Below are 107411 nucleotides of genomic sequence, written 5' to 3' on the forward strand. Positions count from 1 at the left end.
CCCTGGCCAGCCAGCCAAATCCTGTCCCAAGCGAAAATTACCCAAAAAAGTTACTTGTAAGCGTTTGGTGGACTAGTGCCGGTGTCGTTCATTACAGTTTTCTCAAATCTGGCCAGACGATTACTATTATTAGTCAGCAATTGCAAACTATGATGGAAAAGCTAGCTGCTAAACAACCGAGACTGGTTAATCGCTTCATGCCACTGCTGCTTCACGACAACGCTAGACCACACACTGCACAACAGACGGCTACCAAATTAGAGAAGCTTCAATTGGAATGTCTAAGACATCCACCGTACTCCCCGGACCTTGCTCCAACAGATTACCATTTTTTTTTTCGAAATTTGGATAACTTCTTCCAAGGGAAAAAATTCAACTCCTATAGGGCAGTCCAAACCGCCTTCAAAGATTTTATTGATTCCCGTCCGAATGGTTTTTTTCGTAAAGGGATCAATGAACTACCTATGAGATGGCAAAAGAGCATAGATAATAATGTTTCTTACTTTGATTAAATAAATATATTATATTAAAAAAATATTCGACTTTTTGTTCCCCCTATACCAAACACCAATTTCATATGTAAGGACCAAATATAATATGAATACATATTTTCGGTTAATTCAATTAACTAAAACTAGTTCCAATATAATATAATGACGACCCCTCGGTGGCGCAGTGGTAAAGTGCTTGCCTCTAAATCGAGAGGCCCCGGGTTCGATCCCTGGTCGGGTCATGATGGATGTATATCTATATATGTATTTGTTATAAGATATAGTATAGTTGAATTAGTATCCCATAACACAAGTCTCGAACTTACTTTGGGGCTAGCTCAATCTGTATGTAAGTACGTCATACAAATTGAGCTAGCTCCAAAGTACCCAATGTACCTATCTAATATTTCGATTATATATATATATATATATATATATATATATATATATATTATATATATATTTTTAAATAATAATTATCAAGACGATATATATATATATATATCGTCTTGATAATTATTATTTAAAAATATCAAGACTACTTAGATGTCATTCTGTTCAGAAGAATGCTAGAACAAAAATGGCAAATAACGTCGCAGGCTTGTTTTGCTTATGTAAAACCAACACTAACATAAAAAATAAATTTACCACGTGATCTGAATCCGCGGGCTACTACTCTGAATGCCTTAGACTGCTTCATATCTATATATTATTTATAATTAATATTGAAACGCGAAAGTTTAAAATACTTAAATCAAACAAAACTCTTGCAGCCATAAGCACTTACAAGCAAAATAAATTCATAGTTGGGTACGTAAAATCCACTAATTGCATGCGACAGCTAAACTGAGCGCTTTTCTGATTACCGGTACCGTCTCGCCATAGTGCTTCAGCGCTGAATTCGTCACCTGTTGAAAAATAATTAGGCAAAAAAAATCGGCGGTAAAAACAAAAATCTAGGTGCTGCAACGCTCAACAACCCCTCTGTGTTGCTCACTCAACGTGAAAACTCTAAAAATCCGGCCGCATTTTTCGATGGGTTTTTCAACGAAAACTATTACTACACTTACCTACTTACCCATAATGCTCGCTTCGCTTTGCTGTAGTCGATCTTTTAGATGTATTGAAAAAAATAGTCTAAGTTTTGGTATTTTAATTTCTCATACCTGGAAAGTACCAGGTAGGTAGTTTATGTTTGATCCGAATATCGGGTGGGAGGGATATACAAAATACCGAAGAAGTAGATCTGTGAAGTAGATCTGTGAGTATTTATACAATTAAAATTTATTTTTTACTTTCCGTAAACCTATTTGAGTTGAAAAGTAATAAACACTACTTCGCAAACTTTACTTAAGGACAAACGCCCATGGTGGAAATCAATTCCATCCAACTATAGGTACCTACGCACTTAGTTATTACTTATTTCTTTTCAATAATTTATATAGGTACTACGTCTTCAGTGATGTACAGTCATTAGCGCATCAACCTACCCAAATCCATTGATCATCCATCAAACTCGCCGCTATTACCACGCCATAGAGGGTAACTCGATGTGATTATAGATCAACAAAGCGTTGCATCACATCATACAATCATCAACTAAGACTAAGAGTGAAACACGACATTCTATGTCATTACCGAAATTTTCATCATATTTTCTAAACACTTCTTACTTTAGGATAAAATGTTAAAGTACATACGATTACTTAACTGTTGCCTACAGTTGGTCTATGCATAATAATATACAGCTTTTATGCATTTTATAAAACCGCAGGAGTATTTTGTTTCAACACCTCTAAAAAAACTTTCAGATAAGTCCGTTGGATTAGTCAGAATGTATTTGCAATTTTATTTCAGTGTGGCTGACTGAGAATTTTTACTTTAACACTTTTCAAATGTTAATGTCAATGTCATGTCAAACCAATTTGGCAAGCTCTACTAGCTTCTCCCTATCACATCACGCAGTTGTTAACCATTTTCACAGAATGTAAACATATCGATCTGTTGTATTTTTATCATAATTTATTGATTATCATTCAGTAACAAGATGGAAATGGACCAGGATACTGCGAAGACGCTTCTAGTTGAAGGAGGTACATTTGTATTCCTCGGTGTGCCGGAAGAGACGCAATTTGGTATTGATATGCAATGTTGGAATACTGATGAAGATTTCCGTGGAATCAAAATGATTCCTCCGGGACTACACTATATACATTACTCTGGTGTGAGCAAAGGAACCGGAGATGTATCACCCAGGTGACTTTCCTTCATATCAATTCAAAATATTTATTTCAGAGTCCTTAAGATATCAACAATATTTTATTGTTTCATAATCATGTTTCTCGATTAATTAAAAACTAAAACGTCAAAATCAATGCCTATATAATTTAATTAATTCTCATAATTAGGTAATACATATCAGTCTCATAACCTCATACTCTCTCATAGTTTTATTCTCATCCTTTTATTATATTACAGGAGTTTTAACTGAAGAGACATTTTGAGTTATACAAAATAAAAATTGTCTTAGTGTTCATTATATATTGGCATAATTTTTAGATCAGGCTTCATGCATTACTTCAATAAAAAGGAGTTTCTTGTGAAAATGTGGGACAAGAAGACTGAAGACATGAGTAAGGAGGAAATTAGTGAGGAAAGCATCCAGCGGCTCAAAGATAACTTGCTCAACCTAGATCGTCACCTGGGTCCATACCCTTATGAAATATGGCAAAAGTGGAAATTGCTGACTTCTCAAGTTACAGGTTGGTATTCATTTTTTTAAACTGTTATGATATCAATTTCCAAGACTACATTTTCACCGCAACATGTAGAATCATGATGATTGTAATTTTCCTTAAACATAATAAGATGCAGTTCTTTACATGACTTGGCAAAGGCAGAGAATGTGTAGAGTTATAATAGTAGCTATGCTTTGAACTCTTATATTTTCAGCTGTACTGGCACAAAAACTGTCACCAGAAAATGGTATCATCAGGGCATCAGTAGAACTTATGTCAACAACTGATGCTGACAGACCTCGAGGGGTTAAAGCAAACAAATCTGTTGACAGTCAAGAAAACACCGGAGATGATGCTGAAGCAAAAACACCAGAGGGTGAAGATAGTGCTGGCCAATCTGATGCAAAACGGGCAAAAAGAGTAACAAGAGAACAAAAAGAAGACTCAATGTTGCCAGACTTGAAACCAGCCCCAGGTAAATTTAACTTGTTGTGTAAGTATATCACAAAAACCTTATTCTAAACCTTTCTTTAACTTCACAAATTTATATGTTTCAGGTATGTCTATGAGATTCACAGAGATTCCTCAAGATAAATACCCACCTGGTTCTACTCCTGAAGAAATCACCAAACATTACTTAGATCAGTCTTATTCCCTGGAGCTGATGATAGCCCAGCATGAAGAGTAAGTATACATTAAATATACAATGATTAAGTCACCTAAAGGATAAGCCTTGAGCTATCAACCTTATAATTGTAACATTAGTATTGGTTAAGTATTGGACAGGCAACTGAAAAATTTGATTCTCTGTTTTGGATAGGAATTTTGTTCTATCTTTGTTGAGTATTTAACATTTCAGAACAAAATTACTATTCCAGGCCTTTTCAAAGAATATTTTTATTTATGTGGGTAAAGTGTTTTCTCCAGATTTTATTGTAACAGATTAAAAGCCAGCAGATAATAATACTGGGAGCACATGTTAATAACATGATATCTGATAATAATAAAGTTCCTACTAGAAAGAGACAATGTTATATGCAATTAACTTTACCTAACATACCTGAAGCATGTAGAAATCAATAAGATAGAACAGAATATAAAATATTTTGTTTGTTTCAGGCCTCTTCATATAATTGGAGAACTGCAATTTGCATATCTGTGCTTCCTAATTGGACATTCACTTGAAGCATTTGAGCATTGGAAAAACCTAGTCATACTGATCTGCTCTTGCGACGACGCCATACACAAATATAGAAGTGTATTCTTCCATTTCATAAGAACTATTGAAGTTCAAATCGAAGAAATGCCTGAAGATTTCTTGGCAGACATTGTTATGAACAAAAACCTGGTTTATAAGAAACTACGAGAGTTCTTTCGTACAGCATATATGAGTAAAGTTGATGGCAGACTCTTGACAATGATTGAACGATTCAAAGAGAATTTGACAGAAAAACTTCAGTGGGATTTTACAGGATTGGATGCTGACGATGAAGATGAAAGACCAGTCATCGTAAGATTAGATGGAGATGAAGATGTAGAATAAAATATATATTTTTTATTTTAGGTTTTGAATTCATTTCTTTTGGTTTGTGTAACCAATATCGAATTGTGTAGTTGTGTACTGTGTACATTCAATTTTTCTGATAATATATAAGTAGTGATCCTTAACTGTCGCCCCACTAACTGTGTTTTAAGTCCTACTATGATATAAAATATGTTTCTTACACATGTAAGTACCTAGCACTTGTTTTCATACTGGATTTTATAATTATTATACCACAACTTTAGGTGTCAAATTCTAGTTAATATATATATCTACTAAATTGAGTCAAATATAATAAATCAGGAAAAATTCCAAACAATTCATTTTATCTTTTCAATATATTTTCTATTCAATTGTCTATATAGTTATTTGAACTCCAAAGTATGAGAAAAGTTGGCACCTGCACACACTCTTTCAAATTTGATGTTATTACATTCTTAGTAAATAATTTTTAGCTTCAAGAATTAGTAGAAAGCAAATAGATTTTCTTCACATAAGCTTAAAATTAAAGCATCTTGGTGTTAACTGTGATGGTAAATTAAAACATTAAAATGTACCTGCATTTACATCATTGTTTTATTACCTTAACATTTACAAAAACTACCATATATTAAGATAGATAATATATACCTATTAAAACAATAATTACTTATTTCTTCTTTTTCAATTGTTTCTTTGCGAATTGTGGGTTCTTTTGCTGTTTTTCGAATTTGGATTTCTTCGGTGGATTAGCCATAACTAGAAAATAAAAATTTCTGCACTTAATATCTCAGAATAAAATAAACGTTTACAGGTATGTATAAAAAGGCAAAGTATCTATGAAAAACATATTGAAATATAAACAAAATAATTTGAAGCACAAGTAAAATATTTTTGAGAAGACTCCTTAAAAACATACATCTGGAGCTGTAATCTTTCATGGCGTCTTTTACCTTTTTCATGTTTCCATTTCATTCATGCACCTACCAGCAAACCCAGATCACTTACCCAGCACAGGCTTTCTTTTCATTTGAGGCTTCTTATTCCCTTGATTCTTCAGTTTATTTGGATTAATTACTAATGGTATTTTCGGCAATTCTTCACTGTGAACAAAAAACAATGGTTCATATTAGGCCTAGGCCAACCAGCTCTCAGCACCATCCCATTTTAATCAATTTATTTTAATTGAATGAAAACTTAAAGAATACCTTGCACAGGATATATTGCTACAGTAGATAATGGAATTTACTAGAAAGTATATTTTTTATATTCTACTCAGTCTTGTTTACTTTTTAGTAAATTGTGGCAAACAATTTACTAAAAGTAAACAATGACAAACTTCTGGGGTGCTTTTTAGTTTTTGCCATTAATTAAAAGAAATTGATAAAACAATGCAAAAAATATAATGACAACGCTAATGATCAGAAAACACCCTCTTATATATAAAGTCGCTTCGCCGCGCAGATGCTGGGCTACATCAGCTAACAATATCATAGCCAATCTGTCATTAATATTCCACATTTGTCACTGGACTTCTTATAGGTACAAAATTGTATACAAATAAAAACGTACATATAATTAAACTATTTAAAGTGCCATACATAATACTATACAAAACTGGATGTATTACCTCTCTTCATCACTGTTATCAGACCCATCCTCAGAACTGTCTTTGTCTTCTGACCCTAATGAATCATCTTCATTCTCCATCAGTTTTTCAAATTCATCTGAATCAAACTCAAGGGAACTATCAGATTCATCTCCTGATTCCTCCAGAACCTTTATAAAGTTTTCAGCAGGCTTTACACCCTTTTCTTTTAACTTCTGTTCTTTTTGCTTCTGTTGTTTACTGTTTATGTTTGATACCTGTTCAATCTTTTTACCTTTTGTTTTCTTATCATTTTTCATTTCAATCTTCCCTTGTTTTACTTTATTAGGTTGAACAATCTCTATAGTTTTAGGCTTTTTCGACTTTTCTTGCTTTTCTCGGTTTTTGGCAGTATCTGAAGACAATAACTCTTCAGGGACATCAACTGGAGTGAAGAAGTCATAGTCGATGCCCAATGCACGTAGTTTTTCCTTTGTTTTATTTATGCTGTTAAAATCAGTGCTCAATTAATATAAATACATAGTATGTTAGCAAGTTTAGAGGTGTGGCATTTAGCCGCCCTAGAATAGTCACACCATTATCCTTCCCATGTCATACAAGATACTAAGGGCAGACACATCCTAGACAACTGAAAGGCAACAATAGTATTCCCAAAGTTGGTTGACATTAAGCAAGTGATTGGTTGTAAAATCACAGCCGAAGTTTCAAATTATTAAGGTTATTTTTTATGTGGTCCCTTGCCTTCTATTCTACCGCAATGTATACAAAATTAATTGGATTCAGATTTGGGAAAAATATATCCTACAAGATGTCGTGAATTAAAGATTGTTAAAATAAAAGGACCTTACTTTGAGAGAGTTTTCCTGGCTATCTTCAAATCTTGTGAATCATTTTTATCAGCATTATATGCCTGAAATATGAGTGAATCACTTATTATTATACACAATAAAATTAACTCAGACTCAATATTATTGAACAAAGGTAGGTGTTTTGCTTATCTTTGTTCAATGTCTATTGAGTTATTTTTCTTTTCAAAATAGATATATCTTATGAGTTCTAAAATTAAGAGAAAAAAAAAAAGGTTTTTTATTTTATCATAAAAATATTTAGGCTTAGCTTTCTTTGTACACTATGCGCAAACTAGCTAAACCCAAGCTTTAACATTTAACAAATTATTTATAAAAAAATAATGGTGTTTACCTTTTTCTGTTTTATCATTGCATCTCTGCCTGGATTATGTGTAGGATTCCATTTCTTTCTCATTGCATAAGGCCTCTGTTTTTCAGGTGGTATATAGGCAGCTGTAATATTGACACATTAATTTAAAATTTAAATATTACAGTAAAGCAATATATTTATTTTAAAAAAACAGTGTTGTGATGTTAAAATGAAAATGGATCACTCTTCTCTCTTCCATCCATCTCATCTCTTATTTATTTTCAACCTGGATTTGTGCTCCCGTGGGTCGCAACTGGCTAAAAGCATCAGTATGAAGCAAGAAATCTGAAAGAAGTCAGCAGCAAATTGCTAGACAGAAAGTGAGACAGCAGAAATGATAACAGGAAGATTTAAAATTGTAAATTAAAGGTACGAATGAAGTATTTACCTTTTAATAGCCTTTTCCCCATCAAATAGTTGTTCATTGTCTCCGCAACGATTTGAGCAACTGTGGGCTCTTTGAATTCAACAAATGCATACCCTTTAGAGTTGCCAGTGCGCTTTGACCTGATCACTCTCACATTTGTGACCATTCCAAACTGTTTGAAATATTGAGTCATTTCATTCTGAAAATATGAAAATTGATCCAATTTATTTGATGAAAATAAACAGTTAGTTGATGTGCCTGATAAAGGCATAATTTTGCCTGCTGTATGAATCACATGCTATGAAAATCCTTCACATGTGTCACAGAATCACCATCCTTTGGGGTGTGATTCTGTGACACATGTGGTGACCGATGGAACAAAATGGGTGCCCCTAGTAACATGTCTGCATTTAGTATGCATGTTATGCTGAAAATATTGTAGTTCTATGAATTCATATCGGAAGTATAGTTTGTAACTTTATATTAATGTGAAAATAACAATAAATAATAACCTCGTAAAATCCATGTGGAACATGAGCTAGATAAACAAGACCTCTTTCTTTAATTTTCCTTTTCTTTGATTTGCCTTCCTTAATTTTCGACGCTGCAACATTATTAGACGTTGATATTTCAGGAATTTTCTGTAAAGTTTAGATAAATAATTAAAGAAAAAGTTATAACCTCCAAAAATTACGAAAACATATTATTGATAATACCTTATTTAACTTTTTTTTAATGCCTTTGATTGATTTTACAAATTGCTTTTGTTTGCTAGAGTCCAAAGCAACATTTTCTTCCATTTTGATAATTTAATTAATCACGTGTATTATATATTCAAATTCAAAGGCCAATCAAAGCAACAAACAACCAACCAACAAACAAAACTTAACCTATCTATGGCTATCCTGTCTGTCTCTCTCTGTATGGATATGTATAGCGCAGACGTTCGGTTTTTTGTATTCGGAATCCAAACCACAGAGTACATTTTTATATACTAAAAATCCAAACCGACCAGCAGTGCTGCCATTGCTAATTTGGAGATTATTAAGTTTCTAAACTTTTCGTATTATCTTTATAACTATATATTAATTAAACAATATTTAGGTTTACGAATTCGGTTTCTTGATTAGGTTTGGGAATCCTAATGTGTGCGGCCGCGCTAAATTATTGTAATGACACATGTCAAGTCAATGTCTTTCTAATCTAAAGCCTGTAAGATGCTTTGCTTTGCCTGCCCTCGCCCAGCCTTCAAAATCAATCAATCAAACAGCAATGAAGTGAATTTTGGGAATTTTGCTTTTGTTTGGTTTATTTATCGGCTTTTAAACAATGTTCTGATTTTACATTATTAGTTAAGGGTATTTATACAATACAGACACCCAAATATATCCAATATGTCAACTTGCACTTTAAATCAATACATTCAGATGGTGGAAAGAGTTTTCAGAACTTCTCAAGGGATTATGCTAGCTCGTCTACTTTCCTTGAGAGATGAACATGTGGGGAACAGACAACTACGTTCTAGTGATATAGCAACAATCGTTGAAGGCAACTGTTTGGCTCCATTGGATGAAATCATCATTGCTCATCTACTTTGTGTAAAAGTAAGCTTTAGTTCTGTATCTGCTGCCAAGAAACAGTAAAATCATGTACCATTTATTATTACTTTACCTAAAGGCCATATCTATAAGTTAAAACCTATATGAAATCTCTAGAAACTTAAAATCATACCTTGATGGACTGATTTTTATCCCCTTTATTGGGGCTATCCCCTGGGACACTGATGTTCATTTACTTCTGAGGTGGACTTCTGGTTGGTGGTGAAACCAAGCTTTGGCTTAATTTTTATTCAAATTTTAAAAATGAAACCATTAAGTATGCACTATTGTTGTATAATATTTATATGCAATATATTTTGATAAATATATTGCATATAAATATTGTTACTGTGCTGTTAAACAATTTTTGACTAATTAAATTAAATATTTCAGGCACTATATTTACAAGACTACATGGAAGCATACAGTCATCAAAGTGCATGTGTAGGCGCAGTTGTGAGGTTACTCCAAGCTCAGAAGGAGGAGAACTGGAGTCTTCCCCTTATGTACACAGTTTGTTTGGATCTTCGGCTGGTTGCACAGAAAGCAGAATACTGCAATGGTAAAATAATTAAGCTAAAAGAAATTTTATTTAAATAATTAAATAATAATTTCAAAACAAAAGAAATTCATAATATTTGATTAGTTTCAATTACTCAATTACTAATATTAATCTCATTAACTTCAACTTTGTCATTATTTATCAAAACTTGTCTAATAGTTTACCTGACCCTGTGATTTTACACCCCAAATTTTTATTCTTTTTCAGCACAGAGTAATGGGAAAATATTGGAAAAAGCTGCAGAAAGTTTACTTGCATGCTTTAGAGTTTGTGCGGCTGATAATAGATCTTCAGACTATGAAACAAAAAGACTGGGAATGTTGACCCTTGTCAACCAACTACTTAAAGTGTATTTTCGTATAAATAAGCTGCATTTATGCAAACCTTTGATAAGGGCCATAGATTCATCTCCATTTAAAGATCAGTTCCCATTAGCTCAACAAATCACCTATAGATATTTTGTTGGACGCAAAGCTATGTTTGATTCAGACTATCGGTCAGCTGATGAGTACCTGTCATTTGCGTTTGAGAACTGCCACAAGAAATGCAGCAAAAATAAACAGTTGATCTTGACTTACTTGGTACCAGTGAAAATGCTTTTGGGATTTATGCCAGCAAAGCATTTATTGGAGAAATATGATCTCTTACAATTTTGGGATTTAGTGTCTGCTGTCAAAAAAGGTGATTTGAGAGGCATTGACCATGTAATGGAAGAACATGAGAGCTTTTTCATTCGGGCTGGGATTTATTTGATGGTGGAAAAACTAAAAATAACTGCCTACAGGAATTTGTTTAGAAAAGTGTATTTGGCAGAGAATACACATCAGATTGATATAGCCAGTTTTCAAGCGGCATTGCAAATAATGGGACAAGATGATGTTGATGCAGATGAGACTCAGTGTATTGTTGCCAACCTAATTTATGATGGAAAAATAAAGGGATATATCTCATACCAACACAAGAAAGTTGTAGTCAGCAAACAGAATGCATTCCCACCTCTCTCTAGTTTGTATTAATCTTGATATTTATGGTACTTCATAATTTGTAAGTTAATTTTTTCTATGAATATAGAAATGAAACAATGATGACATTAAACATTTTTTATTAAATCCACAATATATTTCAAAGAATAATATAAATATAATAAATTTTGCCTGTCACTTACATAGCATTATTCCCAACAATGCTGATTATAAGTCTCATGGTTATATATTTGTGGCTCTAATTCATAGAAAGACATGATTCTAATCTATTTATACATTATGTCCTTATAAAATATAGAGATTAGATGAACTTTGATGCGAAGTTTTAAAAGTCGAAAGAGTCTAGAGTGACAAGCAATTTTGTGTTGCTCTTTTATCTACAGTATATTTTATTTCTAGCTATGTAAAGATATTCTCAATATTTTCAATTTACTATGACATACTTTTGTCTTATGTCTACATAAAATGATTTTACTTCCCAATAAACTAAGAAAATATGCTCGAATTTGTTCTCGAGATATGTTGCATTAAAGTTGATATGCTCTTCTGTGGAATTATATAAAAATATTAATTTATCGGATTACTCTGTGAGTACTTTTCTTAGGAAGACATTTTTTAATAATTACATTAACATTTTGGCGCAGATGTTTAGTTGTAGAATTAATAAAATAATATTGACAACAATATAATATATGCTCATTAATGATATATATTAGACATTGTTTCATATCAGACTTCCTTCACCTAAATATTTTAACAACACATAATCACGTGTCACCTTCAAGATTTGGTAGAAAAATATGAAGAAATATTTGGCTAACTATTATAGATATATAAATAAATTACGTCCATAGCTTACGCTAATGCTTAAAATATATTCCTCTACTTTTTATTAATTAAACTTTTTATTCCAGAGCTCTTTTTAGTTTACTTAAAAATGGTGCTGCATATATTTGTCGTAAAATTATTGATTATTGTATTCATATTGCACTATAGTTTTTCATACTGCTATAACGGGGCTTCTGGGGGGGAAACAACACTTCATTAATTTTTTTATGTGTACAAAATTCTATATAAAATAAATCAACACTGAAACAAGCGAATACCTACTACATACAGATCAAAAACAGAAATACGAATTTTTCAGCTGGATGTTTTTCATATGTACGAAGTATTTTAAGAATGCGTAAAAAATTTCTGACATAAATTATTATAATAAATATTATTAGGTATTCATGCCAATAATTACACGCCTTATAATTCCCTATAACATGAAAAGCTAATTAGTCTAAACATAGTATATCGTAATACACAATGTAATTCCCATATTCTTAGCAGCTGCAATTAGTCTTAGGGCTCCACACCATTTAGGTATTTGTTAAAAAACTATTTACAAAATTATAGTAAATCGCCAATTCGGGGTTAGGATCAGGTACAATTTATTGAAAACACTGTAAATTTTAAAATTATACATCAAATGCTCTCGAGCTAGTTTCTTCATATAAATTTGTTTAAACTTTTGCCCTCGTATTCGCCGGCGTTGGAGTTCTACAGGAACAGTGCGTTTTAAAACGTAGTCTATATCCTTCTTCATACTTCTAACTATATGCATAGGTGTATACGAATTTTCATAAAGATTGGTTAACATGTCATTACTTTTGCATTGACAATATTATTTAAGTTTCTAGATGGAAGTGTTTTACCATTTCATTTTTATCTATATATTTAATCATGTGTCGATGCGGTCGGTATGTTCTATGTTTATTTAATTCTTTTGTGCTTCTGAAACATTTTTTCGTAAATTTGTTTTATTAATCTTGCACTAGGCGTTTTGAAGTTCTATCGAGTTTTACGTATGTTGAAACTAGCTCAAATGGCAGACAGCTTAACAATAGTTGACTATTTTTTTAAACATGTAGTTACACTGATAAATAAAATAAGCCTATTATATAATAGCTATAGAATAAGTATTTAAACGAAAACACATTTTTTCAAAAAGATACATCTATTTTTTTCATATAATGGGCGTTCGATTAAAACGTAGTTTTAAAAAAAATGCTACATAGGGGAAAGTAGGGTAATGGGAGTCAGAGGGTAATGAGAATCACTCTCACATCCACAAAACAGAACGAGTGACGCGTAAACGATGTCCTCTCCTCCGCTTTGACCCCCCGGCGGCGTTGCCACGAACGGCTCGCGCCAGTAACCGCCTGCGTTTTTGAAATATAGTCATATTTTATATTTTCGGTTCGATGATATAATTTTTCGTCAATGTAAATTAGAAGGTAAGTGTCGAATATCTTGCAGTACACAATCAAGTCATTTACATGTACTTAATTAGATATTTAATATTGTGATGCGCAATTCATATTGTGTTAACATTTTACAGTTTTATTTTAATTTATTTTATTACTCATTAGAGTAGTAGTGGGTAATGGGAGTCGGGTGACTCCCATTTTCCACAATTGATCACTATTACCCGCAAGTAATTGTTATATAGAAAATAAGCGTCTAATTTTTTTAGAAAATCATTTACTTTCAATTAGCAAATGAGAACCAGGTTTAGATCGACTGAAATATTTCCTCAAAATTAGATAAAACGATGATGACGTAGAAGATGTGGGAAACAGGTGCCTAGTATGCAACGATTTGGGAAGAAACAACGAGATATGGTACAGATGTACCTCATGTTGGCTATGGGCTCACTCGGAGTGCATCGTTTGGGACTCAGCTCTAGGTTACGTCTGCGATATAGGCTAGATTTTCTTTGACTCTGATTACCCCCATGTTGACTACCATTACACGCATAACGGTATAATGGGAATCAAATCTGTATTTTTTTAAACTTTTATAATTTCCAAAGTTGATTGCCAAAGTTATTGAAACCGATCTCAATTGATAGTTTATTGAGTAAATTATGTTTAAAGGTTGCAACAAATATTTTGTTTTGAAATTACATTTTATTTGATTTCTCGCTTAAGTGACTCCCATTACCCCCTTTTACCCTAAAAAATCTGTGGTGTGGTGACTATACCAGTCTTTACACTCTGTATAGCGGATATATCTAACCTATCCATTCAAGATCTCGGGATTCTTGAATACTTTCCATCATACTTGAGGATAAATTATATTACTAAGTCAAATTCCGATCTCTCTCCACCAATAATACTGATTCATTTCTTTTGTTCTATCGCAAAATAGTAATAAGTAGGTACTTATTGTCGCCTTTACACTAGTAACTCATTACTTACCACTAGTGTATATTCAAAAGTTGCTCACGAAAATTTTAATTTTTACATAATAATTTACTAGTGTATGTAAAGACGGACGGTCTAATGGATTTAAACGCCTAGGTAGATAGGTACTTCATTTTCTTTCAATTTTAAAATTCGAATTGACTTATCACATTATCCAATGACAAAGCCGTGCAAATTTTCCCACTCGCTATACAGAGTGTTCCACATTTAAAAAATAAAAAACAAATTAGTTCCTCTCAGGGAATGCCATTTTGCGCAGTGGCGGCCCCTTCAGTAGCTCGTCTTTGTAAGCGGCCAGGATTGCGCGCGACATACTCGGCTCCGAAGCGCTCGCCTCCAGAAATTGATTCATTAGCCTGTGGAAAACAGCATATTCAAAAACTTTTATTCTGCTGGAGTTAAGAACTTGTGTAGGTTCCATGTTCCAGTAAAATGCGTGCAACTTCTATTCTTAAACCTGTGTGCTGAATGTATTACATAAAACAATCGGCTGTTATCTAATCTGGTAATTTTGTTTACCTGTTGGAAGGGTTGATGCCAAGTCCCTCACGGGCCTGCAATAGTTCAGGATGGTCGCCAATTGTGTCTGTTAGTGCAGCAATCATAACATCTGAAAGTGATATTCATTAAATTAAAACTATGCAATAAAGACATCTAACGGCCATTCGCCATATCGTCTGTCCATCTTTCCTATACCACAACTTTATTGTGAATCTACTTTGACTTAAATACTAAACCCTTCTGACATCTGATTCATTCAGCATTTATTCTCAGCAGGTCAAATCGAAACTACCGAAATGCCAGCGGTTTGTATCTTTTTGCGAAATATATTATTAAAAATTTTACGTGTAAAATTACATGTGAAAGTCTAATCAATACATATAATAAAACAGTAGAAAAAAAATTCCTGTACACTGAATAAATTTACATAAAAATAAAATTAGGCAGAGTAATAATTTGAAAAAAAAATCTGTCGGTTTGTATTTATGTATGTCTGTTTGTACACGCTAATCTTCAAAACTACTGGACGGATTTGGATGAAACTTTTTTGTTATATAGTTATTAAGCCTAGGCAGCATATAGGGTATAAATTATTTTTAAAACTGGAACACCTGATGATGAAGAACAATGATGGCACAACTATAAGGAACATAGAAATTACGACTTAACAAAAATTGTTCAATCTGATAAGCATTTTCCGTTGAGGTATAAAAATCTAAGATCTGGAACACCTAATGTAGACCTATGATGGTACAGCTAAACTATAGGAAACATAGAAATGACGCCCTAATAAAAGTTGTTCAGTCTGATGAGCATTTTCTGTTGAGGTATAAAAATCGAAGATCTGGAACACCTGAAGTAGAGTCATCATCGTTCAGCTAAACTATAGAAAATATACTTTTTCAGTCTGATTAGCATCTTCAGTATGAATAGGAATCGTTACATTTGTCTGTACAATTAAATTTTTCTAATAATTTTGACTCCTTACCAAAAATTGTTCGGCCACGCGAACGAAGTTCCATCAACTAGTTTCTGAATAAATGCTTTGACTTTAACTACACAGTTAAAACGTGGTAGAACTAAGGACCAGTTGTATAATATCAAACGTACCAAGGACTTTCTTCTCAATAGTGCGCGAGAGTTGCCCCCTCTCAGCTTCCAGCTCCAGGAAGGCCATGAATCGCTGCGTGGCGGCGCGCGCCGACTGCGGGTCTCGGGAGAGCGACTGCGAGAACATCATCTATAAAGATAAAGATATTTTGTTTGCAAAACACGTGTAAATTTATTATATCAAAAAGATTACATACATATCTAAGTATCAACATACCTTACCATAGAATGGTGTGCAAATAATAAATTTTATTAACTCAAATAATTATAAATCAGTATTACCTTAGCCAGTTGGTAAATAATTTCTTCCAACGTATATTCCGTGTATAGAGTATCAGCTGCCTTCAATTTATCCATCATCTCTTCATATTCTTCCTCAGTTATGATTTGACCATCTCGATCGTAGTCCGAGGTACCTGGAACAGAAAGAACAAAATATATAAACGTTGAGATGATAATGTTTAATCAGAGACAGTAGCTTTATAACAGAGTTAACAAATAATACATATTTTTTTTGCAACATCATTGTATAGTGTAGTAGTTTTCATAGATCACCACTTGCTTCCGATGAAGGAAAACATCGTGAGGAAACCCGCACATTGGTAAGTTTACTAGTGTGTACATGACTTTTATGACTACCTACCCACTAGTGGTAGATAAAACTTACTAATAATGTTGGTCTGCAGCATCGGGTCGTACGTCCTCTTAATGGGCTCCGGGCGCAAGTCCGAGGAGACTGGGAGCACAGGAATCGGAGAGAGATTGTTGCTCAGCTCCCAGTTCTTGCTGGCGATGGCTCGGATGATATCAGGGCTGTTCCCGAATGGGAACGATTGGAGGGGCATCGGGTTGCGGTATTGGTACTCCTGGAAATTCAACGCTTTCACTCAATATTAATATTATAAAAACAATTGAATGCATTTAAAAAGTCTACATACATATCCAGTTCAATCCATAGTGATTGGAAACCAATATTGTTTATAATTTCTAAACTAATCCAAGATGAAGAAATGTTATCAAAATTGATAATTAGTTCCTGGGCGACCGATGGGTTTTCCCAGACAAAGTAATTTTTCAGACATGAGACTTCGCTAGATCGGTCTTTTGCCTGTATGAACTATATTTCAAATTAAAAAAAAAATCACGATCGTTCAAGTAGTTTTCGAAAACGCGAGTAAAAATTAAATACCAGTATACAATTTTACTCATTTAAATAAAGTGTTTTTTAGAAACAAAATAATTTAAACCAAATGATTTAGATATACAAAACCGATCTAATTTTTTGTTTGAAAAGTTTATCTTCGCCATTGACATTATTTGTTCCATTCAAGTCTACTGAACTCTGTCGATCGTTAACAGACTATAAAACGGTCGTATTGAAACTTCATACTTAAATTGCGTAATCGATTCAACACCTCTGCGTTTAATTAGATAAAGCCAATAAAAGGATTAACAAGGTTAAATTGCCTCTCTTACGATGTATATGAAAAAAAAATGGTGTCCTTAGATGAATGTTATAAACAAGCGTAATAAATTTAAAAAGTTTTTCCACTGCGCAAATAAAAGGAATATACATGGTCGTATAACTCGTTATAAGTTGGCGTTCCTAACTCAAACGTTTTATACGAACTCGCCACCCACGTACGGGCCTGAGCCGGTTTGTAAATAAAATATGCTTAAAAAATCCGCCCATGGAAAAATACAAAGCCATAAATTGTAACAACAAAATGTAATATATTCTATGACTATCATAAATACTCACATCAATCATGACATTTGCGTTGGTAATGTAATGTAGAAGGTGCGGTAGTCACAAATTTTAATCAACCTATTGTAGTGTAAGCATAGTAATACCACAGGTAATTCAAATCAAAGGGCCTTACTGAACCAAGCAAAGCCTGTTTGGTAGTACAACCAAAAATATTATGCATGTTTTTTTATAATTTCAGCCATCAAGTATACTTAGTAGCTGCCACAAGTCTTAGTTGTCGTAGCAGTTGCTACACGTCGTAGTTGTCGTAGCAGTTGCTACACGTCGTAGTTGTCGTAGCAGTTGCTAAACGTCGTAGTTGTCGTAGCAGTTGCCACACGTATCTGTCATACCTATTGCTACACGATGTCTTTGCTATCGTAACGATTGTTACATTTTCCATTATTTAATAAGATTTTTGATTGAATATCTTTGCTCTTTTACTACACGTTTGTAACTTTAACAGCTCTATTTTTGAGTATTGTTACTTTAAATGTATTTATTGTTAAGTTTGCGCGAAATTGTTTACAATTATATACTTGGTTATTATACCCAGTAGATTTGATCTAGATCCTAAACAAATATTGATTTCAAACATGAAATAAGGTTGAAATAACAACGAGTGTTTAACTGTATTTTTATAACCTATATAAGTTAATTAGTAAGGCAAATAAAACAAGGCAGTTAACACTCAGAAACGAGCGCAGTCTATTTTTATCTTTATGCGTCTGGCCCATAAATGGGGATTGAGCTGCCAATATCACATGCGCGGCGATATGGGCTAATAACTATAAAATGTAACGATCCAAGGATTGATTAGTTAACATCTTCTGTACGGCCACAACATTAAGAGGACACTTTGACGGGGCGTTGGAGGCATATAACGCACACTATATTCGAGGCCTGAAAATTAAGTTTTTTATTTCGAGAACCGTACCAGTATAAAGACGCGTACAGATCTATAATGTCCACTGATTCTGAAATGTCCACGATTCAGTTTAACCTTATATGAAATGAAAGCTAAGCTGATGAAAGCTAAGACACAAAAAATAACATTACAGCGTTCAAAACCTTAAAAAAATTTTATTCATAAACTTATTGACTATTACTAAAATATATTTTGGCAAACTGCGAAACAGTTTCTTTTTTAATTGAGACTACTCTTTTTTTTTGTAAAGCTTTTTTGCATTCACCTAGCCTAAAATATTTATCTATATTTGCAATACTAGCCTAAAACTAAACAGTTTAACGGCAAATATATTAGGCAACATATAAGTCTCGCAATCCAGCTAGGAAACGCTGCGTGTGATCTGGGCACGTTGTTTCCCTGTGGCGCGTTGGAAGATCATGTTCTTGATTCGTTTACTGTGGTATTTTTAACTACATTTCTTAGGAGTTTTTCTTAAGCTCTTAAAAGCCAAGAAGTGTTTTCTATAAATGATGTAAACTTTCACGATCTTAGATACGGCACGGTCCGAGAGCCTTGACAAATGATGATAACTAACTTGGTGAGACATCATTATCAAGGGCTGTCGAAGTTAACTTGAAGCGTACTATAATTTGATTCAAAACTACGTATCTCAAGGAGTTACTGACTTGACTGATTTGATCGCTAAACCTAATTTTTTTCTTTTTTTTTCTAGTTTATAAATTACTATGAATGTAATATCACAGTTGAGTTCACCAGCCTAATAATTGTGCTTCAGACGGTGAAATACAAAAAATGCCGTGAATAACTTGTCACAATAATCCGTATTTATGTTTGTTCTGTATTTGTATTCAATAAACCTATTATTTTCTAACATAACTATGAAGAGATTTTATTTATAGAACATATTTTTATAACAAAATGTGACTTTAGTCTCGTAACATGTGCTCCAAGTGTCACTCAATAAATAACTCAGCGTCCTTGTTGAGCGAAAAATGCGTCGTCGGCAAAATCACTCACGCACACATAGCGTCGTGCAGCATTCCACCGCCCACTTGTACGCCGGGTTAGGAATAAATCATAACAATAATATCTAGTACTTATATAAACTATCAAGGGAAATCTATCGTTTCCAATTTACGGAACGCATAAATGCGTGAAAGGTTTTGATGTGTCCTTATTAATATCGGATTATACTGGGTCAGAAAGCTCAAGGTACCTGATTGACCTACTTCTAAATGTCAAACTAATGCAATGATATCTGCCCTTTACTAAATTTAATTCCATTTAATTGAGTTACTACGTCGTTCTTTAGCGAACGAATATTTTAATGGAACTAAAAGCTCTTTGAAGCTTTTGTAGTGTATAGCTTAAGTAGAATGCGACAAATTTTGAGTGAATCCGAGAGATAGTTGTGTTTTCATTTTTCGTGTTTCATGGGAGTTTATTCTATACTTATTTTTAAAAGCTATAATTTTGAGACTCGTGGAAACCCATAACAAATGGCAAACAAAATATGCTATAATTAACGTAACCTTGAGTTTAAATTTATGGATAGATGAATTCTTTGGTGCAATAAAGAAAATTATAAAAAAATTACAGAAGAATCGTAAATTATAACTAGGTAGGTTTTCAAACACAAATGAGCGCAAAGGCGGACTCTTGTCATCACATTTCTAACGTAGGTACCTACTACAAATTTAACAAACAAATATTGAACAAACGAATTTACTTATGATATTTACAACATCTAAGTAAATATCATAAGTATTATGTTTCTCTATTTGTCACCCTTTACTAAAGAATATTATAACGAAATTTTCAAAAAAGTCAGACTTCGAATTAATGTCGTCGTATTTGCCATGACATCCTAACTAATATATTATAAATGCTAGTTTATTTGCTTGTTTGTTACCTCTTTACGCTTTATCTACTCAACCTTCCTTAACATTTCATAAATCATAAAAAAGAAGTCATTCTCCTTTCATTGCTCCGTCTTAATGCGAAAGAAAGATAAACAAACACCTTTTCACATTTATATTAATATGGACCAACAATCTCACATACCTTGGCATTAGCTTGCTCCATCAGCATGTTCCTGAGTTTCTCCTGCTGAACAGATTCCTCGACAGCCTTCAGGCTCTGTGAGTAGTGTGCTCGGAGGTAGTCGATATTAAACTTGATCTCTTGCAGGAACGCGATGGCTTCTTCCTTCGTCATCTACCAACAAACAGACCTTTTAAAAGTAACTTTTTCTTCACCTGCGCTTTAGAAGCCAGAAGGAATTTTTGACGTCAGTAAGTGATTTATATCCTAATCCTCCTAAGTTAAATTAACAATTTTGAATTTGCTAATCGAATTACAATGTCGTGAATTGAGATCAATTTACCATAGTATTAAAATATTTAAGTATTATTTGTCCTAATATCCATGCCATGATTAATTTATTTATATATTTATTCATAAGTACACAAAACAGTAAGTTAGGTGGGTACATAAAATATATGAAAATTACATAGTTTTTACGAATTAACCAAACATGTTAAATTTTGCTCACATCAAAATACAAAGTGAAAAAAACACAATTAAACATATAAGAATAAATATAATACAAAAATATCAATTCAATCTATTATAACATTACGGCATGAATTAACTTTTGAATGACATTAGTGAAGTGCAAAAAATGTCGGTAGTTCTGTTGATGAACAAAGGCAGTTAAAAAATCGACACATTCTATGCAGAGGATTATTATGACCGATGTTATTCGCACAAGCGGGAATAAGAAACAGCTGAGGAACTCTCTGACATCGTGATGGTGCTCTCAAGTTAATTTCGGCTAATACTGAAGTAGATAACTCTGAGTTTAGTAATTAGTACAAGTATAACATATTCGTTTGGGAACGTCTGCAGCGGAGAGAAGAAAATTTAATTTAAATTGAACATGAATTAAAAGTGAAAGACAATAGTCGAATTGAAAGGCTTTAAAAATAAAAGGGACTCGTAACTTGTCCGTTGTACTGTCCAGAGTATCCATACTATTGTATAATGGAGTCCTGAATATAAAACGTAGTGATCAACTTCCAACAAGCTTTTCTTACCAGTCCCTCCTGGAGGAAGTCTTCAATGGCGGTGGTTACGCCGCGCTCGTCACCCGTCCAAAACACGTACTCTGCCATGTCCAGAGGAGAGTATTGCACTCCCGAATATGATGCGTAATGATCAACCTACAATTATATCGTGTTCTCAATAAGGACGTAAGGCTTGTTATGACGTAACGGAAATAAGTTGTTACCGAAATAAAAAGATAAGAAAAAAATTATCTCAGTTTCTCGAAAAAGTCGGATATTTTTTTAAATGACGATGTCAGTTTCTTTGCGTAGATATCGTGTATATAACTTATGTAGGTATATAGGTTAAAATTTTAAAATGTCTCACGTTATTTTTAGTTTCCTTGGTAATGTCAGCGTTGAAAGCTCTACGAGCGGCAGTGTGGCCGCTCGGAGGGTTGCTGGTGGCGGAGCCAGGCTGCACCAGTCGAGCTGCGCCGTGGAAAATCTAAGGATATGTTTTTATATAAAAAATATTTTATACCGTGAATATTACATTAGCTTACTAGCCCAATATAGAATCAGATTATTTTACATAGAGGTATTTCTAACAAAACATACTATGTGTATTTTAAACTCACACACACCTCTAAGTTTATTTAACTACACACTATCAGTATAAGATTTTGTCACAATTTGTTGTAACACTAATAGGTACTCGTAGAAGTTACGTTAAAGATGCACAAATGCATCTACTTATTTAAGTAGTGTAGGTACATTTACCAATTCTACATTTGGTTAAAATTTTACCTTAGCAGTGACCTCCTCACTGGGGGCAGCAGTGGCGTCCTGCACGCTGACTTGGGCGCCATCTTGCACAACCACCTTGTGGACCCCCTCGACCGGCAGGTCTAGCTGTGCTTGGGCGTGCACCTTCGGCTTCTCCCCCGGGGCTGAGTCGGCTGACGCGTGCTCTTCTAGACGGGACACCAGCTCTCCATTCGTTTTTACTGCGTCTGCAAACGACCGGACTTTATTTAGCACGGACAGAGTGGATTATTTTTTGGCCTGTAATTATTTAATTTTTGGGCATAACCAGATAAGCGGCGGAAGATGTAAAAGAGATGAATGGACGGATCAATTTTGCCTAACTGGTATGGTCACGATAACTTCTGTCCCATTAAGGCATGGGTGTTGGTTCAATTCCAGATTTTTTTATTTGTGTAGTTTTAATATAAGGATTTATAGTATATTCAGGGGAATCTGTATTCCTGCAAAATAGTGAAAGCTAACCTATTTTACCATAAAAGTCATGGCATTGAACTTTAAGGGCAGTTAATCTTAATAAAATTGAAATCGAACTTAGGACATTTAAATTCTATTTATAGAATCTGGATGACAGGTTGCGAATGTCGTGATAATAAATCTAATCAAAATATTCATGAGAACTGAAATAGCTTAGTATACAAGCTCAGTTGAATTTAAATTGGTTTTGTGTTAAACTTGAGAGTAGAAAGCGTCTGTTTATGAGTTTTGTTAAGAAAGCAATTTGTCAGCCTTTTTTTATTTGATATCGGTTTTTTCAAAATACTAATTGAAATTGATTAAGAAAATGACACGAATTTTCCAAAGGTCCTACTACTTGAACTACGCGGTTATAATGGCCAGTGTTTTAAGCTCACTTATATCTACAATCAAGTAACAATAGCCTTTAAAGCTTAAGTTTGGCTTGATTTGGTCAAGAACGCTACGCGTGCATTAAACATTCCGAAGACTGTGAGACGACGTGAAAAAGAAAAAGTAGAAAAGCGGATCCTGGACTCCGATGCTTTACCGCGAAGGAGGAAACCAGGAAAGTACTCCGATAAGAAAGAGATAACCTTCAAAACTATATTCAAAGGTATAATCCCAAGATAAAATTTTACCAAGTGGAAGCACAGTTAACGTGCTCATAAAATATCGATCTTGTTGTCGTCAACGTCTAGCATAATCATCACGTTATCAGAATATTGATAAAATGGTTAGATTACAAGGTATGTCGTTGTCGCAGCGCTTTAGTATGTTATACATTTTATACACATAAAATACATTTATTTATGTTTTAGATTGGTCGTTGTGGAAGATTTTGGGAGAGGCTTATGTGCACGAGTGGACATTTTGTGACTGAGTGATGATGATAAAATCGGGCAAATGTATGCTAAATGGTTTATAGATTATTCTCGTAATATGCTAGGTACAGTTTTAAGAAGTACTATTTATACGAGTTAGTTATGACAAATAAGTACGTAGTCATCGGGCAACATAAGTTATAAAGACCTAGTTAGTTTAAACATGGAATAAGTAGGTACTACGGAGTACCTACTAATTCCATGAGTTTAAATAAATACTTACCTATTCTATGATATTCCACGTGTTCTGCAATCTCAGGACCCCGTTCCTTTGATTCGGCTGTTGACATAAATATATATTCTTTAATTGATAATACAACACAAAACGTATACAAATATTGGGACCCATGATAAACCCAACAATCTAGAGCACACAAAACCTTAAATATTACATATTTAAATAAAATAATGATGCATATCCGGTCAAAATATTTTTTCTACTTCATCTAAATCTCGCGACTTACTTCTTCTCCTCTCTTGTGTCATGGCTCCATCATTCGCCAAAACGATGGTTTTGCCAACGTCAAAGTTAAGAATAGCACGTTATGAAGAGACGAAATTACCAATGGAATTAGTAGGTACTTCGTACGGAGTGTGCTAATTCCATGAAATTGCCATGTTCAATATATACATTGACATTTTTACTATTGATGTTTTGTTTGGTGCATTGAGTGTTCCACCCGCAAAGGTAAGTCGTTTGTGTGTTTGTTTATATATTATCTCTTCAGGATTTATCTACTCGGCCCATTTTTCTTAAAATTTCGTACAATTACACATAATAAGGAATATGAGAAAAGACAGAGGCTGCCCTTCATCCCGGAAAAAAGTAATGACGTCAAGTCTGCGTATTCGCTTATTTTCCATTGGGTGGACAGAGTTTCAGGTTTCCATTGTTTCTTCTACACAACATTACTCTCGACGTACCTACACATTTTCCCGTGTTGTTTAATCTATTCTCAAAACCAGGTCGTTCAAATGAACTGCTTTTCTAAGAAAATTCTAAGGAAACTAATATACATACGAAATAAGATGAAAGTCTAAATACGCTAGAAGGCATCCATAGTGCGATAGAATAAATATGAAGGTTGCTTTTCTTGAACAAGGACATAAACAAGAGTCAATAAATAACGTAGACGAAATGCAAAATTGCAGGTTTAGTAAAAATTAAAAGTAGGTACCTAAATAAAACTAAACACCGTATAGTAGGTATAGTAGGTATCAATTTTATTTCGTTAATTAAATAACCACAATACTTTAAATTAAAAACGTCTTTACAAGTTCAATATGCAATAATATAAGAAGCATTAAGAAGTTTCTATACAGTAATCTCTACCCTTAAGATCGGATCACTGAAGCAGCGATGGCTTAATATTATTAATAACTGCCCTTTGCCGGTCTTCACGCTTGTAACAATTCTGTTAATCTTGTAATATCCTTGTAATAATATTAAAAGCTTCGCTATCAACGGATTGGTTTCATTTAGTTTGTATATATGTCATATATTACATCTGTCGATCTATTTTCCTAGAATTTTGAATATTATGTTATTCGAATAAACGCCCAATGATCTAATCTCATCAATTCATCAAACTCTGAAATATCAAGTTTGTTAATTAAGCAAGATACTTGAACCCATTATCTCGGGTACGTGTTAATATTTGATATCATTAACAGTGCAGAGCACACTTCACTAAAATTACGAAGTCACAACCCTGAGGTATCTGTCGTAATTTGAGAAACTGCGGACACGGTTTTGTTTTATAGCAATATTCATGGAATTAGTAAGTACTACTTAGTACTTATTCCATAGTAATATTACATATCGTAGATTTCAAGAAATTCTTCAACAGAATAAGTTCAAAATATGATTTGTTCAATAATTTTTTCTCATTTTTTTTCACGAAATAGTCATAGAGTTCAATATTGAACTATAAATTATTGAAACAATTTAATAAAATTTAAAATGTTAGGTATGTTAAAAGTCTAGGCTTACATTAAAACGAATTAGTGTACCTACTAAACCTAACTAACCTCCTTTTGATAATTATAAAACTAAAACAAATATCTAAATATTCTTATCCATACATCTGTAATAAAAGACTGAAAAATTAAAATGCGAGACTTACCAATTTTCAGTTTTTCCAACTGCTCAACAGGCACGTCCTGAAACAAGAACACAAATGAAATGGAAACTCTGACGACATGAATGTGGAATATGCTCCATTTACCTGCTAACAATATAGGTGTTGTCGCTACAAACAAACTTTACGGCTTTGTGTGCGACAGCCAAGTTCGGACAAAACCTATTTATTAAAACCGAAAATATTTTAAGAAAATTTGATGTTTTAAGAGGTTATTAATATAAATATTTGAAACGCGAAATACTGGGAAGAGGCACAGAAAGAAGAAGACTTCTGATTCCAAGGGTTTATTTATATTTTATTTCATTTTATATCCAAGGGTTTATATATATTTATATCCCACTTTCGCAAAGAAATCATGAATTTCGTGAGTTTCAGGAAAAAATCATATTTGGTATGTAGCATATTATGTACATATAGGTACCTATAGATTATGAAAGTACAAGCTATTAAATACTAGCTTGTACGTGCACAATCGTAACACTCACTTAGATATACATCGATTATTATTGTATCGAACAAAGTGTACACAGTATATTTACTCAGAAGCTCGGAAGTAGTCTAAAGTTTCCAGTGAGACATGTGAGTTTAATTTAACTACTTACGGATTGCTAACTTCCTTTATTATAAGTTGCTTAAAGTATTTAATATGATGTCAGCTACAAACAATTCAAGTCTCTTTAGATTGAAGTTAATAATGACATTTATAGTTAGGGGACCCTGGGCTCCGACGCTTAACGGCTGGAAAACCGGGAAAACGCTCAGATATGAGAGAGATAGAACAAACATATCTACCTAATAGTTATAACAGGTATGATGAGTGGTATTATCGACCACTCTGTTAAAAACTTAAAACTTTTGTTAAATATTATGCTACCTACACCTATGTGCTAAGTCTTCCTACTAATATAATAAATGCGAAAGTTTGTGATTTTATAACATACACGTCTGTTTGTTACTCTTTCACGAAAAACCTACTAGACCGATTGTTATGAAATTTGGAATAACACATAGGGTCTTTTTATCCCGAAATTTCCACGGGAGCAAAGCCTGAGTATATTAAGCTTTCACTAGAACAAACGATATCCTATTCTCCCATACTTTCACGCGTGGGTGCAAGTTGTTTATAGCTCGTATTCTCTATTGATTAGATACATGAAGACCTTCGTTGATATTAGTTATAAGTAAAATAACCCGTAAAAACGAGTAATTAATATTGTTATGTACATTTGTTATATTAATATTTTTATCTATGGACTACTTAGTAATCATTCTGAGGTGACAATTATAAATCCATATACATGAAAACTTAAAATCAAATCTTTCATTTATGCAAGTACGTAACATAGATTGATAGATAGATAGCATGAGTGATCTGTGGTACATAATCTGTTTTTTTTTTAATTAGTATTCGTGTATTGTATTGTAGTAAATTCGTGTTTCATGTAAACACATGAAACACGAAACAGAACGAAAGATTGAAAATAAAATTATTCGATCTTGTAATTCAATCAAAATATTAGCTCGCAAAGTTTTCTCATTAATATTTGGCAGTCAAACTGACAGATACAGGCCTTCTCTGAAGTTTTCTGTAATTCATTCAATATTAAATTTGATTGCGTCAGATTCCCGTAATATAAAATTCAGGGATAAAAAAGTTGGTTCTTCATAGTACAATTTAGTCAATGGATTATACAATATTAACAAGTTGAACGTTAAAAAACTCTTTTTACTAATCTCATGTCACCATATTCGATGGACTTAGTTTCTATTACGTATTGTCGATTAATGCCTAATCTATTACTTAAGTTTTTTTAACTTAAGTAAAAGTGGGCAAACAAGCATGCAAGTCGCCTAATGGTAAGCAAACCCATGTACACCGACAACCCGATAATTTTGTATTAATAAAAATATTACAACTTAAATAAAAAGTTACAAATTGTTCAGAAAACGCGTTTGCCCGAGCAGGATAGTCTATCATTATACCTGCGCACTGAACGAAAGTTCGTAAACGTACACGAAAATGGAGGAAAATGCTTGTTATTAACTGACATAGTACAGGAAATGACACCTTTACGTTGAGGCCTCAGTTTGCGCGGGAAACTAGGCTAATTGGCTCTCCGGACTATGCGATAATGAGCAATACTTCCATCCAGGGTTGTGTAGCAACTGTTACGCCCAGGCCTTTATCACCATAAGTATATTGATCCCATCACTAATGAACAACTCTGGTTAATGAAAATCACTGGAGGATTATGCACCGCAAGGCCTTCAGTTCTGTTATTTTGTTAAAGATACAGAAACTCTACTATCCTTACTACAAAGTAATGTTAATGAAGGCTGGCTATTATTAGTCTCTATTCCTCTCTCTTTATTTTCGGCTGTGAAGCTTCGGAGCTCGGAGTCTACTTAGAAAGTAATTCTATTCATCTCATTATAGATCAGATCACAAATCGACCACTACTGAGAAGTATTACCTACAGAAACACATTTTGAAAAGAGTTGTATCAACTATTCTAGGTGACATGTCTTCACGTTATTACTATGTAGTACTCGCAAATTAAGGAACACTCGCACAACAAAGCAAATTGTCGTGCGTGGGAGGTAGATCGTTAAATTAATCTCACCGCTCGTCCCTCCTGTCCGTCGCCCCCTGAAACAATGACAAAAAACATTAATTAACTTTTATTTTTAACATTAAATAAGTTTATTGTACGAAAATCTCATTTCAGATAGAAGCTTAATTTATTTTCAAGTCATCGAGACAAAAATAGATATATCTGCGCAGTAAACCGTAGAGTAGCTCCTCGTTGGAAGCCCAACGTTGGTTCATTATCAGGCCATGCTTATTATTAATAATAATGCACTGTCATGGAAACCGAAGCGAGATGAGGAAAATGTTAAGTCTGTAGGACAAACAGAGGAAAGTCAGATATATATAATTCATTTATTGGGCTCATTTACGCTCCTTGATTACGCTGGTTTCTATTTTCAATGAGAATAATATTTATGAAATTTAGCAGACTAAAAACTGAATTAAACGTTACAATGTTCGTACAAATGTACCAAAATACAATAATACCAGTGATGAAAAGTCTAACTATAAACATAGCTTATATTACAAAGTACTTAATAGTAAAGTCGCAACACCTAATTTTGTGGACGTCTAATACTATTGTGATAGTTTCACAATTGCCTAGCTCTTATAAGATGTATGTTCTTTTATACGCTTTCTCGGTATAAATAAAGTAAATATTCCATTTTATATTAAAAAGTCAGACAACTGATTAATATAAAATATTAACTGTAATACTGTAATTTAGAACAGATTTTAATATGTCTCACATAATGTGTGTATGTTTCAGTAAGCAAGGGACAAGGTAAAACATGCTTTACTTACCAACCTCATAAATATAAAGTGAGATATTTATCAAGACAAAATTATTCAAGATAGGCAGGAGATATTTTTATTCCTACTTTTTGTAGTCGTATTCTTTTAGAGTTATTATCTACTAAATCAATATTATCGACGACTCAACATTTAGTGAAAATCTAGTATTCTCATCGGTTGTTTTTAATTGAAAAATATGTAAGCAGACCGCACACCGATCATTGGGGCGGAATAATCAAATTTAATATATCTATACTGTATATCTATTAAATATCTTATGTTAATATTGATATATTTAATAGCACGTTCCCACTTGACGAACGTTTACCTACCTGAAGTCAGCTTTCTTTGGGTATACAATGTAATAATATTTACTATTGTTATACATAGCTATAGTTTCATCTACGTATTATTACATGCATAGGTACTATTACTTATTATTACACACGAGCTATGAAATACAAAACTATCCTTAAGGGATAAAATTTTCCCAGAGTCTATTTACATCGCAAAGTTTTCCGCTACTTGCCCCTTAAAATGGTTATAATGGCGAACATTGAAGCTGGATTATTGCAGCTCAAAATAACTTGGCTTAACCCAGCGTCCTAGGTGAAACTGACCGCGCTTCGCGACGCTATGCGTCTGTGAGTAATAGGATAACGGAAACACATTCAAATAATATAAATCAATAAGTAATACATTCCTTTAGGGAAAAGGTTAGGGAAATTATGACGGTGGTATAATAGAAAAACTTCATTGAAAAATATATTTCACTTTTAAATAAAAAAATAGAAAGGTTAGGATACAGATACATTTCTCTGATTAAGAATATGGCAAGGCGCAGTCGAATCAATGACATGTTGTTAATAAAAATACAACAGTAAGAAAAAAATGTATTTAGTGACCGGTTTCAAAATACAATTACGAGTACATAAGCGGCTGTTATACCCTGTATGAAACCTACTTGTGATATACAAAATATCACAAAATGCCCAATTTAATTTGAGTAGGTTCAATCGTTCTATCATTATCAGGATAGTGCGCGAGTAACGATACATTGCGTCGCGCTGTATTGTTATATTGTTGCTCATCTAGGACGTCGGGTGAGTTTCCATCGGCTTTTTGCAGCTGCTCACTCGGCCGCATAATTACATTCAGTTTGCTGGCTATCATCAAACAACGTAATATTCGCTTGTGGCTTCCAAAGGGGATCAAACCGGCTAGTAATATCGATAGGAAGCTTCATTATTTACTTTTTATTATATCAGATATATGTTGTTTATTAAATATTTTTATATTTATAGTACTGTAACATAAACAACATTCATACTGTAACATAAATACATTCCGTTGAATCTGTATCGGGTGTTCGGTAATTATTACAATACAATCTATCATTGATTTTATATATAATGGAAAATAAGGTCTTGTCATGTCAAAATTATATAAAAAAATTATATTAAATTTACATAAGAGAATTTTAGAAATTGCGAATAACAGATATTTTAAGTAAATACTTAAAATAATTTATTCCGTCTTCCATTGATGTACCTATAGTCATAAATAAACGTGATGAAACAATAGCTGCGGACACCCACGCACGTCAGACTTCTTTGGGGAAATAATACAAAATAATGCTATTGTGAAATCAGGAAAATAATACAAACGCGGGATTTTCATCAAAATAATAATTTCATTCTCAAGGATCTATTGCGTAAAAAGCTTTATCTATAAGAATGGCTTTAGGTGTGACACAAATAGCTAACCTACCTATAGTCGTCATTATCAAATATACAATGCTAACTTTTTCATAGCCAAATTGCTTTCAAAACTCAAACGAAAGGATTCAAATTAAGTCCAGGCTCTTTTGAATAAATTAGCAATGTAAAGATAAACTTGAAATACGATTATTTTTTACCCTTTTCTGGGAGGGATCTTAGGAAAAATACTAAAATTATGTTTGGATTACTTAAATTGAGTTTTGTCCAACTTCTAAATCCTAGTTTTGTTATTTGCGAGTTTAACGAGATCGATTATATCTTTTTGGACTCGATTTTCAATTATGTAAAGTTTGTAATAGTACAAAATTTAATTACAAAATCTGTCGTGAATGCAATTTAAATAATCGGGACTTTGCTTTGTCTAAATCTATAAATAATGTTATTATTTAAATGTTGATTTAAGCAAAGAACAAAGCCGAATTTATTAACAAACTTTATTTACCAATATTTATTTAATTATCAAACTTTATTTACCAATATGGTACAAAGTTTAGACTTAATGCTAAAAGCAGTCAACCTTCGAAAATTATTGGCTGACAAATATTGACAAACAAACAATAAATAAACAGACATTACTTTCGCATTTATTATATTAGATGGGTTATAAACTGAAAGATATGAAAAAGCATAACTACTTATAATCAGAATTTACTGTTATTCAGTCCTTTCCTTTAGATACCCTTGTCCTTCAAGTCTCAAGAATAGAGTGACTACGCTCAATTCACGGGGTTTGTTAATACTCCCTCAGGACTGAGCCTTACAAGACGGAGTGGGAGTGCCTATAGGTAGTAATTATTCTGTAAATTGAATTTCGTTGAAGGACAGACACCCCTCTCATAGTTTTAGTTATAATTCCTGCTATTTTAGTAATTAAGTTAATTAACATTTATCATCTATGTCTTTCGCAGCGCTGGAACTGTATACTTAAGCGAAATTATAATTATAATAAAAAATAATTTATTTTAGTTGCAGACTTATATGTGAATTAAATTGCAATAGGTTTAGTACTTTCGGAAATAATTTGCTGTGAAAGTCGAGTCTGAAATTGTTCTCCGACAATTGCTTCGTCTACGAACGATTCGCCGACAGAATGTCTCCTCTATTCTGTTGGCGAATCGTTCATAGATGAAGGGTTCTGTCGTTCAAACGCCGATGTCTAAAGATTCTGTCGACGAAACGTTTGTAGACGAAGCAATTGTCGAAGCACCGTTTCAGACTCTGAAAGTTGGACAGACAAACACATGAGCGATTTTAGTTCGTCTGGTTCCGTTTTTGTCTTTTTTAGGTAGGTATGAAACCCTAAACGTAAGAAACGGAATCTCAAAGGACTCTGGACATCTGGACACATTTTATATGTTTTTGCCATTTGGATGCATTCGAGCATTGCCGATTTTAATTTGCTTATTTGGTAAAAAAAACAAAGATGACACGCGATCAATACAATCCGGTACGGAAGCCCGACTTACACTTTGCCGTTTTATCTATATGTTGATATGCAACTGATTGATTTATTTACCAATAAACGGAATACTAAATATGTAGGTCATCAGTGCCGACAAAATTGGGACAAGGTTGTATCGAGTGTGCATGTTTCATTGAATTTGCAAACCCTACTGAGATCACAACATATAACGACTGTCCTTAACTGTTATACGTGTTGGAACTTTGGGATAAATCGCATTACTTCGAGGTGACAATCGTGGCAAGGAATTATGTGGAGCAACCATTATTAGAATCATAGTTACTTATAGTATATAACATATAATGACAGAAAATAGGTATATATGATGAATCGCGTGTATGAGTTTAGACTCTTGAAAGTAGTTTCAAGAACGGACTCACACACATTTTTTCCACGAACAAATTTTTTAGTTGGACCACGTGGCCACTATCGAATGCTTATCTTAATACTGATATAGAAGTGAATTTAAATTTAATTGTTTGTTACTTCTTCACACATTCTCTACTCAGTCAATCGTATTGATATATAATTTAGGAGTACGGAGTAGGACATAGGCTATTTTGGATGCCAGAAAAAATATTCCCGCAGGCCAAAGCTAGTTTGTTCATATTTAACCTAATTTTTTTTTTTAATTTAACATATGTCGTTATATTAACGTTATATATTTGGGTTGGGTTGCGACATATGGGAAACCACATCGGTAGGCACTTAGGTAGTACAATGTAGGTAACACTCTAAGATGGTCACGATATGACATCTAAATCTAAATTGGGAAGTAAATTTGTGGCACGAGCGTCACGAGTAATAAGCATTAAGTTTAAGCTATGTACATATTTACTACCACTACACAAGTTTAATCTATAAATGGGATAGGTTAGATTTAAATCTAAGTTAATATTGTTAAATATAAACACGTAATATATAAATCTGTGGTTTACGCCCAGTATTTTTCCGGTTTCCTTTCAAATAGTTCGGCGCATCTAGGTACTAGTTATGTTTACACCTTTTGGGAAGAAACTAGGAGTAAACCCATCTATAGTTTACATCCTTCGAAAGCCCACAAATACAACATTGGCCGGAAAATTTATTATAGCAAAATTACTAATGCACACTTAAATGTAGGTAGGTATATCTGCTCCGCTTTCGTAAGCAGGGCACGTGCCGACGCGCCACCACCAATTATTAAAATGACGAAGAATTGACAAGGCCACGGAAATATTGTGTTATCTTTTGTGGCTTTACACTTTGAAGATTGGAGTAGTATATATTTTCTAGATGAGATAAAACTGTAACTGCGTACCCCGATAAATTGAGCCTACACTGATTGATGGATAATGAGGACACTCGAAATTCGACTTTGTGCACCTGGTTGAAATGTTTATTGACATCTCACCCGAGTGCATAAAGTCTACTTTATGGATAAATCAATAATATTGTTAGTAACAACTGGCGAGTCCACGACAGAGAAGGATGTGGTAGTCAGAAGGACGCCTATATATAGAAAAGTAGAAATTGGTAAAACATAAATGACATTTTTTGACTGATAAAAAATACTATTTAAAGTTTACTTTAACATATAATTTGTAATAAAATACCGCCCATATCCGGTAAGTATTTACGTGAACGTGAAAGTGCAACCCCATCAACACCCATCCGTCCGTATTTAGTCAGTCAAAACGTTATGGAAGTATTTAAATAAATGGAGGATAATAAAAATACATACGCTAACAAACTAATAAGTAAAACTTCTATAAAAAATATAGGTAACAATGATTGCTTTATTTAGAGGAATCATCGAGATCTAAGTACTTGGCAAACCAATTTTAGGAAATAGACACAGTGTTTTCAGAATTTTAGTTTAATATCGGCTTGTGTAGTATTTACTTGGAACCATGATGAATTCCAGAAACAATAAGGACCAAAAATACAATTTAACGTTTGTTTACACACCATCGTCTTTAAGAACTATAATATGAATTGTACGTACGTTCTTATTTATTACGTATTTACCTTTATGAATTTCATTTAAAAATTACAAACTTCATTCTTTCAATATTTTTACGACACTTCTTAACTAAGCGTTTTAATTAAGAATATATTAACATAGTTCAAAGAGCTGTTAATTAGGTAAAATTCTAATTATCACCCCCTTTTAATTAATTCTTTGACATTCTTAGTCTTTATTAAACATCCTAATTGTAATTCCAGTATAATTTTGTAGTCTCTGTCTTAATATTAATCGATATTAAATAGGTAATAATAAAATAGTACAAATGCTAGGATGGACCTAATAGGCTCTAGGTACTCCCACGTAGCTAATAACTAATACGCAATGTATAGATTTTCAGATATTAAAATATAATATATAAAATATTTGTGTCTGTGAACACAAGATCTCATAAAAAACAGCGTTGAAAGTTATTTTCTCTTAGGAGGCGACAACCAGAAAAATACGTGTCTTGAATGCAATGACAGGAATTTTGAATATACGCGAGACACCCTTGTTTCTAAGTAACTAAAGTAATATATTTCAAAGCGATTAAATTAACTAACAAATAACTGCGTATATTATAATATAACTAAGTTATAACAGTAATGATCAGTTGTTATTTTCACCAAGATGATTATTCTATATAGCGGTGGACCTCGCCTGTGAACCGAAAGGTTTGTATACCAGTCTGACTCATGTATTAATATACTCATGTACCATCACCTGCTTTCGGTGACAGAAAACATCATGAGGAAACCTGCACTATAGTCGATAATTTATCATCTAGTGTGTGAAATAGAGAAGGCAATGGCAAACAACTTCATTAACATTGCCAAGAAAGTCGCCACGGCCCTCAGCCACAAGGAATACCACCGAAGAAGAAGCATTATAGTTACTATCAAATCCGTTCAATAACGCAATAAATAAGAACCATTTTTACTACCAAAACTCTCTCTCTCTCTTAGTCTCTAGCGTTTTCCTGGTTGCTACCTCCTCTTTGTTACTTTTCTTCTTCACTAATAAACTATAAAATAGCACATAAAAGTTACCTCTCACTGCTAACTTTTACTTGCGTAATAACAAAAACATAAACTTGGAACCAGAGTAGTCGCACGACGCGCGGCGCAAATAAAATAAATGTATAACTTTAATAGACGTCTGTGCATTTATTGCACTTTATAACAGTGCAGGTTATCGTGCAAGATATGGTTTGTGGTATATAATAAAAATATTTGTTTACTGGATACTGTTGTATTGTATGTAACGTGATGGTAACCTGTATCCGCTTTATTACTTCTTCACCGCTCATTATAACTGCTCAGATAAAGGAGATAAATTATAATGAGTAAATTTGTAATCTAGTTTTATTATTTCTATAAATATATAGTCCTAATATGAATTAATATCATTATAAAGATACATCAAATAAAATCTAGTTGACGCTATTCCAGACGGCTATCGACTTCAGTATACGTTTGCTCCCCCGCTGTTGCTCGCTATGTTGTGCAAAGATGCTAAGTGGTAAGTCTGGTGAATTCTTCTATTGTTGAAATCCTTACGGAGAGCTGAATACAAATTTATCCTAGCCCCTGTTTGCTACTAAATTCTAGCAAACTCAGTACTTTTAATTCTGCTGGGTTTTTGTGATGTACTTATTTAAATATTAAAAAATAAGTTCGTACTTAAAAAAACGATGACTTCATGAAAAAGGTGTCAACATTTTAGAACAAAAATCGATGATATAGTACGAAGAAGTGAAGTAAAAGATCTAATCTTATTACTTTATTTTAAATAACCTCTGTAAATTTGTTTTTTGGATAAGAATGAAGATTGAGGTTGTGAAATTAACATTAGATCGAGAGTTATGAAAGCAGATAGGGGACACAAAACAGGCTTAAAAAAAGAAAAAGAGTTAAGATAGATGTAAAACGAAAATGCAGCATTGCGTCGGAAAAATTCAAAATAATGTTTTTCAGATACGTTACAAATATAACCTACGAGAAATATTTGTAACGTACGTATATTAACATATAAAACCAATATGAGCAAAGGCTTTAAATCACAATATAGACGCGTGTCTAACAACGTCAGTGTGTAGCGAACCGTGACGAAGACTCCATAACACTGTACATACACTTCTTACATTATAATTTCATCGTTTAGCAAAACATAAATTCGTTTTTCATATGTACCTAACAGATATTCTACTTTATGTAGCATATTAATCAAAGCATAGCAATCAAATTAGGATGATTGTTATGACGGCAACTATCCGGCGATAAAGTATCGTAGACAGATGCCGATGCGAATAAATGAACGATGAAAAACCAGCAATGTAAGCTGAATCCACCAAAGTTCGTCGATCTATTTGTTGATAGTATGTAGCCGGTATTGAACATGTCATTTCTATGATAACGAGAGAGTTGTTTATAAGTAAAATAAAAAATATAATTGTAACAAAAATGTTGTGATTTATAAAAGATATCTCAAACAGTGAAATGTTTTAAAAGTATATGCATCTATCGTTTTTATAGACAAAAATAGCGAAACAAACATTTTATACGAATCTGCTACGACCAAACAACGAAGCTTCTACGAGATGCTACGACGTACAATAACTATGTGCTTCGATGACAGTAGTGAAGCATGTTGTCCTCGGAGTATATAATTATTGTAACTTAGTTGTAGTTCATAACGTTTCACAAAGTCTTCACAGATTTTGTGAAAAATTATAAATAATTTTTGAGTTGAGTTTAGTTCAGCAAACAATTTTTGTAATAAATTTGAATTAATCTAAAGGACCTTATTACAGTTTATTCACTGTTTATTTATTATTGATCAAGTTATGTAGACTGTACTTTAAAAAGTAATCACAAAAGTTCAAATTCAATAAATAATGAGTTTCTACTGTGAATAGGTAGAACTTAGAAAATTGCTATTAAACTTTTCTTATTTGCGAAATTCTATGGGTTTAAGTATAATAACTACTAAAAAATAATATATAATGAACGATAAACTATGTCTCTCTATCTGTTATACTTTTAAAACTAACACGCGAGATCGATTGTGATGAAATTTTGTAGAGATATAGTTACAGGCCCGCGAAAAATATTTTTTTTATATTTGATATGCTACTTGTGTTACCATTGCTCAGTTGCGCTTGTATGAAGTTGCGACGGATCAACGCAGAAGAACGTAGAAATTTTATAAAGTTTCGAGGTATATCAACGCATGTCAGTATCAAAACCTATAAAAAACAACGACTGATCAATGGGAACACGCTCTTACATAGCATTTTAGCTGCAGCGATAGAATTTGTAATTAATTTTGGGTAGCTTCATGCACTCCTGACCGTACATACAAAAATTATGTATAATACATTTTCAGTTGAGATCCTTTAGACAAAGGACGCCGGTCAGGTGGTTTAGGTATGAATTCCAAATATTACGTGTTAAACAAGTTACCAACTGTCCTAGTTATACAACGACGGAAAGCAGCACTCTGCGATGTCACGTTACGTTACGATACACGTATATACTTATATGACTAATTAGTGAGAAAAATCTAATAAATAATTACATTTAATGTCAAAGGGAATAGTGAAGCATCACGTCACACTACCTTGGTTGCTGTTTTGATTGCTCAACTAGGACCTGATGTTGGTGTTATAGATGTGTTAAATAGCTCCATAACTAAAAATCAAATCGTTGATTTGATACAGCCAGCTAGAATAACTCATATAAAAAATTTGTACATTTGTTATGTATTTAATCACTCTTATTTAATTCTAGTTTATTCAAGTCGCTAAAAGGCATCCGACGTGACTTACACGACCACCTGTAGACATAGTGGCAAACAGTTGCGTACAGACTAGTAAGCTAACTAGTCAATGTTACACAACAATCACGATGTTTTTTTTCAACGGAAGCAAGTGATGGTCTATAAAATATACTATATAATAAGTAAGGCACGAGTGGGACATGAACCGAGGACCTTTCGATTACAGCCGTCTTTCTATCAACGGATTTTTTGTAGACCGAATATAAATTTCCACTTCTTCGAAATCTTCGAGGATGTAAAAGAGATTAGGATTTCTACAAAGATGAAGCAACAAACAAAAGTAGATCCAAATAAATACGAAATGAATCGTATATTCCATATATACCGGCTTTATAAATAAATTTATTTTTTTGGGTTGGCAGATTTTTATAACAGACACGTGATACTATAAACACCCGCCGTAACTTCTCGGAAACTGGCTTTGTTGGTGCTAACTGTATTATGATATCACATATACTAGTTATGTGAATGGAATACGTTTAGAAACTTTATACAACAAACAAGGCTTCGACATTATACGTATGATTATTAGTATCGTAACATGACTATACCATCGTATAGAAAATCCGTGCAGCAGAGTTTATCGAGAAAAGAGAGACGCGGCAGAGGACTGTGTTTTATATTGTGTAATGATGTAAGGATTTCACATTTATGAAATCATGAATGAGTTTGCAGCTCACAAAATATAAAATCATTTTGCCTCCTAATGGAAATTCAGTGTCAACGAAATAAAATGTGTATATCTAAGTAGTGCTTACCGCGTATCGAAAAATTTCACACGAGGACTTCAGAACAAAAAATACAATCATGGGAAATGGTGCAAACCCGTGTCATAACAATAAGCTGGAGTTGATATGTATTTTAGTAGAATAATATTTTGTCTACGTGAGTTTTTCACGAAAATAGACTTTCTTCCGTTCCACCACCTTAAAAATATTAAAAATTTTGAAGATTTGGTTGTGATTTTACGTTCGACGTCAACCCTACGTTCGACATCAGTTGATAGGGAATGCTATTGTTGCCTATCAACTGCCTAGGCTATATGTCCCTTAGTCGCCTCGTACGTCATCTACAGGAGAATATGGAGTGGTCCTATTCTAGGGCAGAACCAAACGCCAGAGCAAACTATTAATACTTATTTGTAGTAAAGGGGTTTGAAGATTTTACTATGGAGCGTGGCATATCTACTGCCGCCATTTTGATTTTTTTCAAAATCGCGGCCAGCCATGAAACTTTTATAAATCGATAGCTGACATTAATGCCAACAAAAAATATTAATTCAATGACCTTCATAAAGTGTCAGGTTTCCGAGAAAATAACCGTCAAAGTTGATCACGTGATTTTTTTTTAATAGCGACTATAATCCCATCTATTTGGTATAACAATGTGTAAACATACACAAAATATTCTAATAGGTATAGATAATATTAATAATAAAACATAGAGGTGCGCCCGTGCCACCTTTATAACCCCGACCGCTGCACTCAGTTTGCTACCTGTGTTCTTTAAACGCCTCTCTGTGCGAGTTATTCGTTATTTAGTATTTGTATTGATGTTATGAATGTGATTTTTGTATTTGTAGTCTCAAAAGTGTTTAAATTGTGTATACTAAAAGCATGATGCATTAAAATGTTTATCGGGCAATAAAAATACTGTTCCTAAACTGTACTTTTAATTTTTTTCCCTTTTGTGCCAATGTAAAAAGAAATCCAGGTTTATATAACTATTTTCGCAAAGAGAAATTGTAGTAGGTAACCGAATAGAGAATTTTTAATTTTATTGATCTTATGTTATGTAGTAAATGGTTGTACAGAGGTACCTATTACTTTTATTTATCCTATAAGGTCAAATGTCATATTAAATCAAATGACGATACTGCACTCACACATATATGGTCACAAAATATGTTATTAAGTTGAAAAATATATCCAGATACAATGCAACATACATATTTGTTCTAAAGTAATTTTTTTTTAATATCTTGATTCATCAGAACACATACCCTTGCTTATAATTATGGATGTCACGTGATCAACTTTGACGGTTATTATCTCAGAAACCTGGCACTTTACGAGGGTCATTGTTTTAATATTTTTTGTTGGTATTAATGTCAGCTATCGATTTATATACGTTTCATGGCTGGCCGCGATTTTGAAAAAAAATCAAAATGGCGGCAGTAGGTATGCCACAAATCTTCAAACCCTTTTATTGAATTTATAAAATAATACTTAGAATCACATTTAATACAAAGGGCTTTAAAATATAGACACGATGCTATTAGGATAAGTTAGTCATTGACATTTAGGTACCTTTATGCCTAATGCTATCAAAGTACTATCATGTAAATAGCTTATAACATCATGTACGTAACTTCGTTTTCTAACTGCTTTTGAGGATTAAAAATAAATCCTTTGTCAATACATTTTAAAACATGGCTATATATAATGAAGGTTTGCTTGTATAATAATTTAAGTCACTTCAACAATTTATTGGGACTGGAAAAATACACAGAACTTATTTTATGAACACCTTTCAAGACACAACTTACGTCTACAAATATTTTGCAATATACATATATCTTTTAAAAAACAAAGTTATTGTAATATTTAACCAATTAAAATTATTTTGTGTCTCGTGTTAGAGTAAATGTGTTTCAGGGAATAAAAACACAAAATTAAAAAATACCGTAAAAAATATACAAATATTTAGGTCGTATTTCGATTTAGCTGAGAGAAAATAACATGGGATGAGCAGCTTCCAATCAACCGACGAGACGGTTCCAATTGGCTGGCTCCGTAAAACCGATATCATTCCATACGTCCGCTTCTCCTAATATTAAAAGGCCTGATCTGTTCCAATCACTGGTTTCTGTTAATACCATAAAACAAAATCCTGTTGAAATGAATTGAACATTGGTTTATCTAATTATAACTTTTTTTTTACGAATTTGGGGAATTAAGTTTCGCCCACAGGCACCGGGCAAGGTTTCAATGTACCATTTTTTGTTATACCTATTCGTATAGTTACTTACTATCCAAACGTCAATTGTACTTGTACAACCAGATGTAATAAATTCAATCAGATAAAAGTTTCTGGAAAAACGAATTAGAAAACGTGCGTTCATATGTTGACAAACGCGCTCTTAGTATGACAACAAAAGATAATAGAAAATTCCATTCCTTTTGAAACCCAGGCAAGCCTATTGAAAGTCATGTTTTGTGTCCTCTGCCTATTTCACACAACATTCCACTTTATATACAGCAAAAAAAGCTGACGCGGCGACGCGTGCCAAATATTATACCCAAAAGGGATCGACGAACGCAACTCCTATGGTGTGACCCTTTATTAAAAGAGACGCTGAAGAAATATGAGCATTATCATACCATTTAGCTCCGTGCGAAAATCCCCTGAAGGGTGCGATTGCCTTTACCTTGTTATCAAAATCTATTAAATTAATACTTTCTGTACTACTTTCTGTGTACTTGTAATACTTACTGGGAGGGATTTTACTACCTGTTTATAAAGTGGTTTTGTTAAGCGACAAATAGTTCAATGTTTTTTTATCGTTTATATTTTTATTCAACATCCAAGCAAAAATAATCATTTATTTGTGATTCTTTCTTTTTTGTAGAATTTATTAGTTTTATTATTTACTGTCAGGTGTGTTTTGGGAACATAATAATAATAGTTTTTAAAATGTGTAATTTGAGGCGTATGTGAGACGTGTCTGATACAAACACATAACTTACGCATACACTACTATACGGCTTTTTTGAAATTTGGTAGAATATTTGTGACTAAAACCACAGGATTTTCAATAAAATATTAATTTATTAGTCTGTATGTAGTCCATGTGACTTACAGAAACCAATTTACGTTAACTTGAAAACACAAAGGAATATTTCACAGACCAATTAAATAGTATAATCGAGGGTACAAATCCATTTAACCGCGCTCTAGATAGTTCTAGTACTTGTTATTTATTTACATACCAATCAAAGCATTAAACAACAAAACCTTAGTCCTATCAGATTTAATAAGTGATATTGAAAAAAAGACAATCCATAGTTGAACGTATTTTGGTGAAGTATGTCTGGTTTGTGTAAATATTTAAAAAAGGAACAGTAGGTATAGGTTACGTCCCTTTTGCAAACCATTCCGAGTCCCGAGTGGCCAGTATGAATAAGTAATTAATGTTTGTAGCCCTTTAACACCCAATGACCTTTAAAACAAGGACGCTACTGTGGAAATTTGAAACGAACCCAACACGTGCTGACTTCACATCATAGATTGCATTACTTGGAAACCACGATGTCCACGAGCAATTCTTGCATATTTATACACATTTGCGTTTAATTTGTTTCTCGAAAACGGAGATAGGAGTTTTATATAGAGAAAATAGCTCGTTTAATGATCTTGAACTTCGTTAACTAATAGGTTACAATTCATGATTTGGTTACAGTTTATTGAATGAAGTTGTACGCTCGTTGTAAATGTATTATATCGTCATCATTGTTATTGGTCTTCTACTCGTAAATTCTGAGAAATAAACACATGTCTGTATAAAAAAACGAAAACAAATACAAAAACGTAACATGAAATTAAGGTTTCAAAGTCAATCAAGTTAAGAGTCCTTTTAACACTCCTCTCATATTTTATGCAAATAAAACAATTTCGGTTTCACGGGCAAAATTATAAAATAATTTTATGTCGGAATTTCGTAAGGAAATTACATCGAGATATTATGTAGATACTAACGCAATATAGATCAATGGGAAATTAGAAGTATTTATTTTCCAACGATCTGTCTCTCATCTGTGTATTTTCGAACGATGTAGGTAGTGAAGTCATAATTGTTACTCTAATGAAATTTAAAATTACTTATGGATTGTAATAAATTAACTTGGTTTAAGAAGGTATATTAGTTTTTTAATATTGATACAGTAGTGCCGCGTCTTTATCCGTAAATTCGTGTAACCAATCATTTTATATCAACTGTAGTAATGTCTATATTCTTACAACTTTCGATTCCATTCATACAATTAATTCAAAACTTAACGATGACACCGCCGTCGAGAAGTTATTACTTGACGAAACTTTATCCAAACGATAGCATTCGGCGTCCCTTTTCACTTGTAGGGATCATTTACATAAAGGACGAGAATATAACTTTCTGGCGGACTTCTAAAAATAACTAGATAAATCCAATAGGCACTGACTATGGATATAAATGGTACAAAGCAAATATTTTTCAAGATTTGACGTCGCCGCCGGCAAACTCATCGTGATATTACTTGTGTACGCATTCTTATGTTACCCTTCCCTCTCACAAATTTATGTTGATACACTGTAATGGGATATATCTCCCCAATACGTGATCTATCTTATTTAATACCTTGAATACGTATTATTCAAAGGTTTTCAACTGGCGCGTTGTTGAACTGAATAACGAGCTAATTGACGAATTAGATGCTAGTGTTCCGTGATATTGTATGAAATGAGAAATTCTTAGACATGTAAAATAGATTAAGAAATGAAAGTGTAATTTTTTTTTTTTGCGTGGTGATAAAATAAATGGTTGTTAGCGGCTTTTTATACGGAAGGCGGAATTTCAATGAGGTTTTAGTGACCAAGCATTATTCATATTTGAGCTACCATCGCCAAGCTGAACTATCCTAAATAGATGAATTTTTTACAAACATTTAATTACTTATTTATATTCATAAACGTTTAATTCATGTAAATTCCAGTCTAGACCAAAAAATTTCTCTTTGCAATCTAGAACAAATATTCTTTCGACCATAAATCTAGTCTGTGCCGTTTATTATACAGCTTTATGCAGATTTATGGAACTTGACTAAATTCAATCTTATAAAACTTGTGAAAATTTATAAAATACCTCAAATCCGAATGAGAAGAAACCCTCCTATGTTATTATATGTATAGATTTCACAACTGTGTAATGTAAATATAATAATATGTTTCTCACATCAGATTTTATTTCATAGAAAAAAAAAATTACAAGTAAATACAAAATTAAGAAAATTCTGCCTTTCTGCTTTCAGTGGTAAATTATAAAATATTTCAACGCTTTGCGGATCTCGCAAGCAAACATGAAGCCGTATAAACTAAAATTTAATCACGACTCTCAAAGTTTCTGTAAGTTACCTAACATTTTAATCACTTCATTTTTTACATTCAAGCAGTTGGATAATATGTGGTGACGAAACGCAAAATAAGGTAAAATGCATTTGTATGTAAAGTCGATTAATTTGACGACACTGTGGCTCAATTCACCATGATTCTATGAAATATGTACAATTGACTTCAAGATTTGACTACAGTTAAGCTAATAATAATACTAAATATTTCTATCAGTCACATAATACCAGAAATGTTTCGGTAAATTTATCCACGCGCCTACGAAAAATCGTGTACATTTTTTCGCAGAATACCGTTCATGAGCTTAACTCATAAATGTTTCCATTTTCTTTTATCGTTTCTATAGGCGTGAGTAATTTTATACGAAAAATTGTTACAAAAATGGACTATGCTCTGTATAGACATTCTGTAAAGCAATAAATACATATTGACTACTTTTAGTCGGCAAGTACTATTTAGTATTTTTAACCAACTACAGATTAGGTAAGCTTAGTAAAATATTTATTCGTTTATACAAGCATCCTTTGTTCTACCACCCTTTTTGTTTTGTGACACCTAGTGACAGTTGACTCGTTTAATTCTATCCAACTAATATTATAAATGCGAAAGTTTGTGAGTGATGTAAGTGTATATATTTGTTACTCTTTCTCGCGAAATATACTGAACGGATTCTTATGAAATTTGGTACACGGGTACAATATAACCTGGAATAACACATAGGGTACTTTTTATCCCGAAATTCCCGCCGCGAAGCTAGTAAAATATATTTCAAAAATATAAATATAAACGCTACCATAAATTTTATGTTCTCTATTGTAAAGTGATTAAATTACATCACTAAAGTTGTAAAGAAATCTATTCTCTGTATTACATACGATTTAAAAAGTCCCTTGTACAACCGCCATGGTTTTATCTATTTTTTTATTAACCTAATCTATAACTATTGACCTGTTAATAAAATTGTATTTATCACATTCCAGTAAGCCTTAGATTAGATTCCGATCAGTAATTATTAACGAAATATGTTGTAGAGATCAGAGTTAAGGGGCTTATGCAACAGGTTGTCAGGCAACATTGCTACATTGTGTTACACAACTATTGTTTCCTAACATCAGTGCAATTATTTAAGCCGTTCATACAAACTCTGTGTTTGTACATTCAAATTTATTTATTTAGGTAACAAAATCTCTTATATGATTGTAAATGTTAAAATCAACTTTTGTATACACTATACACTAGGTTCCTAGGGTAACATGAGGAAGGACTAAGTTATAATTTCCCGAAATGGGATTTGTATCTGCACCAAAATTGAGACATTTGAAAATTATTACATTAAATGTTTATTTTTGTATGTTAAAGTATTGCCATACAAACATTGTAAGCTAACCCCTATTTATTAAGGTGTAACTATACCTTGAAATGGTGTAAATGTAAGAGCCAACTTCGATAATAACATTTGCATACATTCCCCGGACCAGTAAACACATAATTTTATTTATGAGTTTTCAAACAAAATGACCGCGAATTAAACTTTCTACTTTATCACGAAGAAAAGTAAAAGTTTCTTTTATTTTATTCTAATAGAATAAAATATAAGAATATAGACGTTAAAATGCTTTTATTTCATTTAGGTATGCAAATAAATAATAACCACAGAATGCTTTCTTTCTGAAAAGTATTTGTATATTTTCAAGAGTATTTAGACCTTTAGTATCTCATTATGGGATTTTTTTACGCAATGTGATTGATATAAGAGCAAGTTATACATCGTTAATTCTGTGAGTTTATTTTTGTTATAACAATCTCTGGAGACGTTACTCTCTTCAACACGTTTTCTCTCAACTCTGCTCCATAAAGTCTATGTACCTAAGTTTGTACATTAATATTTGAATCATATATCTGAGTGAATTTAAGGTTTGGCAAACTGTGTTTAATAACGACTATTATTACTCCATATATCAAGGAGATACTCATTATGACGTTCGGTTTTCTTGGAATTCAAGTTCATTCAAGGCGAACAAGTAATTATGAAGGGGTTGGTTAATCACAAGGGCTCCGATCTAGCGAAGCCGCATGTACTCGTAAAATTTCCTTGCTTCATGTTTTGTCGAAAACTTTAAACGAGTTTTTGAGAGGTTCTGTCTATAATAATATGCTCTAGCGTTGCGGTTTCACTTGGGTAAAAACATAAAAAAAAACAACTGAACCTTCCTTAGGTTTAGGCTTCCACTATCTGTTGGTGAAAACCACATGAAAGCCCGAGCAGTAGTTTTGTAGTTTTTGAGTTTATCGCGGACAGACAGACGCGGCAGAGAACTCTGTTTTATGATATATAAGAAACAAGTTTTAATTTTAAGTAAGTTTAAGTAAGTTGTTCTTTACTTATAATTGTTTTAAGTTAATTAGTTTAAGTTTAGTTTAAAATCTACTATATATACTTCATTTATTAACTATGTAACTTCATTTTCATTTTTCTTCCATCTGTTCAACATCGCCTATATATTTAAGTTAAAACAATAAACAATAGTACGATCCAAATTCCTCAATTCGATATACGAAGATATTCGATCGAGAATACAACATGCCGACAGCCGCAATCGAATCGCGTTATGCCAATATACAAAGTGCTTGAGGAATCTCAATACAAAATTTGCCAGATTAATCTTAATTTACCCAATGTCGTGGAATATGTGTATATTTATAGGTAAGTAAAGACGTGGAACTCCGTGGAAGGAATACATGTGAGTAGTCGAGTGATTGATGAGCACATTTCAATTGGATCCGGTACCACCTACACGGTTATTTATCGGTTCAACAGGCAATAAGAACAGAGATAGTCAGCTTTTTCTGGCACTTTTGATATTTTTTGTAGGTCGTTCTGAACATTCGACATGTAGTAAGCAAAGTAATAAGTACAGTTCAAATTAACTTCAAGTACTTGCTTGTAGCAATTAGTGCAATAAGTGTTAACCTTGACCAGAGTCAGTCGTAATTAAACATTCTATAACGATCCTAAACTTAGTTTGAGCTGTTTAACCCTCTCCGTGTTAATTTTCAAAAGAACAAAATCATCAAACCAATATTGAATTTCCAACAAAATTAAACTCACTATAAATAGAAGCTTCGTTTTAGTATTGCATAAAAAGTGAGATGAAAACTGAAATAAAATAACCTATTAAATATTCTCCTAAATTATCCCTCCTGCAAAATCATATTAAGATTTACAAGGTTAAACTAAAGCCTAAGGTGGAAATCAAATTGAGCGATTCGCCGAAAGTAATAGAAAAAATATAATTAGATCTTATTTTTTTGGATAACACATAGGTAGTAAAAACAAGCGTTAAATTATCTAAATACAATGTTCTCCACAGATTTATATAATCTGTTCTTTATGAAAGAAAGTATCATGACTTATGCTAGCAAGGGAAAATATTTGATCTCAAAAATTACACAGGTATAAGTACATACAATAAATATAAAGGTTTAAAGTAGAACTGGTATCTATGTACCCCCGTCAGTCAGACCCCACGCGTCAAATAATAATGGACAAATAAGAATGATCAAAAATCTTTCTCACTTTATCAAATAATTTCCAATTGCTTATTTGAGTTCTATATCCACATTATTTTTTCATCCCTCAAGTTCGCCGACCTTTCTAAATTCGTCTCAAAACGAAATTACCCGTAAATTGTTTGTGAATTTCCATGAAACGCAGATACAATTCAGTCAAGTTAGTTTCCAATTAATTTAGCTAAAGTAATGAGTAAGTACCTATGAAGAAATGAAGAATTTACGTACTTACCAGTCAAAGTCAAAACATTTATTCAGAAATTAGATCTTAACTTAATAACTTCATAGCCAAGTAAATCCGTAGTAGGACGCTATATGGTATAAGCAGCTTCAAAAATCCTCGGCAATATTGGATTACGCCGGTTTACGCAACTTTCGGTGACGCAGTCTCATTTTCCGCTTTTTTGCACTTCCGTTTGCTCTTGACATTGAAAATTCATCAGTTTTATAATATTATTGTCATATAATCACATCTGCGTGAGCTGGTAGCGACATTTATGAGGTATTACCCACAGTTTAAAGGCTCAATATATTTTTGATGTCGTGGCGACGGCTGTATGGAATGGTCCACTCGGGACCAGTTAACCTAATTGAAAATTATTTTATATTTCCATCACGTTTTCATTTTATTAAGCTATTATATGATGTTATGATTACATCATAAACTTTTTCTTACAACTTCAAAAAATAAGTTGGGTATTCGATTTTATAATCCTTTCCAAAAATTGAAGTTGTTTATGATATATTTTTTTTAAATGTTTAAAAATATGGTTTTAGTTTGACTTTAAAGTTTTCAGCTTCATTTTCTTTCGCGCGTACAGATTTCTCTTGACTTTAAAATTTGTAAAGACTATCATTTTGTTTCCAAGCAAGCTGAGAGATTATTTTCATGTTTTTAGAGGATATATATTCATTATGTAAGTAGATTAATTATGTTTATAATATTTTATTCAACTCAAAAATATTGAGCCCTATATTTTCCGCCGATGTCAATCTTTCCCAGAACAATTCCCCGTACATTAGAGCAGTACATTACACGCGTCTCTTGGGACTGTTGTCATGTTCAGGAATGCATTTTCAACGCTGCAATTTTTCCACTTTCCAAGTAATATTGCGGTTCGTGTTTATAAATTTTATTAAGATAAGTAAGTTACTTAACGTTAATAATGTATATGCTGATGTTTATTTTTTCTTTTCGCGTGAATAGCATCAAAAGCTTAAATTTTCCTTTAATGCCTACATGTACGCAACGATTTTCTAGAGTGTATAGTCATTGCCTTCTCCATTTCACTACCTTACTGATAAAATCATAAATTAGAGCGCAGGTTTCCTCATTATCTAGTAGGATTCAACAGCCACCACTCTGAAATAAGTAAACTTTTTCCACGTACAACAAAGCGTTAGATAACCATCAAGATGGGGAATAAAATTAGGAGCGGACATCAAGTCAAACAACGGATAAGTGCTGCCCCAAACAACTCCAGTCAGTCTTGACATATAAATAAGTTACATACGCGATTCCAGCATGATCCTCAGGGAAACCTCAGCTTCTAACGTAATTCCCGTCGTAATTCACTTTTGTGTTTATTTTCGATTCCTGTCACGAGGGCTTTTATAGCTCCTTCCCAGAAAAATACGTAAGTACTACCTCAATCATTATCATTAAATGATATAGTATAAAACAAAGTCGCTTTGCGCTGTCAATATGTCCCTTTGTAGGCTTACATTATATATATAAAACTACGCTACTGATTTTGATGTAGGTTTTTTAAATAATTAAGGAATGCAAGAAGGTTTATTATTGCACCCGTGCGAAGCTGAAGTTATATATAAGACATATATATGCATTCGCTATATAAGTACGTCTTCGGATTTATTATTGTAAAATATTTTTTACTCCAAATTAACAAATACACTCAAGGATGAGTAGGTACCTACTGTGGTATCTATAGGGTTATATTTGGCAATCGTTCAATCGAAAAATTTGGTATCGACAATATTAATTACAAAACGCCTAAAAGTTTATTATAAGTAAGTATAAAGTAACCAAGTATTTTTTTCCTTCTCGGTTCAGAAAGCAGATTAATTAGATTAGCTTACCTGCATTTTGAGCAACGGGCGCTGCCAAGACGTGCGATAAGCCAATAATGATTAAAAAAGCCGCCTTATTCTGCAACATGGAGGCCACCATCTTGATCTGTTGAAGAAAAAAAATCTACGTTTTATCTAATTTATCTGACCCCTTCCTCAGTGCTATTAAGACATGTATGTGATCTTAATTCGCAAGGCTTTAAAACCTCTGTAAATTAAAACAATGCAATTCCAAATTGAACTCAAAGTTTTCCTAAAGTGTTTTGCAGCAAAACGAAATCGAAGTGTATAATCTGTAAAAAATAGAGATTAAATGAGGGAGCTGGGCAACACTGCTTATCAACCAATCTTTACCATTCTATTACAATATATACAATGACAAATAATCTAATTCGTTCAAAATCCGTTTTCTACACTTTATAAACAGACTGAAGTTCCATAATCCATTTACAATACGGTTCTCAACACGAAAACTATCTAGATAAAACTTGTGGTTGCTTTGATAAAATTTTTCATAATATTAAGTAAGATAGTGTTTCTTAAACTTTCGCGCATCGAACACATAACTACATAAATTATATTAAATAAAAAAGGTTCGTGCTAAATCCCGTTAATATAATTGAAGTAGTTATTCAGTAAGATGTATGCAGTGTATGCAACAAATAGAAATAGACCTTAGTATAGCTAGTTAGACTAGCTATACTACCTAATGTTAAGATTTCTATTGAAGCATTTAGGTACGCCTAAAATGCTTACATAAATCAAGAAAAACTTAGAAAAGGGAAAATAAAGTAGTTACATTAACAACTACTTTACTTACGCGGTCACTGAAGTCTTAGAAGTGTGATTGTAAGAAATATTGATTGAACAAAATCTCCGTCTTTGTCTCTCAAATTGCACTTTGATCTGTGAGGTACCTAATTGGATTTATAACTATATTAATGTTTTGCTACTGCCTTTCTTGAAGCACGGTTGTAGATGTCAGAAAGTTTCTGAATGTTCAAAATTTATTTTAAAACAACATAAAGAAAAACCGTAGTTGAACGCAAACTTCGAAAATAATTATAATTACCCCTTTTAAGGATTACTCGTACGGACAAATACCGCAAATTCAACACACAATAGTACACTGTACACCGAGAAATAAAAGAAATATAATTATCGAGAGTGTATGTTAAGGCCCGGCTTTAGTAGAGGGCCGCGAACACGCGTATCGTAAATCGTACTTTCCTTCATGTGAGTGATTCATAGATGCTTTATTTATACGACACCTGCCTACGCAGACAATGAAAAAAATATTAATAAATACATTATTACAACAACGTCCATCAAACATTCACATTCGCTGTTTTTCATATACAAAATAAAATAGTTTTCTGTTTTAATGCAGACTGCATTATAAAAACATACTTCGTTTTAAAAAGAATACTTTTCGCTGTCATTACTTGGACCTGTTTACTTTTATATCCAGCAAGGTTCACATTTCTTTTTGCCGAGTTATATTATAATATTCCTATTCTCTGTAGGGCATCCAGATCTGTCAGTACTTCTTTACTCCAGCGGTACCTGGAGTACGGGTACCGTTGAAGTTACCTTATCACAATCTATTGATTTATTAATATTATTACAAAAATTACGATTCTAATCCACCTGTCGATATTTTCTCGAAGAGGACAATTCGATGTCAGATGTCACCGCAAGTCAGAAACGAGTATAACAAGGGTAGCCAGATTGTATCGGACAACCACGTGAAATGTTCGGGACTTGATAAAAGTCATTATATTTCTGATGTCGAAAAATATCCTCTAAGGAGGTTATCAGGTAAATAATGGCTGTTGAAGATGATTTGCAATTATATCTAACGTGCTTTTGACCGCGGCTTGGCACGCGCTAATTTTCCGGGATGAAAGGTAGGCCCTGTCCTTCTCCATGCTTCAAACTAGGTACATCCAAAATTTCAAGAAGATAGGTGGACTTTTTGTAGCTTTCAATTTAATATCACATTTAAAAATAAATATACATCTTTGGGGTGATTCAGGTGTATAAGGAAAGTCACAGATAGTCACATCACTATAGGTATTGTAGTTAATAATAAGCTGCTCTCTTATGTCTACAAGTAATATCTAGATTAAAGTAAAAACGTATTTCTTGCAACCCTTTGATGGTTGAACGCTGTATAACAATTTACTCGGATAATTTAGTTCATTATAGAAACACATTATTTCAAAATATCAGCGACAACTATACAGCACATTAATTTTGCATAACGATATCTAAGAAACGAAATCGTGGAGATGCCTAATTGTTTAATATCTTAACAAGCTTACATATTAATATAATCCGTCCTAAAGCAACAGATCGTGAGTTTAAATTCAGTCAAAGTAAAATAGGACACGATTATAGATTTTAAGCTGTTCCGATTCCTCATTCAGAGTGCTCCGGTGACCTAGTTCGCGCCCGGGGTCCCGGAGGTTCGATGCACCCCGCAGTTGCGAAGATTGACACGTGATTAAACTGACTTTCAGTCTCAGGATTTATGTACTTATTCAATTCCAATCTGTAAATTATTTCACGTTTCAAGAAAGTAGAAGACTATATGGGTGTTACAAAATCAGCGTTATAAATTATTATAACCCGTCCAGTAGAAATTGTATGATTGCATCAAACATCAGATATCTAAAATAAGCATTAACAGCTTTCCAGACTTAGATCGCCATAATCCCTGCTTTGCATAGAACCTTGACTGGTGTCGCGATCGTAAACAACGCGGGGCACGTAACTGCAATTTACTTTACTGTAGGTATGCATTGTAAGCCGCTCTGAATCTTCCACCCTGCTTATACTTTATTCTCGTTTAAAATAGACCTACAATATTTTTTTTGTAAGAATTGATTTAAAGCCATGCCCCGTTGCTTAGTCGTGCTCCGTTGACATTCGTCGTCGGATAACGCAAAAATTGTATTCAACGTACGTCAATGTCCAAACCTAAAAAAAATAACGCAGTACAACGGAGAGACACGACACAATGTAGCAATGGAATTTAAGCCCTGGCCAGCGTGGGCAAAATAATCGAACCATTATAATGGAAGATAATTTATTCGTAAAAAGCAATATCAACATTAAGATTACAATATTAAGTGAAATGTACTAAGTAAGACCCTATTTTGACTTTATTAAGGTACTTAGTGCCACGTGCAGTCTGTGTAAGATAGATAACACCTCTAACCTTTAAACCGCAGTCAAAACTCTTCGTTTGGTAGCTATAAGCAACCTTCACTTGGTCAAGATTTTAAATGGTTACTAGTTAAAACTCCTAGAAATAGCAGAATAGCGACAGTGTACTCCTAGCTAGAGACATTTGGACGAAAATTCTGTGATGATAAGCATGTCCGTATTATCCGTACCGCAGTGCCGACATACACTCCCAACCCCTGTAATCCCATAGGTACAGTTGACACAATCGGGAAAAGGGTTTTGATCAGCTCTTTCGAAATTACTTACATACAAGTAGTTAACAGTAGTACCGATCTACGATTGAAACTTTTTGTTTTTAGTTCCGACAAGATAAATAAGAAATAATTTCGTTCAATTATTGACATTTCAATAGATGTGGCGAGTTTGTTTTTTTTGCTATTTATGTATTTGTAATCTATCTTTACATTTCTAACTTTAGGACCTAGACCCTAGACGATGGTATTGTACTGCTATTAAAAATATAAATGGTAAAAAATCGTTTAGGCTATACCAAAAGTCTTTCATGGAAGATTTTTGGTGTACGATTTTTTTCCCATTTATATTTTTACAAACAGTAGAAGTTCGTCGTCTAGGTCCTAAAGATAGAAGCGTAATTTCCCATAAGCCTAATTCAAACAAATTGTGATTGGGCGAAGAAGTTGTTCAAAGTCAACAGGGGTTCGTAAACAGATTGTTTGTTTACCTTGCCTTCAATGGAATACTCCTTTCTTCTCCGTCCAGCAATTGTAACAATGTTCTAAAATAAAATAAAAACCAAAGCAGAGATGCTCTGGTTGTTGATATTGGTGATAAAACGACTTAGGTGTATAATAAAAAATATCACTAAATTAAAATCAGGAACCCTTTAGGAATCCTTTACTGAAACATAGCAAGAGTATTGTTATATGGTTCTATGTTTTAGAAATCATTGACATTTTAACATTTTACATACTTTCAAGTGCCCATTATTTGCCTGAGCAATCATTCGGAAATGATGGATTACCAATATGTCCGCGTACGCATTATCACTTGAATAATTACAATGACGTCAGTAAATACTTAATAAATTGTTTTTGATTAATAAAACGAAATATAAGATTTTGTTAAAGTAGGTACCAACTTTCAAAGCTTGTTACTATGTAGCTGTACCACAGAGGAACATATTACTCTACATATTTCGTGCACAAATCAACACAATGTAAATTACCGCTTCTCAAAAGTTTTACTATTGATATGATTGATATCATTTTCTCAATTATTAAATGGAAGAGAAAAGTAGGAAAGCGGACCTTGGGCTCCGACGTTTATGTCTGGGGAAAAAAACAATAAAACGCTGAGATGAGAAAGAAATTTTATACTATTAAATGAATACCTGCCTATTTAATTTGAATGAACGAACCATTTGTTTATTTCGGTTTATAAACAAGAAATCTATCTACCTGCTAATACAAGTGACGCTTGACTAGATAGGTATTTCCAGTCCAATATCACTGATTAAACCTTCCTTTCTATAAGGTCATTGTTCGCTTTATTGTAAAAATTTGCTAAAATTCCTTCATGGCCTGAATTAGATGGTCAGTCACTTTAAATGAAACCTATAAGTCTTTTCCTCAACTCAGTGTATTAAAAGAAATCCCCCTGTCTGTGTATAACCGCGATAAATTAAAGACTAGCGAGCGGATTTTTGTTCGGTTTTCATCAATATAGGTATTGTGTGATTCCTGAGGAAGGTTTAGGTGTACTTTAAATTTATTATGGTTTTACCCGACCGGAGCCGGGTCAGGCCGCCAGTGTATTATAAGTTAATGATATAAAATAAACCTATAGAAATATCATATTCATTTTCTGTAAATGTACTTATCATGCTACGAATAAATTTATTTAATTGATAAATTAATACATTTACATTATAACAATGCTTTTAAAAAGATAATAATGCTATTCAGTTGTTGTACCACTTCGTTAACAATAAATGGCTCGACTAGTGCATTGGTCAAAATTGCCTAGCTACAAGCCAGCTAACTAGTGTACAATGGGAACAATTGAATTTTATTGCCATCTTGACGCCCTCAGAGGACACGTAAGTGCAAGTGTACGTACTTAGTAAAGAGGTAAGGTCTTACCAACACGAAACAAATGTGTGACTATTTATTATCATAATACTATATTTAAATATAGAATTAAGAAATGTATATAGGTACACATTGCTTGAAGCACTGGCAGTTTCATTTAAATTCAACTAAGATATTTGAAATAAGTGGCGAACGAAGCATCTACTTTCGATGAAATACGCTCAGGAAACTTTTGCCATTAGGTACCATAAAAATTGATAAATAATAACCGTAAACTTTTTATGATGATCTTCTAAGAATCCCAAGTTTACGACAGTAATGAACTAATGACGTGATTTTAAAAAAATAAAATGTTTAGTTTCTTATTTACAAGTTACTTACCTATAGGTATACCCATACTGTGTATATATTTTGCAATCTGTATCCGATATTATAAAACAAAGTGCTCGCGATAAACTCAAAACCTAACTGCACGGATTTTCATGCCATTTTCACCAATACACAGAATAGAATTCAATTCCTGAAGAAGGTATAGGTAAGTATATAATTCATTATGTTTTTACCTGAGCGAAAAGAGAAAAAGTGATTTTCCTTTTTTATGAATCAAACTTCAAATTACATAGCAATTACATTTGAAAAGGAGAAAGTAAAAAAGTACAATAAACCAGAACATAGAAACGCAGCTGTTTGAAAGCCGTTTACCGGTAGAAAATTACCCTAACTAAGAAGCAGCGATCACCCATAAGATATGGGACAAAATAATAAGAAGCTCATAAAACAATTGTAGGTACCTTATATTAGGATTGAGATTGATGATGTTAACGAACGTTTTTAAACCCTTTAAATCTAAAAAATTAAAATTAGCTTTAAATACTTTCGGATATTATGAAACTTTCTTAAGGCGAGTGAATAAATAATAAAAAGAAACCAAATAAATAATAAAAAGAAACCAAATAAATAATAAAAAGAAACCAAATAAATAATACGATGAAGTTATTTTACTGTAAAACACCCACCCTTTGAAAGTCGGTTAAATATACATACCATAGAGCATGCACGCGCATGGAAAATGCGGGGGAAACCGCGTAAAGTCGTAAAATCGTCAAAAGGTACTCAGGATCGAAAATAAATAATGGCAAAAGCCGCAAATATGTAGGAATCGGGTTACCGAAAAAAAATTCCCATTGCTATGCCAGCATACTTTCATCGTAGTTATTTACTTACCCGGTGTAGATTTCCCGCGTTTCTTCAGTGGCAAGTTTCCAGGGTTGCGAAACGTGTGCCCGCTGAGGGAGCGTGCCGCGTTCTATCTACTAGATTTTAATTCAACTTGCCGCATCGCAGCCAGTGATGGCGACGCTGAACACTACGCCTGCGCCAACCCTATGACGTCAATGGGTTCGTTCACAACAGAACATAGAGGACCTGTTGGTACTAAGTATGCCGCAGTGACCGCGTGCCTATACTTCTATCTAATGTAATCTTGAAGATTAGATTTGTTTTTTTTTAGAAATGTTCAATATAATTAACTCGATCCCAAAAATATAACACTCAAAGTTTTCCTCCTATCGATTACTATAAAACCGGTATTTTAAGTTCATACAAAATTCGTTAATATGAAAATATGGTTCAATTAAAAATACGGTAAAGAAAAGTTTGTGCATTTAATATAATTAAAAAAAGCTTAGTAAAAATAGTTTTAATATAATTAAATAAAGATGACGATGATGAAACAGTAATAGAGTAAGAATTTTTTTTTAAATTGACTGTTCAGGCTAATCTCAGGAACTACTGGACGGATTTGAATGAAACTTTTTGTTGTATTGCCATGAAGCCGGTACAACATATTATAGAGTATACATTTTTTTGAAAACTGAAACAGCTGCAGAAGCAATGATTAAATTAAGAATAAGGAAAATAGAGATGAAGAGGACAATCATGTCTAAACGTTTTCGTCTATCCCACCTAGTCCCTTAGTCGTAGCATAAATCTACATTTCGTAGCGTTACATTCGTTCGTATGTGCCGAGAACTACGTTCGAATTAACATGAATTTACTAAATATTGAAAGTTAATTTAGACTGCCTTCCAGAAACTAGCTCTTTGTTGTCTGCGTGGTAATTTTTACTAATCGTAGTAGTCTCCTGCGTCTTCGCCCACATTTTTGCGCGATATAACGTAAAAACTTATGTTACTTTTGAAGATCGGGTTAATGATGAATGAATTAGGATATCTTTGTGCCAAACTTCAGCAAAATCGGTCCAGTTATGAGCTTATGAGTTTACAAAAATACAAATCATTTCTATTTATAATATTTTTATAGAAATATAGTTTCATAGAATTATATATACCTTTATATGTATAAAATTTATAAAAATTGTTACAACAATAAAAATATAATTCTAGGTAACAACAAACACATATAAAACATTGGTTTTATTTTCACCCATGGATTACATACATGGAATGGAACAGAATATTTATTACACCTAATTGAGCAGACCATAGTCGTCACATTTCATTAAATCTTTCCTTGAATTTTATTTTCATAGTTTATGTAATATTATCAAAAAACAATTAGTTTTACAATCAACAAGCAAGCTGGATTAATCTTCTTTCTGCCTAGATCTTCTATTTAGGAAACTGAATACAACTCCTAGAAGGGTTGAAAATAGGGCAGCATATATCACATATACTATTCCAATGTACTCTCCAATGAGGCCCGCCGTCATAGGAGCGACTACTCCCGCCAAAGACCGAACACTATTAGAGGCTCCTATTAAAGTTCCCCTGTGATCCCCATCACACCTCTTTAAAATCATTTCTAAAGTAACCAACCTACCTACAGCGTTACCCACAGCTAAAGGAACCAACCATATCAAATAAATAATAACATTATTTGCCAATATCAAACCCATTAATGACAAACTTAACAAAGCAAAAATATGGAAATTTCTCACACTATAATCATGGTCGTTTTTGTAAAAACCATTTATATAGGCAATAAATAAACTCGATATTGAACCTATGGTTCCTTGGAATGATATAACGTAGCCCACATATTTCGGCGACAATTCGTATACTGTTTTGAGGTATAGTTGGTAGTTAGAATAGTAAATGCCCATGGCAAATCCAACTAAAGCTTTGAATAGAAACACATCCCAATATATGGACCATTCTACATTGTACAATTCAACAGCAGACTGTTTAATGCTACAGTACAAAGAATGTACTAAATACTGATTGGATTCACGTTTCGGTTTTTTCTTTGGTCTTTTTATTTTATCTTCAAGTAGAAAATACACCAACCCTGAAACAAAAAAAAAAAAAACAAACATCAACATATAAATTGTAAAGTTGCCTCAATCCAAAATAATAATATCCCAAATTGTTAAAATTCGAAATGGGTTTAGTTGATTGTTATCTCTTCACGCTTCTTGAATTTCAAAAAGATAAGTTGAGTAGATAAATATCTACTCATCTTTTTGAAATTTCACATACATAGTTAGGAAAAGGAAGGGCAAAGCAAATCTTTCATCTCAAAAGTACTGTTTTCGTTTGAAATTTATGCTGATGAAGCATAACCCATCTTGGACTGAGACAAAAGGTAAACAAACCTTGAACAAAAAATCATTATTTCTCGTTAATCCTTTGTTAATTTTGTTCTTACTTTCTGTTAATGTTAAATTTTTTGTTGTTGTTGTTTTATGGAGTCATGTCGCTTACTTAAATGTTTGTTAATTTCTCGTTTCTTTTTTGTTTACTTTTTGTCTCAGTCCAAGATGAATAGGGAACAATGAACATAACAAACAAAGATGTTCAGTTAGAAAAACTAGAACATAGTCTATGGTTGAGATATGTATATTACCTGCATTTAAAAAAAAGATCATGCCAACGATTATAGCGACGAAAAGAAATCCGTTCTCAGGATTGTCTTCCAAAACATGGCCACCAATGACGGGTCCTAATGTGATACCAGCACCAGCTATGGCGTTCATTCTCCCATAAATTGATGACTGCTTATGTTCATTCCTTTCATAATCTGCAACCAGAGCTCTTGTGAGCATCTGGGTTTGTTTGAATATACCTGAAAGTACAGTTTGATTTCACTCAACAAGAGAAATATGAATATTAATAATAACAAGAATAATTTATTTGATGTGATTGATATGGCTACATTACAAATTATCTCATCACAAGAAAAAGTATGTAATAAGAACAATATAAAAAATATAATTTATATATTTGTATTTATACCTAAAACAGCTCGAATAACTAATAACAGGGCCACTGAAGTTACAAAGCCAAAACAAGTGTAAGCTATACTACTAATTAATAATGTCATTACTAATATCTTTTTGCGCCCTTTTAAGTCACTTAGACTACCCTGAAAATAAAATAATACAATTTAACATCAAAGTCAACTTGTTATTAATAAATAATCATCTTCTTATTATAATATACTTATACTCATATATTATTTTTATCCACTTACTAATTTGATTTAAAAAATTACACAAAAGATACAACTTGCTCATGCCAAAGTATTGATTGTTTATAAAATCCCAAAGCATTTTTTGCTTTGAATATGTGGTTGTACTATACATACAGCATGAAGTTATTGGTAATGCTGGAGCCCACACTGTAAATTAGTTTTTGATGCAATGCTTTGCTGATTGATGTACTACCTTGCTTTGTTACATGTTGAAAGATATGGCTATATGTTATACCTGTATATCTCTTAAATTGTACATTGTAGCTATTGCTTCTTTACATCACTATCACTACATGTTATTAATACTACTCAACAGATTTTGATGGGAGCTACTTTAACAGATAAAATATTTCAAGAGGAAGGTTTTCATTTATAATTTATAATGATTTTACTCATGATTTTAAGCCGGGATAGGCTGCTATTAAAGATAAAAATAAAACACTCACAATAAGTGGTCCAGAACCCAATTGGAACCCTGCATAAATGGAACCAAGTAATCCAACATGTATATGGTTAGCCCCCATCTTTCTTGCATGACCAGGTACAAGAGGTATAATAATACCAACTGCCAATAAATCCTGAAAATAACAACTTACAGATGTTTTATTGCGACCAAATTATTGTATTATACAGAAGATAAAAATACTTATACCGGCAAAAAAATTGTAAATTTATTTATTTGATTGTGCCAAGTGGAAAAGAAAAAATAAGAAAACGGGTTCTGGGCTCCGACACCTTATGGCTGAGCTTTCTCAACCGGAAAAACGCTCAGATGAGAGAGAGAAATGTGCAAACACAGTTAATAATACAAAATAATTACCAAAAACGCAACAGCTTGAAGTAGACAAATTGAAAAACTCATCTTGGACTCAGCAGATATTATAAGATCAGAAGTTGTGTATGAGTCTAAGTGTATTTAGGGATTCATAAAATGTATTGTGCAAATTGCAACTAAACTTATGTTTCTTTCTTATAATTCAATAAATATTTTTTCTTTATTTTCATTCTAATGTAGGAACTTGTTTACATTTTATTGAACTCAAAATTTTTGTTTTTGACAATGACTTTGACACTAGGTGACATGTTTACATTTTGTTAAAGACAAAAATTTTATTTTTGACAATGACTTTGACACTAGGTGACATTGATTGATAGCCAGCATGAATTTTTCGATAACGACTAAAACGCCAACATTCCAAAAAAAGATTAACAGTTAATTTATTCTTTTCATCGCTCTTTCCTGTTTTGTTGTGCATACGACGATATGTTTTCAAAAGAAAAGTAATAAACGCAGACCATTTAATTTAACTTTAATGGTTTTTGCTAATAAATAACAAGCTTGCTCGCAGGTTATCCAAGTGCTCGCCGGAGGCCAAAATTATATTAATCCGTGCTTATAGTACTACATTTATACTAGACTCTGTGGGCAAAATAGTTTCAAAATACATATAGGTAGCATGCAGGTCTAATCAGAATACAGTGCATCGAATGATCTCGGAAACCAGGCTCGACCAAGACATTTAATGTTTTTAATATCAGTGGGCTATACTGAAGAAGTGCAACCTTACTCTGTAGTACAGAGTAAGGTTGCACCTGTACTGCACAGTGCGAGCCAGCCACAACTCCGTTACGAAAATGATCGACGGATACTCTTTTTTTTTTAAATGAATAAATAGTATATAATAAATTTCAAAATTATTTATTCAATATAGGATGACATACATTACTTGATGACGTAAAAAATTACTTAACTGAGCCTACTGCCGACTTCCAAAGCGCAAGTGAAGACGAAGCGGCGCAACAAACTTCATCGCGGCCTTTTCTTCAAACATGTCAATTAAAACAAATGTACGTCAACATGGATTTATTAAGTACTTCGTTTATACTAGGTAATAGAAAAGGAAGGTCTCTTTCTTTTCTGCATCCCTTTCTATATAGCCCCTTAAATCGAAGCGTGTTTATGTGGTAGCCGTCTTACGCCCTTGGAATTAGTAGGTAATAGTAGTACTTAGTAAATCCATGCTTACGCCCTTACAAGATTAGTAATGAATGAAAAGAAAAAATCAGTCACTCAGTCGACAAGCGGCGTGTATGAGTGAACTGAGTTTATAAAATGTTTGCCATTGTTTTCATCGTTTTGTGAAATTATCCAACCTTCTAGGTTGTTTGGAAATTTGTTGATTGTGACAGTCTAGTGGTTATTGTAAAAGTTATTAATTACGATGCAGACAGGCAGCGGTGCTAAAAATCCGCCATGGGCTCGGTCAAACGTGAATACAAATATGACCGGCATGAATGCTCAAATAATGGATCCCAATTCAATGATGTCCCAACAAAGCATGATGCCCTTCCAGCAGTCTCAAGCAGTTTTTAACCCAAATATGATGCAGGCACAGGGAGGTATGGGGATGCCCATGGCCGGTCAAATGCCGATGAATCAAATGTCTCAAGGTCAAATGTACCCGGGCAATGTAGTAGCTTATCCAACCCCACGTGCCATGAACCCGGCTATGTATCAAAATGCTCAATCTAACCAGACGCAGGCCACGGGAGAACAACGCGTATTTACTGGTACTGTAACTAAGACACACAATGACTTCGGGTTTGTTGATCATGACGTGTTTTACCAAACTTCCGTGTGCGCTAAAGGCGTTATCCCAAAGCTCAATGATAGAGTACTTGTTGAAGCTACTTATAATCCAAATATGCCTTTCAAATGGAATGCCACTCGCGTCCAAGTGTTGCCTCAGGGTGGCAACCAGAAACAGAACATGGGAAAGTCCAATTACAATGCTGTGCCACCACCAGCTAACAAGAAATCTATATTGCCTCGTCGTGATAACCGCGATGATCGTCGGGACCCGCCATCAAGACGTGATGACAGAGTAAGTAATTTCTTCTAATTATTTTTAACCTACACTAGGTAAGGTCTTCCTCCAGCATACCCATATAAATGTAAAACAATGTGTTAATACACTTGTTGATTTTTTGTAGAAACGCTCCCGCACACGCAGTCGGTCTAGGGGTAGGATGGATAGCCGCAGCCGTAGAGACTCACCACCTAGGAAGCGGCCTGTGATCCATCAACCTTCACCCATCAAATATGTAGTCAGGGTGCCCAGAATGCCTTTGGATATGTAAGTTTGAGTTATTTTAATTCACAATGTGATGCCCATTAGAAAAAAATCAATTAAAAATTTTGATATATGAGTATATCACAAAGAAAGAAAAGAAATATCAATTAAATTTCTAATGAAAATTCCTAATAACCATGTTATTACAGAAAAAAAAACATGTTTTTTGTAATTTGCAATGTTTTTTTATAGATCAAAGATGGATGTCCCAACCTTAGCTCAAAGGTATACTAATCTGTACATTCCATCTGATTTCTTTAATGCCCATGTGAAGTGGGGGGAGACTTTCCCACCCCACTCCCCATTTGCCCTGAACAACCCCTGCGGGTATCACATCATGAGTAAGGAGACTGACAACCCTTCACCCAATGATGCTGTCTTGGAACCACCAGATGCAGATTATAAATTTTCTGCAAAGGTAAACTAAACTGAATTAATCCAGCAGTTTCAATCTTTCACACAATTTATATTACCGATGCTTTGCTCCAGTTGAGATTTCAGGATAACTTCACAATCACCTAAACCTTTTTTTTGATATTATTAGTAGAATTGCATTATATTTTAAGGAAATAAGGTACATCTTGCTTTATGTTCACTTAGCATTAATAACTATGTAATCTTATTGTTTTTTAGGTGATGTTAATCAGTATGCCAACATTGGAATTCTTGTACCAAAAGTGTGGTCTAACAAAAGTTGATGAAAAAGACAAACGTTCAAGTAAATCCCCCATGCACCCAACTCGTTTGATCAAGTTCCTAGTGGGTCAAAAGAGCAAAGGTGCAGAGAATTTCGCTATTGGTGGACCCTGGAGTCCCTCATTGGATGGTGAAAATCCCCAGTCAGATCCTAGAGTTTTAGTCAAAACAGCTATACGCACTTGCAAAGCCCTAACTGGCATTGATTTATCACAATGTACACAGTGGTAAGTGTCTTTCAAAGAATTTTCTGCGTGATTTCCTGATGCTGGTTTGTTTTGTGTCTATTCTAACAACAAAAGTCAAAAGTTTCTAATAACTATATTTCAACATTCATCATCATCTCGTTTTTTTTTGTGCACTGCTGAGCATAGGACTCTCACCTTTTACAAAAGTTTCCACATTCAATTAACCAATTGTAACATTTATAAGAAACTTTTGCCTTTCGTCATTATGATTAGTCATGGTACTGCACACATTCATTATGTGAGAGTATGGAGGAGTTAGTACACCGCCAAACCACAACTTGGAAGCCGCTCGATGTAAAGGGTTTCAAGCCCTCAAACTCTCCTACGGATGTGTCGTGTCCATGTAAGGCGGGCTGTCAATTGTGTGAGTATGAATACCACTATAACTGTATTACCCGCGCAGGTACCGAATGGTGGAGTTTTACTACTGGCGCGAGGGCAGCGGCGGCAAGTCCCGCCTCGAGACTGTGGTGTTGTTCCTGCCAGACGTGTGGTCTGCTCAGCCGTCGCGTATCGAGTGGACAACCATTCAGGACCAATATAGAGCGGCTTGCGACGCCGCCGTCAACAGGATCGAGGAGCCGCCGGAGCAGCTATCTGCAGACCAGCAATCTGCTGAGCCCAAGACGGAGGAGACATCTGTGCAAAGCGAGGAGACAGATTCAGCGGACATATCCCAAATTGTTTGTTCCCAGTTTTGTTTCTAAGTTTCCGGCTGCGTGCGACTAAAGAGGCGAAGACTACGCTACACTACCGTCTTCATGGCCCAGAATACTTGCTATTGGACTAATCTGCTTTCTTCATTAATACTTTTTATATGACCCTTGCAAATATGTATTTTTCAGTAATTTCAAAATTAAATTAAGAAAAGTAAACTTAAAAAAGATTCCCTCCCAACATATTAATATTAATGTTCGCTTGTGTTTCACAAATTGTAATTCTTTATACAATATTTTAGGATAATGCTAGCGCAAATTCGAGTACAATAACCATTGAAGAGGATGATGATGAGGACAGGCCAGAACCTACACATTACTCTAAGATTGACCTGAAAACGATTAAAGTGGATCAGTTACGGCAAGAGCTTCGGGCGCGTAAAGTTAGCTGTAAAGGTAAGGAAAATGAAGATTTTGTTAGCCCCAAAATAAGTTCGAGACTTGTCTTATGGGAGACTAACTTAACGGTACTATACATTGAACATTAAAGACAGGTCAATCTGAAAAAAACATTTTCAAACTTGCCCGGATTAAACCTGGAACCTCCAGTGTAGCAGTGGCGTGATGACCAAATAATCTATTATGTTGTAATTTTTCATTCTATTTTTAGGATTGCGGGCGCAATTGATTTCTCGCTTATCCAAACTAATCAAGACTGAAGAAGAAAAAGAAACCAAGAGTGAAGATGTAATGGAACTAGAGGATGACGAGAATACTGAAGAAAAGTCTGACAAAGATAAGAAAGAGAAAAGTGAAAAGGAACCGGAGACAGACAAGGAGAAGCCAAAGCCTGTGGAAGAAAAGAAAGAAGAAAAAGTGGAAAAAAAGAAAACTGAGAAAGAAATTGAGGAAGAGAAAAAGAAGGTAAGACTTTTGGTACATTATTACTAAAGGAATGTCTTAGTTACAGCCAATTATGTGTATGTTGACACTGTTAGGACATGACTGATATCTTCAAACTCAAAAATTACAAAATTGATGGTGTGCTCACTGAAGGCTCAGTGAATAAGGGTCAGTTATGGTGTTATTTACCTGACACAAAAATGTATAAAGAAAACTAGCTGTTGCCCGCATCTCCACACGTATTCTTTCTCCGCACGTCTACTTTGCTCTGAAATAATAACTAGATCAATTCCAAATTTCAACAAAATATGTCCAGGGGTTGAGCTGTGACAGTGTGGCAGAATTTGACATTTATAATAGTATGGAAGGAATAATATTTATGTTAATTTAGTTGCTTCAGACCTTGATACAATTTGAAAATTTTCAGTTGGAGAAAGATAAGCAGCAAATCAAACAGCGTTATGAACTGCCTGGCACGCCCCATATCATGGTACACCCGTCCAACACTGCTAAGGGCGGCAAGTTTAACTGCAGTGTGGCCACGCTCTCGCTGTTGCTGGATTACAGAGTCACCGACAACAAGGAACACAGCTTCGAGGTTTGATATATAATAATAAGGTTTGATAATAATTTGAATACATAATAATTGAATTACAATTTTCAATATATTAAATACTACTTGCTTGTTAGGGCTCGGGAATTTCGGAACAAAAAGTACCCTAAGTTATATCCTACTCCACTTTTCAAAAATCCAAAAATTCTCACTTTTACTATTTAGAAATATTCTCTCACTGAATTTAGAATAAATGTAATTATAATTAATCAATAACTTGATTTTGTTATGTATGCTTTGGGGGTGAACACGGAAGGAAGATTTCAATTTTGTTTAACTGCTATTGATGTTCTACAGTTGTTTGTCTTCGCTGAGTTGTTCAATGAAATGCTGATGCGTGACTTTGGATTCTACATCTACAAGACTCTGTACACATTGCCTGAGAAGGTCGAGGAAGTTAAAGAGCCAGAGAAACCAGCAGACAAAACAGAGAAAAAAGATGAGAAGAAAACTGAAGGTGATAAGAAGGATGATGCAAAGAGTGATAAAAAGGATGATCGCCGCGATGACAGGCGCGACTCTCGAAGGAGAGATAGACGGGTATGTTACAAGAAAAAATGTATGTAGTATCTTACAGAAATCGGAATTTTATACAGTTAATCCAACTAAGACAATCATCAAAATTCCGGTTTTCGTATTTTGATGATTCTGTTTTATGTGAAAAATAGCTAGGTGCAAAATGAGAAGACCTTCGCCCAGGATTTTAACATGAATGTTCATCTAATTTTGTTTATTATTCATGAAATAAAAATGTATTCTGTAAAAAAAAAACTAGTCTGTTTTTTCTTGGAGTTCTAATGTAAACATTCTTCACAGTACTTATTCTTGAATTTTGATGAAAATAAATAAACCATTCGTTGAAACCTATAAATTCTAAGATGAAACATTTATTAACCAAAATGTAATTTTCTAAACAGATTTTTATATTGCCGTTGATAGCTTCTTTTGCTTTTTGTGTTTGTAACTATACCTTTTCCTGTCGGTTGACTGGTAGATCCCTTCATGGGATAAGTCCACCATTCCTTATGCTTTTTCGGTTTCTAGTCTTATGTTTAAGCAATTAAGTTATTTCGAACACACAAACTTTTGATATAAAACTATTTTTTTATTATTATTTCCTTGTTGGGGACGCCAGGGCAAGCACCAGACGGGTGATCGGTCCTCACATTCTGTGACCATTTCAACTTTACATAATAAAGTTGTTTATCAGGAGTCTCACAGCGACGACGAGCGCAGCAGCTCCCCTCGCGGGCGCCGCAGCCGCGGCGTGGAGCTGCCGCCGGACCCCTACCTGCTGCTATCTCTGGTGTACTTCGACACCTCCCGCGTGGGCTACATCTCCAAGAAGGACCTCCAGAACCTCTTCATGAGCCTCGGCCTGGCGCTCTCCAGGTCTCAGATCCGGGCCATTCTGGAGAAAGTCTGCATCAAAGACAATTTCAGTTACAAGTGAGTGCATTGTTCCTGTCTTATTAGCGAGTGAGTTGTTGCTAACACTGGTGTCAGATTTACATTACTTGTAATAATTGTGGAACAGATTTACATTACTTGTAATTTCTGTCATTGCATAATACTGAAATCTATTCTATTATTTTTACAAAATAATAATATTAAATTTGAAACTTTAGTTTTTATCTAATAGGTAATTTTTTCACGAGAAAGTGTAGTTTGATTAAATAATTTTACTTCTTACATAACAAAAATAGTTTTTCAAATTTAGTATTAAAATCCCTCGTCATTGATTGATTGATTGATCCAGAAAAAATTGCATTCAGTTTAATTTTAATGACTTTTGGTTATTGTGTAGGTCACTGGTACAGGCTATCAAAGAATTAGCGTCGGGGCAGGCGGACCTGCAGGACCTGCCTCTCGATGGCACTGTATCTGTCAACAACGACGTGACGGACCATGTAAGATTAAAAACTTTTACCCCATGTTAGATCTAGGAGCATTATATTTAGGTCCTTACATATGAAATTGGCGTTTGGTTTAAGAGGAACAAAAAGACAAATATTTTTTAATATAATTTATTTATTTAATCAAAGTAAGAATCATTATTATCTATGCACTTTTGCCATCTTCTAGATAGTTCATTGATCCCTTTACTAAAAAAAAACCATTCGGACGGAAATCAATAAAATCTTTGAAGGCGGTATGGACTGCCCTATTGGAGTTGAATTTTTTCCCTTGTATGAAGTTATCCAAATTTCGAAAAAAATGGTAATCTGTCGGAGCAAGGTCCTGGGAGTACGGTGGATGTCTTAGACATTCCAATTGAAGCCCCTCTAATTTGGTAGCCGTCTGTTGTGCAGTGTCTAGCGTTGTCGTGAAGCAGCAGTGGCGTGGATGTATTGACCAGCCTCGGTTGTTTAGCAGCTTAGCTTTTCCATCATAGTTTGCAATTGCTGACAATAGACGTCTGCCGTAATCGTCTGGCCAGATTTGAGAAAGCTGTAATGAACAACACCGGCACTAGTCCACCAAACGCTTACAAGTAACTTTTTTTTGGATCAATTTTCGCTTGGGGCAGGGTGGCTGGCCAGGGTCCAGCCATTGCGATGAGCTTTTCCGATTATCGTAGAGAATCCACTTCTCATCATAGGTAATGATTGGATTTAAAAACCCTTCATTTCCAACCCTTTCATCAGTAACGCAGCAGTCGACACGCGTTTGCCGGTTTGCTTCACTCAATTCGTGAGGTACCCACCTTTCAAGTTTCTTAATCTTCCCAATTTGCTTCAAGTGGATTCAAATAGTTTTATAACTAACACCGAAGCCTGAAGCTAACTCGGACGTGGTTTGCGATGGATCCACTTCCACAATTCAAGCCTTCAATTCTTCATTATCAACTAGGGTCTCCGGCCGTCCAAGGGGCTTGTGAAATGCACTGCAGGTCGAAATTTCCAGAACAAAAACGTTGGAACCAAAAACGCAATGTGTTTTCTTTTGTGGCACGACCGCCATACACATTATTAACCCTTCGAGCCGTTTCCGCAGCACTGGTGCCACGGTGGAACTTGTACTCGTAAATAACGCGATATTTCAAGTTTTCCATTTTGTTAACTGAATGACGTAAACAGAAAAATCAGAAGACAAATGAATGACGGTTAACGAAACACAAATACATGGTGTAAATAGCTGTATAAATTTGAATTTGAAATTCCTAACCAAAGAGGAGAAATTTATGATTAAAGTGGCCAGTACAACAAAACGCCAATTTCATATGTAAGGACCTAATAATAATTTTCTAACGGAACATTTGATAAGATGGAGATTTCTATTTCACATTTGCAAAGCGAATGAAAGTGGAGAAGTACTAGAATTCAACTGAATTGCCTATTGAAATATACGACATCGCATGCTGACATAAATAGTGTTGAACTTGCCACTAAATTATTCTGCTAGATTTCACATTCATTTTTAGTTATTTGGTCAGAAAATTGTTTTTATTTCAAATGTTTTTAAATAGATTCATTTAAAGACACTGGTAACTGATTTATTTATTGATATGTCCGACTTTACATCTACACAATATAGTTATAGGTATGACCAATCACTACTGTTCATAAATGGGTTTAGTATTTTCGCAGTTTCTTTCTGAAATGTCGGGTTTATTTTTGAGGAATTTGGAAAAATACTGGGCGTAAACCCATCTCTGCTACTGCTTAATATGACATGAGACACAGATTAAAAACAGCACTCCTGCATAATTCATCATTTTTGCAGATCACAGAATTGGAAGCGGCCATAGCAGCGGGCAACCGCGACTTACTGCCAGTGTTCAACAGGCCGGAAGAAAATGGTGATTCGTCTGGTGAAACTAAGGACATTAGCGATGGAGGTTGGTTATAATGGGAGTTGATTTTATAGATATACATTGATACATTTTCCAGGTCTATATTTGATAATTTATTTTTAATGTACATTTACCAAACCATTATCGAAAAGGATTGACAAGCATACGATGACAGCTTCGACGTGAGACGCACTCTCTTATCGTAAATACTTGTACGATTGGGTGTGTCAAGGTTTCGTCTGCTTGGGAAGATTTCGGCATCGCCACTCCTCTCTACTTGATTCTTTTTCTTATAACTCTTATTATGTAAATAACCTACTGTCTTTACGATTCAACAGCAGCGTAAATAAAAAGAGGAAACTACTTTCTCGGTTACTGAATAAAGTAGATCAGTAGTGTAGAGTATCTAGTCTACTATGTCTATTGATCTCAATAGATATAATATTCCAAGTTGACACATAAATTGATGTCCAGCCGTGGTGATGTACAAGAACCGCGTGATCGACATCGGCGCGCTGGTGGCGGCGGAGGCGCGCAGCTCGTCGCACCGGCTGCGGCTGGAGAGCGCGCTGGAGAGCGCGCGCGCGGCGCTGCGTGCGGCGCGCGCGGCCGCCGTCAGCACGCAGCAGGCCGAGCGCGGCGCGCAGTCGCAGCTCTCCGACCTCAGCGCTCATCTCGCCGCCGCCCGCGCCAGGATCACCTCCCTCACTGTGAGTACCTACACGGCCGTCAACGTCGAGATACTCTTTTGTAAAGTTACAGTGTGACACGTCTATTTACCAAAGTGGCATAGAAGAAGAATGACTGAGAGCAGATCCAATGTGTTGCAAGATTGGTAACTTGTTTGAAATATTTTTATAAGGCATAATTTGGTGTGTTGTTCGTTCGAATAGCGAACTAAATATATATTTTTAAACATTAATTTACATTGATAACAAATTTCATAATTACCTACTTTGATTTTGAAAGAACATTGTTTGCTGATGCATGAATAATATTTTTTACCTTTCATTTGTCTACAGGCCAGCTCAAAGATATTCCACTCTGCATTAAAGAGTATCCAGTCTAAGGTGGAAGCCGTAGTCAACATCAAGTTCGAGGAAGAAGATGTTGTTGAAGTTTCCAATGGACCAGCACAGTAAGTTTATTTATAGCATTACCATACATTTAACATTTAGCGTAAGAATACTAGTACAAATTCGTTGAATTTTTGACGGGAACTAAATTTGTGAGTCTACAAATATTTTTTGTTATTTCACAGAGGGGAAACAAAAGTAAAGAATGAGGTCAAAATGAAAGCCGAACCGAAAGAAGAAAAGTCTGAAGCGACTGAAGAAGCCAAACAAACTGACGAAAGCAAGGAGGGAGACAACGTTGTGTCAGACGCGAAAGAACCTGACAATACAGCATCAGAGAATATGGATCTCGATGAATCTGCTACGTCTTAAGTACATCAATTGTTTAAGGACTGGTTTTATATATTTTACTATAGTTTTCTGCAATTTATCTCTAGGAATCCGAGCCTTACGCATTTTTTATTACTTTGTGAGATGTAAAGTAATATTATTTCATTTGAAAACAGTATAAATATGGTGAAGTTTCATTATTAAATCATATGTGTGTGTTTACCACACATCGGATAAAATAGATTTATTTTTATATTCATTGATTAATGAAAGGACATTCTTACACATTGATGGATAGTGTAGCATTTTATGTTAAAATAATCAGTTCGAACTACAACCATTACTAGTTGTAACTGTCTAAAGGAGCACCCGATGCGTATACGCCTATTTAGAGTGGCATCTTTCTGATGCACGACTAACATATTTACTTTAGCGTTTATAAGTCTGTAAATAGAAAATTTGGAAACTAGATTTAAGGATTTTAGCATTTAAAAAAAATGCAATAAAACTTGATATATATAATGAATGATTTTTATTTATAAACAGTTTATACTATTTTAATATTCTATTTTTTGAAATAGCAATTAACTAAAATATTATTATTACTACATGCATAAAATAAGAAATAAATGCAAATAATATAAATTATTTAAGGCCTATGTCTAGCGCATAGCTATATATTTTCTTATTATAAAATATATATTTACCTACAAGAGCAGGTAATAAAATCGCCCATTATTATAAAAGCATTGGAGAAATAAATCTATCAATGTTTTAATCTCATAGTAATCTTAATTACATTTTATTCTTAAGAATTTCAACTATTATGTCATGCGACAGTTTATATGAGTGATAAGACTGAACTTCAGAAAATTGACATCGAAATTACCTACACACACATTATTACGCAAGATGATGACCTCATAATCTGTATTCTGTCTCGCTGTATTTTGAGTCGGCCTAAAAGTTTTTCTATAGGTATAGAAAAACTACATGATTTTTAGGCAGACTCAAAGTACAATATAATTCCATCCCATGATTCTACATTAATAAAAATAAGAAGAAATCAATTAGATAATTGTAGTTAAAATATGTACAATAAAATAACTAAAAATAGTCGCTAAAGTGGAACCAGAAAGGTCGAAATAATTCGCTAATATTGAATTTTATATTGATTAATTAGTTTGCCTATTTATACATGAAACAATGAAAATGCACCGACTATTGTAAATTAAATATAGGGAATAATAAAGTATGAATAAATGTATACTAGTCTAAATGATAAAACTAAAATAAACCAAAAAATATCTATCAACTCGCAGCGACGTGACGCGCTTGGAATTTTTCATATAAATTTCCTTCCAATTAAATACATTTTCAGAAATATATTTTGGCCAAAATTATTATTAATCTTATGTTTTTAAGGAAATAATTGTCAATAGGAATAAACTGAAGGAATTCCTTAAAATTAAATTATATTGAAGTGTATTTAATTCTCCTCAAATCCACAATTGACTCTTAAGAGGCGTCTAAGCAGCAGTATGAAGCTAATTAATTTTTTTTCCAGAAATATCTTTTTATAAATGCGAAAATAAGTTTATATGTCACCTCTTCATGCATTATATACTAGACCGGTCGTTATGAAATCATATTATATAGAATTAGAAAATAACCTGGAATAACACATAGGGTACTTTTTATCCTGAAATTTCCACGGGAGTGAAGCCCCGGGGCGCAGCTAGTCATTATATATGTTGTAGTAACATAACAACAGTACATCGATTGCCTACTTTTGCGCCGATAGCCTATTTTGATGATAATAATGACAATGTCTTGGTGTGTATTATACTGTGATAACGTAATGCAGAGAGCTAGACGCAGGGCTCAACGTAGTTCCCCGGGAAGAGTCCGGTGACGCCGTCCATGACGCCCTCCCACCAGCCGTCGTCGTTTTTCTTCAGCACGAAGATCACCGCGCTCTCTTGAAACGACAACTCGTCCTCTTTGTCTGCGTAGTAGTCGTATATCGCCACCACTATCAAATACATAAGTTTTTAAATAATAAACATTTATTAGTAAATAGGTAGGTTTATAGTTAGGGTATTTTTTAATCTAGTATTTACTTATCTTAATCGTCGCGTATATTTTTACTATATACCTTTCTGACTGTGACTTCATCTTAGGACAAAAACCCGCTCTTGTATATCCTACTAATATTATAAATGCCAGTTTGTGAGGATGTATGTATTTACTCTTTCATGCAATGCTCTCCCTTTCATTTGGTCCAAAAGGAAAGCCTATCCTTTTCTTCTCGCCTCTATTTTGCCTTTTATTAGGTCGTACAAAGTGGCCAAACATTTTTCCACGCTTAAACTCTATATAACTTACTTTTCTAAGCTCTAAAGTAGTATTAGCATAATAATAAAAATTGAACTGCCGAGACTAGCAATTGAATTCCAATGTAATAGCATAAAAATACCTTTCTCAATGTAGTTTTTGGGCACCCATCCGGGCAAGTCCTCTTCATCGGGCACAATAGCCGGCATTGCGCTCGTGTACTGAGCACCCATCTTCTGGAAAATATCCACTTTTAATTGTTGATTCATTTTTCGTATACGCGTCTCTAGATTTATTTGTAGAACAAAATAAAGACAATGTTTAACACATTTGGTATTTTTATTACTTTCAGTTATTTGACTTGTGTTTTTTGTATAGGTATATTATAGTTGTGTTGCTATGCAAATTTGGACTTTCGTTGGTTGGAAATTTGGAGTATGTATAGATTAGCTATTTCCTGCATTTCCGAAGATGACATTTAATATTTTCGTAACCAGTGCTAAACACTAAGTGTTGTGACAGGTTCTTTTCTTAATTCACAAAATTAGAAATTGGAAATACAATAATAGTATATACGACACACAACAAACAACATAATACTGACTTTCTTATAAAATGTTAGTTGTCCATTATAGCATAGTCTTCTGTGGTTTTCTTTTTAGTTTTCGGTAATAATTAATTAAAATAAATGAATGAAAATGTGACGGTGGCGCTAGTGCGCGGCTAGATAGGATCTTAAAGCGTTATTGTAATAAGTGGGATGTGACACATCACATTATGTTGACTCACATTGTAGTGCTGCGGGCGTCCGAAGCCGAGCGCGAGCTCGTCGTCGTGCGGCGGCGGCGGCAGCGGCGGCGACACCGACCCGCCGCGCGCCGCGCCCGGACCCAGCTGCAACGCACATACGCAAATACTGTATGTATTCAATATAATATATTAAATAAATAAATATATTAGGACCAATCACAAAGATTGAGCTAGCCCCAAAGTATGCCATGGGCCAATCAGAAAAAGATCATTGTCCATCATGCCCTCAAGAGGCAAGCACTTTACCACTGCGTCACCGAGGTCGTTTGTTTGGGCATTGTTAGCCCCATATGTCATGTGGCATATGTAAAGCCCAAACAAACGTCGTTTATACAAAATATACTTTTTATAAGTAAAGGTGTGTGAAAAACACTTGCTGTCTTGGACACTCTCTCGTCAAGAATGTGTTTAAGAGACAATAAATGTTTTATATAACAGTTCGTAAGACGCTACGTGGGAGCACCTTAACGCGACAATAAGCGGTTCGTAAGTTCTAATCTAATGAAATGGCTACCTGTTTTCCCTTGTCTTTTTTAATTCATCCCTTTTAAAATCTATGCCTATTTTGTCGAATCCAAAACAAATTAGGATTTTTTTTTTAATTTTGTAACTAACTAAATATATTCTTTATGAAAATACCTGTCCAGGCAGCGACATAGAATGCTGGCTGTGTTCGCCATCAGATCCAATCAAAGGAGATGGAGGTGCTGAAACATTACAAAATTATCATTACTAAATTACAATACTAATATCATTATTATTCATATAATCGTCCTCAATGCAGGGGCACTGGCCTTCACTAAGTATGGATAAGAAGAATTGGCATTTTACTCTTGGATACCGGTCATGAATGGCTTTGAATAAGTGCATACAATTATTACAATTCAAAAGTTATGTAAATATTTCCCACTAAAACAAAAAAAGAATACTCACGAGGCATGCTGGAGTGCATATCCTGCTGGGAGTAATTGTTAGCCTGGTGTTGGTTGGGGTGCACCATGCCCACCTAGAAAATAATATTCAGGTCAAGTTTGTGACTAAAGAACAGTTAAAAATGCCATATTACACATGCCGATTTCTTTTTATTTATAGCCAAAACTAAAAATGTGGTACAATAAATTATGCTAATTGGTAAATACTTCAATAAAAATGTGATGGCGAAATACTTATTGAGTTTGTTCCAGCTCCTACATGATTAGATACGCATTTTTTTTAATTTCCTGTTAGTTAACAGAAATGTACTTCTAACTATGGTTTTATAGAATTTACACAAGTTCTTAATTTGTGCTTGTGAAGCTTGAAATGGAAATAAAAACTTTGTGAAAATCAATAAAAAATATGAATAGTAAAGGTAAGCTGTCTAGGCTATGTGTCCTTTCGTCGCCTCGTACGACATCCACGGGAGGATGAGTGATCTGATTCTAGGGCGGCACCACACACCACATGAGGTTACAGAAAAGAAAATTACTATGAATCATAGATCAAGCACAACTGATACATAAGTTTGCGCTCGACTGTTTGATCAAATACTGGGCGTAAACTCTTGTCTGCTATGAATATTAAATATTACCTGTGGTTGAGCGACAGGCAGCGTGGAGTACCCGGGCGGGCGTCGCGGGTAGTTGGGCGCGTAGTGCGACGGCACCTGCGGCGGCGCCACCGCCGGCGGCGTGCGGTACTCGCGAGATGATTTGCCTGCCGCAGTTATAGACGAATAAGATAACACTAGAATTATCGAACAATCCTATATAGCTACGTACATAGGTATGTGTGAATGTTTGGATGTATTAATATGTGTTATTCAAAGTAGTTATATTCTGCTCATGTACCAAATTTCATAACAATAGGTCCAGTAAATTTTGCGTGAAAGAATAACATACATACACACACATCCTCACAATATTAGGATAAGACATATGGGTATTTTATCCCAAAATTCTTTTGGTTACCAAGTACCAGGATGTACCTTGTTAAGATATAAATTTAGGAAAATATAAACACATACCTACCTAATGTTTTCACTACGATCTGTGCAACATCACTTTAAATAAATAGGATAAGACAATGCTTCTTTACCTAGTGTTCCACGTCCAAGTGTGCCAGTATTAGCAGCAGAAGCTGACCTAACGGCAGCAGGAGGCGTGGGAGGCTTGGTGGTGGGTGCGGGCAGCGGCGCGGGCCCGGGGGCGGAGCCCGAGCGGCGGCCGCGGGGCGTGCCCGTCGCCGCTGCGTTCCAACGAGCTCCATGACCAATGTCATCCAAAGCTACAGTAGAAAGAAGAGTAATGTACTTAAAATATTTTTCTAACATCTGATAAAGTTATAAACTCTATGCTAGAATTTCTCACGTACATGATATACTCCTCCTCCACGACTAAACAAGTAAGGATCTCACCAACACAGTAGTAGAGAACTCAATTAAATACATTAATGATTTAGCAACATTCATTAACTTTTCATGAATGACATGGTCAATTTTAAATCTTAAAACTATATTGTTGGAAACACATAAACATCTATAGAACTGTCTATAGCGCTCATGGCATATTATATACTATGGGATTCCATATGGGTTGCAAGTCATAAAGTATTTACAAATAGTTCATTATAAAACATACCTGTATAATCAATAGATTTCCGAATATACTTGATAGGCTTTTCAGGGTTAGCAGGAGCAATGATTTTGTATTGCCTGTTAGTCACCTTATTCGCAGTCAACACCCCAATCTCCCTCCTAGCTACCTTCTCTTTATGAATAGCTACAGTTTGGGCAATGTGGTTCATTTGTCCTTCCATTTCTGCAAGTTGCATTGTTTGCAAGTCCAGCAGTTGCAGGAAATTATATGCCAAAGTATTTATCTGATAAGCAACACTTGCCAAAGACTGTGTTGTATAATTTTTGGTGCTCTCTAAGGCCAGTCTTTTGTTTTCGGCCTGGAAATAGTTGGCTTCGCAATACTCTGCCACCCTTTCTAAATTGGTGTGGCTGTCGGTGAGATGATTACGTCCTTCTGGGATTTCCGTTTGGAGCAATGCTGCTAGTTCAGCCATTTTAAATGATTACCTGTAAATTGAAGTTATATCCATATTTGAACATTATATATTGTTTATTATGAAACTATTAAACGATTAAATTGAAAGCATTATTTTTTCGAGTCTCACCTGTCGGCTATTGATGATGCTTCAACGGACGGAGCGCTATTTATTATAGTCCTGATTTAAAAAAATACTCAGACGAATATGTATTTTACAATTTATATTGATAATTACTGATCCAGTTGTTCTGTAAAATATATCATTCAAAACTCTAACAAATATGTAGCTTCTTTCACAATAATCAACCCAGCCCAAATATATTTTGATGTCATGCATGCATCAAAATTGACAAGTGTCAATGGGTGACTGTGACTGACAATTTATTTTTTAGCTCGGCCGCACTTATTAAGTTTCCGAACGTGGAAACCTAATCATTCTGCGATTCAGTTCAAGATCCACGTACCATCAAGATAATTTAAAACTATAAAAAAATACACTAAAAATAAATAGGTTTGTAGGTAACTAAATAATAATAAAATAATCACCGAAATAGTTTAATGACAACACTTTTTACAAAATCGCTAATACGATACAGACCTACCTACCTACCGAACATTCCAAATCTGAAAAGAAACTGAACCAAAGAGTAAATTAACTATATAACTGAACGTATGTATGAGGTCGCGCATATATGTGTCTAATGGAACCTATGTACAAATACCTACATAAACTTCGATAATAAACACAGCCCATTTAGATAATAAAGCGTTAGGTATATCCAATAATAATAAACCACTGGACTAATTTTGATTGAATTTAGATTTGGTACTTATGATAGACCTACAGTCAGGCTCGACATCAAATATAGGTTAAATAGCGTGTCATCATTACTAGTCCGACCATGGCGGAAAATTAAAATGCGAATGTAGCACAAATATGCTGTTTTATAAGTGCCTTTCAGTGCCACGAATCCCCAAATACTTTGTTTTATTGTAAAAGAATCAGTCCAACTTCAACATTGAATTCGGGCGGGTTGAGTTTATAACGCGCGTTAGAATTCTTTCTCTTGCACACATTCCACTTGCCACAAATTTAAGTTTTTTAGAAACATAATAAAAATATAAAACTCCATCCGGATAATGCTGAAATAAAAATGCTAGGTATAATGATAAAAAATTGCTTAAGAGTTTTGAGCTTTATATTTATGAATGCAAAGTTGAAATTGCGTCGTACCGTACCAACAAGTTCCAATTTGTACCCGATTACGACGAAACTAAAAAGAGGTCCTAAATGGTACCTATGGAACTTTTCTAAATTTAAAAAATGTAAATTGTAGACTAAGCATAAAAACACCAAAAGTCTTGATTTCACAAGAAAACAAGATGTAAATTTCAAATGAATCAGGCTTAGCAAAATAATGTTTTGGTGGTACATTTATTTGCCCCTTAATTAATAAATAATAATAGATTTCAGTATTGCATTATTTATGAAACTGCTCCGATTAAATTTTTTTCTGTATATGATGAACTGAACTGAAGATCCAACTGAACTGAACATTGTGTTGTGTGCATTAAAAAATTATTTAGTTTTATGTGTTTTTTTTCTGTATATGATGATAAACTGAACACTGTTTGCATTAAAATAAATATTTACATTGGTTTAAAATTTATTTTCCTTTACATATACATATATATGGAATATATAACTAAAGAATCGATATTTGAAAAAAGTAAAAAATGTGAAATTGCATTCATTTCATTAAGTAGTACTCTTTGTAACATAACTCGACACATACTTATTTCAGCCTTACAGACGAAATATTGCTTTTAACTACACTCAATTTCAACTAACATGATCTATAATTCATCTTTTGTTACACATTAAGGTAATCTAATAATAAGTTTGTTTCTTATCCCAACATTACGACACATACTTATATGTAAACAAAACTATACAGATATGTTTACAGCTGAATCCCGAATTGCGGCTAGACCTAGGTTTAGCTGGCTAGATCTAGGTCTCAATTGGCTACATCTAGGTATAGCCTGCTTACGTTAAGTTTAGCCTTTATCATTTCGGTTAGACCTGGGTGCAGCCGGTCTTCATTGGCTATACCTAGGTGTATCGTGTTTATCTCCGGCTAGACTGGTGCAGTTGTTACAGATGGTTAAACATAGATTTAAGATTAAGCTAATTCGTGTACATTCGTTTTTAAGATTTTACAGTGTATAAAAGTCAAAGAAAACGTATTAAGTCTTCTTTACTAGTATGAATACTAGTACCTAAATACGAGTACATACTATCGACCTATTATTGTCTTAAGGCCAAAGACTTAATATGTTTTCTTTGACTTTTATACACTGTAAGATGCAGTAGTCTCACACAATAAGAGTTCAAAAATATGGTAACCTATATTTTTGATTGATGAATTCATTGAGGTCGAAAATCGTATGCATGCATATTAAGGTACTAGTATTCATGTCAGGTCTGAAAAAATGAATGTACACGAATTAACCTATCTTAAATCTACATTTAACTACATGTGACCAAAGAAGACCGGCCAATACTAGGTGTAGCCGCTCTTCAGGGTTTTACTGTGACAGATAACAAACAGATATTTGTTATGTCAAGATATCATAAAAGTGTAAGCACATTTAATACAGTTAGTCTTGTTTGCATATAAATATACAATGTGAAATTTTAATAATAGTAGTTACACATATTTAAAAACTAGAAATTATCATAAATTTTATTGAAACATGCATAATAAATAAACCATGATCTAGTCTGTCTCTATTACTGAAAAAAAATTGAAGACTACAAATTCACAATACGAACTTGTAGATATGTTTTATGAAAAATGATGATCACAAACTAGGTGCACCTGATAATTGTTAATTTACAGAGTAATGAGTCAATCAAATTGGTTATTGAACAACAAAAACAAGTATTTTAGTCTAAAAATGACATATAACATATTAATTATGCTGCCAATAATATATCCCAATTAATCTCATTATTGTAAACCTCCTGTTCAAGCCAAGCCTCATAGTTTTCCTTAAATTCATCATCAAGGTCTATGTTACCTTCAAGAACACTGTTTATATCAGTTTCAAGCGGTGTCAGATCTATCTCTTGGTCTCCTCCAGTGCCATATCTCCTGTGATTGAAACGGTCCACACTGACCCTCAGAGCACACTCCTCATCTTGAAAATCCCAGGGTCTTGCGTCAACATCATTCCCAAATGCCCAATCATCATTGAGCCTGTGTCGTACTTTAGAATAAATAGCACTGATTGTTTTCATGTTTGTTTTTCTCCATTGTCTACCCAAGTATTTTGTTTGCATTTTAAGTAACTTCAATACATAGAATTGCATCAGTGCATGTCTGACTTTGAGTGTCCGCTTCAATATGGGCGCACTTTTAAAAACAACCAACATCATGATTCTAGCATTCTTCCATTTTGTCAGTTTGTTTAAAATTCTTAATAAATTGATGCATGAGAAGACATTCCTCCATGAATATAGGACTGATAAATCTCCAATATCCAAACATTCTTTAGTCAATTCTGGTTGCTCTCCAATGACACATGCAGGGAAGTCAAATATAGGAATGGAGTTCTTGGCTCCCACATAAGACAGAATGTTTTGATTGAAGAATTTTAATACCAAAGGCATACAGTTAGCATACACCAAGTGTTGTGACATAAATTCAAATTGGTAAACATGATTTAGCTTGAAATGCTTCAATAGCAATAATAAAATGCCTGTAACAGCTTTGACAATAATCTCTTTATGGCGATTGACATCTATACCAAGTTTCAGTGACTGTAGAACTGTCATTGGCATTTCCTCAGGCAGCAAGTCTGCCATTATGTTGATTGAATAAGTCTTAGCTGTAGATGTTGGTGCTGCAGCAAGCAAAATTTTCAACAAAGCAATCATATACTGGGGCAGGTTTGGGAGCATAGCTCTGTAGAGTATTTCAGCTTCTGTTTCTTCAACTTCTTTCTCTCCCTTTGTGAGTGGACTTCGAGCTATTTCCATTTCTCTTTCTACCTGAATTTCTGATAAACTTGTATACATGTGTTTTTTTAATATTTCTATTCCCTCATGTATAGGCTGTGGTAGACCTGCAATAGTTTGCCTATCTCCTGGTAGAGAATATCCCACAAATTTTATCCGGACATTATCCAAAAACATGTCAATATCTCTTTGACGCACTTTAGACTGCCACGGTAGACTTCTTGGCAAGGGTGGCGGTGGAGGGGGACTATCAAACTGTTTGAAATACATGTAATATGGACATTGTTGGTTTTCATTTCTCTGATTCTCAGAAGGCATGGACTGGAACTCCATAGAATAATCTTCTGAACCATTGCCAGTTTCTTCTTTGTCAACAAATATTTGTTCATCAGATTCATCCAAAGAAGTTTGTTTCATAAAAGTTTGCCGCCGTAAAGCTCTTTCATTGACATCTTTCACATTCAGTTTTCTCTGGCCAGGATTCTGATTTTCCAGCATATCAGCTGCACTGGGAGGAGGTGAACTGGCACGCATTCCTTTAATAATTTCCAGAGTGTCTTCAGATAATGGTTCCAGTCCATATTTTTCTCTGAGCTTCAATTTTCTCTCTTTCAACTCTTTTGAACCACCCAAATAGACAAGGAGCACTTTCCATAATAAAAGAAGCACTTTTTTCATGGGAAAATGTGGAGTTGTTCCAGCACACAAGTGAGTCACCATACTTAGCAACTTAACAGGCAGTAATTCATCTCCAAATGGAGTGCCTAGTTCTTCTTTAAAGTTTTTCACTAAGTGAGCATATTCAGATTCTGGGTTGTCTTTCTCAGTTCTCATATATTCTGTAATCAAATATAATACTGATAAAATTACTCGTAGATTGGTTGAGTCTGCCAAAGATTCAGCTAATTTCCTGGAAGCTATAGCAGTATTGCTGTGAACTATTTCTAAATTCAAAAGTTCAACAAATGCGGCAAATGTGCCCATATCGTATAAAGTCATGATATTTATGCGAGCCCAATGGGCTTGCTCTGAATCAGATTGCATTTCAGCCCAGCATCCCTGTGCTAGATAAAAAATACATCTCGTAGCCCGCATGCGGATCTCAGTCACAGCGACATCCAAGTGTTCCAATAACTTCATTATCACTGTTCGTTGTTGCATATTTGTGAGTCTTTGCCAACTAGGAGGAAAGTTGAATTCCTCCATTATATCTTCGAAAGCTTTTACATTGAGCTGAAATTCGGGGTGTTCCGTGTAACTATATAGCTCTGCTATCTCGTTAGCTTGTGTGTCGCAGTCATCGTATACGAAATCCAGCTCTGGGCTCTCCATATCATTCACACAATCTCCTTCTTCCATGGTGCGACGGTTGTTATTATGTACTACGGTTACGGGCAGTTTTACTCTTGCACGTCTCCCATTTCCATTAGTTCCCATAATGAATATTACACGATCAAACAAAAGAACCTTCACATTTTCAAATAAATAGTGGTGAACGTTTATAGTAAAAAGGAACAATAATAAATGTATTAAGCAGTCTCAACTTGGCGAAATGGCTGGCTGGCTCTGGCTGGCACTGGCAGATTGATTGACAGATCGTAAATGTTGCCAGCACGTATTTATCAGGGACAAAAAAGCAACAACATCTCATATGCCTTTATCAAATATTTTTGCTTTTGCTATATCTTCTAGCTATATTACGTGGGATGAAAGAAATAATACCTACTAATATTATTAGGCAAATAATTTGACAAGCTGATTACCACCTAAAGCCATATGAAAAAAACTAATAAAATGGGTTTATATAATCACGGACACGGATTACAACATTATAGAGTAAAAAATAAACCCTGTTATTCATTTAAAATGTTAGAGCATTCTATGTTATAATAGGATGTTTTGGATACTGTCGCCATGGATTTAGTACGTACTTCATATAGAGTACCTACTAATAGGGCATATTACGCAAAGCTCAGCACAGATGGCGCTACTGGTACAACTAAGGTACACAAACATTGAGGCAAAAAGCGCCAATTTTCAATATTGTTGCAGATTTACGACCAAAAATACCTTCTACGCAATCGTGGTGCGAGTTTAAAGGAAAAAGGAAGGATTTAGTGGATTATTGAATAGGCTTTCAGAACACAAAGTGTTAAAATATAAGACGAATTTGCTAAATGATTCAAGTCCATTGTAAAACACAATTACCTTTATTATAATTATTGAACACTAATTATGATATCACATTGCACTATTTGTGGGATTGGGATATGTATATACTTTCCGACCACCACTTCTTCAACATAATCCATTAACCACTTCCACCCAAAAAATATTCAAATCAAAAATATAAACACAAAAAACCGGCTATAGGTTTAACTTCGTATATGACGACACATATTTATAGCTTCATATTTCATTTTCAGCTCTTTGTCGCCTTTGAGTACACTTTTAAGACCATTCAGTTTTAGACCATAAGAAAACTGAGAAAACTGAAGGGCGGTTAACTGGTCCTGAAAATAATAACACCATCTTAGGTTAAGTTCTGCATTATTAGGTCAACTGTGGTGATAAACTGCCTTGAAAATAAGCCGGGAATGTTCGTTATTTGGTTAGATATTTCTATTCTCTTTAGAGCCAATCATTGTCTTTATTTTTTTTTGTCTTTGTTATACAGGCAGTGCCATCTACGCTATGCTCTGCCGCGCGCAGGTCCCTTTCTAAATCTATGGCTCTACCATAGATAAAATAAAAATGACTCTACCTACTTTGCATAAGTAATATTCCTTGTATACTACTATAGATACTTTCCGATCAAGAGTGAGGCCATCATCCCAAAAAAAATACTACCTACCTAATAGCTATTATGATCATAGATTTAGCAGGGCCAGGCTAGCTAAATAAGTCAAGTAATTCCAGATATTCCAAATATTAAAAATATTTTTAAAATTTTTTCACTTGAAAATGACTGTTATAAAACTAAAGCTAAGACTGGTTTTTTTAAAGTGCTGTGCCCAGTAGGTTAGGGTATATAACGTTCTTGATGGCCGCCCTCGAATCGGTATATCAGAAGTATTGATGTTCTGCTGGAAGGGATTCCGCGCTTAACTCGTATACCGAATACTCGTATAGGAATTAATTCCTTTCGAACCTAGACTAACCAACTTAATATTTTTCTTAACTAAAAAAATCTTCAATATCTACTTAGGTAGGTACATACTTACATTGCATGGTCGATCTGTATGTCTGAATATGAAATTTGCCAAGTTGCCCTTGGTTGCCCTTAATTAAATAAATCATTATTTTTTGTTTTTAGTATGATTAAATGTGCTTTGGTTTAAATCTTTATCAAAATCAAATCAATTATTCAGAAACTATACCTTCCCGGGCACTTTTTCACGTCATTTTCTAAATTAAATACCTAATATTTACCAAAGCTACAAACTACTAGCAATTCGGAACGAGACATTGCTGTCACAGTTACCTAAAGGTAAGTAAGGTGTTGTTAAAAATTTGTAGTTAGGCGACTAAAGGTAGGTAGTAATACTAGAGTCCACAAGTTTATAAAATAAAACATTTTAACAATATAGAAAAATGTCGAGTTGTGAAAATCTAGGTAAGTACTTATATAAAAATGTGTATGTTGTTAATGTAGAAAATTGGTTTAATTATAGTACTTCGATTATTATACTTAGGTAGTCTTTTTTTCTTTTTACACTTTAGTCGCATGACAAAATCAGATACATAGGTACCTATAAATACAAAAGTAATAGGTAGATACGTCATATAATTATTCATATTAAATAATATAATTATTATATATTAAATAAATATATATTTATATATATTTATTTAATATATAATTATTCATATTTTCACCAGTTATAAAGCGCCCCATTCCGCCCCCCTGCGGGTCTTAAGTGCCCCGCTCGGCGGTAAAAGGATCCATTGTTGTATTACAAATGTTCGGATGTCATATTCGCGACGGCTGACGTGGGAACAAACCATATTGCTCGCTTAGGTATCATTAAAAACCTTTATATCTTGGAGGTAAACTGATCCATTAAGTAAGTAATTTACTTCAGCGTATTTGTTTGATAGTTCGTACCAATATAATTCCGTAGGAATTGTGTATAAAAATATTAACTATATTCCGGGTTTTATTCGACCGTAGAAAACAGTTCATATAAAATTGAGAAAAGCTTGGCCGCCAGATTTTGTCGCCTGTAGATACATAACATAGGTAAATCCATAGGTACTTATTAAAGTTTACTAGCTATTGTTTGTTTGAGTATCAATCTTACCCAGATTCGTGCACCTTGGAAGACCTTATAATGGGCATATAATGGGCTTATAATGGGCACAAATAAGGCGCTGGCCGTGGCAAACTTTCATTCCGGAAAAAATAATAATTTACGTATATGTATGTCGCTATTAGAAATGTCCACGAAGAAGAAGAAGATATTGCTCGCGCCTCTGTCTGCGGCTAAAAATAGCATATGTTACTCCAGCCAGCAGCCCCGTAATCGCAGATAATTGGGGAGCTGAGGATTACTTAGATAGGCTTTTTAGTCGGACCCACGGGCAGCAACTTCTTTATCTTCATAGTCGTACTCCTCATGACTGAGGGTCGTGGTCATTACGTGGAATGAAACACACACAACAACTTTTTTGGCATTATTAATGGAGTGGTTTGCCATTGCCTTCTCCATTTCATACACAAGTTAATAATAATCAACCAGTGTGCAGGTTTCCTCACGATGTTTTCCTTCACCGGAAGCAAGTGATGGTCTATGAAAACTACTATACATGAGTCAGATTGGTATACAAACTCATGTGGCACGAGTAGGATTCGAACCTGGGACCTTTCGGTCCACAGGCGGGCGTCTTAACCATTACACCATCACCGCTTCTAATTTGAGTTGACATTGGCCAGCAACTAAATAACTATACATTTGAGTTGACATTGACAATCCTTAACAGCTGAGCTGATGGAGCAACGACTTCATTCTCAAAGATGGTTGAGGTCACACAGCTCGGTCATAAAATCAGGGCCGATTCCTCACAATATTATGGGTACTTAACTAAGTACTTATATAGGTACTTACCAACACCTCAAAGAAATCGCATTTGTACATGTACTTACCTCAGATGCACTTAACAGTTATACTTACGCGAGCATTCAAGATATAATCTCCTTACATTTTCCGCTCTATAACCCGTATAATCTTCCACATCTTCGAATGACATTCATTTCTGCAGTAACCTTTGCGACGCACGCTATATTTGTGAACTAAAATGGTAGAAATCAGTCTCATAATTGCTTTCATCTTAATCATTTCAAGGAGTTTATGTGTTAAATTTGATAATGACTTGAATGTGAATGATATTTTACGTAATGACCTGATGCCTACATATTTTATGATCAACGGGGATAAGAAATATGATAATGTTAGTGACACCAATATCAAAGGACTAATTGCAAACGGATCCATTGACGCAGCATTTTCTACGCTTGCTTTTCATAGGTATGTTCATAAATGTACGATTTGCTAGCAACCTAAGATACCTCTAAGTATAATCTCAATTTAACGAATATCTGCCATAGGTCCACGTAAACTTGACTTTCGAGTTTTGTAACTCTAGGCCAAAACCAAGGTAGGCTTATTGGTGGAATAAGAATTTAACTTGTATAGATACAGTATCGCGTAAAGTAAAATTTTAACGGACAAATTTTTGTTGGTAGCCGATCGTGGTTGAACCCTCAGGTTCACTTATTATAATAATGCATTGTTATGGAAACTGAAGCGACTTGTAAAATTTCAACACTGTAAGTTAAGCGGAAGTAGGTGTTAAATTTGTAAGAGTTGATTACAGGCATACATATGGGACAAGGTGAACTAAAAACGCTTGTAATTCTTGTTCGAAGAGCATCTCATCCATAACAGTTCTCTTATTATTATAATGCCTAGGTGGATTTAAATAAAATTAGAAATAGAATAGAAGAAAGTATATTTATTTAGATTTATAAGAACATTTTCATTGCAAAAATGTACTACAAGGTATAGTAGAAATACCTTATGCATGTGCCAAATGATACAAAATAAGATGGCACTAACATATTTTTTACAATAGTATCAAACTATATAGCCATTATTTACTTGACTAAATTTGTTTTTTTTTAATTCAATTTAATTTAGAGAAATGATGAACGAATATCATTGTCGCAACTATATCGCTGAACAAATACTTGAAGAAATGGGTAAAAAGGTACTGCAGAGTCGCCTGGGAGAACCTTTTGCGACTGGCGCTACAGATGCAAGGATTACGAAGCGAAACCAAGACCTAAGGGACAATTTCATGTATGACATAGGCTCTGCTAACTACCAGGAGTGGTTAATGAAGTAAGTATGTTCTAGATAATAGAATCCCAGAGCCAAGATTCTTAATATATGTGCCCTAAAAACCGTCTTGCTACCGTTACGTAGATTTCATAAGCATTCGTTATCTTATTCCTAGAGTAACGAAACGGCCAAGCTAGTTAACCAAACCAGACTAGTTAACCAATCTTCAAATAAAGCAGATATTTTACAAAGTTTTCCTACATCATAGTGTTATTCCTGGTGTTAATAAAACATTGCTCGATTCTATGATTTAAATTAATTATTTTAATTTTTAGAGTAGCAGCGTTAAACAATGAGTTTCGTAGTAACAATCCTTCATTGGGATTGAACAACTTGATAAATTCTTCACTTCCGTTAGATCAGGGAAACTTCCCATCAAATAATCAGGTCCAGCCACATGTTTCTCAATCTCGTGAATATGAGGTGTTTGAGAATGGTGAGCAAGGCATTTATCCACCATATGCTGACTCGGGCATGGGTCAGGTCCAAGGAGTCGATCTATCGAAATATAGTAAGTAATACAGTCACAACTTTCTCAATAGTTCATTATCACATACTTTCTTATTTACGATTTCTGTATTTGAAGAGATTTGCTCATTGTAGCACAAAACAACAAATAATAATAAAAAGTTTTGATACATAAATACTTGTGCCTGATTTTTTAAGCTTTTTTTATGAATTCTTTCACAGATAAAATGTTTGAAAACTGCTTATTAATAATACAGGACAAACAGTTCATATTATGTTCTGACAGTTATATACTTAATATAATGGCGAAGGAAAGCTCATTCTTCAATGACCATGAAAATAATAGTATTAAATAAATATGTCTTATACTCTAATTTAATTAACGTGTGATATATATATATATATATGTGTGAATATACCTGGTATTGAAAGTGACATTTTCCAGGTGGCGGGTACGAGTACCACATGCCCCCGCCCCCGCCGCCATTGTTCCACCACCCCTCGTCCCAGGTCCACGACCACGACCACGCAGACCACGTGGAAGTGCCGGTGGTAGAAAGAGAAAGCAGTCACGGCCTGGGCATCTCAGACTTGTTCGACATCTCTCTCACAGGAATCGCCTTTTTGTCCTTTGGGATGTTTGTGTTACAAGTTCTTATGTGCATTACTATGGTTAGTTTTTGTTGTGTAATAATCTTATTAGCTAAGTAAATGGTTAAAGTAAGTATAAGATAACAACTATCGTGCTAATCTAGAGTTACGTGGCCTTAGATTTTGCAACTCTTAGCTCAGTCTACCCCGTAAGGGATAAAGACGTGATACTGTATTTATATCTTATATGCATTATCGAACAACCCTTTTAAAAAATCATTAATCATAAAGTTGATAGTCAGGTCTAAGCTAACCTACGTACGTTTTTTGTTACGTACTTAGGTAGGTTAGGAACGTAAAACAGTCAAAATTAATTATAATTTATTTTACCTATTATTTATTTAGGGAAAGTTGTATGAAATCCTGAACTGAACTTATAACTGAACCCTATTTTTATCACTAAAGTAACCCTATTTCTTAACCCACAGAATCCCCAACAGCCCCAGCTGATGCAAGTGGTGGACAACAACGGAGACTCCATGAACATAGAGGATATATTCCGAATTAAGCGCGATGTGGACGGTTCACGTCGTCCGATGGTGACCGCTGTTAATAAGCTAGCTAAATACGCCCTTATTGCTATGAAGCCAAGGTCTTTGCCGTGCTTGTATAGGGTGTTGTGTGTGGGCAACAAAAAGGCAAGAGGTTTTCGAGATAACAATCGATATTGGTTGCCTGTTTGGCAGTAAGTAAGATTAGACTCAAGTTTATATTTAAGTTCAGCTTTTCTATAAAACAATCGCTTATATTAGAAATGTTTAATGTTTAGAAAGTAATGTTTGACATGGTTGAAAGTTTCGATTTAGCTCCATAGCTAAATCGAAATCTAGTTCTGTGGTTGAAATTTAGGAAACCTAACCAATTCCTACTTGGAAATAGTCATCCTCACTGTGTTCGGGATGGGTGTTGATTCTTTCAAACCTTGTCTATCAATCTATTATTCCCAAATTAATTAGTATGATGTTGACCACAGTGCGGGCGTGGCTTGGATCCGCGGCGGAGCCCTGGGCGCCCTCCGCGCGGCGGCACTTGGTTTGGGCGACGCAGACTGCGACCTCCTCTACCCGCCCGCCCACTGCCAATAAATAGCAAGGAGAACCGGAGGATAGCAAAAGCCTACTACCACTATTAAAACTGGCTTGTAGACATTATCGTCAAAGATCATCGAAGTCGTCGCTTCGTTAAGACTGGCAACTTCATTTCTTTTTAAAAATAAATCAGATAGGTATTTAAAAATAGAATAAGTATAAGTATGAGTATAGAAATCATCTTGACCAGTTTTTATAACGCTTTAGATATAGGTAAAAATAAAATGCTTTTGAAGTTAAATATATATTTTTAATGGGAGCGAGACGAATATTTTTTTACACTATATTTACAATTAATTATTTTACATACAAATACGTAATTTACTCTTCCTTACAATATTTTTAAAAATACTCAAATTATTTATTACTGATATAAAATCTGTTATTTTTTTAAGATTCGGTAATTTATCATATTTTATTTTCCGATCTACTACAAGTCTAAATACCTACTACAATATGTAAATAATGCCAATTTTATTAAGTTTGATGAATTTATTATCTACATCTGTACATCTTTTAATTAACCTAAAATAAATTCAGCGCAATGAGTTCGTATTGTGAAATGTTGAAAAAGTATTAATCTTGAAGATTAAGAAGTTAGTAGTAATCTCTTCGTCATTCCATAAACAATGACGAATACTGACACCTCGATTTGGGACGTGCAGGTGATAAAAGTAGCGACTTAAGCAATCCATAGCTAAATAAGTACACTTCACACAGTAATTAAAATAGTTAACGAGTTTAAAAAAGGAATATGAATGGTGATGTTTACACTTTTACTTTACATTCAGGAAATAGTTTTACAAAATAATTTTGGAAATTATTTTATAATTCGTTATGAAAATGTTGGGTTTTTGTATAATTTAAAAAAATGAGATACCCGCAACGGAATTTTACACGCAATAAAGTAAGATAGGTTGGGGATAAAATAAAAATAGTATGTAGCACATAGGTACTATTTATTCTACATGCCATAAGTGTATTTTCATACAACTTACGTCTTCTTTATAGTCGTATTCCTCATGGCTGGCGTTTGTGGTCAATACGTGGAATTAAACACACACAACCACTTTCTTGGTACTATTAACGAAGTGTTTTGCCATTGCCTTCTCTATTTCACACACACGTTGATAATCAACCAAAGTGCAGGTTTTCTCACGTTTTTTCCTTTACCAGAAGCAAGTGGTGGTCAATGAAAACTACTATTACACGAGTCAGATTGATATACAAACCCCTGTGGCACGAGAGGATTCGAACCTGGGAACTTTCGGTTCACAGGCGGGCGTCTAAAGCATTCAACCACCACTGCTTCCAACATACCTATGTCTGAATTGCAAATAATTAACAATCTACACTGAGTAAACAAATGCTGGAGGCTTCGCGATTACAAATAATTATCATAATTATTCTTGTAGAGTCAAGTCATTAACAAATCCACAATAACATGTATCTGTACCTATGTTAATATAAATAATTAGGATCTGGCACATGTCCTACTTATAATTTATATATCTATATATTTTTCTGCCCTATATTGACACTTTAATAGAGTAATTAATTTTAGTTGGTAATGTTACGAAGCATTCGATTGGCGGTTGACGAAATTCAATTATAGTCATTGAAGTTTTTTGTCATAATACAAAAATGAATCGATCCAATGTTTTTAACAGCACCTATGAATCATCTCAGGGTGGCGAAGATGGTAATGTAACAGGCGAAAATACACAGCTGAGAGGAGCATAGGCGTACGGGTTTAAAAGAGAATACGCTTGTGGGGCGTGTCCGAAGATTTGCCCAGGAAATAATCCCTGCCTCTGCGCTATTTTCAACCGTGACGTCAATTGCTTCTTCCATTTCGTCCTGCGATTTTGAAACCAAGTTTTTATTTGCACTTCCGTAAGGCCCAACGCTTTTGATAGTTCCATTCTTTTAGAAACGCTCAAATATTTGTCTAATTTAAATTCTGCTTCTAACCTCTCCAGTTGTTTCGCACTGTATGCTTGTCTCGGTTTGCGCTCGGGTCCTGCTCGCCGTGGTCTTCTATTGTTTTTGTCATCTGTTTAAAAAAAAAGGGTACTGGTTTAGTATTAAAAAAAAGAGTAGCGAAGGTAAAAAGTAGCTAAGTCTTAAAGTGATTGCTTTTTTACCAAAATTAAATAGTTTAGCCAGAACTAATGTATAGGTGTACTTATATACATTTATTCTAGGATAAAAAATGTCGGTCATGTTCTAAATTATTTCAAAATGCAGAAGTTAAGAAGTTAAAATATATTTGGAAAAAAAAGAAAATGACAACTCTCTTATTACACAGATAAACAACTAATATTGGACTGTGTCATACTTCGGAACGATGTTGATTAACGTAATTAACATGGACGTTACCAACACACATCGGATACTGACAGCCTAATTGAAACAAACAAATGATCATCATGACATTCACGTAGGAATATGTAGGCGTACGAAATAAGTTCTTTACAAAGTAGCTGCTCTTGCTAAAAACAAATACTCAGTACAGTTTTTAGGGCACTAATCGGAATTATCGCGAGCTCTCGTTAAGTGGCTATAAACACAATCTGGATGTTTGCCGTGCGCCTGCGCAGTTTGACATCCCGCGAGTCAACACCGCATTGTGGTTGGCGTATGATGGCTATGCTAACCGCTCGCTAACCATTTACATAAGCTATTAACGATAGTCGACTTTTTTATTTATAATACTACATAAATATCTTATTTACATCCTTGTTGTATATTAAACTTTGTACTTATTTTAGTTTCTCCCCATTTTTACAGATAGATAAGACAGTCGTTACACGTCTTGCGTGTATAAACCAGCAATTTACGTGGGGAATAAATGTTTGGCTATGCCGCTCTGCCGACTCTGGCGGAAGGGGCGAACCCAAGAAATGCTGGCTTGATGTCTTTAGGGATGGATGGAATCCCAATACCAATATGTGCCCATGGTCTGACAACTAAGTAAAACAATTCAAAGTAGAGGTGGAAAAGTACAAAAACGAAGTAAAATAAACAAATAAACATATTGGGACAAATCACACAGATTGAGCTAGTCCCAAAGTAAGTTCGAGACTTGTGTTATGGGATACTAACTCAACGATACTATATTTTATAATAAATACATATATAAATAAACATCCAAGACCCGGGCCAATCAGAAAAAGATCATTTTCCATCATGACCCGACCGGGGATCGAACCCGGGACCTCTCGGTTCAGTGGCAAGAACCTTACCACTGCGCCACCGAGGTTGTCGAAGTATATTTTTAAAGCGCAGGCGGTTGTTATTATGTTACAATGTTTGGTAGAATGTGTTAGCCTTTGTACTAAAGACATCAACGAATTCGAAAATTCAATACGAACGGATGACTAAAATTTGAATCAAAATGTTCCGTTAGTTTAGTTTTCGATACAGTTCGATAGTAAAGGGAGAGCGTTAAAATGGGCGGCAAACACGCGAGCTTTGTTGGTAATTATCGCGGCAGCTGTTTACAGTCACCTAGGTGCGAAGTCGCGACCACCGTCCACTGCGACAATTCGACGAAGGAATCCGAAGATGCGTCTAGAATTATAACGCGGTGTAGACCCAACGAATTAGAATGCTGGACACTTTTCGCTTTTTTAAAAGTATTTTTTTAAATTAGGAATTTTAAGAATCTGTGTTTTCGAAATGTTTGCGCGTCTCAATATTATGTTTAAATATAAAATGGTACTTATTTTAACTGGTGATACTGATTTTATTTTTAAGCTTAATCAATGACAGTACTGGCGAACGATTGATCTAATTGAAAATATGCTTGGGCTATTTTTGTTTTGTGGAAAAAACAAACATTTTCATAAAAAAATCATCAAATTTAAATTACTACTCATGCTGAAAAAATCGCAACATTAATATGTTGCGATTTATAATAATTATTTTATTTAAATTGCAATATTTTAGTTCGAACTACATGTTTAGTACATGCATGTTTGTGCGTTGAGTTGACACAGAAGGAGCTGCGCGGACCTCCAGCTTATTCCCGGACATGGCACTTGCGCACTAATTTTATAGCCACTGAAATACCTGTGGACTGTTGATTTACGATTGTCGATGGAATCCTTGTATTTTCAGAAGAATTAGCTAAGTCACAAATTATATGGTCACGTCTTTTAAATAGGTAAATTTTCAACTTAAATTATTATAATGTGATTACAATTGTGCAATGTCTATTTCCATACTGTATGTAGTATATGTATATATACATATACTATTATAAGAATATTCATATCTTCTTTATTTCTGTATTTTTATATTATTTACGGTGTGTCATTCATACCATTTCGTGATTTAGAAGCACGTTTGTTCAGACAAATCTATTTATCAATTACGAGATGTTTGAGGATTTTAATTTTAAAACCCTAATATACCCTTCTGACGGTTTTGTCTGTCTTTGTGCCAAATTTCATCAAAATTGGTCTAGTTTTTGAGTTTGTCCATTACATGCAAAAAAATAAAAATATTTTGTTTTATAATATTAGAACAGATATAGATAATATTGACAAACAGTGAAACTATTATATAATACAAATGGTTTTTGATAGCTTAGAAATGTATAATAAATACAAACTCCAACTTTACAAATTGAAACTGTAAATTGAGACTAATAAGATTGTAAGAGTGCGTGTGAGCATGTTTGCCATTCGATCTTGCTAAATCTAAATTTGGTATACGGTTACATTGTAACCATTTATGGTACACGTATGGTAATTTTTATCACAAAATCCCACGGGAGCGAAGCTCAGGGGCGCAGCTAATAACCAAAGCTACCCATCAAAGCGATCGTAAGTTGCGTGCGGACGCGTGCGAAGATTCGCACCTTGTCGTGCGATCACGCGATACACGCAGCTCTAATGTTCTCGTTGCGATTGGGGTATCATGTTCATTTACCGCAGATATTTTTTATTAATTCGGCTGGGGAACAAATGGAATTATGCCGAGATATACCGTAGAGCGATCTCGCTGTGTAAAATATGGATATTTTTTTATCTAAATTACTATTTAAAATAATCTTTAATCAAATCCCTAATACATTCCGAAGGAGTAGTAGGCTAAGATATTTGCCTATGATAACCTGTTATTAATAAAAAAGTTAAAGCATATTTTAAGCTAAAGTAAAATTTGTATTTTCAAAAAACGTTTTAGTGCTTTCATCTGAGAAAGAGAGATGCTTCTCTCCCTCACATGAAAGCACTCAAATAAAGAGAGCAAGAGAAGATTCTCCGTTTTCTCAGATTTCTCGTTTTTTTTGCCTGTTATATCTTCAGCATTTTTAACGTTCACACTATTCATACTTAAGCACTTATAGGTTTCTTTCAGGTCTCTTTTACTGGAGGACATCAATTTTTTAAAAATGTTACTACATTTCCCGTTTGTTAACATGGTAATAACACAATTACTCACCATAAAACGTGGAGGATGGTTGATGCGACGCGAGCCAGTGCGCATACGCATGTCCAGCGAGGAGGCCTGCCTCGTTCAGCGCGCTCAGCTCCGGGCACGTCGACGTAGATGACACTGGAAACAGAACTACCTATTGTAATAAAAACTTACTTCGAACACAAGAACTTACGTGTACTCATCACGATCACATGATAAGATTATTTACGTTGATGATAAATAGTTATGAATATAATGTAGACATTGTGTTGTGAAAAGGGATCACTAGATAGGATTATTTCCTTTTTGGAATTATTTAAATATCTTTTACCTAACGTCTAACTTTAAAGTTTAATGGGCCCAATTGAAGCAGTCATGGAGTTTTCTTTCAGAAGCGCTGACGACTTGATAAATCAAAGAAATATTAGATATTCAACCACATTATAAATAACATACCTAACCCATACTTACTACTTAGTAAGTATTAAAAAAATATATAAGAACCGGGATTATGTTCTAGTATAAACCGACACAGGAAGGCGTTTAGTGAAATACGTAGGTATTTCGTCAAAACGCCATTACGCTTTTTCATGAAGTAAGATTACAATTTAAAAAACTTGAGTGTATAATAAGTAACGCATTGTGTTCGGAAAATCAGAAAGCGGCTTTGCGCCGAAGTTAGCTATATACAAACTCGTGTGATTTTTAAGTTTCGTATATTAAACGGTCTGGCTTGGTAAAGCAAAATAAACACACTAAAACACAAGTCACACAATATTTACAATACACTTATAAATTAAATAAATTTATTTGAGATAGTAATCAATTCAACTTATGAATTATGAATAGTTTAAGTACTTTTCGTCTTAAAAACATGACTGATCATCATGGTATTTAGGTAGAACGTGGGCTACTGTGAATTTAGAAATAAGAATTAGATTGGTAAATAAAATATATAATTGAAATTTAATGGGTTGGTACATATATACCAACGTAAAATTTCTTAATTTGGTGTAGGATATGCGTGGGGTAGGCACATAGTAAGCATTTGACTTCGCACTGTTAGTTACTACACTTTACACATGAATAAAAAAAAAAAATTTTTTTTTTTCGTTTTTAATTTTGTTTTGTTAAATAAATGAAAACTTACCGTTATGCTCATCAGCAGCTGTTTCTTCAAAATTATCACTGTCTGTATTAGTCCGGTTAATTATTTGAGAAGTGTTTTTATCGTTACCTAATATATTGTCAATTAAAAATGTTTTACTTCTACTATTTATGGCATTGTTTACTGAATGTCGTATAACATTGTCTGTTGTATCATTATCACAAATATTTCTTACATTAAATTTAGTAGGAAATATTACGCGACTTTCGCATAAGTAATTTCTATCTGCACCATAAGAACTTGGTACATTTTTGTCACAATTTCTGCCGATTATGCTAACACTGTTTTCACAAATCACATCAATAGTTTCATTTTCACTGTCGTACTCGGTTTCTGTTTCGCAATCAAAGCTGTTTTTCCGTTTGAATAAACTTTTTTCAATCCCAGAATCATTGTCACACGTGCTTGATATGTCATCAATTGTTTCCATGATGATTAGATTCTCATTATAAAAAATATTTATGACAGTCGTAGACGGTGAAAGCTGGCGGCAAAGGCGAGATCTCATCTGAAGTGGCAAGGTAGCGCTAAAGTGATAATTGGTTTTGAAAATAGGTGGTGCTCAGGAGGCTGTAGGTATGTACAAGATGAGATTCTTTGCCGCTACTGGCTGATGGTCGGTAGGAGGGGATAACGCCATCTTAAGTAGGTGGGGCTTTGGGAAGCGGCTGTGAGAATTCACACCTTTCTTTTATTTGATAACGTATTATATCAGGCTCTTACCAGATAAAGCGCCCTTAAAAGCTCGGGATGAGCGTTGGATCAAATTGCTTGGTTTATTGTCGATCATGTCGCCGATTTAAGTGATTTAGTGTAGTTATATAAACGAGGGGTCGGATAGTTTGTTAGTGGGTTTATTATGCACACATTATTTCGAGATCAAATTTTATTAGTTCGTTCGATATGGTTGACATTTGTTTTAGTAATAGTTATGGTATAACATTTTTTTAAAATTTATAAAAAAAATAACAAGCATCTGCTTGCCTCTGGCAGAATAGGCAAACTAAAACTTACTTGGTATTGTCAAGGCGGATATACTTGCTAAATTCGTGCAAAGTGGATAAGAAAAGAGTAAGAAAGTGAAATCTGGGTAATAAATCTGAGGAGCAGAAGGATCACTTTATCTAATCATTAAAAAGAAAACAATTTATTTATTTAAACATAGGTAAACTTACAATTGAGTGATACCAGAATCTAATCTATATCTCTCTTCATCTGAATGGAATGCATACATAAATAACATAACTAGCTAGCTGGCACTTCGTTTCCGAAGAAATAAGTATGTACTACAGTCAACGGCACCTGTGTTGCTCGGCATCACCTCTATGTGGCGGTAAAAAGGTGGTTCTCACAGCGTATTGATCGCTGCGATCGCGCGCGGATCTGTCATACATGAAATTAACATTACCACTGTACAGATTAATTATTATAGTAAGAACTGATTAAAATTTTAAGAATTGTAATGACTGATGACGCGGTTGCAGCAGTCGAAACGCTCTGAGAATCATTAATAGCAGTGAATTTGTGGGTTTGGATATGTTATATCCTTTTAATTTTACTTGAACAAAACTTTTCCTTCCGTTTGATTAACTTAAATAATGTACTTAAATAAAATAGAAGGCATTTTTTAATGAAATGATAGAAATTCTGTCACACCCTATCCATTTTAATGAAATGATAGAAATTCTGTCACACCCTATCCATTTTATAAATGCCATCTAAAAGTAACTAATGACAAAGTCCTTCGACGAGAGAAGCAGAAAGGCAAAGTTTTGCAGACCGTTAAAAGAAGAAAAATTGCTTCTAAGTCATGTGTTGGGGTTGACAGACGAGTTGTTGCAGCTGATCATGATGGGAAAGGTCGTACAAGGCAAAGGACGTATCGGTTAGAGGAAAAAGTCTTGGCACGTAACATTCAGTAGACGGGAATAGCGAGTGCAGTCGACTAGAGCCATGCCCCATTGCTCAGTCAGTAGACAGACAACGCTAAACAACGCAGAAATCTCTATAGCGTCACGCCCCATTGCTCAGTCGTCCTCCGTTACGTAGATATCCGTTGACGGATCAATATCAGTGTCAAAACCCATAGAAGATAACGGAGCACGATATAGTCGAAACATGCTGCGTCGTCACAACGGTGCACGACTGAGCAATGGGGCATGACTCATACAATTTCTGCGTTGTTGCCGGTAGTCAAAACAACGGAACAACGGAACCGTCAATGGTGCTCCTTTCCGCCTCACCAAGAATAGAGGAGTATGCTTCAAGTCGGAAAAGAACGCCATCTGTTAAAAATAACACACAAAATAACTTCTTCGCAAGCAAGCTGAATTTTCCGGAAATAAATACTAAGAATAGGTGTTATTAATTCGATATTAACGTACTAGATGGCGTTGTAGTGGAAAATGGGAATTTTCAAAAAAATATTAATTTGTTTAACAATATGAATAGGGAAATTTTATGTTACTATTTATTAAAGTGGCATAATATTATGACCTATTAAAGATATATGACGCGGCAGCTAAGGATTGAGAGCAGAGGTTTTCAATGTACTTCATAAATGTTTGTTTTGGAAATGTCTTACAGATGTCGTTGGTTTTCTGATCTTGAGTTTTTTCGAGAACAATTACAAATATAGGGCAAACCATTATTTTTAAGTTGTACGTACAGTACATACAATGCACTGCACGTAAACATAGAATCGAAAGGAAAATCAATTTACGTATAAATTGAAAGTAAGTATGAAAATAAGAAAAGTCCTGTCATCATTAACTTTATTTTGAGTGTGAATATGACGCGAACGCGGTTGGCGTAGCAATTTTGTCACTATGTGTAGCGCTGGTAGCATTTCGTAGCAATTTATTGTAGCTTGGGCAGCGCGGCGTAGCTCTTCTTGCTACGTAAATCCAAATCAATACAATTCAAATATTTTTTATTATTTCACGTTTGTCTAAATTTACTCTTTGAGTATAGACTTTCGATAAAAAAACTTGACATGAGTAAAAATAAAATGATAAACGAGGTACGGAACGGAATAGTAATGAAAAAATAACAATTACCGGGACCCTCTCCTAAATAAATTGCCCACTTGCATGCACGTACTACTTAACCTAAATATAATGACATCATAAAATGACGTCAATGGGACATTATCACTAATTTTTTTTTAATTTATTTTCTTGACTTTGTGTGAACTCATCGCTATTAATCTTTAAACCTTTATTATGCCGGATACATAGGTACTAAGGCCGAAATTGAACAGATGTCGACGCAAATGCATGAACATGCGTAATTTGTATGAGATCTTTTATTTACCGCAATAATAAACCAACAATTTATGTCGAAATCGCCAAAGTTCGGCGAACTTTACCGCGATAAATCATAGGAGGGATTAGAATCAAATAGATTTTATACACAGATCTCAAGTCTTTACCAAAATCGTCTTACGGACGGTTTCGCCCATTAACACGACCACTCTATATCTTACCGTAGATATCATACGAGAGGCTAGCTGAAAGGTAACAATAGGGTTGGACAAGGAGGGTTGACATCGAACAGGCGGCCAGTTGTAAAATAACCTCTCTCTCACCTCCACCTGTGGGGTCACGTACACCTACATCTATGGGTATCAAGTATTAACGTTTCCATTGTAGTGTGTCTGTGAAGCTATACAGAATTCTAATAATTTTATTAGTAATATTATGAGGGCAAATATTTAAAATTTTAATACCATTCTAAAGCATTAGCATAAAATCATACGTACACAAAATATAGGATCCATGAATGTTGCATAAAAGCCGGAGTTGTGGTATACTAACAGAATAAAAAATGTGCAAAAAGGAAAATCAATACGTAATGCGTTTTATACTTATCTTGCTACATGGAGACACATTTATGTGTGGATTTTTATTAAAAAAGAACACCACATATATCACATTTCTTATTTGAACTAGTTTTTCGAGACATACTCTATAGTTATCACACAAATCTACAAATAGCTGCTTCCAAATGAAATCAACATCAAAAATTATTAAGAAATTAAGTAGATATAAACGGAATAAAAAATATTCGAAGGACACGTCAAATTTTATGACTATTCTAGATTATGACTCTAAGATCTACCAAATACTTTTCATAAGGACGACCATTGCTGACAGAAAACAGCAATCTCATTTTTACGGCATTGATTTATTACTCGAAATATATAAGTCAGTGATTTATTATATTTCGAACAAGCTTAAACATTTCCTAATGGCCCCAAAAACATTGTACCCTTTATAATTATATAAATAGTGAGAGTAAGAAGCTGTATTTGTTATTGAAGCACTTTTGTGCCGTCGTTATTTTAATGCGCCTGTCGCCGAGCTTCGCATTAAAAGCTGAAATAAAAAATAAAACAAATCTCGGCGTTGTGGGCCCTTTATGATGAGCCGACGACCCGTTATCTAGACCGCTGTGGATTGCACATACACAAGTATATTAAGGAAATTGAATATTGCTCCTGGAAGTATTTTGTTAGAACATAGATCAACAAAGAACGTACGCACGTATTGTGTCCAGCAGTACTTAATTGTTAAATAAGATAAATACATCATGAGGTAGACGGAGTTTGGAAATTGAAGTAATTTTTTTATACTATCAAGCAGGCAAACATCTGATAGTAAGTGGTCACCATATAGTCTATAAACGCATGCAACACAAGGGGTGTCACACGCGCGTATCCTTCATTCGACTTGGAGGTACTGCTGAAGTATACTGTTTTTTCCTTTTTATATTACCATCTCTTAAAGTTTCTTATATGAAGTAGAACAAAAAATAAACGGACACTGAATAAGTACTTTGAGAAATTTCGATGAAATAATAAGGCAGTATATCTTTCTGCGGCAATACCATTCTCCATCACCGAATCTTTTCTACGTAAATCTTGAAAACTGCCAGTGGCAATCTAGTAATTTGCTTGTTTTTCTCAAGTTTCTTTCTATACAGGGGTAGCGACCGAGCGTACAATTGTAAAGTAGAACAATTGTCAAGTTGCGAGAGTGATTTATGGTTCTTGTTATAGAAACTTTATGAATTTAATAGAAAAATAAACTTGAATCATAGGTCAACGAAATAAAAAAAACAAAATGGGTATTGATTTGATAAGCTACATAATAGTCAAAACTTATGTATGAAAGGGAAACATGAAAATTATAATATTATAAAATTCGGGTTCTTTACCGTTGAATAAAACAGTGTTTTAAAATGTTGAATTATCAAAAGTCGTGGTGAGTTTAAAATGCACTTCAATGATTAAATTGCACATTAAATTGTAAAAATATTTGTATAGTCGCAAGCTTCCAGCACGTTACCCTACTTGGATTCTAAGTGGCAGTGATAGGGGAGAATTTCATATGAATTTGGAGACGTTGATGTGCCGTTAGCTGTAAAATCAAGTATAAAGTAAACCGGTCGAATCGCAAGTTCTCCTATTTGTGTAGGTATTTACCTTTCGAAGATCATCCAGTATGTTACACAGTTTACTGCTGAATTACGGCTACAATCCTAAAATAGTTGCTCTAAAGCTCTTTTTAGTAAGATTCAGTTACTAGTTATGTGTTGTAAATATTTATATAAGTATAATTTTAGATGTTCGCATTGAAGACATAGATAAAATTTGTTTTAAAACGTGATTCTTAATTCTTTTGTAGTTTAGTACAATATAAGTAGACTTGAATAAATAATTAGGTAACTTGAAAATGCATTTTTTTATTAATCGTTAATTAAGTATAGGTACAAAAATTGTTATGTCTATATTTATCTTTGTATTTTTCGTTGAGTGAGAATTTTTGAAAAAATAAATTATTTTACACCTTAGCGAAAGTATGCCTGAGTATGCAATATTATGTGTGAGTTTTTTAATATCTTAAGTAGCTGTATAAGTATAGTTATTTATAGTTCTTGTAAAAATCTATGAAATAGTGACTAATACACAACATAAACTTTAAATGTAGTTCGCAGAAGTACTCTCCATTTTAATATTTTATAGCTTATCGACGAGAGGGTCCGATGTACGATGAAAAAAGGCACAAGTTAAAAGCCTCCGCTAATTCCTGTGGGCATACCTCCCGCTATCTTTTATGAAGCACTAAGCATAGTTATTTAAATTCTACAGACAAACTACGATTTCTGAGCTGATCTCTTTCATCTGAGCATTAGCCCGGTTTCTCCGAAAAACACGTGAAGTGGAGGAAAATATAGGAAAGTGGACATTTTCTTCTTTCTTCCTTCCTTTTCTTCCTCAAATATAGAGTACCTCTAGGAATACTCTACGTTTGAGGAAGAAATCTAGTCTCCGCTTTCCTCTCCTCTGTCCTTCTCCTCCACTTCACACGTTTTTCGGCATTTTTAGTTGTCAGTCCATTCTTCACTACATGCCCACTAAATGCGCAGTAATACTCCCTATTACTGCGCATTTATCCCGCCAAAGTGCAGCACTGTATGATTGGTAAACAAAGGCATTGCGGCCTTTTTCTAAGTTGATGAAAACGTTTATTTTAGAGTACTTTATTCATATTTTCGTTTGTGAAAATATACAACAGTGTTGCATATTCGGGTGCCGAAATATTGGGAAACATCGTTTTCCAAAAGATAAAAAACTTCGAAAACTATGGGAAACCGCAACAAACGTGTTGCGGTTTTCCGTTTGCAAAATTTCCGAGTCAATAAATGGTCAATAATATGCTCGGAACACTTCACCCCTGGCGACTTATGAAAATATGGACTTCATACAGATAAGGCTTTCAGTCTAAATAAAGTTTATTAGTTTATTATCACAGTTGACCAAATAATGCAAAACATATCTAACCTAAAATGGTGTCATTATTTTCAGGACCAGTTAACCGCCCTTCAGTTTTCTCACGGTCTAAAACTGAAGTCTTCAAAGTGTACTCAAAGGCGACAAAGAGCTGCTAAATGTAAAGCTAAAAAACAAATATGTGTCGTCCTATACGAAGTTAACCCTATAGACGGTTTTTTGTATTTATATTTTGGATGGAAGTGGTTAATTGAATATGTTGAAGAAGTGGTGGTCGAAAATAATATACATATCCCAATCGCAAAATAGTGCAATGTGATATCAATAGTGTTCAATAATTATAATAAAGATGATTGTGATTTGAAGCCTATTCAATAATCCACTAAATCCTTCTTATTTTCTATTAAACTCGCACCACAATTGCGAAGAAGGTATTTTAGTTGTAATCTTCAATAATATTGAAAATTGGCGCTTTTTGCCTCCATTGGCAATGTTTGTTAACCCTAGTCTTACCCTAGTTGTACCAGAAGCGCCAACTGCGCCGATCTTTTCGTAATATTCCCTATTCTCTCGAAATCATTCGTGCCGACTGCAATAGGATTTGGTGTATTTTACGGAAATATTTTAATAAATGGACTTTTTTACTTTTATGTACATGCGATATTTTTCTAAGCAAGACCGATTTTAGTAAGATGCTAGATTTTTTAAGGAGCTGAACCTTGTAACTGCCATCATCATCATATTACTTATGTAACTTGTAAATGCCGTGAAGGTGTATTTATTTGTCCTATCATATTAAAATGGAGCATTGTATTGAGGTGATTTATCTAAGTGGAGATAGAGAGCTGGAGAGTGACAGTGGCGTAGCAGAGCCGCGGCAAACAATAAGTAAACATATTAGTTTAAGTAGTATTTTTGGCATATTGTATATAGTAAATCATTATTTTAACAACATTACTTTTAACCGTCTTATAAATGACTCCAAAGACGTTATTATAGCATTAAAGACAGTAAAGTATCCATAAAATGAATAAATTTAAAAGTATGACAGCTACCCATGTTTCACGCACCTGTGACGGGTTTATTTGCAGCAAGGTCCCGTTGGAGCGACTGGATCATAATTTCAACTTTCACCTGATGTACGTTAAAAGTGAAAGAAGGTTGTGTATTAAAAGGTACCTTTGCAAAATCTTTTGCATGATCAAACGGAAAATTGACCGATCCACCAAAATTTACCAATAAATGTTCTTATTAATGTTATAAGTATTTCCAGTGTGAGAAGAAACGCAACCGCTGTCATTTCTTCTCAGCAGTTCCGAAAATTGAAATCTGCTATAGATCTACTCTAATTTTGTATTATATTTATCAAAGAGTTATTCTTTTTTTTTACAAAATTAAATTATATTTATTTATTCAAGATCAAATTTTTTCAGAAACGTCTGTATTAATACAAAACATTTCTCCAACAAAAAGTAGGTTATAAGAAAGAGCGTCCTATTAAGCTGTAATTAATCGTCGATTAAGCTCGGCAAGGCTAGTGGAAATTAATTTATGAAATGTCCGTGACTAAAATTGATGCTAGTCTAAATAAGAAAACCTGCGTGTAGTAATAGTATTTTTTTTATATATAGCACGCGGGTTGCCAGATGGTAAGCAAAGTTGCAGCCAATGGACACCGGCACCCAATACGAGTCACAAATGCGTTGCCGACTTTTTGAGAAAGACTCTTTTCTTGAAACCCTCTTAACCCATAGTTTTAAAACTATGAGGGAACACCTCCGAGGGAAGTTTATTGTATAGTATACCACCCAACCAATACATGCCTTATTGATGCGTTTAAATAAGTTGTTATTAAAAATGTATCATCTGTGCCTTGTTCAAACATGATAACTTGCAAAATGAAATTGAAAAAATTGCAACTAGAGAGATCGCCTTGTTTCCTGTATTGGCAAATATTTGCATAACCCAAATGTATTTGTTTTGAGTCCGCCGTGTGGACACCGAGCTGCGGATTTTGAACGACTGTGTATAATGGGTTTTCAAGCGTGAAATTGGATAGTTATACGTAGGTGGAAAAGAAAATTGTTTTCTGTAGACGACTGTATACTTAAGAGTGGGTTGTGCCAGTCAACTTTTACGTCTTCTAATGATGGGAAAACCGTGATTGGTGATCCCATTTTAACGCAAACATGTAACATTGATCCTTCATAGTACGAAGGATCAATGTTATATGTACTTATTCTTCTTATTTATGTACGTAAATCGATCATGCAATACCACCAGCAATCTTTCCTAATGTATCTGTCTTGTTTGTGAATACGTCTAGTTTCTACTGAAATTTGCACTCACAAAAATATCATATTAGTCACTTATGTCTTTCTATTGCTGCTAGATATATTTTTTATATTTGCTTGCCAATAATTATTGCCAATACATGATGATGTCATGAAATCAAATCATTTATTCAGAAATTAGGCCTTCACAGGCACTTTTTCACATCATATTCTGAATTTATTTATATTTACCAAAGCTACAAACTACTAGGACAGTGGCTATTGAAAATAACCACTGCTCTAGTGACCGCTCATAGCTTCTGCCTTGAACAGTAGCATTCAGAGCAATACACAAATGTCTACGATGAAACCGATATATGTCCCGATATCGAAAGATATCAAAATGATTCGCCGAAAAAAGTACTCTTTTCAAAACTTTTTTGTCATGTTTCAGTAGTGCAGATGATATGCAAAACAGAACTTTAGAGCATTAGTAGAGTAGGTTAATTACTGTAAACACCATTAAAATTTGCCCTTGTTCACCATTTACACGCATCTCAAGTATAAGTTCCATTCTTAGATGAGGTAAATTACCCATAAGCACTAATTGAGGGTCGTTTCACTTCGCCAAGCGATAGGCAGTGCTCAAATGCACTTAGGTACAGTCAGCAGCATGTCAAAACCCTGCCTAGCGTAGACCTCTATGTGGACGCTATAGAGGCGAATTTGCTTTGTTTTTATGCTTGACTATACCAAGTTCTCATCCGGATGGTTGTTAATGCCTCATTTACCGCTTCTATAGTTTAGCTTCCTGATGATCCGCATTTTATGTTTTCTATTTCTGAAAAATAAAACAAGCGACGTTAATGCCATGACAGATGAATAATTTGCTGTCAGAAATAACTATGCTTTTGAAAAGTTTGGTGTGAAAAAAAGTCACTTATCTATTCGATAGAAAATATATTTAAGGCAACTTTATATTACCTGAATGAAAAACCAGCAATGTATTTTGAAAGCGCCAAGATCGGCGAACTGTGTGCCGGTAGTATATTGCGGGCTTCATAGAGATTCTGGTGTCTAACATTATTTATATATGACAAGAATTTGTGACCTTTAGATGATAAACTACATCCTATATGAGTTACATCAGGCAAATAAAAGAGAAACTGTTGTATCGTATTAAAAAGTGAAGCAATTTGCTATGGAGATATAAATTTCAGGAACTCCACCGAAAAGAAACTCGTTATTAAATCAAATGATGATGATGATGATGAGATGGTAAACTACACGTTAATGTACCTTATATATGATTTTATATTGTCAGCATTAACTTAAAGTACTTTGTGTTAAATTAATAATAAAATAAAATACTTCTAAAAATATCAATTTTGG

General features: G+C 34.1%; 10 protein-coding genes and 1 long non-coding RNA gene across 13 annotated transcripts; 5 read left to right on the forward strand and 6 right to left on the reverse strand.

Annotated features, from left to right (window-relative positions):
- The first annotated feature begins 2428 nt into the window (after positions 1 to 2428).
- On the forward strand, positions 2429 to 5338 carry LOC128671158 (uncharacterized protein). Of its 2 annotated transcripts, none has more exons than XM_053747408.2 (5): positions 2429 to 2747; positions 3051 to 3253; positions 3444 to 3704; positions 3787 to 3913; positions 4349 to 5338. In XM_053747408.2, the coding sequence occupies exons 1-5, from the start codon at positions 2539 to 2541 to the stop codon at positions 4770 to 4772; spliced, it is 1224 nt and encodes a 407-aa protein (XP_053603383.1). In that variant the 5' UTR covers positions 2429 to 2538; the 3' UTR covers positions 4773 to 5338. The 2 variants fall into 2 exon arrangements, with proteins under 2 accessions (XP_053603383.1, XP_053603384.1); XM_053747409.2 differs by having other exon boundaries at positions 2459 to 2747; positions 3056 to 3253; positions 4349 to 4919.
- LOC128671159 (uncharacterized protein) lies at positions 5327 to 8856 on the reverse strand. The gene is made up of 8 exons (XM_053747410.1): positions 8662 to 8856; positions 8458 to 8586; positions 7967 to 8144; positions 7561 to 7661; positions 7209 to 7270; positions 6382 to 6846; positions 5760 to 5854; positions 5327 to 5510 (listed from the first exon to the last, which is right to left on the reverse strand). The coding sequence occupies exons 1-8, from the start codon at positions 8743 to 8745 to the stop codon at positions 5422 to 5424; spliced, it is 1203 nt and encodes a 400-aa protein (XP_053603385.1). The 5' UTR covers positions 8746 to 8856; the 3' UTR covers positions 5327 to 5421.
- A 114-nt stretch (positions 8857 to 8970) lies between these two features.
- On the forward strand, positions 8971 to 11195 carry PCID2 (PCI domain-containing protein 2). The gene is made up of 3 exons (XM_053747411.2): positions 8971 to 9549; positions 9937 to 10105; positions 10313 to 11195. The coding sequence occupies exons 1-3, from the start codon at positions 9340 to 9342 to the stop codon at positions 11119 to 11121; spliced, it is 1188 nt and encodes a 395-aa protein (XP_053603386.1). The 5' UTR covers positions 8971 to 9339; the 3' UTR covers positions 11122 to 11195.
- Positions 11196 to 12905: 1710 nt separating this feature from the next.
- LOC128671157 (uncharacterized protein) lies at positions 12906 to 56950 on the reverse strand. Its single transcript, XM_053747406.2, has 14 exons — positions 56811 to 56950; positions 50290 to 50386; positions 28621 to 28646; positions 25979 to 26015; positions 24076 to 24132; positions 22495 to 22700; positions 22073 to 22192; positions 21736 to 21861; positions 20702 to 20854; positions 16624 to 16822; positions 16239 to 16372; positions 15957 to 16086; positions 14865 to 14955; positions 12906 to 14701 (listed from the first exon to the last, which is right to left on the reverse strand). Exons 2-14 carry the CDS (start codon positions 50378 to 50380, stop codon positions 14572 to 14574), a joined length of 1500 nt encoding a protein of 499 aa, XP_053603381.1. The 5' UTR covers positions 50381 to 50386; positions 56811 to 56950; the 3' UTR covers positions 12906 to 14571.
- A 285-nt stretch (positions 56951 to 57235) lies between these two features.
- LOC128671468 (major facilitator superfamily domain-containing protein 9-like) lies at positions 57236 to 61136 on the reverse strand. The gene is made up of 5 exons (XM_053747923.1): positions 60901 to 61136; positions 60527 to 60658; positions 59843 to 59972; positions 59454 to 59672; positions 57236 to 58895 (listed from the first exon to the last, which is right to left on the reverse strand). The coding sequence occupies exons 1-5, from the start codon at positions 60940 to 60942 to the stop codon at positions 58192 to 58194; spliced, it is 1227 nt and encodes a 408-aa protein (XP_053603898.1). The 5' UTR covers positions 60943 to 61136; the 3' UTR covers positions 57236 to 58191.
- Positions 61137 to 61906: 770 nt separating this feature from the next.
- On the forward strand, positions 61907 to 72054 carry LOC128671102 (cell division cycle and apoptosis regulator protein 1-like). Its single transcript, XM_053747264.1, has 15 exons — positions 61907 to 62965; positions 63075 to 63217; positions 63407 to 63632; positions 63848 to 64137; positions 64562 to 64841; positions 65117 to 65270; positions 65485 to 65738; positions 66145 to 66315; positions 66628 to 66870; positions 67541 to 67779; positions 68138 to 68240; positions 70057 to 70171; positions 70601 to 70836; positions 71149 to 71264; positions 71388 to 72054. Exons 1-15 carry the CDS (start codon positions 62303 to 62305, stop codon positions 71572 to 71574), a joined length of 3420 nt encoding a protein of 1139 aa, XP_053603239.1. The 5' UTR covers positions 61907 to 62302; the 3' UTR covers positions 71575 to 72054.
- Positions 72050 to 78049, reverse strand: Abi (Abelson interacting protein). 2 transcript variants are annotated; one of them, XM_053747267.1, is made up of 9 exons: positions 77842 to 78049; positions 77298 to 77743; positions 76756 to 76944; positions 76250 to 76374; positions 75613 to 75685; positions 75319 to 75386; positions 74659 to 74763; positions 74012 to 74102; positions 72050 to 73567 (listed from the first exon to the last, which is right to left on the reverse strand). In XM_053747267.1, the coding sequence occupies exons 2-9, from the start codon at positions 77728 to 77730 to the stop codon at positions 73404 to 73406; spliced, it is 1248 nt and encodes a 415-aa protein (XP_053603242.1). In that variant the 5' UTR covers positions 77731 to 77743; positions 77842 to 78049; the 3' UTR covers positions 72050 to 73403. The 2 variants fall into 2 exon arrangements, with proteins under 2 accessions (XP_053603242.1, XP_053603241.1); XM_053747266.2 differs by having other exon boundaries at positions 74012 to 74105.
- A 1314-nt stretch (positions 78050 to 79363) lies between these two features.
- Positions 79364 to 83320, reverse strand: Strip (Striatin interacting protein). Its single transcript, XM_053747265.1, has one exon. The coding sequence runs from the start codon at positions 83176 to 83178 to the stop codon at positions 80698 to 80700; it is 2481 nt and encodes an 826-aa protein (XP_053603240.1). The 5' UTR covers positions 83179 to 83320; the 3' UTR covers positions 79364 to 80697.
- A 3688-nt stretch (positions 83321 to 87008) lies between these two features.
- LOC128671537 (uncharacterized) lies at positions 87009 to 90554 on the forward strand. The gene is made up of 6 exons (XM_053748073.2): positions 87009 to 87269; positions 87942 to 88145; positions 88421 to 88656; positions 89059 to 89285; positions 89693 to 89949; positions 90238 to 90554. Exons 1-6 carry the CDS (start codon positions 87040 to 87042, stop codon positions 90347 to 90349), a joined length of 1266 nt encoding a protein of 421 aa, XP_053604048.1. The 5' UTR covers positions 87009 to 87039; the 3' UTR covers positions 90350 to 90554.
- Positions 90555 to 90662: 108 nt separating this feature from the next.
- On the reverse strand, positions 90663 to 97593 carry LOC128671538 (barH-like 2 homeobox protein). The gene is made up of 3 exons (XM_053748074.2): positions 96933 to 97593; positions 95807 to 95920; positions 90663 to 92408 (listed from the first exon to the last, which is right to left on the reverse strand). The coding sequence occupies exons 1-3, from the start codon at positions 97456 to 97458 to the stop codon at positions 92038 to 92040; spliced, it is 1011 nt and encodes a 336-aa protein (XP_053604049.1). The 5' UTR covers positions 97459 to 97593; the 3' UTR covers positions 90663 to 92037.
- Positions 97594 to 102095: 4502 nt separating this feature from the next.
- On the forward strand, positions 102096 to 104396 carry LOC128671283 (uncharacterized). The gene is made up of 2 exons (XR_008404826.1): positions 102096 to 102426; positions 103822 to 104396. It is a non-coding gene; the product is annotated as an uncharacterized LOC128671283 (long non-coding RNA).
- The last annotated feature ends 3015 nt before the right edge of the window (positions 104397 to 107411 follow it).

The sequence above is a fragment of the Plodia interpunctella genome, chromosome 7 (genome assembly GCF_027563975.2).
Source record: "Plodia interpunctella isolate USDA-ARS_2022_Savannah chromosome 7, ilPloInte3.2, whole genome shotgun sequence".
Lineage (NCBI taxonomy): Eukaryota > Metazoa > Arthropoda > Insecta > Lepidoptera > Pyralidae > Plodia > Plodia interpunctella.

Bases quoted from the DNA above. Each gene is read 5' to 3' on its own strand.
- LOC128671538 (XM_053748074.2), bottom strand. From the start codon at position 97,458: ATGAGATCTCGCCTTTGCCGCCAGCTTTCACCGTCTACGACTGTCATA. The intron at 95,921-96,932 runs GTAAGTTTTCAT...TTCTGTTTCCAG, and splicing joins AGCTGCTGATGAGCATAACG to TGTCATCTACGTCGACGTGC. The intron at 92,409-95,806 runs GTGAGTAATTGT...TTTTTTAAACAG, and splicing joins ACCATCCTCCACGTTTTATG to ATGACAAAAACAATAGAAGA.
- Abi (XM_053747266.2), bottom strand. From the start codon at position 77,730: ATGGCTGAACTAGCAGCATTGCTCCAAACGGAAATCCCAGAAGGACGT. The intron at 76,945-77,297 runs GTATGTTTTATA...TTTCTACTGTAG, and splicing joins GAAATCTATTGATTATACAG to CTTTGGATGACATTGGTCAT. The intron at 74,764-75,318 runs GTATTTTCATAA...TGTGCGTTGCAG, and splicing joins CTATGTCGCTGCCTGGACAG to CTGGGTCCGGGCGCGGCGCG.
- PCID2 (XM_053747411.2), top strand. From the start codon at position 9,340: ATGTCAACTTGCACTTTAAATCAATACATTCAGATGGTGGAAAGAGTT. The intron at 9,550-9,936 runs GTAAGCTTTAGT...TAAATATTTCAG, and splicing joins CTCATCTACTTTGTGTAAAA to GCACTATATTTACAAGACTA. The intron at 10,106-10,312 runs GTAAAATAATTA...ATTCTTTTTCAG, and splicing joins GAAAGCAGAATACTGCAATG to CACAGAGTAATGGGAAAATA.
- LOC128671537 (XM_053748073.2), top strand. From the start codon at position 87,040: ATGGTAGAAATCAGTCTCATAATTGCTTTCATCTTAATCATTTCAAGG. The intron at 88,146-88,420 runs GTAAGTATGTTC...TTTAATTTTTAG, and splicing joins TACCAGGAGTGGTTAATGAA to AGTAGCAGCGTTAAACAATG. The intron at 89,950-90,237 runs GTAAGTAAGATT...TGTTGACCACAG, and splicing joins TATTGGTTGCCTGTTTGGCA to TGCGGGCGTGGCTTGGATCC.
- LOC128671468 (XM_053747923.1), bottom strand. From the start codon at position 60,942: ATGAGTTTTTCAATTTGTCTACTTCAAGCTGTTGCGTTTTTG. The intron at 59,973-60,526 runs GTGAGTGTTTTA...TTTTATTTTCAG, and splicing joins TGGGTTCTGGACCACTTATT to GGTAGTCTAAGTGACTTAAA. The intron at 59,673-59,842 runs GTATAAATACAA...CTGTACTTTCAG, and splicing joins AGTTATTCGAGCTGTTTTAG to GTATATTCAAACAAACCCAG.
- LOC128671102 (XM_053747264.1), top strand. From the start codon at position 62,303: ATGCAGACAGGCAGCGGTGCTAAAAATCCGCCATGGGCTCGGTCAAAC. The intron at 63,218-63,406 runs GTAAGTTTGAGT...GTTTTTTTATAG, and splicing joins CCCAGAATGCCTTTGGATAT to ATCAAAGATGGATGTCCCAA. The intron at 70,837-71,148 runs GTGAGTACCTAC...ATTTGTCTACAG, and splicing joins CCAGGATCACCTCCCTCACT to GCCAGCTCAAAGATATTCCA.
- LOC128671158 (XM_053747408.2), top strand. From the start codon at position 2,539: ATGGAAATGGACCAGGATACTGCGAAGACGCTTCTAGTTGAAGGAGGT. The intron at 2,748-3,050 runs GTGACTTTCCTT...CATAATTTTTAG, and splicing joins ACCGGAGATGTATCACCCAG to ATCAGGCTTCATGCATTACT. The intron at 3,254-3,443 runs GTTGGTATTCAT...TTATATTTTCAG, and splicing joins GCTGACTTCTCAAGTTACAG to CTGTACTGGCACAAAAACTG.
- Strip (XM_053747265.1), bottom strand. From the start codon at position 83,178: ATGGGAACTAATGGAAATGGGAGACGTGCAAGAGTAAAACTGCCCGTA.
- LOC128671159 (XM_053747410.1), bottom strand. From the start codon at position 8,745: ATGGAAGAAAATGTTGCTTTGGACTCTAGCAAACAAAAGCAATTTGTA. The intron at 7,662-7,966 runs GTAAATACTTCA...TCAATATTACAG, and splicing joins GGGGAAAAGGCTATTAAAAG to CTGCCTATATACCACCTGAA. The intron at 7,271-7,560 runs GTAAACACCATT...CTCATATTTCAG, and splicing joins CAATGATAAAACAGAAAAAG to GCATATAATGCTGATAAAAA.
- LOC128671157 (XM_053747406.2), bottom strand. From the start codon at position 50,380: ATGGTGGCCTCCATGTTGCAGAATAAGGCGGCTTTTTTAATCATTATT. The intron at 22,701-24,075 runs GTAAGTATTTAT...GGTCGTTTGCAG, and splicing joins CGTGGAATATCATAGAATAG to ACGCAGTAAAAACGAATGGA. The intron at 16,087-16,238 runs GTAATACTGATT...TTATCTTTATAG, and splicing joins TTATTTACCAACTGGCTAAG to ATGATGTTCTCGCAGTCGCT.